This window comes from Carassius carassius, chromosome 33 (assembly GCF_963082965.1).
Source record: "Carassius carassius chromosome 33, fCarCar2.1, whole genome shotgun sequence".
Taxonomy (NCBI): domain Eukaryota; kingdom Metazoa; phylum Chordata; class Actinopteri; order Cypriniformes; family Cyprinidae; genus Carassius; species Carassius carassius.
Window position 1 is genome coordinate 16,346,693 of NC_081787.1, and position 132,711 is coordinate 16,479,403.

General features: G+C 37.1%; 7 protein-coding genes across 7 annotated transcripts; 2 read left to right on the top strand and 5 right to left on the bottom strand.

The window, feature by feature from the left end:
* The first annotated feature begins 39,047 nt into the window (after positions 1-39,047).
* Positions 39,048-40,188, top strand: atoh1b (atonal bHLH transcription factor 1b). The gene has a single exon (XM_059522371.1). It carries the CDS (start codon positions 39,142-39,144, stop codon positions 39,826-39,828), a length of 687 nt encoding a protein of 228 aa, XP_059378354.1. The 5' UTR covers positions 39,048-39,141; the 3' UTR covers positions 39,829-40,188.
* Positions 40,189-41,923: 1,735 nt separating this feature from the next.
* LOC132113841 (docking protein 3-like) lies at positions 41,924-50,978 on the bottom strand. Its single transcript, XM_059521866.1, has 5 exons — positions 50,791-50,978; positions 49,765-50,073; positions 47,652-47,733; positions 44,985-45,154; positions 41,924-44,326 (listed from the first exon to the last, which is right to left on the bottom strand). The coding sequence occupies exons 1-5, from the start codon at positions 50,845-50,847 to the stop codon at positions 43,103-43,105; spliced, it is 1,842 nt and encodes a 613-aa protein (XP_059377849.1). The 5' UTR covers positions 50,848-50,978; the 3' UTR covers positions 41,924-43,102.
* Positions 50,979-51,120: 142 nt separating this feature from the next.
* Positions 51,121-59,885, bottom strand: LOC132113840 (probable ATP-dependent RNA helicase DDX41). Its single transcript, XM_059521865.1, has 17 exons — positions 59,692-59,885; positions 59,206-59,295; positions 58,851-59,004; positions 58,369-58,443; positions 58,225-58,285; positions 57,998-58,134; positions 57,837-57,909; positions 57,146-57,299; positions 56,824-56,960; positions 56,507-56,669; positions 56,161-56,292; positions 55,159-55,230; positions 54,975-55,071; positions 54,498-54,647; positions 52,880-52,951; positions 51,817-51,927; positions 51,121-51,649 (listed from the first exon to the last, which is right to left on the bottom strand). The coding sequence occupies exons 1-17, from the start codon at positions 59,716-59,718 to the stop codon at positions 51,513-51,515; spliced, it is 1,842 nt and encodes a 613-aa protein (XP_059377848.1). The 5' UTR covers positions 59,719-59,885; the 3' UTR covers positions 51,121-51,512.
* A 1,323-nt stretch (positions 59,886-61,208) lies between these two features.
* LOC132113842 (protein FAM193B-like) lies at positions 61,209-79,312 on the bottom strand. Its single transcript, XM_059521867.1, has 10 exons — positions 78,975-79,312; positions 76,447-76,722; positions 75,105-75,288; positions 71,873-72,088; positions 67,194-67,602; positions 66,919-67,105; positions 65,485-65,718; positions 63,586-64,624; positions 63,409-63,484; positions 61,209-62,150 (listed from the first exon to the last, which is right to left on the bottom strand). Exons 1-10 carry the CDS (start codon positions 79,137-79,139, stop codon positions 62,054-62,056), a joined length of 2,883 nt encoding a protein of 960 aa, XP_059377850.1. The 5' UTR covers positions 79,140-79,312; the 3' UTR covers positions 61,209-62,053.
* Positions 79,313-80,119: 807 nt separating this feature from the next.
* Positions 80,120-86,268, bottom strand: LOC132113843 (protein ABHD18-like). The gene is made up of 13 exons (XM_059521868.1): positions 86,126-86,268; positions 85,457-85,575; positions 85,127-85,211; positions 84,859-84,959; positions 84,661-84,736; positions 84,201-84,286; positions 84,065-84,091; positions 83,832-83,970; positions 83,601-83,690; positions 82,515-82,616; positions 81,979-82,333; positions 81,731-81,893; positions 80,120-80,930 (listed from the first exon to the last, which is right to left on the bottom strand). Exons 2-13 carry the CDS (start codon positions 85,546-85,548, stop codon positions 80,876-80,878), a joined length of 1,371 nt encoding a protein of 456 aa, XP_059377851.1. The 5' UTR covers positions 85,549-85,575; positions 86,126-86,268; the 3' UTR covers positions 80,120-80,875.
* Positions 86,269-86,982: 714 nt separating this feature from the next.
* On the top strand, positions 86,983-96,529 carry LOC132113844 (metal cation symporter ZIP8-like). The gene is made up of 8 exons (XM_059521869.1): positions 86,983-87,661; positions 87,825-87,984; positions 89,052-89,221; positions 89,784-89,906; positions 92,544-92,666; positions 94,263-94,455; positions 94,626-94,810; positions 95,659-96,529. The coding sequence occupies exons 1-8, from the start codon at positions 87,446-87,448 to the stop codon at positions 95,806-95,808; spliced, it is 1,320 nt and encodes a 439-aa protein (XP_059377852.1). The 5' UTR covers positions 86,983-87,445; the 3' UTR covers positions 95,809-96,529.
* A 1,514-nt stretch (positions 96,530-98,043) lies between these two features.
* On the bottom strand, positions 98,044-124,962 carry LOC132113846 (diacylglycerol kinase theta-like). Its single transcript, XM_059521870.1, is given in 24 exon segments — positions 98,044-99,210; positions 99,212-99,273; positions 99,503-99,655; positions 100,160-100,271; positions 100,350-100,496; positions 100,597-100,697; positions 101,240-101,418; positions 101,509-101,657; positions 101,760-101,911; positions 102,432-102,547; positions 103,423-103,461; positions 104,358-104,508; positions 104,673-104,734; positions 105,262-105,316; positions 105,575-105,659; positions 107,011-107,225; positions 107,380-107,480; positions 107,561-107,635; positions 107,776-107,932; positions 109,509-109,634; positions 110,692-110,777; positions 114,920-115,019; positions 120,491-120,570; positions 124,306-124,962. Coding segments are annotated over 24 exon segments (2,742 nt in total). The 5' UTR covers positions 124,514-124,962; the 3' UTR covers positions 98,044-99,179.
* Positions 124,963-132,711: the final 7,749 nt, after the last annotated feature.

Sequence of the window (132,711 nt, forward strand, 5' to 3'; positions counted from 1 at the left end):
GGGTCCTTTTTGAACCTTGACAGCCTCAGTCCTCATTCATTTACATTTTACTGAAAAATGGGTAGCCAGGATATTCTTAAAAAAAAATCACCTTTTGAGCTCTACAAAAGAAAGTGATTTTAATTTCTGGCTGAGTCATTCCTTTAAAATATTAAAGGGGTCATGAACTGCTTTTTTATTATTTTGTACTGTTCTCTGATGTCTTCTTATAATGTTATCAGGACTTTTTTTTGCAGTTCCTTCTTTATTGTTTGTTTGTTTGTTTGCATAGATCTGCATTTGCATCCATCACTATTTACAGAATGTGCGAATAGTTAAGTAATGTTCTTACAAGCTGCCTCCACAGCCTGCAATAGATTTTACTGCTCAATATTCAGTATACATACTTGCAGTCTTCCATGAATATGATCAACTAGTAGCACAGATCCCATCACAGATAGAAGTTATCCTTGACCTTCCTCTCGCTCATCCTCCTCCTCTTCTAATTTGAGCACTTGCTGCATTGCTTTGATTCAAACCAGTGACCTCACTCATCTGTAGACCTTTTTATACATCCTGAAGTTCTGCATGAACAATTTTGCATAGTGAGTTAAGTGTACTTATAAGCGGTGATGCTTTTTTGCTAGTGATTTCTACATGAGCACCTGATGTAAAATTCTGAATAGTGTTTTAAGTTTAACAGATTTGCAACGTGTAATATATAGCAATAATGTTTGTAGTTTTGATAAATTACCTATTCATTTGGTTTGTCTGATTTTATTGCATAAGCAATTGAGAAAAATTTCAATGGACTGCAAAAGCATTATCTTGGTAAAATTCTAGCACATTACAACATCTCAAAAGTTAATGGTTATAAAGAGCTATGCCAGCAATTCCAAAAGTATTACAGAGTATTTATGGTTGGATTAAATCATGAGAGATGATTATGTAAATTTTCCCATACTACAAAAGGGTAATAAATAATCTATAGAGGCATTCATTAGCGCTTGGTGATGTAATGTATAGGCGTTGCATCTTATAGGAGGGTTAGTTAGCCAGCTATCAGCGTGCATCAGACCATGCCCCCTTGCTCAACTCTAGATTTGAAATGTGTCAGAGGTAATGGGAAATATCGTCTTATGTTTTTGCTATCATGAGTTGCAGTGAGTTTAACTCCATCAAAGGTGCAGTGCAGTGTGAAGAGAGAAAATGCTCTCTATCCAAGATTCACGATGAGGCAATTCTCTTCACATTTCATATGGAATAATATTATGTTCCAGTTGCACAGAGTACATGAGGCTTTATATCTTCTACTCAAGATTAAGAACACGATCCAGATGAAAATACATTACAATGACAGTAAATATCTAAACAGGGTTTTACAAAATGTATCTATTTACAACAAAAGACTTACACATGGGACACGATTCATCCCATCATTCATGGCAGCTATATGCTGATCCACTTCATTTATTTTCATTCATTTTTAATGGAAACACAAGAACGGCTTTTCGTGTTTCAGCACGTTGAAGCATCCGTTGAGGAGGCAAACAAAGTCATCTCAGCAGGGTGCTGAAATTTATTTCACCCTGTCCTTTCTCTATGGTGTTAAACCATAGCTCTGCACCCAGCAGGGACATTTTTGTGGAAGATCAGAGACAGACAGCGCCTCCTTCAAAAATTCAGATGAGAAAATAATTGGCAGTACAGATATAAAACAATAATATGAGATAAAAACAATTTAAAGTAACACTGTTTAACAGTGACACCAGAGGATTTAAGACTCATGATACTCATAAACCAAGAACGCAGTGCACTATATTTAGTATTTTAACTTATGTAGTATTTCACATCAATATTAAGGTTCTGTCTAATATTAATAAGCAAATAATTATTGTCATTTTATGCCTGATAACTGGTAATGGCCATTTTGTTATGCCATTTTGCCTAAAATTAAGAACTAAGAATCTAAAATCAATTCTTTTAAATGCTCCAAATGAATTTAGTCATAACAGTGAAAAAAAGCATGAAAATACAATTTAAAGTCAGCATGAAATGAAAATTCAATCTATTTTGTAAATTAACTGAATTGATCTATTTGGACAATTGTTCATAACTGTGAATGCCATTTTTAATCAAAATGTCATATCTCAATCCTCTAGTGAAATGTCAAACTTCTCCAATCACACGGTTCTTTTTTGTTTTTGTTTTCCTTTTTGAATAATTAGTTTAACTTGGATGTTCATCACAATACAGAAGAAAACCACTGTCTCTACTTCTCATCACAACTTTAACAAGGTTATTCTTATTTTTTTAATTATTAGTATTAAAGATTAAGTGAGTGTGACAACTAAGTTAACCTAAATGTAAAAACAGAAAAAAAGTGTACAATTAAATAGCCAACATGCACAAATATTCTATAGTAACCGATAACAACACATTAACAAATAAAGTTTAAGAGGCCGATAACGGATAAATTATAATTCTTCCCTAGTTAGACAATCATTGAGTTCTACTAGTTCTACCACAACAGACACACAATTTTGGTAGAAAAGAGGAACCGGGAGAATAACTTTGCCTCCTAACTTCAGAAGTCCAGCACACAGGTGGCAGCAGTGTGCATTTACAGTATACTGTGTATGAAGAGTGACAACAAAAAGAGTGTGACTAGCATTCAAAGATGACCCTCAGAATCAGTGCATGGCCCTGTTTCTGCATCTCACTTTTAACTTCCTGCTGGGAAATAGAAAGGGAAAGCAAGCAGAGGGAGTGGGTTCCTCTGGTTTTGAGTGGCATTGGTTACTCTAATGAATATCAAGGGAAGATCAGTTCCATTATTCATCAGCCAGCTGCTTAAAAGTGCCAAAATGTACACATATATTGGAAAAGACCTTGTGAACATCCTAAGCTCTCTCTCGCTATAATATTGCCTGGCTCAGAGTTTTGTTATTGTGGGATCTTCACAAAACCTGGCACCCCAGAGGCATTGTGTGCATTTGTGGGTGGCAGAAGATTTATAAACATAGGACAGCCATATCACATTTACCCGCTGAATTATTGAACATGGATTTTATGAGTTTCTCCTCTCTCTCCATCACATTTTTCTGTTTGGCAATGTCATTCAGAGTTTACCGAGTCACCAGCTGCCTAAATGATCTCAATATACCGAAAGATGATGAAATCTGTGAGGACTAAGTACTACAGTGTTCAAACTCAGCCCATAATCCTTAGTTACTGGGTTGATGATGTCAACCCAGTAAGTTTCCATTAGAATGGTTTCAGAACTGCTTACCTCACTTGTCATTCTGTAGCGAAACTTTTTTTTCATGTTTTTGAAAGAATTCTCTTATGCTTACCAATTTGATAAAAATACAGTAAAAATTGTATTATTGTGAAATACAAGTAGATTAGATTAGATTAGATTCAACTTTATTGTCATTATGCAGAGTACAAGTACAGAGCTAATAAAATGCAGTTAGCATCTAACCAGTTATATATACATATAAGTGCAGAGTAAGTGAAGCTATGATTTACAGAATGTACAGTGGAGTTGCTATATACAGTATTAAGCAGACTATGTACAGAATATAAATAAGAATGCAATGTAGGGATTATATGTAAATTATGAACAGCGGCATGTAGGGTTTTATGTACATTATGAACAGAAGCATGTAGGGTTTTATGTACATTATGAACAGCAGCAACGTAAGAAAAGTGGTAATAAATATAGTTGGTTGACTGTACAATAGTACTGTTGAACAATGTATTCTATGTAAGTATTCAGTAGTGCAATAATATTTTTATGGAAATAGTTTACTGTGCTATGTACAGTAACAACGTTAGATAGTTTACAGTGTGATAGCTTGAACAATGTGTAGTCAGTGCAAAATGTGAGTAGTGCAAATATTGTTGATATTTAAAATAACTTTTCTATTTGAATAGATAAATGCATTAACATGCATACAGAACAAAAACCATTCCATCAACCTGCCAAAAAAATTAACAGGCATAATAATGACTCCAGCTTCCCACTCCCCCAGGCAGAGTTCATCAGCCCAGGTGTTTACAGCTCTTAACATACTGAGCGGAGCATGTAATTGACATTCTTTTGAATAACAATAGCACCTGTGTGTTTTGTTATGGACACCAGTCATCAATCCCCACAAACTGAAGCCATCTTACAAGACCATTCCGATCCCTTATCGAAACCAAGTGATGTAGCAGCCGCTAATACGGCAGCAGCTCAGCCCTAATGGAAGATAGCTTGAAGCCTGTTGACAAAGCATTTGAGAGCATGCCCTAATGCTTTGCCTCATTAGGATTACCCGGGGCCTGAGCCCCAGCAACATCACTCACCACGGCCGTCATGACAACAGGAGACTGCAGAGCTGTCACGGAGCCCCGGCTACAGCCAAACATATACTTCAGGCGGAGCTGGAAAATGAAGCATGCAACAAAGGAGAGAGAGAGAGAGAAGAGGGGTGAAAAAAGAGAACAAGGGTTGATATACAGTCTATCACTTTTCCCTAAATAAATCCTCACAAGGGTAGACCAGCAGTGTCTCTTACCGTGAGACGGTCCAGATAGTTGCACAATACAGAGGTAGGGCTTGAACTGTCCCCAATGGCTAATAAATCTCTGCATCAAGACAACACTGCAACATGAGCTAGTTTATCCAAGCACTGGTCAGTCCAGCTAAGACCTGGTTATTATCTCAGGGCTTTTCATTGCATGGCCCAAGGGGAATCGAGATGGCGATGACAGGATGTAGTTACGGCCTGCATATCTTATTCATGTGGTCAGATTCCACCTGGGACTTGAGGTCGTCTAGAAACATCTATTTACCACCATTGAATTTTTTTTACTGTGTACCTCAGGGGACATACCAGACCAGACAGCCATTCCAGGAAGAGTAAATACATTTCAGTGCTATCCTAAAGCTAGCATGTTACAGATAAATCCTGCTAAGTGAAAATGATCTGTGCACCGTTTATACCCTGACAAAGTGTTCCTTGCCTGGCTTCCATAGCAATCAATTTCAGAAGTTGTTTTTTATTTTTTAGCAAAATGTAACTATATAATTGCACGGTGCTCTATACAATGTTTACAGCTATACTTTATCCACATGCATACAGTATACTCAAGTAGGGCAATATGTAATATGCAGAACATATTAACTTCTTGATAGCTTGCATCATCGCAAAATGTAACTATATTATTACCCAGCTCAAATCTGCTAAATGCAGCTATAAAGGGTTTTTCCTCTCCATCTCCAACAAGCTTCAGACCAGAAATCATGCTTTTTGAATGTAGAATAGTACAGTACAGGAGCTGCGTTGAAATTGGAATCTTACTGTATGTGGAAATTCTGGACCCAATTTTAGCGTCAAATGCATTTGAAGAGATATACAAACATGCAAAGAATATATCTGTGTATCAAATAATGCACTATACACTATGTACAGTAAATGGTAAATGGACTGCATTTATATAGGGCTTTCAACAGACCCCATGGTCATCCAAAGCGCTTTACATTTTGCCATCGAACAGTGGAGTCTGAAATTCCACAATTAAATTTTTCAGTTAATTAAGTGGATTATAAAGGTATTTGAAGTGCAATTATTTGAAATTTTCACACTACTTAGACTATTTCTACCAAATAAATTACACAGAATACTGAACAAGTACACAAACTGGTAAGCACAATACATTTTTCCTCCAGATGCACGAATCACAGGACTGAGATTCTATGTTGCCACACATGGTTTCAATTCTCATACGATAACAATAGCTAGCAAAAATCAGAAGCTGCGGTCATGCACGGATTTAAGGTTGGCCTGTCAACACTTTTTGTCCATGAACAAAGGAGGCACTCCAGTGAGGGCATTTGCATGACTTCATTGTTTTCCACAGTGAGTCATTTGAATGGCGCAGGGGGAAGCATTAGAACAGACACTCTACAAGAATGAGCGCTGGGGCAGCAGCTGCGTTATCACCTCTCCATCGTTTTTTTATTATTATTTTTTTTTTTTGTGAGCAAAACCGTAACGGCTGTGGCACGGTAAAGGAGATGTCATCAGAATGGAAACGAATTTGACAGTTCGAATGAAATGAGGTGAAAAATCAAAGTCACATTCTATTTGGACTCCTTGTATGTGTGGAGCTGTCTGGTCTGAGATCAGACTGAGCACGTCTGGATGTGTGGGTGTGTATGTGTGTGTAGATGTGTGTGTGTTTGCGTGTGTGTGTGTGTGTGTGTGTACGCTTCCAAACACTTGAGCCCATGCCCATCCATATTATCATCAACACTCTAATAATTCACAACTAATCCCAGCCATATCCAATCACAAATGAAATGCAATTTACGGCAGTAATCACTGGTGATCACACTCAAAATATTCCTCTTACAGGCCGGAAATGGAATTTTCACACAAAATGTCTGTTCTCAGGATTAATCTGCGTTTTCCTGGCCCATCGTGATGTATATTCTACAGAGCTTGTTTGTTTGTTTACATGTGTGTCAGCAAAAACTCATAGAAACACTGTAGTCTGTTCAAGTTGCGTGCATTCTGCTACGAGATCAGCCTCCATCTAAAGAGCCCTAAAAGCCCAGAGAGGCATGGCAGTTACATCTGACAAGGTGCCGGTCAGGGAAAACAAGCAGGATGAATGAGTCTATTCACAAGCTGTCCATTAGTTTTCATTAGTCTGGTCTGGGAACCTGTAGATTTATTGGCCACATTTGCCTCACACTAAGGATTCCATCTGACTGTACAAAAGAGTGATCAGCTCCCATACATTTCAGCTTAAACGCTTAATTTTTATACCTCCCAACTCCATATCAGGGAGAAAAGTCTCTCAGATGAGGCCTACCATTACCCTTGATCTGATTCATTTGATTTGGACTGGTTCGATCAGTTTCGAATAATCTGAATCGCTCTATGCACTTGTAATGTGTCCTTAACTACTGAAAAGTTGCATGCTTGAGTAAGCATCCTTGATGGGCTCTTTAAAGGTGCCATGTGCAAAAATTGAGGTAAAAATATCCAAAAAATGACCTACACGCATCAAAAGTATGAGAAGAAATAAGGGCGATGATGTCATTAAAAAAATGTCAAGTTATAGTGCTGCAGAGATATCAACCTTAATTAGCAGTAGCATTACTAGCCCCGGCCCGACAGGCTTCGTAATACCAGTTTCGGCCATGGGAGGCGGTATGTGGGCAACATAACCACCAGCCAACCTGCAATACACGAATAACTCGCACGGCTTGTGGGCGTAATCTAACCTGATGTCAATCGTGTGGAAAGTACAGCCCACTACTTCATTTCAGTTCAGGGAAGAGAGCGGAAGGATGACTTAAGCCCTTGGCAAGAGACCACCACCCGCTACAGGGAAACAACCGCGCTTGGAATTACAAATCAAATCCGATAAGAAAAGGAGCCTAACCAGAGTAAACATCGGCACTGCTTTCAATCGCTGGAGACAATTGATGGACCTGAAAGAAATGAGGTTCGACACCGAACTTGCAACATTTCTTTTGGATTGGTAAGTTAGATGCTGTTAGTATTTCGCTAGAAGTTTGTTTTATATGTTTGTGTATTTTTTTTCGGGAAGTTATAACATAGAAATGTATCGAAGGCTGTTCTATAAACGTGCTAATGTTAGCGATGGCTAACCGTAGCTGCGTTTGATAATTAGCTAGCTATAACTTACCCATTTTTTTATATCATAAGTAACCTGCTCTGTCTAGTCTGTTGGTCTCCGTGTCCTCTTTGCTTCGTGGTTTTTCTGTACGTGAGAAAATGGATGTGTGGCGTGAAAGCGTGTGAAAAGAGTCAATTGCGTGTGTCTCACGGTGAATGCTTGAGAGTTGGCAGCTCTGGTTACTTTGGTTGGCGCTAGCTTGGTCAACATCAGCTGTCTGATGTTGACCAATGATGTTGACAGAATGCTGTCTGTCAAATTAATTTAATTCAAATAATGTGTATATACAACTCAATGTAATATGAACAAAACGAATAGGAACATATTCACTGGTGAAGGGGAGTAGCTTGAAGATGTCATGTTTCAAAATCACTTGACATCACCCAACGTTCCTCTGGAAGCAAAACGTCCTCTTATAGCAGCAGTTCTCAATTCCAGTCCTCGCGCCCCACTGCTCTGCATATTTTGCACGTTTCTCTTTGTTAACACACCTGATTCAGATAATCAGCTCGTTAGAAATGAACTCCGTGCATGAACTGTTTTTCAAATGTTCATTGCTCCCTACTCTCTGAGCAGAGGAAATCTGTTGAAGTTTACCTCACATCGAAACATTCATTCACTGATTTGTGCTGTGCAGCGTCTTTAAACATGGACAACTGTGACATCATATACCTCTGTAAATCAATACAATTTAAATTCACGTCTTGCACACTTTAATGCACTTTGATTGGAACATATAGCTACGTTCGCTTCGAACTGGAATCATGGCTGAATATCCTGTGATGTCCACTTCGCAGGACACTTATGTTCGAATAGAACAAATGTCTGAAGCGCTAAGAGAAACGTTCAAAATGTGCAGAGCAGTGGGGCGCGAGGACTGCAATTGAGAACCGCTGTCTTATAGGCTTCAGCTATGCTCTAGGATTGTTGTGAAGGTAGGGGCGGAGCATAGAGACTATGCCGTTTCTCGTTTGTTACTCTAGAGTAGACCAATTCACTTTATTGAGGCATACTGCCCCCATCTGGTATGGAATGTGGAGTATGACTTGATTTTTTTGCCAGATATGACAGATGGCACCTTTAAAGATTCTCTTCGCAACATGGCGGCTCTGGTTATGAATTATCTTGGCTTGGATTAAGAATCATAACTGATGACCTACATCGACCAGTGTGGCTAGTTGAGAATTGCTAAAGACGAATTTCTTTTTTTGATTACACAAGTATCGATATAAAGGAGGACATAAAAGAAAGCGCAATCATGACCAATAATACCCTCCATTCATATAAACACTTTGCACGAGCTGACAAATCCCTCATAATATTAATTTCTCGCCATGCCTGCATTTGTTGTGACATTGAAGCATTATATTCTTGTTTATGCCAGGTGAGGTGACAGAAAATCTGGCGTTTCCTATATCAAAGATATAATATTCTTGACCGCATCCACCCAATGTTTAAAGTGCAAACAGAAATGATTAATCTGATCACCCTGGAGATATTGGATTCCTCCGGCAGTCTCCAATCGATACACTCTTTTTCTCAAAGGGGAAATTTGGAGATTTCATTAACCCACTACAATGCTCTTGACTGTGGCAGCTGAACCATTACACAAGGTGAGGAAGGGCAAGTCCATTCTTTATGCCTAATCACACATTTCCTTCTGCATGTCTATACTACCTTTTTTAGGGATTTACTTTAGCAAAGGAGTGACTGGGATTTATGATACAATAATACAAAATGTATTAAAAAAATGAAAGGCCATTTTTTATATCTTCCCACTGGTGACATATAGTGTTTTGCCATGTTTTCCAACATGTTTCATCTTTCTCGTCAACAATATTTTGTAATTAATATCGGTTTATCTTTGCCAACTGCATAGCCTCCAAACATCTCTGCAGTATTGCATGGTTTATTCATGTAGAATTTGTTGAATATGGTTGCAAGCCATGCAGATCAATTCTCAACGTACAACTGTATGCTGAACATATGAAAGATTTGACTTTATGTCTCCAGAAAATTCCCAGTTACTGAGTCACTTTAGTCATTAGTTATTTCATTTTCCATTCATCAACAAGACTTGTGATTCATATAACACCCAAAGCATCACAGTGAATGAGTGCTTTAAATCAACACTGAAACTAATTTTACAAATCTCCTTTCTCATTTACTCTTCTATCTGTACAATCTCATACGGGAGTATGTGTGGGCTCCTGCACTGGAGTTCATCCCAAATCCTCCTGAATTTGTATTCCGAAGGACCCCTTTCCTCTGAAACGCTCCTATTTTCCAAAGACAGTCCAAAGACAAAAGTTTGCAAGTAAAATTGGTCAAACTTGGTCAAAATTAACATTAAAATGCAAGCTGACCCTGTTGGTAAAATATAGCAAACTCCTGTTTTATTTTATTTTTACGGCTTGGGAAGCACAACTTTTAAAGCTGAAGTGTGCAGGGACTGGCAAACATGCTCAAACTTTAATCTTTGCAGTGGACAGGATGGACAAAGCATTTTATTATAGTTTTATAAATTGCTGTCGAGTGTTCCTTAGACCCTTTCCAAACCATGCATACTAGAGACGGTACAGTCCCTAATAATGCCATTGTGTTTTGTCTTAACAACCTTGCAGCCAGTATTTCCGCTCCTCTTGTCTTTCATTGATTGATTACACTCTGTCCTCACCACAAACCCACCAGACAGGGATAAAACACAAATGATTTTTCTGCTCTGCCACAATGAGGATCTGCTCAGCAGACCCATGTCATTACGCTAAACTATTTTAATCAAGAAGAATGCACTCAAATCAATGAAATTACATTCAATTTATTCTCTGTATTTTATTCATTGAAGTTCTACCAGTGCAATCTGTCAATGTTCATTTTAAAGCTTCATCCCAGAGGTACTGAAATGCAATAGAAACAATGGTTTTATTTCCATGTTCATTCCGTATTCTGCTCTATATTGTGTTATAAAACGGATTCTGTTATTCAGTTGTGATTGGTAAATATAACGTTCCAGCCATGCTAAAATAATCCTGGAAAAAAAAATATATATATGTGTATATATATATACACACATAAATACACACACACACACATACATACATATATACATGTATATACATATATACATTTAATTATATACACGTTTGAAACTGCTTTGCAATTCTTATTTAACCTGATAGCATTGAACAAACAAAGAAAGATCCAAACTACAAACAGTTTTTAAACATGTCTCTCTACAGGCCACAGATGTTGTTGAAATCATTTTGTCTCCTCTCCTGGTGGAGAAATGGAATTACCCATCCTTATGTGCTCATACATCTTTTCTTCTCCAGATGACCAGCCCTCCTTTGGGATTGACACCAACCATTTATTCTCATTTTATGCTTTCTTCAAGATGTGCAGAGCTCCTTAGTGAGGTATAACCAGCCTGGTTATCGGAAGACTGTGTCGTCCGATCTATCCTGAAGCTTTGAAGCTCCCACTGTGCCAAGCCATCAGCGACGGCCAGCATCAAAAGACTGATGCTATCCCATCATGCTGTGGGAATAAGCGGCAACACATCAGTCCATTCTCGGTGAGGAGGGTAGAGAGAAGCCATTTGTCATTATCAAATGCAGTTTAATTTCAGCATCTGATTTATGAGTTTTATTCCTCAAAGTAAGATGTTCATTGGCAGTGTTTTTCTATTCTGGGGCATTTAGTTTTTATTAATGCACGAATTATGTACATTCTAGATCGACTGACATTAGTTACCATAATGCTGTACAGCGTTTTTGTGCCATTCAGAATTGAATTGATAATCAGTAGCTTCTATTAAACTTTAACTATAGTAGTAAAAATTATGTAGAATTGAAATTAAAATTTGTATTAACGAAGTGGAATATATTACATGGAATATAGCTAGGAGAACTGCCTTGTCAGCACAAATACTGCAATTTTTTAAACTTTAACATTTTAAACTACCATATAAAAGTCTCACAACATTGTCCAATTTGGAGTAGATGTCACAGTTGCATCACTTGCAGCTGTGCACATTGTGGTGGCAGAAAAACACTGGAAATAAAATCCATGGAATAAGACTAAAAATGGATTGTTGTGCCTTTGGATTTCAGAATCTAAAAGCAAATAATTTTTACATAATATTCCCCCACCCCGTTTGTCCTACCGGAACCAGCTTTACCAGTTCACGTCTGTCTCTGCATTTCTCCCATACCCTCTATTTCTACATCAAATAAACTAACACGCTCTTACCTTCTGTCCCAGTGTCTGTTTGTTACAATGGATGAAACCTACTATAATTAGCTACCCTACTTTTAAAGCAGAAATTTGAAATTTGAAATTTAAAAAAATAGGTCTATATAATATTCACATAGAATATTTAGAACTTTTACATAACATTTACCAGTTTTATCCCACAATTCTGACTTTTTTGCTTACAAATGCAAGTTTATATATCTTAGTTCAGACTTTATAACTTCATTCAACTTCAAGAATTGCTAGTTTATCAATTCTGAGGGGGAAAAATCCAGAAGTGTGAGATATGAGAAAGAGAGAATAAAGAGTTTATTATTATTATTCATATTATTATTATTATTTTATTTATTTATTGTATCAGAATTGTGAGATATAATTTCGGAATTGCAAGACAAAAAGTCAGATTTTTTACATTTTAACTTTCCATAGACTGTTAACGTTAAAACTGGCATTTTCTGCAAACACTGTTGCAAAACACTAAAATTGGTCTATTTAAAGGTCCCGTTCTTCGTGATCCCATGTTTTAAACTTTAGTTAGTGTGTAATATTGTTGTTAGAGTATAAATAATATCTGTAAAATTCTAAAGCTCAAACTTCAATGCCAAGCGAGATATTTTATTTAACAGAATTTGCCTACAAAAAAACGACCCGTTTGGACTACATCCCTCTAGTTCCTCCAGTAATGACGTCACTAAAACAGTTTTTTTTTTTACTAACCTCCGCCCACATGAATACACAAACAGGGGGGCGTGGTCTTGTTGCGCTCCGATGGAGAAGAGATGTCGTCGAAACGCTGTTATTTTCATCTCGGAGTCCAATCACCTTTGTTTGGCCTTCCCAGGGACGTTGTACTTGGAGATTAATGGTTACAATTTATGTTTAACTCGGTTCCCAAAAAATATTATCCACATGTAAAACTATGTGCAGCACATTTTGATGAGGACAGCTTCCTCAATCTCAATCAGTTTAATGCCGGATTCGCACAAAGATTATTCTTGAAAGATGGAGCAGTTCCCTCTTTGTCTGGAGAAGGTGTTGTTTATGGACCACAACCGGTAAGTTTATTTAATTATTTAAGTTGGTGCGTTTAACAGTTTCTGTAACTTATTACACAAAGGGCAACGCTGTTTAGATTTGTTAATTAGATGTTAGGGCTGTGCAAAAAAGTAAATCGAACACGATTTTCATGCGCATCTCGTCAGTAAAAACGCTCCTGTGATTATAAGTACATCTCCAGCACATGCTCCTGCACACTTGCTTCTCAAAACTAGCCCAATCGCGTTTCCAGGAAGGCAGCGTGCGCTCAGCTGCTGTCTAATCACAACACAGGAACCGCTGGCACAATCAGAACTCGTTACGTATTTCTGAAGGAGGGACTTCATAGAACAAGGAAGTCATCAGCCCGTTTTTATGACAGTAAAAACAGCGGTATACAGATAGGTGAATTGTGTGAAAAATACTGTGTTTTTTTACACGCAAAACATGAACACATGTTATATTGCACACTGTAAACACAATCAAAGCTTCAAAAAAGCACGAAAAACGGGACCTTTAACACAACAACCACACCTCACTAGTAGTCAATTTAACACAACATGTCTGCTTACAGATTACAGACCAACTAACCACTGTAGAATTATTTCAACAAAACAATTTGACTGCTATTGTTTACTATCACACATAGGCATACAGTACATCTGTTGATAGTTACTGTAGCGAATCAATCCGAATACATACGTGTTTTTCGTTTATGTTACTGCATGCCACCATTGTGTTCAAGAAATAACAACCGTGATCTTACCGCATGCACCTATGTCGCACATCCGGTACCCGCCAACTTTCTTAGCGCCAAAGTTTTTATAAGTCCAATAGAGCGCCTCCTTCAGTAGCTCAAGGGACATGGTGCCATGTGCATTTATTTTCACAAGTCACCTCAGTTTTGAGTTGATTTAGATAGTTATCACATATTCATTTACACATAAATGTATGTAGCTATTTTTGACTTGTTTTTAAAGCTACCATACACTAATTAATAAAATATTTCAACTCATGATTTTAAAAAGGCAAATTCTTAAACTATAGCTACTACTAGTGAATCTGTCGTATTCTATTTTCATGATTAGTGAAATAGTCAATAAATGTTTTAAAGAATATTTTAATCAAGAATATAAATGTGTAAATATAAGTTGTTTTGTATTTTTAATCCAATTGTTATAATAAGAGTAAGCTACTATTGTCCAAATATGTGCCCACCAACTAAGCATTAATGCAGATATGGTAATGTAGTATGATGATAATGTTCTATTTTCTTTCACGTTTTATGTATACGTTCACAAACTCCATCAGAGGTCTCGACAGATTCCAAAAGGCGTTGTTTCCAAATTCTCATATATATACAAAAATGCCTTGGGCCGCATTGAATATGCAAGTCATATTAAAACAGACCCCTTTAGCTTTGTAATGCATGGCTTCACTTACTCTATGTTTGCCTTTGGAGATAGTGTTTTGGTTTTAAAATTTTTTATTTCATTTTCTTCAATCTTTTGTGCTGCTTAATTCATTATAGCAATTTACAATCGGACACCCTACCAAAAACAACAACAAAAATAAATAAACATACAGTTGCTCCAGTATCCTTGAATTAGTCTTACCCTTAGTTTTTTTTTATTTAGTTTGTTAATTCTCCTGACATTAATATTAAATATTGTTTTTGGGTGAATTAATTAATTTCCCCAAAGTAAGTTATGTTCAATTCTCACAGATGGAGACAGCGCGTATGTCCGCTGTGAGTGAAACTCTTTGTTCTATGCAAAACAAACAGGCTAGGAAGCTGCTACCCTGGCCTAAGGTTACGAAGGTTAAGAAACTCATTTATTAGGTTTGCAATAGAACATAGGGGAAATTACAATGCACCAACAGCTGAGCAATAACTGACTAACCTAAAAAGCTAATTTGATTCATTTTCCAAGCAGCTGAATGGAATCTCTTTGATACATTTGTTTACCATCTGTGACTGAAGATCTACAATCACTGGAAACCACATCTTGAATGAGAAGAGGTGGAAAAATCATCACTGGTGAAATAGAATGTGATTCAGATTGCTCTTAAAACCTACTGGTTGTGTAAAGAGACCTTGTCTCCACTCAGGAACAATCTCAGCAGCACAGGAGTGTTCCAGTTTGAGGGTGGCATCTAAATTGCAAATGACAGACACAATAAGCAAGGAAATTGACATTTCCTGTGAGTCAGTCACCGTGACAATTCTCCTCTGATAGCAACTGTTACAGTACAATAAGCAGGCATTGATGGAGATGCAGGCAGGGAAAACAAAGCCTCATTAAGTCAACAAGCTTGTTCGGTTTGGGATGGTCAGCGGAGGAGAGTTAGCAGGGCCAATGCAGGACCAATTGCAGCTCTGATTGGGCCAATATAATGTGTTTCTATGCTGAAGGAATGCAAACAACCCCTGAGACACGGTCAATTGGTGCAGACATTAAATCCTACCTATTATAACTCATTATAGACTGTGACAACTTTAAACTGAATTTTGTGAATTTTATCAATCTTTTTGATTTGACCTGTCCTGTCGCATTCCATCGGTGTGATTGGAAGCATATGCTATTCTCATTGGCATAAATTAGATTAAACAGGAAAAGTTTGAGAATTATATTGTACAGGATGAACTGATGTTACTTTCTCGCTGATGGCTTGTTTATTGTTTAATTTGGGCTCAGTAAGAGCGCCTGCCCAAGTGCTCTAGCCTTCAGTCACAGAGCAAAACAAGCATGTCTTCTCACTGATGGCTTTAATGATTGTCTTTCGGCTTGTTGTCCGGGCAACCATTCCTTGTTTAGACATGTCGTCAAGGCAACAAAAATGGAAAACCAGTGGATTGAATTTATATTTTTAGAAAATCACCATGATGCTGCTTGAGGTTGATCTAAGGGGATGTTAATTCTCGAGATCTGCATATGTGGAAAAACAAAAAAACTTATCATTTTCTGCCCTGAAATGTCTTTTTGAATGGACCATTAAAATGAAATAGAGATCAGGATTTTGGTTTTTGCATGAACCCAATAAATGCTCTTAAATTAAGTTCTGTTAACAATTATAGATTTTTCATCTTGATTATTTATTACTTGCATGCTTAAGACTTGGATTAATTTGTTGATGTTTTCACTGGTTTTGATTGGAAAGCTTTGAGCACTGCAAAAAAAAAATGCAATTGGAGATTACATAGATTTGTTGTGTTGCTATATAATTGCTCCTTCTGCATGAGAGGCTTGCACTGCTGAAGTTTTACTCCTGCGTTCTTGTGAAAATAGTCAGGCAGTATGGTACAAAATAGTTCTTACCTTAAACTAAACTTGGCCCAAATTTCTTCCCACATAGCTCTTTTGTTTTCTGTCAACACACCCACTACATCTGTCATGTTAAGCATTCTCCTCTCACTTCACTTTTTCTTCTTTTTTCTGCAATTCACACTGTCTACAACAGTGAGGCATATTTGAGTTTATCACCTTGAAGTCAACATGATACACAGTTCACAACCCATTTTACTTCTGCAAAAAATGGGATATTATGTACTTTTGTACTTTGTTGTGTCTTCCAGTCCAAAACAATTGTTATGGCATTCTGTTTACAATTCATCCTTTGTGCGTACAGTATGGTTTGGTGACATCAGCCAAAAACAAAAGTCATTCCAGAGGTGGAGCAATGTATATTACATTTTGGTAAAAGATTGTGTGATCTTCAGAAAAACAAACAAAAATTAATTAAGACCAAAAAAAAGTCAATTTTGATGTCACATCTTTTAAAAAGGTCCTTCAAGCAACATCTTGGATGACTGCTTGAAGTTTGTAGAAATGCTTCTTTATATTGCAGTGAAATATGCAATTTGTATGTTATTATTGTAAAACCTAGCTTGTCATACTATTGGCACTTTCCCTCTAAGAATTTCTGTGTGCAAAATGTTCATTTAGCTGTAAGCGATCATCTTCCTTCACGTAGCATTACTCACAAAGATGAGAATTATGACAACTTCACAAAAACATCTCAAGGAGCTTGTCCTGGAGCTGACGGAGAGGCTTTGCAAAACGTCATTTAGAGGATAATTGGTATGCAGACATTGTTAGATTACAACCTTTCAATGGCAGTTCACTGAAGGCAGGTGATTATAACGTCTGATGTTCATGGTGAGGACAAAGACAAGTGCACTGCATGACAAGAACTCCTTCTAATGCCATTCCCTCGTCCAGCCCTCCAGAAAACACCTGCCATGTGAGACAAGGTTGTCTACTTTAATGGGACAGAGAGCTGCTTAGGGAGAAGCTCATAAATGTGATGTCTTCAAAATCTCAATTATTTCTTCTAGACAGCAAAAGATTAAATGAAGAATGAAAAGCAACTTTTCCTTTAGTTTGCTCTTCTTAGAAGAAAAAGACCTTAGTTATCGCATATGCGTCACCTTTATTTTCAGTCTTAATCTCAGCAACATCTTAAAATATGCTCAAATTTCACAAGGCAAGTCTGCAATCAAAAGTTAGTCTCAGCCTCAGACGTAACGCCCACAGACCGTTGGCTAAACGTCTGATGCATATGGGACACAAAAGTGAAACACTTCAGGAGTGTTGAAGTCGTCGTCGGATTGGTTAAATTCTACAGGATTTCCGCAATATGTGTGTGTTGCGTTCTTAGTTCCACCTGGAAACAAAGATACTGTGGCGCCAAACTCCCTCACGAAAAAAGAAAGCCGTCGTGTTTACAGCTGTGAAGATGAGTGCTTATCAGGATCAACTAAATGCTGGATTTTCAAAAGTATGTGAAAAAAGTTTGCATCATAAAATCTTTCAAAAATGTCAGAGAAAATTGCAATTTTATATCTCACAATTTACCTAATCTCAAAATTCTGAGTTTATATCTTGCAATTAAAAGAGTCTGAATTATGGTGTCCATATTTTTATTTATTTAGTGAATAGATGTGGAATAATCTGGGGGAAAATGTGTGGTGGATTATACAGAGTTTCCATGTGAGCAAAAATGTTCTCAATCTGATTTCTTAGTCTGCAGGGCAAGCTTTGGTATTTGTTACAATACATCGTCAGGAGAGGCTCATTACTGAGAAGGAGGGTCTTTTCTGTACTGGCTCACTCACCTTATTAGTAGTCTTTATTACTTTCCATTCTAATGAACCATAGAGCAGAGGATCAGTTTGTTTGTCTGTGTTTATATGAGTTGCTAATGGATCTAATGCAGCTCAAGGCTAGAAATTCAGATCTAAGAGCTGAGAACAGTCCCTCAAGAGATGGCAGGGGATTTTGATGATTTTGGGGACAAAATGCCTTTATACTAAATGGAAGAAATGGATTTGGGTGAAGTTAAGAACATTTTTATTTAGGGAAGTCTCTTTTTGTCTAATCATGCTTGATGCCTCAACTGAATAGACAGTTCAGCGCTGTCAAGACGATTAAAATAGCCAATTTACATTTTGCTGCATAGCACCACGAAAAGTCAAACTTTCATATAACTTCATTAAATATATACTAACATACACCTTTGAATATATACATTTTATAACTATTTAATTTAAGAAGCTATGAGCAACAGCAATATTAATGCTTGCTTTTACAAGCACCAACAATTTCTACTGATTTACACATACATCTGTGGCTAATAATCTAACAGTGGATAGTAAAAGAGAGTTCCCTTCGAAGTGCTTCCTCTAGGGCGCGCTAAGTGGAACACCTCGTCGTGACCCGTGTCTGAAGCATACATTGAAAAAACACCAACTTGTTGTGTGTCAAATAATGGCATTATTTGACACCCGATGACACACACGATCTTTGCGTCATTTGTTTGGGTGAAGAGCATGCATGCGATGTCTTTGAGGAGGCAATCTGCGTGCATTGTGAGCGTTTTTTCAATGAAAAAGCATTCTCGTTTGTCTCTCTTTCTGAAAAAAAAAAAAAACAAGAAAAAAGGCAGCCATCTGCTTCCCGCAGTTCATGATCCACTGTTGCTGAGGCATGGAGGAGAATGAGCTCGTGAGAATACAGGTGGATCTGTCTGAATGGTTTAAAGAGGGACTTCCCTTTCGCGCTCGTAATGGTGGTGGACGAGAAAGTGCCTCGGGAGGATAATGTTATATCTTTAACACTTTCTGATACTGAGGTTAGTGCTCTGCTGGGTTTCTACCCAGGAAAAAGCAGGAGATATTTGAGGATGGTGAAGAAGCTGAGGCTGAGCCTTCTCAATCCTCCTGCCCTGCATATGTAGAGCTATTGGAGGTTATGGATCGCACCACGGAAAAGTTGAACTTGCCATGAAAGTGCGCTAACAAGGTGACGCCGTGAGGCCGCCTTGATGAGCGTTATCTTTCTGACTATAGCCCTCCAGCTCAGGTGAGCCTTCCATTTCTGCATGATCTCCATACAGAGATCGAAGAGAAATGAAAGAGGCCATTTTCTTCTCGCATCCATTGGTTTTGGCATAGGAGTTGTGCCTATGAGACGGCTAGGAGAGGATGCCCTCTATAGAAAGAGCTTTCTTTCTGTGGAGGAGACATCCTCTCGTAATCTCCCTCCTTGCCATCTAAGCCCCTTCAAGAAATACATCTCACTTAAATGGCAAGGTATATGCAGCAGCAGGTCAGGCACAACTCGCGCTCCTCCCTCACCTACAGGCAGGGGTAAGAGGAATCGTGGGTCATGAGGAGGTAAGCAGAACCTAAGGGATGTGATCCAGACGAGGCAGCGTTCTCGTCCAAATCAGAGCAATACTGAGGTATTTACTCGTTCCCTTTAGGGATTTTTAACTTCTGCTTTTATCCCCTCCCCTTCCTAATTCCCCTGTAACCACAAGCTCTCCACCTGATTGAAGTTAGGTGGAAACCTCTCGCATAACAGTCTCGTATGCTGGACCTATAATGTTTTTGGCTGGTTCTATGTTCATAGCAACCACCTTACTGATGGTCCAGTCTAAAAAGAGGCACCCCTTGAGCGGGGCTCCAGCGCAGGAGGGTGGGTGAGTATGTAACTCTTTCTGTATATACTTATGTGTATTAAATTGCTGGTGGTTATGTGTCTAGTAATAAACTCTGTGAGTTTCCTTTGCAGTGCTCATATACAGTGTTTACTAAACTCGCCAGCACCAGCCATCCGGCTTCATGTTCCGGTATTAGGCGGCTGAGATCACAGGTTTCTGCAGGAGCCTCCTTGATCATCAGGCCTGGCACAGCACTGCAGGGAATTTCATGGATGTCAGGCCAGGTCACCCTGAGGGGTCTCCTGGCCGCTTAGTTGTGCTGTTGCATCCAGCGGGAAGTGGAGGTAGCAGTTACAGAAGTCTTCTTGTATATGCTGCCTCAGGTGATGCTCCCCTCACCAGAGGTTTGTACAATTTGAGCTTGCCTCTCCCGTGCGGTTCAGCGCCTCTGCAATGCTTAGGAACCTTTAGGTACACACGCTAAGCTCTGTGTACTTTATGAAAACCACATGGTGGTCAGTGTGCACGTGAAAACTTTGCACACTTTCTAAAATCCATGTAAGTGGTAAGTGTGCACTCAAGACTCTGCGCACTTTCTGAAATCCTGTATGGTAAGGGTTATGCGCTCCGCCTCGTTCCCTTTCTTGAGATGATCAGACCTTGGTTCCTTGGGCTCCATTCAGCCAGTGTGTATTTGTTTATACACTTCAAGCATTGCTGAGGTTGAGGGCTTCGCACGGTTGGTAAAAGCTCCGTTCATCTCCCATGGAAATGGTGGCGTTGGTAATTAGTGTACGCCATGATTCTGGCCTGCACTGCCCTCAGCATGGCGGCATGGGTATACTGTTCCCCATAGCGCCCCCTAGAGGACGCAGTTCGAAGATCCCTTGAAAGGGAACGTCTCAGGTAACTAATGTAACCATGGTTCCCTGAGTAGGGAATGAGAAATTGGAGCCCAAGGGTTAGGGTTAGGTTAGGAGCGCCTCGTTCCCTTTCTTGAGATGATCAGACCTTGGTTCCTTGGGCTCCATTCAGCCAGTGTGTATTTGTTTATACACTTCAAGCATTGCTGAGGTTGAGGGCTTCGCACGGTTGGTAAAAGCTCCGTTCATCTCCCATGGAAATGGTGGCGTTGGTAATTAGTGTACGCCATGATTCTGGCCTGCACTGCCCTCAGCATGGCGGCATGGGTATACTGTTCCCCATAGCGCCCCCTAGAGGACGCAGTTCGAAGATCCCTTGAAAGGGAACGTCTCAGGTAACGAATGTAACCATGGTTCCCTGAGTAGGGAATGAGAAATTGCATCCTCTAGCTCCCTGCCATGTTTCAGATGCAAGCTTCAGATGAAGAAGTGAATGACGTGTTCTCCCATTGCCTGTTTATAGTCACGCTGGTAGTGACGTCAGAGGCTGTTGCCGACCAACAAGTTGGTGTTTTTTCAATGTATGCTTGTTTTTTCAATGTATGCTCAGACACGGTCACGACAAGGTGTTCCCCATAGCGCCCCCTAGAGGACGCAGTGTCTCGTTCCCTACTCAGGGAACCATGGTTACATTCGTAACCTGAGACGTTTTTAATTATTAGAGGACAGCATGAGATAAAATGAGACAAAGATCATCTTTTCACCTTAAACATCACCATAAATGAGTCTTTCTATCTTCTTTATTATTTCAGCAGGCTAGGAGACAAAATGTTTTCTTAAAAAATATATTGAATATTAACTAAGAAAACATGTTGTTACCTTTTTTTCTTCTTCTTCTTCGTATATGTATTAAATATATGTATGTGATAATAATGTATATGAATGCTATTTTTCCTTGTTCGTACAATCTGGCACCCAGTAGAGGTGCAAATGACATATTCAATGGTGTCTGAAGACTCTTTTTTTATCTTTTAGACTCTTCTTAATCTCTTTTGTTTCCAATTCCTCTCTAATATCTTTTTGGAAAGTAATAGTTCAACCAAATATAAGAATTCTGCTATTATTTACTCACTTATGTTGCACTTTTTATTTTTATTTTTTTATTTAGGATCAGGAAGGAATCATTCAGACTAGCTTATAAAATGGATCAATTAATTTACTGAAATTATCTGACTCAAACAAAAGATTTGTTCACACCAGGGAGACGTAATCTCAGAACTATGAGTGAATTACAACTTTAATTTTAACCTGATATTGTGAGATTTGGAATATAGTGTAGAAATCAAACCTTGAATCAAATTACTTTAATTATAAAGCATATACTTTTTTAGTTATTTTGGAGGATAACAGTTCCAGTTTTCAATAACTTTTATTATATTTAAAAAAGGAGTAAATAATGCTAATCATTATGGTGTCCTTTAATAATGTGTGTGTACTTGATTATCGCAAATAATCAAAAAAGGAAATTTACAAGCTCACACCACCCAACAAGGTTAAGGTCACGGATTATGGCTCTGCATGAAAGAAAGATCCGTACAAGTGCCAAGCATGAGATATTCACTAAGCCCACCTTGAATGGAAATTCACAAGGATGGAGTCTCTTTAAAGAGGAGAAATATCTACTTAGCCGCTTTCATCTACAGTCCACAGTGGGGAGGTGAAGATCAATCACATGCATTTTCAGAAATGTCACCTCCCCGTCTTGCTCCAGCCAACTGTACTGTAAGCAGAAGGAGCTTTATTCACTTAAAAATTGCCACTGTTAATTATAAAGCCCATTAGGGTGGGACGCAGTCGATAGAATCCTGCTATAATAAACTAGAGCTTGTTTTGTTTTTTTTCAAACACATTCCTGTTACCCTTTACAAACAATCTCTGTCCGTACACTGTTAACTACCTCCATGTTGCCACGGCGATATTAGTTCTGAAGACAGTTCTGTCAATTAAACAGCATTCAACAGAAAACAGCCAATCAGGGATAGTGTGTTCCATGGCCATTATCTGTGTGGCAATAATCTTTATCTAGAATATGGAGATGTCCAATGTGGAGGAAAAATATGACAGAAACGGCTACTGAACACATCTAGGTGATACATGGATCTGGTATTTATATATGGAATTTATAGGACTGGAGGCATTCCTTTATTTAACCAAAGTCATACTATAAAAATAAATAAATAAAATAAAATGCACTTTCCACAACAGAGTACATTTTGTATAAAGTGGCATTATTATTTAATTCGAAAATAAAGTATTCATTAGAAGAAGACTTCTATTCTATCTCGGAAAAGTGAGAACGCTGTTCATACAGATCTCAGTAACAGTAAATCAAAACTAGACCTTTCAGTCCATTAAAAATACATGATATGTATATATGTATTTATTAATATAATTAATTATTATAATTACAAATATCAATGTGTTGGTGAGAAAAGACCCTAAATGAAAGCTATTCAAAGACATGTATACCAGTATGGAAAGAAAAAGTCAATATAAAAGTCAGTATATTGTATAATATAATGCATTATTTATCACTGAATGTACTTCAATGAATCAGTGGCTTACAGTCTGCAGAACTCCATTCTGCAGTCATGTTTGTCCATTTTCTATTTCGCTTGCACTTTTTCTACAAGGGGTCAGGACATAATTAACATGTGGATTTAAAGCAACTGTATATACGTTTTAGCAATGCATGTTACTAAACAAAAACTAGGTTTGGATATATTTAAAGTAGGACATTTACAAAATATCTTCATGGAACATGCTCTTTACTTAATATCCTAATGATTTGTAGCATAAAAGAAAAATCGATAATTTTGACCAATACAATATTGGCAATGCTCCAGCTGGCTCTAAAGCAGTTAGAGCACATCTAACCTCCCATGTGGAAAACAAAGTGCCAGTCCTAATAAGCAATGGTGCAGCTATGGTAACTGTGTTTGGCTGCTGGTGCTCAGACTCCATTCCTTCAAGTGCTTAGGTGCATTATGGGATTTATTTTCTTCCATGTCTGGACCGCCTATGAGTTAAAGGCTTGCTGCACAACCGCCCGAACCCTGTGTGTTGATGTTGCGAGCGCAGTGCAGACAGCCAGTCACGCTGGGGACTATAGAGGTGGACAATGTCAGGCCAGGCTGAATAATGGGCCTTGCATTAGCCTTAGCTCTCAGCTCATGCCAAAAAAAACACATTCAGCTATTCTCTCTCATGTTTCTGGAGCACCTCCTAACTGGACATGGATGAAAGCAGTAAGGGAAAGTAGAGACTTATATTTAGTTTTCTGGTAGAAGGAAAAAGGGAAGGCTTTCGTACTCCTCTGTCATTCCTCGCATCACTGTCATTCTTTCTCTCTCTCTCCGTCAGTCTTAATCCTACATTCACAAAATGTATTACACTACTACACTGAAGGGATCTGATTGAAGTTGCTCTGGATGCTGAGTGTGAAGGATCGTGGGTCCTGTGTATTTAGACTCTGAAGGTGAGGTAGGCAAACTGATGATAAGTTTTATAATACCATTATTACTTACTGATTAAACATATGACATGTTGTTAAATACACACATTCAAAACACATTTAACATAAAGGTTTTTTTTTTTTGATAAATGTTGTAAATGTATATAACGTCGGATGGAACTTAAGCATATATTCATACTGGACAAAAAAAAAACATGCAGAGAAGAAATGTAATGTAGAAGAGATGTATTTAAATGCAATGTAAATGTAATGTAATGTAATGTAGAAGAAACTTTGCCTCCTCAATTCAGAGAGACCAACAAACACCAATAGCTTTTCTCCCATCCCACGACTGCGCAGAAGGGTTTTACATATGACTCAAAGCACACGCACACAGTGGTCTCTTTCTCCATTGAGCTGAGGTTTCCGAATTTAAATACTTCTCTCCCTGCGGTGATGACTGTGTCAAAGGCCAGACAAAATATCTTCAAAGTGGTTTTGCTGAATTTACCACAGAGCACGATCTTCATTTACCTGCTCTCTACATTCATCAAGAAGCTTTCAGCACCTTCGGATTTCAAAAGGAGTGACTCAGCAGTGCTGTGTAGTATGAAATCCTGTTGGAAAACAATGCTGCATTCAGCAGGAAACATATTTATGCATGCACTGATGCAATGCTTAAAGTTTAAGGAGACACACAGTGAACCGATATAAAATAGAATAAAGAATAATATAAAACAGAGCAAAGTTCTGTGCAGAGGCTCAAACTTCTTATATTCATGTTGAAATCTGAGAGAACTTCAAACTGAGAGCAAAGACCCCTTGACTCCCTTGCAAAGCCTTAAATATGTATGTATCCTATTTAAGAATTTAACAGCACCCTTCAAAAAAATAAATAATAATAATCCCAGACTCCTGCACTCACTGTCTCACTAACATTCCTCCTCACCCTTGACACCACTGATACACACACAGACTTTATTCCACAAGTCCATTACCAGCATAACTAAAGGCGATGTTTCACTCTCCTAATGCAGCCCTGCTCATCCGTAAAATTATGTTTTACATGAAGGACCCATAACTGAATGTGTGGTCAACTCGAAATATCCACAACAGCCACTCTCTCAAATGCTACTAGTTAAATAATGCTCCCCCTGGTTTAATTATTCTATTTAAAGTCAGCGACTTTAAAGAGGGCTGTTTTTTGGGGATCTAGTCTGCATGGATATGCGCTTGAGATTTGCCAATTATTTCAGCTCATGGAGAGCGTGTGAGGAGACATAGTGACTTCCAGGCAGAATTAGTCACGCGGCATGACACAGAATGCCAGTCATTGGGGAAGCTCTCATGCATTTTAAAAGTAATGGTGGAGTTGGGCTCCTTCTCCTCTCTTTGCTTCCTGGCTATGGACCTGTCCTGTCCATACCTCCTCTCATAGCAGCACTCCAGGGCCCGGCATGCTATCCCCTTCAGAGAACTCTTCAGAGTCTTTCAACTCCACGATTAGAGGAATATTTTGAGAAATTGTCATTCATTATTTACTTATCCTCACTTGTTCTATCAAGGATTTGCACAATTCTGAATATAATGGACATTGCCTTTTAAATTCCAATTTAGTTCCTTAATTTCAACAGAGATTAAATTGAGGTAAGAAAGCAGGATGCAATACTGCAATTCGAATCCAAAAGTAAAATTAAAACAAACTGAAATTCAAATAAATTCATTTAATGACAATAAGTGTAATTTTGAATTTGAAAAGTTTGACCAAATAAACTTTTTTAATGTAAGTGTGACAAAGCTTTGTTTGAAAGTTATAAAATTAGTTAATAAAATGTATAATAATAAAAGAAAAAATATTGTTATAGTATGATATGAAATATAAAATCTGTATCTCTCTATACATATATATCTCGAATGCATATAGATATGTTTGCATGTTTATGTGTGAAAGTGAAAACAAAACCATAAAAGTACCTCTATAAAACTTATGGATTATTTTCCATAAGTTAAGTTTTTTTTTTTTTTAAACCATATGATAGCTTTGTGTGAAGAAGAGAGTGACATTTAGGTTAATATTAGATATTTCTGTGTTCCATAGAATAAAAACAACAACCCATAGTTTTAAATGGCGTGAGAGTGGATAAATAATTCATCAACATGTGCCATCACCAAATATTCATTCGCAATAACACACACACATGCACTGTGCAATCACAACCATTCCTTGGGTAATTTCATTACAACTATAGGGAACATAAATCAAATTAAATTTCCAATCACTCAGGCTTGTTGTGTTTCGGCAGCAGTGTGTGCTGCCCGTAAGGATAAAAGCATAGTAGTTAAAATAGTTAAATAAGATAGAAGGAGCACTAAGAGACTTACAGCTACACTGAGCTGTCTTTGGGGTTGCAGAAGTGTTATGAGTAATTAAGACTCGGTTGGAAGCGGTTTTGGACCACTAGGGGACTGTAACTGTACACTTATTGTTATCGACTTCTCTGCGGCTGCCAAAAGGTTTAATATGTTACACAATACAGAAGATGATCAAGAGCAATAAGACACTTGAAGATGAGTCCAGCATAAAGTGTCATGCATTAAGATCAATGGTAAAATATTGTTTTTAAAACAGGCACTCACTTCTGAATCAAATGTGTTTCTCGTTTCTTATCAATATTATAGAGTGCTTCACTGTAATGCTTATGCTCACTTTATTAACACTCATGTGTACTTTATGGACACAAATGAAGCTGGGTATTCACTAGGCAATCAGTTGTTTTCAGTGCTCTTAAAACATTTTTTTAAGAAGATTTATTGCAATTTAACGCATTTAATGAACATAGCCAGTTGTCTTGATTTACTGGTTGTGTCAAACAACAAAGTAGCAAATCATGATGTTGAACACTCACACACACGCCAACTGCCTTGGAGCCTTTTGCAAATGGGTATGCAGTAGCTACGAGAACTTGGAAGACTGTTTTTAGAATTAAAAAAAAAAAACATATTTTCTTATGTCTATGTTCCCATAACTATATCCACATTATTTTTCAATGTTGAAGTATGCTATTTTCAGTGAATGTGCGAGACTTCTGATTTATTAGCCATTATAAATAACTATAAGAACAACAAAGTGCAGTAAACAGTAAAAACTATTCATGCTACAAACAAGTTTGATAACAAATTCCAGTTTGCAAATATCAAGCAGAGTAAAGGTCAGCTTTTGAACAGCTTAAAAACCGGAAAGGATAACACCTGAAGCCTCGCTCATTTTAATGACAGATGATTACACCTGCTTTTCCCTTAAACAACCTTAATGATCTATAAGGTAGAGACTCTCACAAAGTCGTAATATATTTAATTCTCAGATGTGTTCCTTGCATTTTAAAAATATTACTCAGTGCTTCAATGTGATGCTCTTCTTCACTTTATAAACACAACTGGGTTGCATACTTACCAGACAATTTGTTGTGATTTGTAGTTTCTCTCAACCGCTTTGGCTCATTTTTCTTTTTAATTCATCTCTTTACTTCTAAACGTTCTTTCACCTTGTCAGCCATCATGTGCAAAATCCCAAATAATCTATTCAATTGTCAAAATCTCCAAGACAAACATATATATTCTATAAATATCTATATGACATGGAATGTTTGTGATGTCTGTTAAATTGGCAAATGTTGGCATTGACACACTTACAGTATAGATAATGTTTACATTCTTTGTAAAAAAGGAGCCGAAGAGATGGAGAAGACCTGTCAATTTAAGTCTGTAGTATGATGTCACATTCTCATCATTCATGCACAGGGGCGGATCCTGGCACAAGCAGCATGTTTTCCCGCACACGGGTGTGACACAGTGTTATCATAGTACAACACTACTGAGCCAAATTCTAAGTGCATTTACGTTCAAATTGTGTTTTTAATAAGCACAAGCTATTTTTAATGTAAGTGCAGTATGTTTTTAATCTGAGTTGCTTTTTAAATCACAAAAAGTGCAAACAGGCTTGTTAGTTGGTCAAGTTCTCACAGATTTTGCAGCTTGAGTGAAGGTTGGGAGCTCATTCAACTAAGGGACAGTGAGTGTTAAAGTTTTTGACAAGTGCCCTTGTACTCAATGAAACGTACATATACTCACTACAGATAGATGGATGGACGAACGGATGGACAGACAGATGGACACTTAGATAGATAGATAGATAGATAGATAGATAGATAGATAGATAGATAGATAGATAGATAGATAGATAGATAGATAGATAGATAGATAGATAGATCATGGGACAGTTGACGCAGAATGGCTCCCCATGGAAATAATGGCCATGTTATGATTTACAGTGTCTGTATTTAACTGGGAATATTAATTACCCGGAGCGGAGTGACAGGAACAATGGGATGAGGAGTGGGACATCTCTGCTCTGTCGTTCTTCAATATCTCCCCCTGCAGCAAGGCTGACATTTGCCCTTCAGAAGCCCTCTCCCAGCCAGCAGCATCTGCAGAGTGAGAGAGAGAGAGAGAGAGAGAGAGAGATATAGAGATGGAAATAAGAGATCAGAAAGATAAAGGGGACGATCCGGGAAAGCAAAAAAGAATCTGGTTAAAAACAAAAAGGCCTTTTGAGGAACTAAAGCACAAAAACAAGAGGAAAAAACAAAGGATAGAGTTAAAGAGGGAACCCAGTAAAGGAGGATTGAGTCAGTGCTCATGAAAGCCTTTATGAGTCCCATGATCCATTTTGCCATAACTCACATAAGCAATGGCTCAATGATCAGAGCGTGGTCGCAATATCATCTCTCTTGAACCAGGACCTTTCCCAAGGGGGGCCTGCCTTATTCTCCTTCCAGCTGCCTGCAGCAAACTAAGACAGCTTAGGACAAGACCGCACTGACGGAGGATGTAAACATGGCATCGAAACAAATGAAAAACCAACAGCCCATCTGAAACATTCATATCCCTACAACAACCTGTGAGATGTATTCCTGCTAATCCAAATCTTATGAAGTTTACAGAATGTTCAGGAAAGGATATACAGACATTGTGCATCCAGCTTCCTGTGTATTCTCACCCCATCAGAACCTCGAAAGGAGTCAGTGGCTGATTTAATCAGCAGCCTTTTTGTTGACTTTTTCTCAGAATGTTGGTTATTGATTGGTGATGTCATGAAAATGCCAGATAAATGGCGGTGAAAGACATGCAGACACCTCACCTTCCTCTCAATCAAATACAATGTGCCGAGAGAGAAGCTTTCATGCAAACTGTGAATGTCACTTTCATTCTCATTACAGAAATTTCCCAAAGGACTCACACAGTGACAGTGGTTAATATACGATCAACAACAGCCAGTTAATAAACAATTATAAGAATGCTTCAAATAATTGAAACTTCCTCTGATAATGTTACTGATTAGACTGTTAAATCCTTTATTATAATGTCTCAATTATGAGAAATGTATCTATTGTTGCATGACTTAAATGAAATGTATCCTCCCTTAAGTAAATCACTGTCAGCAAACTAAAGATAGAATAAAGCTTAATTTGATAATAAATTAGTTTGCAGTAAAGCTAATTCCACCTCCTTTTAAAATTCCACTGCAAAACAGGTAATGCAATGAGGTTACTAAATAAACCGATGGTGAACCGAAATAACAGACAAATTCAGGAAAATTTGAACAAACAGGAACATGTTGGAAACACTAAAGGGGTATGACATGGGGCATTTTTGAGAGTCTTCACTGATCAGGAACCTAAGTTTGAAACACCAGGACGCCATGACATTTCTCCCACCATGAATTTAATTACTGGGGTTACTTAGGGCAATGGCAAAAAAGGAAAAAAGACAGCAAGAATGAAACTTGCCATTCACCAACAACAAAGTGGAGCACTACTGCCATCTGTTGATCTGAAACATTAAGCCATTTGATCTCATCTGTCAACACATGTATATTAAACTTTGAATAGATCAATAAAACAAACTGTGCTTTAAAAAAGCTTTAAAAATAGCTCTTTAAAGTATTTTATTTCTGTAACCGATATAGTAAACTATAACTAAAAATTGTGGGTAATGATAATCGTGATTCCTTGTTTATTTTTATGTAGGCCCTAATTATGAAATGTATTGTACATTTATTTTATAAAGTAATTTGATTGATAGGTTTTTTTCGAAATAGATTAATTAATTGATTATCAGACAGGAATGTCAATTTGATTTGAATGAAAATTGATTTGAAAAAAATTAACAGTGTAGTGTTCTCGATTTTTTTTCTAGAAATGAACACAAAAGGTTCTCGATCTGTCGCAACTACAAAGGCGCGCACGCGCACGTCTGATTGATTATTAACGGGAGATTGTTTTACGCATGCGTGTTGCTCAGTGTTGATGTCAGAGACCACTTATGTCAGTTAATTTAATCATTTTACTCTTCGCCGAATAACGAGTGGGCACAGCTGGATGGAATGCCAGCTGTTTGGACCTGGCAAGAATTCATAGTGCTCAGAATAAATGGGTCTGACTTTTAAGTGTCTTCTGTTTGGTTTATGTTGGGTCTGTTGAACTAATTAGCCTGCAGAATGAACATAACTTTGATGCAGAATGTTTATATAATCTAATAAATTAAAAGAAAATGAATTCAGCATACATATTTAAATATGTAAGATACATTAGGACTTGAATGTTTTTATTTTCTTTCTTAATGTCCCAGCTGATTGATAAAATCTTGTTAAAACTCTCTAAGGCATCTTCACATTGTAAAGTTACAATGTCACTATTTCGGAAGTTCCGCTCCCTCTACTCAGTACATTACTGCCATCTGTCGGAATGTGGAGAAAACACCGTGACCATTTGAACCCCCTCAACATCAGAGGCAATCCATCCATATAAGTTTAGTTTATAAAGAAAATAAATTAAAAATAGAAAGTCACTAATTAGTTATTGCTTTCTAATTGCAAATACCTGAAATGAATACCCAAAAAACTGCCAGAATGTGCTTCCTATTACAAAAAAAACGATAGTTGTTATCTTGCTAGTCCGAGATGATCTACTGGTTTATCATTAACCATATTCTTATTATTAGCTTTATTATTAGTCAGTATGTAGCCAAGTGTATTTCTAGAGAAGACATGGCTGATCTTATTTTTCTTATTTTTAAAACCAGTTCCCTTTTTTTGTTTTAAAGACTCATTATTTTCATAAAACTCTTCAGGTGTGGATTGTGTGCAGACCTCTCTGGCAGGCACATGCCACAGAATGTGTTGTGAAATCAAAGTAATTTGGAGCTATTGAATTATGGGTGTCACTGCTGAATTGTTTGCCCAGGGTCATGAGTGTGCCACGTCTCTCTCGTTGTCCATATGCCATCATTATGCGTCATCATCAGCTTCCCTAATGGTCATGCAAAATTAGAGTTGACTTTCAGACTACCATAACCCAATATACAGTAATAACTTTCAGTAAACCAACTTTGACATCTAAACTTTTTTCCATTTCAAATTAATGGCGTTCTTACATTTAATTCATCAAAGAATCCTGAAAGAGTGAATCACATTTTAAGCATTTCAGCAATCACATTTTGAAATGTTTTTGTCTTGACTAGGTCTCACTTGTAAAAGAGGTTTTAACCTCAATGTGACTTTCCTGTTTAAATAAAGGTTAAGGAGAAGAAGTTCTCTTGATGGATGAATCCCAGTTTTCACTGTACAGAGCAGATGGCAGACAGCGTGTATGGTGTCACGTGGGTGAACGGTTTGCTGATTTCAATGTTGTGGATCGAGTGTCCCATGGTGGCAGAGGGGTTATGGTATGGGCAGGCATATGTTATGGACAACACAGGTGCATTTTATTGATGACATTTTGAATGGACAGAGATACCATGACAAGATCCTGAGGCCCATTGTTGTGGCTTTCATCTATGACCATCACCTCATGTTGTATCATGATAATGCATGCCCCCATGTTGCAAGGATCTGAACACAACTCCTGGAAGCTGAAAACATCCTAGTTCTTGCATGTCCAGCATACTCACCGGACATGTCACCCATTGAGCATGTTTGAGATGCTCTGGATCGGCGTATATGACGTGTTCCAGTTCCTGCCAATATCCAGCAACTTTCCACAGCCATTGAAGAGGAGTGGACCAACATTCCACAGGCCACAATCAACAACCTGATCAACTCTATGCGAAGGAGATGTGTTACACTATTTTACACTATGTGGTCACAACAGATACTGATTGGTTTTCCCTCAATACAGTAAAACTGCACATTTTAGAGTGCCCATATTGTGGCCAGCCTAAGGCACACCTGTGCAATAATCATGCTGTTTAATCAGCATCTTAATATGCCACACCTGTGAGGTGGATGGATTATCTCGGCAAAGGAGAAGTACACAGATTTAGACAGATTTGTGAACAATTTTTGAGAGAAATAGGCCTTTTGTGTACATAAAAAAGTCTTAGATCTTTGAGTTCAGTTCATGAAAAATGGGGGCAAAAACAACTAATGCTTTTATAATTTCATTCAGTGTCGATATTTAAGTAAACGTGTGCGTGTGTGTGTGTGTGTGTGTGTACTTGTTTTTCTATTCTGGTGGGGACTTAAACCTGAATACACACAGACTCATGGGGACTCGTGTCATGGTGGGGACCTAAATTGAGGTCCCCACGGGTAAACAACCTAATAAATTACACAGAATGAAGTTTCTTGAAAATCTAGAAACGCAGAAAGTTTTATGTGAGGGTTAGGTTTAGGTGTAGGGTTGGTGTAGGGCCACAGAATATACGGTCTGTACAGTATAAAAACCATTACGTCTATGGAGAGTCCCCACAAGCATAGCTGACCAGACATGATGACTGTGTGTGTGTGTGTGTGTGTGGCGTGCGTGCGTGTGTGTGTGTGTGTGTGTGTGTCGTGGTATCGCTTCAGTAGTTATATCAAGATATTTTTTATTGTATTGAAGTCATAATTTTGGTCATGACAACACTAATGTGAAGTAGTTATGTGGTAAGCTATATGTGTTACAGTAATATTTTAAAAAAATTACAGTCTTGATTTTCATATTATAAATAATATTTTTGGTGGATCATCTGAGCAAAAGTGGAGGCTATTCTCTATTCTAGCTATTTAATATCAAAGATTTGATCAATGGAACAAATGCACTGAACAAATGGTTACTGTAATCATTGATTGCATTGATCCATCGTAAAATAATGTGGATTTTAATGAGCCCTTATGCTCAACACAATATTAGCTACTTTCCTTCCCAAAATTAACGAGTCCGCTAATTTGCTTAATTTGCAGGTAAGCCCCTAAATTAGACACAAAGTGACAAGTCTAAAGAAGCACGTCTGTACCTCGGGCTGAACTGGAATAATTACATGGAGGCTTAGATCAAGGGCGGTGTAGAGATAGTTTCCCTGTGATATTGTCGATTGTGTGAAAAGTGGAAGTGTTCGATCTCAGCAGGTCTTTAATTAACTAGAGAACAAAAAAAGAAAAAGAAAAAAGAAAGAAAAGAAAACAGGCGATGCACGCGCACCCCCAGTCAACCCCACACTGAAAACCCTAATAAGTTGACTGAACTAAATTGATTGAGTAAACTCGTTGCCTCAATTTAAGTCTCCCAAAACTTTTTTGTTTAAGTTTATTTAACTTGACGCTTTTGTAGACTCTACCTAAATCACTCAGAGGTTTTAAATGTTGATACTTGATTCATTTGAAGTCACCATTGTGGTGGAAAGTGTTTGGTTTAGTTGGGATCTTGGTCCAGTTGCTGCTGGGTTGGTGTATTTTAAAACGCTGTTTTTGTGGTGAAAAAAGATAAATTTAAATGAGCTCAGGTGTTATCAGATGTTTTTTGTTGATGAGAAAGTCATCACATAATACGTATTTGAGATCATAAAATAAGTTTTGTTTGATATTTTTAACAGGCACCAAGAGCAAAATACTTATTTTAAAGATGGACAAAATGAATGCATTTGAAATTTTTGAGTAAAAGAATCAAGTACTCACAGACACAGACTTCTAGATTTAGCATATGCATCACAACAATGATAACAAACAAAAGAGCTCCATAGCACAAACTCATCCTTATTTTACAGCCTTTTTTGTTCTGATTGTCACCATTGATGTGATGCATATCCAAAATCTTGATGTCTGTTTGTGACGATGTGATCTGTTTTCAAAAAGTAAGTACATTATTTTATCTACTAGGTTTCTATCCATAAAAGTGAATCCACAGTTGCAGCAATACATTTTATTTTAACTTGTCACCATTACAAGCAAGATGTGCATGTCTGATCTCAACTCTCATTGCCACAATAACAGTGTTTTACAACACACAAGTTACAGCAGCAAGAGACAAGCTAACACCAACAAAGAGCTGATGACACCTGAGCTCATTTAAGTTTGTCTTTCTTCGCCACAAAAACAGTGTTTTAAAATACACTGTTACAGCAGCAAAAAACAAGCTTACACAAGAAGTAACTGGACCAAGATCCCAACTAAACCAAACACTTTCCACCACAATGGTGACTTCAAATGTATAAAGTATCAACATTTAAACCTCTGTTAATTCTCAATAAGAGCTTCTCTAGATGTCTGACAGAAATAAAGTCACAGAAAACCTTGTAAGGAGGATCTGTGAACGTCTATATCGGACGTACAGAAGACATAAAACATTTTAAAAAAGACATCATTAAACATTCTGCCTCCTCAGTGGACATCTTTTCAACGTCTGCAAAGACATAAAAAGATGTCCACTGGACGTAACTTTGCCCAATGGATTAGGTTGATGTTAAAATACGCAAACATAGTAATTTTTTGTTAAGTTTACTCAAAAAAGCGCTAGCGATAAGCTGCCTTATTTTTTTAAGTTGACACAACTTTTTTTTTACAGTGCAGTATAGGGTTTACTGTATTTTCATAAATATTGTGACATTTTGTCAAAAGGTCAAAGTTTAAATATGCTGTTATTTGTTTTACTTCAGTGTGCAAAAAGTGTGCGGTCAAAAATAAGAACATAATTTTCTGTTAAATTTACATGTTGAGAACTTAAATATATAAGTACACTTGAAATGAATACCAAGTTAAGTGAACATAATCGTTTAAGTACATTAAATAAGCACCAAGTTTGGTGAACTGAGTGATTTAAGTACAATCTACAAAACCGTCAAGTTAAATAAACTTAAATATGTAAGTTTTGGGAAACTCCATTACTCAATTAAATTGAGGCAACGAGTTTACTCAATCAATTTAGTTCAGTCAACTTATTAGGGTTTCCAGTGTATTGGTTTAACGAGTTAAGCAGTAACGTTAGCTGCCATGTTCTTTCTCTCAAAGGAAAACGATTGGGCCACTTCATCAAATACTATAAGTTGTCGTTTCAATAATCATACCATATCAAAATCACGTACCACAAGGATAACATATTTCACTAGTAGAAATCATGCAAAACAACTTTATATCTACATAACTTTACTCACCTAACATAATAGACTAAAAAAAAACGTCATCTTGAAATGTAGTTCAGCAAACCAAACAGACCAAAAGGACGAATTTTGTAATCCACCATTCAGTGCTTTTGTTCTCTTGTTGCTAGGCAGAATTCCTCCCATGGCCAATCACATTAAAGGAAGAACAGAGTGACGTTAAGTTTTTCCAAAGGATTACTCATGATTTTGAGCTCACAACACTTGAAATCTTAAGTTTATGCATTTTGAAGGTAAATTAGTTAAATTAACTCATATTTTTAAGTGGCAGGGCCAAAACGCAAAATTTTAAGTAATGTTTAGTCAACATTACTTGATTTTTTAAGTCAAGACAACATTAGGGTTTACAGTGCAGATCATTCACCCGCGCTTGATTGAGCTCCGAGGAAAGGATTCGTCGTTTTAGGCTCTCCACTACTTCTGGAGTTTTGTATTATTTAGGCATATAAGTATAAACATGAGCATTTGCTCTATTTACAGACTTTAAATTTTTTCTTGACGCATATTTTCCGTTAAATGATACCAAATATACCACAAACAACGCTAATGAAAAGTCCGTAAGCTGACGTTTGGCGAAGTGTCACAATTTGGCTTGCGTTTGTGCCCCAAAAAAGTTTGGGATAAACAATCATTCAAATTCTCATTTGAATGATTAATTATTGGAATCATGAATTTTCAAAAGTAAGTTGCAAATACAAGTCAAATAGGCCTATTCTTTTTTCTTTTTCTTTTTCTTTTTCTTTTTCTTTTCATTAGTCGGTCATTACTTTTGACGTTTTTCTGCCAAAACGTGACTAAACACTGTGCTTCAATAACCATGACGTTTGATGTTCCCAACACTTTCCGCGGTGCTCCACCGCCGCCAGTCTCAGGCTCACAGCAGATGGGGAGTGTGTCCCTGTCTGCTCAGGGCTGCAGGCTGTTGCGCTGCCAGTAGGGTAGCGAGAATTAAATATTCATGTAAAAAATGAATGGAGAACCCCTGGACTGAGAGCGTGCCAATTTATTCAGCTCGCGCAAGCCTCATTAACCCGATGACTGGCTAGCAGGTCACGCTGATTTCTTTACCAACATTTAACATTTACCGCATGTCTCCAAACACATGCGCCGGAGCGGCACAAGCCTAGTGCGTGTTTTATTCATTTTTAACCTTTTATTGAGCTTCATTTTTTTGTTCTCCTAAGTTCAGCAAATGCAGGCCTTTAAAATATATATATATATATATATATATATATATATATATATATATATATATATATATATATTTTTTTTTTTTTTCTTCTTCTTTTTTTTTTTTTTGCCCATTTACCGTCTCCTTCCTTAAAAATATTATACCAGAATACAGTTGCTGTTATTATCCGCCACTAGCACTACGAAGAACCAAATTAATGAACAAATTATAGAAATTAAACATTATACATTTCATGAAACAGTGCACTTGTTTAAAATAAGCTTAATAATAATAATAAATAAAAATGACTTTAAAGAAGTGCCGTTCACGCTATGAGCAATAATGAAATAAAGTTTTACATTCTTTGAGAACAGGGAAATCCACATCAGGCTATATTAATAACGACACAGAAGAATGACATCGACTTTCTATATATATATATATATATATATATATATATATATATATTATTATTATTATTATTATTATTATTATTATTATTTTATCTTTAAAGTTCTTGCTGTGAAAGAACCTTAACGATGGAATTTTGGGCAGTAATACTTTTTTCCCATAAATTTCGTAAGGTCTACGCGTGAGGCTCGAAGAGGAGAGCTAGCCCCTGTAAATTAAAACGATTATGTTGTAGTGCTCATTGATTAACACTGTCATGGCTGAGGGTGAACAAAAAAGTGTGAAAGTTAAACTATCCCTGGACGCTTCGCAGCATATGGGAGACGTCCGCATCGGCCTCTGACTGTGAGACGGGTGCCAGGGTACAACAGCCGACTGGCCTGAAGATTGCTTCTCTATTCAACCCTCAAGAAGAGCAGTCTCAGAGGGGCCTCCGCTGTCATCACGCTCTCTCTCTCTCTCTCTCTCTCTCTCTCTCTCTCTCTTCCTCTCCATCACCTCTTTTGAGCAAAACAGTCTCGTGTCTAAAAAGACGTTGCTGGACGTTGTAGCCTATCTGTTGTTGTCGTTGTTTGAGCAAGAAGCACATCCTTGCTGTTCACAATATATGTGCAGTATTTTGGAAAGGCGTCTAAATGTAGCTATATCTGTGCATTTACTAAATTAGAATGGGTAGACCTACCACTTACACATTTCAACTGCTTTTTTAAAAGTTTCAGTAGCTAACCACAAATTTAGATAACGAGTTCGCTCGCGAACAGTCCCCTTCGCCTGATGAGGTAGGCTAAGATTGCATTGCATAGCATTGAGCAGTTTCCATCAGCTTCAGGTTTAGACTTAGGCCTATCTACACGACATAAATGTTGTAATTGTTTATCACTATTATGTAGGTTATATTTTAGCCTAGAGATTTTTAGAGTTATTTTATTACCGTAAGCATTTTCAAATTGTGTTTTGTATAAAAGTTTGAACTGTCAGTCCTAATAATATAAGATTTACCTTCAAAATTCGTGTTTTGTTTCTTAGTAGTCTCCACCTGATTTGTCAAAATATTGTTTTGCTTCATTGCTAAATAATTTATGACGAGACTGAAGACACATCCGTTTTCCTGGACTTCGCTGACGACAGGTGCGACTCACGACCTGCTTTCCAGCTGCTCGTTTTATTGCTGCGGATTTTACAGTTTATTTGAGAAGAAATATGACGCTGCTATGCAAGTTTCTTGCTGGATTTTATTAGATGGCAATTCCGTCGCTTATCTTGAAGTGGACAAGGATGTTAGATCAAGTCCTCTGAGGTTTGAGATTTTGTGTTTTATTTCCAATTTTTAAAAAACAATGCATACATTCAAAACTCTGATTATGTTTTATGAATGTAATAGCCTATATAAACATAAAAAATAAGCCATAACTGCTGTAAAAGTATCAAATAGCCTAAATATGTTTAAAAATAAATATTATTTTAATGTACGTATTTACAGTCATGTATGTAAATGTGCAAAATAAATGACAGCTGAGTAAATGATGTGTTGTGATCATTCTTTTGAAAAGATCTTCCATCACTCCAGGACTGTTGACATGTGAGGGGAAAAACAATTCTTTATGGAAGTTTGAGGAGCATTTTCTATTGGTTGTGAGCACTCAACAGGAGCAATGAGGGGAGGAGGGGGAGGAGGTGATGCCACTATAAGGCCAACAAAGATCCTGTCTGAAGGTAAAGGGCCCACCCAAGACAGTCAGATCGAGTTCAGCGTTCTCCAAACTTTATTTTTTATTACATATATACCGGCAATGACAGCAAAAGTCAAGCTTTTGCACTGGTCAGATGGAAAACTTCGCGAACAAGCGGAGGAGTTCACCGTCTCTGAACATCCGAGGTTGACCCGCAGTGACCCACGGGCCTGGATGACTTCCGCGACCCCCGCAGGTGACCATTACACACACACGTCGGTGGATGCCGCCATGGACAAGTACATGTCTGTAGTCAGCAGTCCTTTGACAGCGGAATTTGATCTGGGAGGATCTAAGGCACATGGTGGGACCAAGCAAAACCTCACCGGACCTCAGAGACACAGACGTGTGGCCGCTAATGCGAGAGAAAGACGGCGGATGCACGGACTGAACCGGGCATTTGACAAACTGAGGAGCGTCATTCCTTCCTTGGAGAACGAGAAAAAACTGTCTAAATATGACACCCTTCAGATGGCGCAGATTTACATCACAGAACTGTGCGAGTTGTTGGAAGGTGTCGTGCAGTCGGAGTGCAGAGGTCTGCGGGACGGATGCGGCGCGTCTGGTACCCATGGTAACCTCGGACAGAGTAGTTCAGCTCAGACTTTGAGGACCAGCATCCCTTACGCAATGGACGCACCTTCTTCTCATTTTGATCCCGAGAGAAATGATGTCACGTCCAATGCGAGTGATGGCGAATCGTCCCATTTCAGCGACATCGAAGAAGGACAGACTGGAGGACGCTGATGGCTTTGGTGGACTGATATTGAAACACTCAGATTAATCAAAATTTATTTGTCTGTGTTTTAGTAGACACTGAAAGAACCAAATAGACAGGCCCAGTGGATTATGGTTAGTTCTAGAAAATGCTTTATTAGCCTACTTGATTGACAAAATCTGAAAAGGGAAGAAAAAAGAAAACATCCATTCAAGCCCTTTAGTTGCACTTTAGACCTACATTTGGATTTTGTTCCACTTCACATGTACAAATCCTCCATCAGTAATGACAAAAATGTTATTTATGTATCTTTGTGATTTTTTATTAACTCAAAAGATTAATACATTTTCTTTTCATATATTTATTCAAATTGGCTCCATTCATACATTAATTTCTTTCAGTTATTTAAATTAACAGCACAGATTTTTTTTATTTTGTATCATATTCCAAATAAACAGCACTACTATCTTTTGAAAAGGTTTACCTAAAAGATTTATTCAGTTAGGCTATTTCTTCAGATTAAATAGTTACGCCAGTTGGCGGCGACAAAGAAAGAATATTTTTGTGTGCTGTGCGAGTCATTTATCATTCACTCAAAGGATTCGCTCAAAGGAGTCATGACTTAAACAAGTCATTATTTAAAACGTTCACAGAACGCGTGTTTACGTCACACGTTATGTTCTCCACAGTTGAAAACAAAGTAAATGCAAACATTTTCCTCCATTTTGGTAAGGAAATATGACTTTTCTTGAAAGCAACAATAGGCTAAATATTTACAATTCTTCAATTTTGAACTAGACTGACTCAAATGACTCTCGTTCAGTCTGTCAGAAGATCTTATTCACGATAGACATGTTTTATTCAATCAATATAAAATTTAAAGGAACATTTCACCTAAAAAAGAAAACTTTGGGGGCTCAAGCCCCTGCCCTTTTTTAAAGAATAAATAAATTAAAAGTACCACTCTCAGACAAATAGTGGTTAATAAAACAAAATGTATTTTAATTATAATTAACATGACAATGTGTACAAAACAACAATCAATAACTCAAAAAGTTTTGCTTGACTGACTCCACAGTCTGTGCTAAATGTCTACAAAAGCACTTCACAAAACCGTGCAGCGCCAAAATTCGCAATAATGTGAATCAGTATTAAATTCACTTATATTTATGTATGGTAGGCTACACTGTTTACTATTTCATGAAACTATCATAGTTAATGAAACCCAAGAACCACCAATTTTATGTGAAGTGTAGCAGGTGAAATTACTGCAATGGTGACGTGAAAGGACTTTTTTATATTAACATTTTTGATAATTATGCAGCATTATGAAAGTGTCTTTTGCTCATCAAGCCTACATTTATTTGATAAAAAAGACATAAAAAACGAATACTGTGAAATATTATTGCAATTTAAAATAATGTTTTTCTATTTCAATATACTTTAAAATCTAATTTATTTCTGTGACGCAATGCTGAATTCTTAGCATCATTGCTGAAGTCTTCAGTGTTACATGATCCTTAAGAAATCATTCTTATATGCTGATTTTATTATCAGTATCGGAAACATTTGTTCTGATTTATTTTTTTTTGTAACCTGTGATACTTTTGGGGGGTTCATTGATAAATGAAAAGTTAAAAAGAAAAGCATATATTCAAAATAGAGATGTTTTCGAACAATATCAGTCTTTACTACCACTGTTTCTACTAATTTAACAAATCCTTGCTTAATTTAAAACAAATTTCTTAAATAATAATAGTAATAATAATAAACACAGTCCTCAAGCTTTTGAACAGTAATGTATATTGTTACAAAAGTTATATTTTTAAATAAGTGCTGTTCTTTTTTTAAACTTTTTATTCATCAAAGAATCCTGAAGAAGTATCACAGGATTCCAACATGGATAATAAATCAGCATTGCATAAAATGTATTTTAAAGTAAATTTTGATCAAATAAATGCAGGCTTGATGACCATAAGTGACTTCTTGCAAAAATATAAAATAGTAGCCTAATGTATCCAAACTTTTGACCTATATATATATATATATATATATATATATATATATATATATATATATATAATAAAAAATAATAATATTTTATTTCCCCGAGGAACTCTCTGCACGTCCCTGTGGATAACCATACAGTGGCCGATCCCCTGTATGGAAAAAAATAATATTATGAAAGTCAATGGGGACTAGCAACTTTTGGGATGAACTATTCATTTACCTTAACGGATTTGTTAAAAGACAATCAACAAAACAATACTGTCATGCCAGATACCGAATCACAACTAAACGTTAAATGACTTGTGTTATATTGGTTAAATCTACACAGTTTTACAATATATCTTACAAAGACACGTTCAATAAAGATCATTTACATAAACATTCAAAGCATACACTTTCCTTATATTTAATCATCTCAGTACATATTCTGTGAATTGTTATTAAAAAATTATGCTAAAACTTAACTATTATTCATGTTAAAGGGGTTATATGATGCAATTTCAATTTTTCCTTTCTCTTTGGAGTGTTATAAGCTCTTGGTGCATGAAGATCTGTAAAGTTGCAAAGGCTAAAGTCTCAAATCCAAAGAGATATTCTTTATCAAAGTTAAGAATCTGCCACACCCCCATAAAACGCCTCGTTTAAACACGCCCCCACGTCTACATCACTATGTGGAAATAGTTGCGTAATGCCGCCCAAATGTTCACGCAGAGAAAGAAGGCACGGTTTCAGTAAACGCAGTTAGTGTTGAAGCAGTCATGTCAGGGAGACGCAGTGTGTTTCTAGGCAAAAGAAAAAGCACTTTATTTCGCCTTCTGAAAGTAGATGTATTCAGGAATCTTTAAGATTACTTACAACAGTACAGCAATGCATTTTATGGACGACCGTTTCGTGATCCTGGGAGAGGAGGTAATTCTGACTTTGCTATGACAAAGGGGCGTTACATTTCAGACAAGTGCTTGCAGTTTTCAGCCAATCACAATACACTGGGTCAGTTGGCCAATCAGAGCAGACGGCTCTTGTTAGAAGGAGGGACTTTGTAGAAAACTACGTGCTTAAGAGAGGTGGGGCATAGAGGACCTACAATAATGTACAGTATTTGAAAAATATTTTGTTTTTTGAACATTAAAGCATTTCAACATATTCTGTTACACCAAATACACAAAATAATGATCTTTAAAAAAGCATCATATGACCCCTTTAAATGTATCTGTTATATTACACTAAAACAGATATCACACACATTAATCAGGCAAGCAGTGACACTGACCTCAACTGCAGACAATAGAAACCTCAATCAGTCATCTGCTCATCTATTCGGTCTAACTGATCAGAACTTCCCCCACGTGACCGGGGCGGAAATGGGGGTGGCATTTTGGACGGATCTTTAAACAGCATTTCAGAAAGGGTCTGTTTGAAGTTGGCAGGGATTTCACTGGAAGTGATAAATGGAACGTGTTGCTCAGTGTTAGGCTGCTCTTGATCATCACTGCCCTCAGTCTGTCTGTTCTTACGTTTAGCTGCGAAATTCACTGTACTATATATGTCCTCAATATTGGGTTGATCCTGCTCGGCAGTGGGCGTCACGGACCAGTTGGTGTAGTGAGCCTCTTCATTGTTGTCCTCACAAGGTTCTTGTGCTGATTTCCACTCCTTCTCTTTATTCATGGTTACATCTGTATCCATGTTTGGTGGTAGACTGGGAGGCGTTGGAATTTTTGGGAGATTCATTTTTGATCTTGGTTTTGGTTGTGGAAATATCACTGAATATAAAACATCATCTGGGCTCCTTGGAGGGCTTTTGACGCAAGGTGGTGGATCTGGTAAGGAGATGTATCTGCGTGGCACTGGAAAGGGTTTATCTTGGTTTGTATTGACCGGAGGTAGCTTTTTAATATTAGGCCTGTCCTGTGGTTTGGCTTTAGGCGAGGGTGGCGCTGGTGGAGGGTTTTGTTGAGAAGGAGTGGATGATGCCTTTTGGACATTCTGGTATGCGAGAACACCTTTAATGAGCTTGTGTATTGGCTGCCCAGGTTTTTTCAGTGCAGGTGGGCAAGGTCTTTCTTGATTCTTGTTATCCTGAAGTTTCATATTGACCATAGTTTTGTCCCTGCCCTGTGGTTTGAATTTTGGTAAAGGTGGTGGGGGAGGAATGGCTTGTGGAAGGGGTGTGGATGGTGGCAGCAGCTCTTGGAGACTCTTGAACACGAGTGCCTCGTCAGTGGATTTGTGTATATGCTGTTTGTATTGTAATGGTGGGAGCGGTCGATCTTGATTCCCGCTGATTGGAGGAAGATTTTTCACCTTAGGCTTGTCCTGCGGTTTGCTTTTAGGCGAGGGAGGCTGGGACGCGAACTCTTGTGGAAGAGCAGTGGCTTGTGCCAGCAGTTCTTGGACACTCTGGTGCATGATTGCGTCCTCAATGGCCCTCTTTATTTGTGACCCCTGTTTTGACAAGAAAATGAACTGGCCCTCCCCAGTGTGACAGCGACGACCTGCCTCTATCATAATTCCCCCCTGAAAAAACAATAAATATTGAATAAAGAGAGCAAATGTGAACTAATATTCAAAAGACTGAAGCAAAAAAAAATGTGTATTTGTAAAAATCCTACACATGCCATTATTCATAATAAAAATATAATTTGACTACAAATATATACACACTACCATTCAAACATTTGGGGTGTGCATGAAAATGTTTTTTAAGAAATAAATACTTTTATTCGGCAAGGACGTATTAAACTGATCACAGGTAACAGTCAAGACATTTATACTGTTACAAAAATGTTTTTTTTTTTTTTTTTTTAACTTTATATTCATCAAAAATTCTTTAAAAATGCATCACGGTTTCCACAAACATATTAAGCAGCACGAATGTTCCTTAAGCATATTAAAATGATTTTTGAAGGATCATGTGACACTGAAGACTGAAGTAATGATGCTGAAAATGTAGCTTTGCCATCGGATATATATATATTCATAAATGTTTTACTGTATTTTCATCAACTAGCCTGCAGCCTTGGTCATCATAAGAGGCAAAAACATTGAAAAATATATCTATACCAATCTTTTTAATGTTAGTGTGTAGTGTATATATAGTTTTATTGAAATGATTTTATGTGAGCAGGCATGCTGAGTATTAGAGGGTTCCATATTTTTATTTCTCGTGAAGCACCTTGACTTGGCCAAATCTCCTGAGAAGCCTGTAGGGCCAATGGTAGATGGCCTGCCCGGTCTTAAGATCCAGCAGACAAATAGCCTCTTTCTCAGAAGACAGCAGGTAAGACCCAGACATCCTGCACCTTTGAGACGCATCTGTGCTCTGCACTGTCACCTGGAACTGACCTGCGGGGTGGAATTCATGAAAACATCAAACCGAAGTCTCTCTGGACAAACTCTCAATCACTGGGGTCAGACCTCTTGAATTTAAAGTGAAGACAGAACCAAATAAATTTTACATGGGTGGCCAAGAATTATGAAGCAGTGAAATGGATCATATGAATGGCTGGTCTTAAAACAATATTGACTCTTGAATATTAGAACATTTTAAATAAATAAAAAGGCTATATACCAAATTTTCCAAAAACATCACTACATACAACAGGGGTTGAACAGTTTCTTGTATCACCCCTAAAGCTTTTTTTATTTAATAATAATCTGGCTACACTACATTTGACAATAATTACATAGTATACTACTAACTTAACAAATAAAGAGTACTTAAGGCATGAAATATTGATCTGAACTGAGATTTCTTATTTATAGACCAACTAAAAGATTCCACTATTAGGAAAAAAATCCCCCAGAGTATTAACAATCGGCCTAGTAAATTGTACACCGCAATCATTATAAATTATATATTATTTTTAAATTGTATTCCAAGTTTTGTTCTAGTTAAATATATACCACATATGTACTAATATTATATATATGAACACCAAAGTCCTCCAAGTCCATTTCATTTAATGAAAAAAAAAACTATTGCAAGAAAAAGAAAAATAAATGGTAAGAGGGGAATAAAACATTTTCATTTTATAACAAACAAACAACTATCAAATGATTATGTACTAATTAAGATTAAGTGATGTAACAAACACTTGTTACTAAATGCACTAAGGGCCCCTAGTTCCTAAAACTTTGAATACTTTTATGCCCAAACACATTTATTATCTGTGTGGCTCAAAAACACATTTTCAGATATAGATGTTCTTATACAGTGACTGAAAAATCTAGGTGTGTTGTTTGATTCAGGTCTCAAGTTCGATAAACAGATCAATTCTGTTATGTCATGTCTGTATCATATACAACATCTTGCAAAAGTTAAACCTTTTCTTTCTCTAAAGAACTTTGACGTGACGTGACATTCAGCCAAGTATGGTGACACATACTCAGAATTCGTGCTCTGCATTTAACCCATCCACCCTGTGCACACACACATCAGTGAACACACACACACACACACTATGAACACACACCCGGAGCAGTGATCAGCCATTTATGCTGTGGCGCCCGGGGAGCAGTTGGGGGTTCGGTGCCTTGCTCAAGGGCACCTAAGTCATGGTATTGTCGGCCCGAGACTCAAACCCACAACCAGAGTCATACTCTCTAACCACTAGGCCACGACTTCCCACAAAATAGTCATCCATGCATTTATTACTTCACGCCTTGACTACTGCAATTCACTCTATTATGGAGCAAACCAATCATCGATTGGATGACTTCAAATGGTTTAAAATGCTGCCTGGTAGTCACAAATTCGATCACATTTCTCCCATTTTAACTTCTCTGCACTGGCGACCAGTCAAACTGATAATAGAATTGAAAAAAAAAGTAGTTTTTGTTTTTAAAGCACTACACAGCTAGTTCCAACCTATTTTGATCTTTTACGTTGTCAAAATACATCCAGGGCACTTAGATCTGGCAACCTTAAGAGTGCTTTCTGATCGTAGATCAAGGTTAAAACACCATAGAGACCATGCTTTCGCGATAGCAGGCCCTAAACTCTGGAATAGCCTCCTGGCATCATCACTCTCCTCTTTTAAATCAAAACTTAAAAAACACATCTTCTTAGTGTGGGTCTTTAATGTATTATTCCAACTGTTAATTTAATATGTTGCCTTATAGATTGTTATGAATTCAGTTTCTTATTTGAGCTTTCTGATCTGTACAGTTCTTTGGTCAACCTTGGTTTTTTTTTAAATGTGCTTTATAAATAAGTAATGAAATGTTTTTAGATTGTAATCTCCCAAGTTAGTTTGTGTTCTAATTCTAAAGCATTAGTGTTATCAGTGTTACAAATCAGCTTGAGATGAACGGTTTCTCTAAGACTTGACTTCTAATCATTCACTAAAGAAAAAAGTAACTTTGCAAAAGAGCACGTGTTATTAACACTGTAATATGAAGAAAAACTAAGTATGCGCTACCTAATCTTTTTCCATGAGGAAGAAGATAGACCCCCCAAAACCTACAGAAGCTGAAAAAAAAGTATAATATTATCCAACACCAAAGATGTATGAGTACAGAAAACCAACAAAGATGTAATTACAAGAAAAAAAAGAAATTAGACTGAACACAAACGTGACCCTAAACACTATAAATTCAATCAATATGACAATTTTTTGTGCTCTTTTTCTTTTACACCTACGTAGATGACAGACCACAGATGTGTCTGACCTCAGTAAACACTGAGCAATGGAAATGTACATCTGCACCAATAAGACACACCCTCTTGCTCAACTGCAACAAACAGTTTGGTAACACCTAATTTAACAGCAGATAATTGTTAATGTGGTTCTGAAACATCTTTGCTGATAGAGAAGTGTGTTTCTGAGCACATTCTCACCTGCTCCCCAGGTGGAGTACAGTTCATTGTCAGCCGGTGTTGTGTATTTATCTTTCTTGGTATCTTCGGTTGTCTGGGTCTTCTAAAAATATAAGACAGTTGATAACAAGCGTACATTAGCAATTCCTCTTTTTTTATCATATCAGTCTTTGAAAAAAAAAGACCATGTACATTCTTGTGCAATCAAAGACTCAGTGTGGTTATCAGCACTTCCTCTGTTTCGACTTAGCTGTTGTGCGAAAATGTGCATCAGAAAATGAAGTCCTTTATAAATGTGTTGACTTTAGTCACTTTAGTAGTGGTAACATGTCCTTCATTCTAATTATGACTTGTGTCATGAGGATGGCAACTCATATTATTCAATAAGCTTGTTTTATCCAATGCTTTGTCTTTTGCTTTCTGCTCTTTCTTGGAAGATGATTTCTTTTTCGGCTGATTAAAAGATAACTAGTTTGGATATGAGACAAAATGCAGTGTTAACTAGTTTATGGTTTCAGACAAACTTGCTGTTGGCTGGTTTTGGATATCAGAATTAAAATGGACTGATGGGATCTGGAGAAGTCTGGAAAATGGATCCAACATGCCGGCAGAATTGAACAAGGCCAATAATTCTTTTTTTCTTTATTTATTTTTCATCATCTCTACTGTTCCTGGATCAACATTCTTGTTCCTACCTGGCTTAGATTCTTGAAGTATTTATTGATTTCACTTTGACTTTAGCGGTAGCTCAAACAGTAGAGCAAAGTGCTAGCAAAAAAAAGGTCATGGAAATGATTCCCATGGTATGCATGCATTGATTAAATGTATTCCTTGAATGCACTGTAAGTTGATTCAAATAAAAGTATCTGCCAAATATGGTTTGTTCATAATGTCCATATCCATAATCCACATTTGGATTGCTTAGTTGGGGTTTAAAAGACACTTAATATTCAGTAACATTAAAGGTGCAATAGGTGATTGTCTTCAGAAACAGTTTTTGTTACGCTGGTTGAAAGTCTCTTCACATCCCTATAGCAATCATTAAGTTGAGTGGTCTAAATGTATTTATCTGTATTTATATATTCTGTGGAAGGTCCGAGTGTTTTAAATGGCTTTCCTACCTGCCTGTCAAGGTATGTATCTGCATACGTCTGCACACCCTGTTTGCGCAGACAAAATACGTCATCAGTGCGTTCATGCACGCAGAGCTAGAATGGCAGACAGACATCAACAACCCGGTCTTCCCTCCTGTTATTGTTGTACTTTTAAAGTTTTCTTGCTGGTGAATGACACATGATGTAGCCCAGCAGTTCCCAATTCCAGTCCTCGCACACATATTTTGCATGTCTTGCTTTGTTAACACACCAATTCAGATGACCAACTTGTTAGAAATGAGCTAACGTTACGTGAATGAACTGTGTTCTGATTGATATGATCCCTACACTGTGTTCATTGCTCCCTACTCCCTAAGCAGGGGTTACTTCACTTCGGAACATGATCTGGAATTGGGAACCGCTGATGTAGCCTATTGTAGTACTGTTATCTCTGCTATTCTGGTCTGTGAGCATAAATGCGTTCAAGAGGCATGGCTTTGGACGGTGATTGCAGGGAGGGTGTGACGTTCACTTTCACTACTATCAGGCTAATGTAAGCAATTTCAAAAATCTCCTACTATACCTTTAAGGATTTGACTGAACTTACACCATTGGATGAGAATAAAACATGACCTAACTAGATCTCGATGATGACTGTTGTTTTGTAGAGCTGCTTCATGGCTTAATTTGTTCAAATTTAATTAAAGAATTTTGCAACATAGAAACTGAACTTATTCAAGCTTAATAACATCACTGCTGTCTTCTGTAGAGCTGCTGATAGTTTAATTTTACAGTTATTGAACTGATCAGAACCAACATTGAATTATTCATCCAGCAGAATAATGACGCTATTGTATTATAGAATTTAGATTTGTCTCATATTTGATGAAGTTGGCATCACTGACTCAATTATTTTTTGTTCATTGCTGCAAACCTGTATTGTATAAAGCATAATATAAATAAAGCTGACTTTACTTGTTTAAGAGGACTTTTCGATCCAAGAACACATCCTACTTTGCAATATCACCCAACCTCCATACCTGAAATGCTAGCTGGCACAGAATAGTCATCCAGTTCTCCTGCGAGGGGGCAGCGATGGTGTAGGTGCATGAGGTGGTGTTTAAAAAGAAGGCGGAGCAATCTTTGGGACAGCTTTCTCCTGGGGCTGGAGTGATGCTCAGACAGTCTGTCAGGCGGATCACCCGTTTGTCTGTCTTTCTGAGCCCTGAAGGCCTCGCAGCGGCGGACCCCATCAGCCCCCCTCTATCACGCATGTCGTACAGCTCCATACGGCCGATCCCTGAAGAGCTGGGCTCGAACAAAATCAGCCAGGATTTCCGCCATATCTTCTGCAGGAACAAGGGTAGATGTTTGTTTTGTGGCACCAACAGAGCAAACAAAATGAATTATTTTGGCGCATAACTCTGAAGAGTTTTACATCAGACTCTCTGGTTCAGCACTCCTCCTTGGGACCAGTTAGATTTTTAGAAGAACATGCCAGAGGGAGCAGAGTTTCTGAAACGATTCTTTGTTTTATCTTCCATGCAAGATTCATGGCGGCTAAATGCTACCATGTAGATGGAAGCACCTCAGGTGGTTAACCAGCTCCCGTTTCCCTTCTGTATTAATAATGTACAGTTGAAGATTTCTGATAATTCTCAAGGCTTGTTGTAAATAATTAAAGGGAGGTTTTAATAATATTCTAACTCTGATTATCAATGGTATGTCCCACATTTTTCCTTCCAAAACACCATTACTATCTCCTTAGATTCTAATTACATCACAGGCATAGTTCATATGAACATTATTTCATCATTCACTCAGCCTCATGTCATTCTAAACCTGTACAACTCTTTTCTTTCTTTTTATGACCTGGCTAATAAACACTTAGGTGGTTGAGCAGGAAACCATATAAAACATACTATTAATAGAAGCAATATAAAAAGCATAAGAACTGGCACATCAAATAGTAGTGCTAGTACTAGAATTAAATAACCTACTGATAAAAAAGAGAAAAAGTTCCAATTAAGTGTAAAATTATAATTTTTTGTGAATAATCTTCTCACCTTCCCAAACTTGACGCCCTGCAAAAAGAGCGGACCCTCTTTAGAGATCACATCCATTGTGCTTGTTTGCCTCTAAGTGCTCCAGTTCCTCTATCTTCTACAGAAGCTAACAAAAGAGTAATGAAGAGTGAGAAAGAGAGACAGCGTGTGATGGTAAACCTGATATTAAGCAAGTGTTTCCGTGAGGTTGAGGGGCCACGTCATTCACATAGCTAAAAACGGTCCACATTGGTTTCCTCGAACCTTTAAAACTTTACATTGATGTGTCTCGCTAACAATAACTTTAAGCTTAGTTGTAAACAGGACATGGCAAAGAGATGTAACCAGAGATAATATCAGAGAAGAATTTTATTGCAGATGGCTTCATAAAGTAAAAAGGGTGGATGAGTTGACCATTACTTATTTACACTGGATGTGTAGCAAATAAACGGTCAAAAACATGCAGAGTGGGTTTCAGATACATACTGTAATAACTCAGCTGTTACATTATTACATGACAACATCATTATGAAGCAAAACCTACTGAAAAGTCTAGCAAAATCCAACTTTAATATATTGTTTTTCTTACACAAAGCTTTTTGACTGTATTTTGCAACAAAAAAGATAGGTCACTGAAAAAAAAAGTACAGTTCCAAGAATAATGCATTTTGCACAAAATGACATTGGACATGATACAGGAACCTCTCTCAAGGAAAGATTTGATGACAAAGTAGCAGACAGCATTAAAAATCCATGGAGCTGCTGGCCAGATAGTCCTTGCGGCCGATGTTGGTGACCTGTTTTGTCTGCATGGCCTCCAGTTTGGGACAGACTGTGATCCTGTGGCCCAAACCACCACAAAATGTACAGCCTCTCTCTTCTAGGATGGAAAAAGCAATAAAAATAAAAATGTTAGACAATGTATTATCTTATACTTTTGAGCGCTGCAGATCCTCTTTGCACAACCAGGCAAATGTTGCAATAATTTTGGGCATGCGCTCAACTGGCTATATAAGCTTGTTTCAGTAAGAAGTGCATCATTTGTACCTCCAATATCCAGCATCGTCTCGTCTCCCGTTTGGAGAACCTGCAGCACAGGAGGGACCTTCTGCTTGGCTTCAACCAACAGAGCTCTCAGATCCATTAGTACAGACTCATCTATTTAAAAAAAAAGGATTTTGATGCACAATTACCTCTATATAGTTTATTCTCTAAAATTATAATTCACTGTGTGTGGTAATTTAATATCGGAAGGGGGAACAAGAACTGAAAGAAATGAAAACAGACAGAGAGACACCAAAGTTCAATCTATATATATATATATATATATATATATACACACACACACAGGGGTGCACATAAGTGGTCCGCAGGTCTGCATGCGCGACCAAAATAAAAAAATGCGTAATATAAATATGTACTGACAGCACATTTGCGTACAGACATGGTTGACAGCTGTTAATGCACAATTACCATTTTAGATCACAAACTGTACTATATAAGTTTTATTTTCAACCTGAAAGCATAAATCTAGGCTACGTCTACCGTTTCAAAGCACAGTGCAAAACTGTGACATTCATCCACTGACGCTCTTTAATCAGCAGCGGTGCTAAATCCGGGAGCGCGTATACTTACTTGCCGTCAACCCGCCAAAATAAAAGCCTGCTGATTTTAAGTTTGAATATGTGAAAACGCTTTTGTTTATTTATTTTTAGACGCTTTTTTCCAAAGCGACTTAAAATTGGGGAATACATAAAGCGATTCTTCTTAAAGAGGCAAACAAAGTAGTAGGAAATATTAGCATTTTATTTTTAAGTTTATTTACTATAAAATAAATGCATTTGTATTTAATACTAGGACTGCTTTTTATTTTTTATAATAATCACACACTATTATTTAGTTTATTTACAATTATTTAATTTTTAAAATACTAAATAAAGTGTAATAATATTATAACTATTATTAAATCATTTTTTATAGTTGCATTTGATGCGACGTGAGTGTGAGGACCAAACCAAATCTCCAGGTTCTCTTATGAGAACCAGGCTGAAAAAATTATGTGCACCCCTGTATATATATATATATATAAATAAATAATAATAAAACTTACCACATCCTTTGTTAATAAATGTTGTGGCTATTCCAGTCTTTCCGGATCGACCTGTTCTGCCTATTCTGTGGACTGTGGAATAAACATGTTACATACTTTTCAAACATACATACATAAATATAAACATACATACATAAATATAAATATACACACACACACACACACACACACACACACAACCAGTCAAACCTTTCTGAACAGTAAGATTTTTTATGTTTTTTTTTTTGTGTTTTGCTGACCAAGCCTGCATTTATTTGGTCCAAAGTACAGCAAAAGCAGTAATATTGTGAAATATTATATTTTATATATGTTTACTATTTAAAATAATTGCTAAATAATTTTATTTCCTGTGATTTCAAAGATGATTTTTTTAGCATCATCATTCCAGTTTTCAGCTTCACATGATCCTTCAGAAATCATTCTAATATTCTGATTTGCTGCTCAAAAACATAAAAAAAATAAAAATAAATTATATATATATATATATATATATATATATATATATATATATATATATATATATATATATATATTTATTATTATTATTGTTAATATGCTGAAAGCAGCTGAGTAGAATATTTCAGGTTTATTTTATTTTGGATCAATAAATGCAGGCTTGGTGAGCAGAAGAGAATTCTTTAAAAAACATTTGAAATCTTACTGTACATTTTTTTTTGTATATACAGGTGCATCTCAAGAAATTAGAATGTCATGGAAAAGTTCATTGTTTTTTTATTAAATGTGAGCCAAAATCATCACAGTTGCACTGAATTTATTTAATACACAAGTTTCACAATTTGAGTTGAATGACTGAAATAAATGAACTTTTCCACAACATTCTAATTTATTGAAATGCACCTGAATATGCAAATCAAGTGGCATCTTTTCTCAGAATTTCACTTTTCTGATTCATTTTTGCAACATCAGTTAATCAATTGGCTTCAAAGTTAAAGTTGGTTTAGAGGTTGTATAAACTTCTGTCAAATGTTTTGCCTGAAAGAAGTGCTTGTACTTTTGTTACTTAACATAAATGCAACTTTTGATATTTTGATTTTAATTGTGGTTTCTATATACTTTATGAACTGTCTAGCAATTCAATTTTTAATCTAATTAATTACATGGTGTGTAAATTAATCTAATTAATCATAAATCAAATTGAGTCAATTATTGTTAAATGAAAAAAAAAATTTAATGATACTGTTAAATTGACAGCCCTATCTGTAAAATGTTATTGCCATTTAAAAGATTTTATTTTTAATGTAATTTATGCTTGATGAATTTTCAGCAGTCATTACTTCAGTCTTCAGCACATGACACATGATCATTCAGAAAGCATTTTACTATGCTGATTTGGTGCTCAAGTAACATTTATTGTTATGCAGAGATGTTGAAAATAGTTGTGCTTCTTAATATTTTTGATAAACAAAGCTCAAAGCTTATTCGCAAATAGAGCTCTTTTGTAGCATTATAAAGACACTTTTTTAAATCATTTTTCATGTGCCTTGCTGATTATAGTAATAAATAAATAAATCTTACTGACCCTCAAACATTTGAAAGGTAGTGTATACAAGCCAATAAGCTTTAATAATAAACCATGCCAAATAATATGAACACCTACCATAGTTCTCAATCTCCTCTGGCATGTCATAATTGACAACATGCTGGATAGCTGGAAAATCCAGACCCTTCGAAGCAACATCAGTAGCCACTAAAACATCTTTCTTTTCCTCTTTGAACGCCTCAATGGCTTTCGTTCTCTCTTCCTGGTCTGAAAAGCACACGTAGAGTTTATTGAGCAGAGCGTGGTTGAACTGTATGACCTGTTTAACTTTGTGCTGAACAGTCAGATTCATAACTATTATATATTTTAGGTAACATGAGCTGGAGTATTTAGTGTATGATCAGGGTGAAGTAGAGCCACAGACACTTTGCTGCTTTGAGGTTAACCTTCGGACATAGTTTGAACACTGGTTTGGTGCTATGATAGCAGAAGCTGACACCCAGTGGAGAGCAGCTGTAGCTGCAGGAAACGGCATGCAAAAACCTGACTGATGGGGTTTGTGCTACAAGCAGATTGAGATGGATGATGTCGTACCTTTTCCACCATGAATAGCCACCGCCTCCACACCTTTCAGCAGAAGATACTCATGTATGGCATCTACATCTGCTTTCTTCTCAGCAAATATTAATACCTAAAAAACAAAATGGTAAGTGTGATGGTTAGAAGAGTTTATGCAGGATTCTCAGATGTGGTTTAAAAAGTGTAAAAAGCTACGTGCCGGCGGTGGGCTCTTCTGGAGACACTCCAGGAGGTAAACCATCTTGGCCTCTTCTTTGACATACTCCACTTCCTAAAAGTGACAGGATGTATACAAGTAAAACTTTCTGTTCTGATTAAGTATTACACAATATCTTCAACGGTTTGGGGTTGGTTTAGATTTTTTATGTGTTTTTGAAAGTCTCTTATGCTCATCATGGCTGCATTTATTTGACCAAAAATACACTAAAACAGAAAGATTGTGAAATATTAATACTATTAAAATAATTTTTTTTATATATTTTATATTTTTAGATTATATATATATATATATATATATATATATATATATATATATTTTTTTTTTTTTTTTTTATTAACCTTATTTCTGTGGTTGAAAAGGTGAATTTTCAGCATCATGACAGTCTTCAGTGTCACATGATCTAGAAACGTTGCACTGTTTTTACATATTCACTGTATTTTGTCAAATCATTTTAGATTTTTAAATGTTTTAAATTAATTTTAAATAAGTATTTTTTTTATCATTTTCAAAGTTTTTAAATTGCTTGTTTTATTTTTGTAATTATTTTTCTTCATGATTTTTACTTTCTTTTATGTAAAGCACTTTGATTACCATTGTGTACGAAATGTGCTATATAAATAAACTTGCCTTGCGCCACTCAAAAACCTTTCTTATAAGTTGTGCTGCTTAATATTTTTGTGGACAGCAGGAATCATTTTACCATGATTTTTATTTAATAGAAATAAACAATAAAATAAACATAAATGTATATATAATAACAAATGTGTTTACTACAGCATTTGATCCATTTAATGCAAGTTTGCTGAATAAAATGCATTAAAAAAATTGATATCTTACTGACCCCAAACTTTTGAAACAGTAGTGTATGTTTCACAACACTCGAAAAATCCACCTTGGCAAAACTCACAAAACAACTACAAGGATGGGATGGAACATGAGGAAAGAATAATGCTGGGCCTTGCATGAATCTTAATATCGTACCTGGATGACGTCCAAGCTTGCAGCTCCAGCTCTGCCCACATTAATGGTGATAGGTTTCACCAAAGCACTTTTGGCAAAGTTCTGAATCTTCTTGGGCATAGTGGCACTGAAAAGCAGTGTTTGTCTCTGACCCTAAAGCAAATCATAATTAATAAATTCATAATAATCATAAAATTATTTTAAAAATCATTCATTACTTATAAAACACTATTATTCTAGTTCTAAAACACTTCATTTTCAGGAAAACTTTGAAAAAGGAGGGTAACGTTTTAATATATTTACTGACTAAATACTCTATTACTGGATAACCTAAACAGTAGATGTGCATAAATGTGCATAAAAGTACCTTAAAGTAAGAGAAGATGGTCCTGATGTCCTCCTCAAAACCCATGTCAATCATCCTGTCAGCCTCGTCCAGAGCCAGATAGCGGCAGATATCCAGACTCACCATCTTCTTGTTCAGCAGGTCCATTAGTCTGCCTGGAGTGGCCACCATCATGTGCACCCCACTACAATCACACAATCATTTGCAAGTTTAGAAGGGATTTCTAAAGCAATCAGCATCCAAATAAAGAACAAGTACAATTTCCCAGTCATTTTTGTCCTTCTTTTCAAAAGTCACATCGGGAAATTAAAACACTAAATTGAAACAAAGTGACTTACTGTTTCACCACCTCCATTTGTTCTTTGACAGACATGCCCCCAATACACAGGGCACAGCGCAACTGAGGAGCCCCTTCATCCTCTAGGAGTTTACAGTAGTATTCAATGACACCATGTGTCTGTCTCGCCAGCTCTCTCTACAGATGGAGAGAAAGACACAATAAATAATTGGCCATACTGTTGCTGTCTGGTGCCTGTACTGTCTGCCTCTTGACTTATGATTTCTATGATGAAATAGTTTTGTTCCACATGGGTAATCTGCTTCTCATTTTTCTGCTGTATATCCGGCAGACGACACAGGATGTTGACAAAGTAGGCTTACAGAAGGGCAGATGATGAGGCCATAGGGTCCCTCTCTCTTACAGAAGGGTAGCCGTTTCTCCTGCTCCAGACAAAACATAATGATGGGCAGCGTGAAAACCAGAGTTTTCCCTGAGCCGGTGAAAGCAATGCCAATCATGTCCCTGCCAGAGAGACTAAACAAACAAACGAACAAACAAATTCAAAAAATAATTAAAATAAATATATAATTTATTAGGGCTGCTCCGATCACGATCGGCCGATTGTTAATGCGCATCTCGTCAGTAAAGTCGGTTCTCTAATCAGCGGTAAATACCATCAGGTGCGTGATTTCACATAGAGCAGCTGTTACTACACAGAGCCGTTGTTAACTGAGATGCGCAAATAAACGCTGAAAATGAACGTGGATTTGCGCAGCTTCTCTGTTAACAACGGCTCTGTGTAGTAACAGCTGATCTATGTGAAATCACACACCTAATGGAATTTACCGCTGATTAGAGAACCACTTTACTGACAAGATGCGCATAACGATCAGCCGATTGTGATCGGAGCAGCCCTATAATTTATTATCTATTACTTAATAAATTCTAACAATTTATATGTAAGAGATGCATTTTATTAATTTGCACATTTTTTAAAGACAAAAAGCTAAAACCATCTGACCAGCTGACACTGTATGATAATGCCTGAATATTGGCCAAAGCGAAACTCACATGGTTGGTATTCCCTGGATCTGAATGGGTGTCGGGTGAATGATTCCTTTTTTCTTCAGTCCTTTAAGGATGGCTGCAAAGAGCATTAAAGTTGAGAGCGTGCCGTTAGAGTGAAGCTTAGAGTGAGGTGCTGCATGTAAAACAGGTGGGATGGATCTTACCCTGAGGAAACTTCATCTCTCTGAAGGTCTTAATGGGTGGTGGAATGCCTTCACCTTCAACAAGAATGTGGTACTTTTTCCGTACACGTTCATGCCGTGCTGCTGGCATGCCATGAATGTAACGTGGCGCTTTCCAGCTGAAGAGTAAATAAGAAGTTGATTGCTGTTGTCTTTATTTGGGAAAAACCCACAACTAATCTGACAAATGAGAGTTAAAGGCAGCTCACCTTGTTTTTATTGGGTCTTCATATGTGATACCTTTGGCCATTTCCTTCACAGACATTAGAGCTGATAAAGATATGGAAAGATGCATGTTTTTGATTTTTTTTAAATACTTCCGACCTATTAATTTAATGATTCGGTTTGCTTACCTCTGCCTTCAGCCACGCTCTCCAGAATCTTTTCTTCCTCTTTCAGTTGTTTCTCCTTGGCAGACTCCTTCCGAGCTGCAATTATTAATGTACAATTTGAAAATAAATAACTGAAACATACCGAGACCACTCAAGAAAAATTTCTAAAACTTTTCTTAACAAAATCACATCAGTATAATTTTGCTTATTTGATAAGTAACCTAGAAATAGTGCAGAATCATAGAAGGGAAATAAACAATATGGAAATCAATGGGAACCATCAACTGTTTGATTACCAGCAATCTTCAAAATATCTTCTTTTATGTTCAATATAAGAAATCAACTCATACAGGTTTGGAAAGGCATGAGGGTGAGTAAATGATGACAGAATTTTCATTTTTGGGTGAACTATCCCTTTAATTGACCTTATATTGACACTCTGATTGAGACCCACTGTGTTAGACAGTAAACAAGTAATGAAGAACAGAAGAGGACATAAAGACCTTCAGCTTTCTCCTTGAGGTGTTGGTGCTGGTCCAGAAGACTGACATTGGATCGGGGACCCAGACCGTCATCCTCATCTTTCTGCTCTCCGCCACTATCTTTTTGTTCCTCCTCTGTGAGCCCTTTCCCACGGAATCGCATCACCTTCTGGAGCTGAGGGTCAAATCAAATAAACATACGTAATTAGGATGCACAGACTTATGTTGGCAAAAGAGCGAAATATAGTTTTAAAAAACCATGGTGTGACATACAGCAAAGACAATGGTGGTGAACCACAGAGCTGCCACAGGAAACAGAATCACACTTATCATGAAAATGAATGGCCATGCTATGATCTTAGTAGAGGTTGCTTACCATCTGCTGTTTTCTGATCTTAACAGGAACATATGGCACATAGTCATCATCTTCTGAGCCATCTGATCCAGACTTATCTGAGTAGTTTCTCTGAGAATTACATAAAAGTCAAAAAGCATTAGTAGGCCTTTGCAAAAAAAAGCATTAGACACAAACTGTAATCAGCATCACAAAGTTACACAGCAGTTCAGACGCACATATTCTCTTCTTACAGTTTTGTCTAATTTACAAAAATGCAGGCTAAATTAGAACAGATTAATACATAAATTACATATAAAAACATAGCTGATACACACTGACGTCTGCTTAATTTCGCAATATTTTAAATTGCTATATAAAATGCCAAAACGCCGTTTATTTTAGATAACCTGTACCACACCTGTGCATAAAAATCTTAATGAGATATAATTAATCACGTTTAATACAGCGAATATAGTTAAATCTGTTACTCGAACATTTACTTTATTGAGATGCGTTAAAACTCACCTTTTTTGGTCGATTTTCCGTTTCCATGATGCTCGACGTTAACGTTACAGGCTTTAGGGTTATAATTTAGCGATAATATTTAGATAATATCTACATAAATGTTACATTACACTCAAACAAGCATTGTTTATACTAGCTAGCATGTTTCGCTGTTGCTGCTGCTGCTGCTCAACGGAAGCGTGACGTATAGGTTACGTATACTACGGTGGCCCAAAAGGACTAAACGAAACGAAAGCATTTCGGAGATGTAAAAAAAATACCGTACACCAAGATATTGTTCCAAACCTGCATGATTTCTTTCTTCTGTGTAACAAACAAGGGGATGTAAGGCAGAATGTGAATTCTCAAAGATTCAAATAATGTAATTCTCAAAGATTCTGTCTAAAAGATTATTGTTTACTCACGAAGGAAAAAAATAAAGAACTAAAAAAACCTTTTAAGTCTTTCTTTAAAACATTAAACTTATTATTTAACCTTGAAGCAAGGTAAATAACTTTAGACTGGGACGGCAAAAACGGAAAACTCTTATTTGAATATTTTATCTCTCATTCCAATGTATGCTATTTTTATATTTTTTATATTATTACCATATTTGCATGTTGCCAAAATAAGTTTAGAAAGCAAACACAACACTTTTTTTTTTCCAAAACTGTCATGTTTTAATCTTTCGGCATGAAAGATTTTCACAGTATCAAAAGTGAATAATAATAATAATAAAAAACGAAAATAAAACAAAGCCAACATACACTTGGCCATTAACGGTATTGTATAAATCTACATTCCAAATGTTTAAGATAATGTTTTCTAGTTTAATATAACCTGGATAGAGTCAAAGATGTCGGAAAATATGAAAAAAAAAAACCTCAAAACTGATTTCTCAAGAGATCTCAAACCTTCAAAGAAGATTTACTCTGTCATAAACCCAGAGACCCTAATTTAATAATAATAATAAGTGTCATATCTGTAGTTGGGATTTTTACCAGAAGGGGCTCAGCTTCAGGGATACATGTGTAAACTACTATGACGCAGACATACAAAGCTATGGCAAGGGCCACCAGATGTTACAAGCGCCATACCATTGAGGGGAATCTAGAAGCCCATTTAAATCATTTGCAAATGTAACAAATGAAAACATTTGTGAACAGGTCTAGTTACGCACCAGTGGACCGAAACTACACAAGCAGAACTACTGCCAGTGTCTTAATGCATAAATTCATGCAGCCAAAACAAGGGTGCACTGCTGGAGAACCTACTACAAACTGAAACTCACAACAACACCATCGAGAACGTGGTCACAGCACAGAACTAGATCCAAACCACCACACCATCAGCAGGGATACTACCTTAAGAATCCAGTATGGGAATCAGGGAATTTTGCCAACAGTCAGTTTAGGAGTTGAAGGACAAGGGAGAGATTTGTAGTTGCCTATACTTGTCAGTTTTCACGCATCATGCAAATGAAACATAGCTCATCTGCTCAGCCTCAGATTCTGTGTATAAAAGTGACAGTCAACGGATACAGGTCTTTAAAATCTTTTTCTTTTCTTTTTTTAGTGTTGATTCCTTTTTTTCTTTTCTTAAAAACGTCCAAAGTAATAAAACAAAACAGTTTCACACATCATACATTGTAAGGATAGGTACTGATGCTCTCATTGTTCTAAAAGACAACAAAGTCAACATGTGCACGGTTCACATTTTGTGCATATAAACTGTCACAGCTGCACTTGGCCTTACAAAGTCGCCTGTGAAATTACATGGGTGTAGCATAATCGAAACAGACCTTTGTATTTCACATGGACAGTTCTGCAAACTAAAACACATCAGTGAACACAACAGTACTTGCTGCCTTGCTTCCATTATGACAATCAGACATGATTCAGCAATTAGAATTTTGTATGATCAAAAACCCCACATTTTTTTGCATCTATTCTAAGACTTAGAGTATATTTGCAGGGTGAGTGGAGTATGCAAAAATGCATGATGGTGCAACCATAGAGGTACCTTTTAAAACACATGAACAGCTGTAAAAAGCGTGATGGGTCAAACCGCACCATTGTTGTGAATTTAAAACATTTTTATTGTAAAACAACTGTGTACATACGACATATAAAGCATGTAGATGCACTGAATCAGTACCCAAACTTGTTTTAGCGATAACAAGATGCAAGTTTTCAGACTGAGGTCAGGATGCAGTGTGATCCCCCATGAACAACAGGTAAAATTAAAACGAGTTGAGATGACTGGTGGTCAAAATCAAGGTCCCGTGGCATGTGAGAGGGAGAAACCTTAGGCCGATCAGGTGTTGAGTGAAGTAACCAAAGGCCAAACTGGTTTTTAGTACAGTCTTGCCATCACCTATCTGTTACTGAGCTGCATTTGAGGGCATCTTTTTGAGGCTGAAGTTGGACCAGTTCACAGCCACCTTCTGTCGGGTTTGTTTAGCAGAGTCAAGACAAAACCTAAAAAAAAAACAATGTTAAGCAACACGTTACGATTTTTTACATCTCTATGACAATCTTGTCCCAAGAATGACCTGTAATGTGATGTGGGTTTCTATATCTGCACTGGTAAGATGCACTGACAGTGACATCTCACTAGAACATAAATGATATTTATAAAAAAAAAACTTCTCTGTTGTATCTTAAATACAAACAACAACATTAATAGTAGGGCTGTGCGATATGGACAAAAAAAACCTATCATAATTTTTTTTATCATTTTTGCGATTTTGATTTTAATCACGATTTTGACAAACACAGACATGTTTTACAGTCATAAATGCATTCAGTATAAATTTGAAACATATTTCCAAAAGAAAACCAATGAGAGCTTTATCAAAAAGTTGTAACATGTCTCTAGAACAGACATAAGTCAAAATAATCACTAAGTAAAGATGTCAAACAAAATGTCTATACGGCAAAAAATAATAATAATTATAAAATAAAATAAAACCCGTGTCCAGGGATTTTTTTTCTTTTTTGCCATACATTGGTCATAGAGGTCATTGTAGCAGTGCCTCAGGTGATGAAATTGATTTGTTATACATTATACAGGTTCACACTCACTCCGTCTGCAGTGCGTATAAAGTAAGTTATGTGTACGCGGTTCAGAAGCAGCAGCGAGAGCGCGTTATTGTAACGCGAAAGCACTTTAAAATAATGCACGAGCGCAAATCTATCCGCTCGCACGCAGATTTCCTTTGCTCTGTAAACAAAACCAGACGCGCATGCTGAGATCATAGACTGTATAAGGCTCAGATACACGTTGCCTTAAAACGTGTCTCCTCTCGCTCAACTGGTGTCCTGTGCACTCACAACTCTCTCTGTACTCATCCGCAAGATATTAAATCTTTTCGCACCTTTCTATTTCTAACCTTTTCTGTTCTCATCTTTTACCGCGTGCAGAGTGAACGTTCTGATCCGTTAACATGGGCTCGGGGAAAAAAGGCTACGCATCACAGACAGAGTGTGTGAACCTGGAGTTAGGCATATGCCCAGTCTGTGCTGTTCTCGCGCTGTATCCTGATTGGTTCGGATAGCATACTGTGGAGGTCGGGGCCGCGGAAAATCGTGCAATAAAGCGATTTAGAAATCGCGCACGCTCAAATCGTGATTTTATTATGATTTTGATTAATCGCACAGCCCTAATTAATAGTGATGCTTTTCAAACACCGCTAATTGACAGAGCAGTTTGTCTTCGGTAATGACTGGACTATACCTCTTAAAATATTCAACTTCACGATCAATCTCATCCATTTCCGTAGGGTCGACATCTTTGGGAAGGAACACATCATCTATCAGGGAGAAGGAAAAACATGATGAAGAGCTGTAAACTGGTCTGATGCAACAGACCTACAAGACCATACCAACTTGCTATTGCCCAAAGATCACTTACCGATTGTGTTATTCGATTTTTCCGTCTTGTTTTTGTTCTTATTTTTAGTCTTTCCCTTCGGTTGCTGTGCTTGCTGCTGTGAACTGGGAGCATTGGATGTGGTTTTAGTGTCTATGTCATGCTCCGACCTGTTTCCCCGTGCGTCCGAGAGGTCATTCTTCCCCCTCTGCGTGTTGGACCCTGTATTGTGATGACCGTTTGAGGCTCCATTGGATGACTGCTTGCATGCTTTGACCTCTTCTGCTCTCTTATTTCCCGTTTTCTGCGAGTCTGCCTGCTGCTGAGTCTGGTGGTTCTGTTTGGATCCACCTTTGGTGCTTTTATCTGAATCAACTACCCTCGTTTCCTGCACTCGGTGCATCTCAGTTTTTGCTGTTTTCATACTGGACACCTGGTCCTGAGTCACCTGGTCCTGCTGCCTCTGATTCTGCTGTTTCTTACCCTTCTTTGCCTTGGATCCAGCTCCATTTGTGGTTTTGGTTTCAAGGACCGCATCGTTGGGCTTGGCCGCAGATGCAGTGCCAGGCTGGATGGACTCTGAACCCGTGGCTGGGCTTCGTTCTGGTGAACGCACACGGATGAGCTTGGAAAGACTTGGCGTGGAGTGGAGCCTCTGGATGTCTTTGGCTGCAGTGGTGGTGTCCTCCCATCCGTTAACTATGTCCAGGTCTCTCTTGAAGTTCCTCAGAGAGAGCGGAGCCAGATCCAAGTCTATCTGCTGCAGATCAGAAGATCCGTTGAGGTGAGATAGCAGATGGTTTCCTTCCAGTGTCGCCGCCTTCTTTGGGAAGTCGTTGACGTCCAGGTTGAGGTCGTACATGCTGAAGGAGGCACGGATGGAGTCTTTTATGGTGTTTTTGATCTCCTCCAGACGGCTGGTCAAGAAACTATTAACTCGCTCCAGCTCCAACTGAGGCCACTCCAACAGTCTGTTTGCTTCCCCATCCGGAGTCGAATCATCTATGGGGTCGGGGGGAGATGCCGAACGGGGTTCACTGCTGGCTGCATCGACGCTGACCTGAAGAGCCCTCTCCTTCTCCTGATGAAGATTGTTGAGAAATCAGTTACAATCATGGAAGAGTAAATGCTGCATTTGCATAAAGAATGCAATAAGCAAGTTGACCTTAAAATAAACTATTTCTGGAAATCAAAGAGGGCAGAGATTCAAAAAAGTAAAATCTTGAAACAGAAGCACATTAGAAATCATCAAAACAGTGTCTTAACGGAAACATAATATTTTAAGCGAATTTTTCAAATAGTTTTTGATCACATTTGGTCATATTTTTGGGGGGGCGGGGGGGGGGGGGGTAGGATTCTTGAAGCAACTAGGAGATGTTGCCACAGTTCTTCTGGATTTAGTCTGTCTGAGTTTGTTCTGTTGATGATGATGATGAAATCAGATCTCTGTGTGGAGCACTTGCTATTGTACATGCAAAAATCTCAGTGCATTACCACAATAAATGGCGAAAATAATATGAATATATATTCTTTCATATGAATATATCATATGAAAATAATGATATTTCCCACTGACACACTACAGCAAAAGATAGAAATAACTGACTTAAAACCATTTTTAGTTGTTGAAAATAGCAGTGGACTAAGGGTTTTGCACAGTACTGTATTTTTAAAATATATTTTCTTATTTTAAATATTTTTGTCATTTCTAAAGGCAAAGCTGAACTTTCAGCTGCCAGTACTTGAGTCTTCATTGTCACCTGATCCTTTAGAAATCTTTCTGATTTGGTGCTTATTTTATTTTCTCTGAGTTCTATTATTATTATTTTTTTCGTTTGAGAATTCAGGATCTTTCACTTCCGATGTAACAAATGAACCAGAAATAATGACAGCTGTAATTATCTCTTTTCAGGACATGTAGACACAAAACAAACAGTGCACCTTCTTCTTCTGTTTGTGCCGTGCCCGTTTTGCAGCCTTGGCACTGTTGACAGGTTTGGGCTCTGTGCTGTTGATGAAGTCCAGGAGTTCATCCACGTCTCGATGGTCGATGGCACTCGGTGCTGCCGGATCTAGATCCTGCCTCTGAGGAAGTTCCTCTTTACGGCGGGTCAGCCTGGACCGAAGCTTCTCCCTGATCTCAGCGTAGTTCCGACTGGTGGGGGCGGCTGGGGGCTGTACAGAGGAAATCAAATCTTTTTAGTTATGGTAGACAAAACGCAAACATAATGTGCAGTGCAATGACTAAAGATTAAAGACGGAGCATTAGGACAGGGTTTCTGCAGGTTAATTAAAGTAAACAGCTTTTTTAAGACCAAGTAAAGAAAATTTAAGAAATAAATTCCAGGGAACACATTATGTCAAAATGAACTGAATGTAGTGTAAATAACGAAGGAGATATACGCAGGTCTTCACAGAAATCAAACGATAAATATGCTCAGAAGATAACAAGATGCTGTGCGGTGCCAAGTTGTGAAAAGAAAAAAAAAACTGCATGTCTGATCCCGACATTAGGAAAGAGTGGATGAAATATTTTTAATGAAGTTCCAGACCACATCAGTAAGAACTTGGTCCTTTGTTCACTTCATTTTACTGTGGATTCATTTACAAACAAGATACAATTCGACAGGATTTTCAGAAAGACGATGCAGTGACAAATATATTGGATCCGACAGTAATGTCACTCCACACAATGAATTTAAGAATTTTTGCTCAGATTTAAGGAACTTTTTAAGGTCTTAATTTGTGCAATGGCTAACTAAAACCTTTTTAAGACCCACAGAAACCCTTTAAATTGCCCCTATTATGACATTTCCAATATTGCCTTTCATGCAGTGTGTAATGTAGCTGTATGTGAATGTAAACGATCTGCAAAGTTGTAAAGCTGAAAGTGCATGATAAATAAAGTTATTGTCTCCCAAAATAAAAAATCGACTCTGAACAGCTGAAACGAGTCGTTAGTAATTCGAGTCCAACTATCGTCGACAGCTACAGTACACATCACGGGGTAACACATTTGCATAACGAGCGCCTATGTTCTTCGTTGGCTGGCAGCAAACAACTTGACCCCGCCCACAAACACGTCATTTTACTGACGACTCTAATCTCTGTGAGTTCAACGCGGGATTCTCAAAACGCTTGCTGTTGAAAGATGGATAAGTTTCCTGTTTATTTGGACCGGCTACTCCACTGAATAACAACCTGTAAGTGTGATAAATAATAGATGTTTATATTTTCAATCGAACGTTCAAAATACAGAACTACTGAAATAGGCGAATCGTTTCCGACACGCTACATCCTATTGTAGGAGACTCCCAAAACAATATTAGGAACCGTAAAAATTGTATAATGGGGTCACTTTAAAAGAAAACATACCGCGTTGTGGCCAAAGAACTCGCAGTAGCAACAGTCACAGTATTTCCCGTCCTTCTGATTGGTGGAGGAGGAAGCACAAGAGCTGCGCTCCGAGCTACTGTCCTCATCGTCTCCTTCTTCAATTTCACAGGGTGGGGCGTGACACAAAGACCCGTTGGGCAACTTGTGCCCTTTACACGCTTGGTCCCTGTAAATACAGAACAACACAACTTAACACACAGAAATATTAAGCAATAAAAACAAGCAATGTCCACTGTACGTCCACCGATGCTCACCTGCACGTCCCAGACGTTAGATGGCCAGCATTGGAGGAGGCTACAGAGCTGCCGTTACTGTGTCCGTTGCACGGGTGACTGCACCCTGTGAACGAGTTGCTGATTTTGCTGTGTTGTGGGTTAACAGTGGGAATGTGGGAGTTCTTGCAGGCGCTGGGCTTGTGTAGAGCCACCGGACTGTCCGCCCCACTCGAGTGCTTAGCTGAAGGAGCATGAACGTTTGGTACCAGCGGGGTGAAGGGAGCGTGCGAAGGTAGCCCCGGACTAGCGGAGTTGATGTGAACATGCTGACTGGAGTTTTGCTTGGGAGGCAGCAGTGAGGAATGCTGGGATGAGAGGCCCGTTGGACTGTTGGGCGGCACTGACAGGTCTGCAGCTTGGTGGTGGTCATTTGGGTGGAACGCCTCACCTGTAGAAAATAGCATATTTCAATTCTTAGTCATTTAGTAGTTTAGGTGATGTCTGTTTAGTTTAAATCTTGGCAAAAGGACAATTTATCGGTAGCTTTGTTTCTATTTTTGTTGCATCCAATGGTACAGCCCACTGAAACTTCATTGGTTCATCATCTCACCTTACAGTTTATTAAACATCGAAATGCTCTAATTGGATGTGACTGTTACAGCAACAATAAAAATTTTATCATAATCTGACACATACTTGACACATTGGGGCATGGTGTTAATTTAAAAGCTTTGTGGTTCACACCCACTACATAATGCAGTGCAATATGAGTAAATGGTAAAAGTATATAAATGTAAATGCATTCAAATGTTAAATGTCACTAATTACATTAAAGCTGTTGTGCATGCATAAGGGTATAACGATATTCAAACCGAACAAAAAAAAAGTGATACACCAGCCACGGTACATACCGCATTACTCTCTTGGCCTACCGCGCCCCCTGCAGAGATACTTCACATGCATATGGCCTTAATGGTTTTGAATTGCTTCAATCACTTTGCAAAGGAATGTACCATTAAGGGCAACATGTGCAGAAAACAATCTCTCATATAGCCTACGTAAAATTATAATGAGAACATGATTGTAAAAGAATATGCCATGTTTCAGGCATTGCTATGGAAAGAATGTGCCCACAGAGTTATATCTTCATGACTATCACAATCGCTTGTGCAGCCACTCACAGCCTTTTGTGGAACTGTATATATACACTATTTATCTCATAAAAGATGCATTTGGTTGAGTTATGCTGCAGTAAAGCACTTCAATGTAGGCCTACTACGGTGATTATCTCTTCAGCGCAGAATATTAATAACTATGATTGTCATATACATATCATTATAATGAGAACACTATTATAATAACACTTTGTATTTTTAGAGCTTGCTATGTTTCGCTGCCAGATTAAGGGCATTGTGCATAATTTTATACATTCCCGCAGGTTTCGCTATTATAAAGCTGGAAATTCCTGCAAACATTTATGCACTATAGCATAAATATGGTTATGAAACTATTTCCTTATTGTCTGGCTATTCCATTTTATTTATCCAAGGCACATGCATTTTTATGTAGCTTAAGTAATACTGTCCAACAATTTTTATTTATTTAAATTATTAAGTTAAAAGTGAATCTACTAGTGTGCTTTAGCATTGCTGGTGCCATGCTATGAACCACAGCAAACAGAACCTAACTGAACCATGGCTCCAAAACAGCAAAATGAAACAAACTGTGGCATTGGTAAATACAAGTGCATCTCAATAAATTAGAGTTCAATTTCAGTAATTCAACTAAAATTGTGAAACTCATGTATTAAATAAATTCAGTGCACACAGACAGAAGTAGTTTAAGTCTTTGGTTCTTTTAATTGTAATGATTTGGCTCACATTTGACAAAAACCCACCAATTCTCGACAAATTAGAATATGATGACATGCGAATCAGCTAATCAACTCAAAACACCTGCAAAGGTTTCCTGAGCCTTCGTAATAGTTTCTCAGGTTGGTTCACTAGGCTGCAATCATGGGGAAGACTGCTGATCTGACAGTTGTCCAGAAGATAATCATTGACACCATTTACAAGGAGGGTAAGCCACAAATATCCATTGCCAAAGAAGCTGGCTGTTCACAGAGTGCTGTATCCAAGCATTTTAACAGAAAGTCGAGTAGAAGTAAAAAGTGTGGAAGAAAAAGATGCACAACCAACCGAGAGAACCGCAGCCTTATGAGGACTGTCAAGCAAAATCGATTCAAGAATTTGAATGGACTTCACAAGGAATGGACTGAGGCTTGAGTCAAGGCATCAAGAGCCACCACACACAGACGTGTCAAGGAATCTGCTGAACCATAGACAACATCAGAGGCATCTTACCTGAGCTAAGGAGAAGAAGAACTGGACTGTTGCCCAGTGGTCCAAAATCCTCTTTTTAGATGAGAGCAAGTTTTGTATTTCATTTGGAAACCAAGGTCCTAGAGTCTGGAGGAAGGCTAGAGAAGTTCATAGCCCAAGTTACTTGAAGTCCAGTGTTAAGTTTCCACAGTCTGTGATGATTTGGGGTGAAATGTCATTCGCTGGTGTTGATCCATTGTGTTTTTTGAAAACCAAAATCACTGCTCCCATTTACCAAGAAATTTTGGAGCACTTCATGCTTCCTTCTGCTGACCAGCTTTCTGAAGATGCTGATTTCATTTTCCAGCAGGATTTGGCACCTGGCCACACTGCCAAACGCACCAAAAGTTGGTTCATTGACAATGGTGTTGTTGTGCTTGACTGGCCAGCAAACTCACCAAACCTGAACCCCATAGAGAATTTATGGGCTATTGTCAAGAGGAAAAAAAAAGAGAAACAAGAGACCAAAAAATGTGATCTGAAGGCCAATGTTAAAGAAACCTGGGCTTCCATACCACCTCAGCAGTGCCACAAACTGATCACCTCCATGCCATGCCGAATTGAGGCAGTAATTAAAGCAAAAGGAGCCCCTACCAAGTATTGAGTAAATGTACAGTAAATTAACATACTTTCAAGAAGGTCCACAATTAGAAGAACCAAAGACAAACTACTTCAGTCTGTGTGCATTGAATTTATTTAATACACAAGTTTCACAATTTCAGCTGAATTACTGAAATAAATTAACTTTTCCACAACATTCTAATTTATTAAGATGCACCTGTAGTTGCATCTCTAACACATATTCTCCCACACCATCTCCTTCAGTCCTTTCTACTGCAACACTGGGCTAAAATTAGAACAAGCACTTCAACCTCTTAATCTATTATCGTCTATCCCTACACACAACATCAATAGAAACACTGAGATTGAAAACAACGTCTGATACTGTATGTAAAATCAGCTAAACAAAGTGGTAAATTACATTTGATAATAGATTATGCATAAGGTCTCATGAATCTTATTATTATGGACTTATTATATTTTTAATATAATTATACAATGGACTTATTGTTTTCAACTGCAATAATATTTCACCATATTTTTGGTTTTACTGTAGTTTTGATCAAATAAATGCAGCCTTGGTAAGCATAAGAGAAATTTTTAAAAATCTCGTACCCACCCTAAACTATTGAACGGTAGTGTATACAAATATATATATATATATTTTTTTTACATTTTATGGTGTATAAAATAAAATTAGTAAATGGGTAATAAATGCACATGAATTAAAAATAGTATATTTATAAATTAATATTAACCTACATTAACAATGCTGCAAAAACATGTTGGGCCTTATGGATTAAAGGCAGTGTAGGTAAAAAAAAAAAATGTATAAAAAAACTTTTTTTCCAAATTTGTTTAAACTTTATTTATATATCAATACATAATTAAAATGTAAGTACTCTGAAAAAGAAAGTATAAAAATCGAGTGACTGTAGACCTCTCACGACTGTTTTAAAGACAGCTCATTATTTCCATTCACTCCACCCCCTCCCTTCTGGGCTCCTTCCAAAGCCTCTACTATGGCTCGCTAAGTAATGTTATGTTAGCTATATTACGCAGCTACGTGTGCTAATGACACATGCTTCATGAAAAAAATATGTATGATCAAAATACAAAAAGAAAGATTTACCTGTCCAGCAGAAATAAAGCCATCAAGGAATCACTTTTCAGCCCCTTGAGTTCCCTCAGTTCTCGCCATCGCTGGAAAGCCACGCCGATATTAACTCGCGTTTTATTTCTTTGTTTATCCAAAGACTTTTTGTTCATTGCATTTTCTTGTACTGTTACTGTCTTCCTTTTTTTGCCTGGTTTGCCTTCACTAACTGCATAGGCTGGTACTGTGAATTTTGCTTGCTGTTTCTCTGCCATTGTTTTGGTATTCCTAGGATCCGTGCCTGTTGAATCAAACGTGCTGTTTCCTCAAATCAAACATGCACGCGCAAGTGGGCAGGTCATGTGTGGCAAAAGGGTGGTTGCCATGGTTGCGAGAGAGTGACAGTCGCCTAAGCCAATCCTATGTTTCGTCCCGAAATGGAAATAATGAGCTGTGTTTAATACAGATTAAACGGTCTAGAGTCACTCGATTTTTATACTCTTTTTATCAGAGTATTTACATTTTAATTATGCATTGATATATATAGAAAGTTTAAACAAATTTGGAAGAAAGTTGTTTATACATGTATTACCTACCCTGCCTTTAACTAATGTTAAAAATTACAACCTAATGTTAAGTGTCGCCCATATTTCATATTGTGGCATGAATTGTGTTCGTACCTGGAGGAGTTGGTCGTCGACACATGGTCTTGAAGTGCTTGGGGTTGGTCTTACATAGATCAGTGGAGGAAGACAGTGTCCCAGGAGAAGCCACATTGGAATTCTGGGATGCGGGATGACTGTAAGGACAGACTTTAGTCCCGAATGTTTTAGCAGCCTTCCCGGGAGCGTCATGAGAAGATCTCTTCTCATGGCAAGCTGCTCCCACCGTTCCGCCTTTCAGGACAATAAATAACAGTCAGTCTGTCTTATTTCTACAGCCAAATTCTACTAAATACTTCTTGTACATCTGTAAAAAGAAAACCAGAAAAGTTTGATCATGTCTGCTGCAGAGTTTTATTTTGCCACAATACTGTACATCAGTGGTTTTCAACCTGTGGGCCACGGCCCACTAGATGGTATTGTAGGTGGGCCGCCAATTACTAATAAAATAAATAATAATATATTTCATATATATAATTAAATAACAAAAAATAAATATTAAACTGTAACTATGCTTCCACTATTGGAGCTTGCTGATTGGTTTAAGAATAAACCGCCAATTTATCTTAGATATTTTTGCTGCATATGCTACAGAACAACAAATTCAAACGTGCATAAATGCTGTCAACATGTTCCCTGACTGCTTGCTCCGCTGACTGTCTACCTGCTGCCGAGCTCTGCCTGGATCTGGTTTTCCCGTTTTGCTGAGCGGTGCCAGTCCGAGTTATTTTCTGTTCATTGCCAGTTCATTCTAGGGCTGTGCGATTAATAGAAATCGTCATAAAATAACGATTTGAGCCTGCGCGATTTCTAAATCGCTTTATAGCAAGATTTTCCGCGGCTCTGACCTCCCGCATTATGCTATCTGATCCAATCAGAATGCAGCGCCTACTGCAAGAACAGAACAGACTGGGCATATGCCTAACTCCAGGTTCACACACTGTCTGCGATGCGCCTTTTTTCCGAGCCCATGTTAACGGATCAGAGCGTTCACACTGCACGAGGTAAAAGGCTTTAAATAAAAACGTGCGAAAATTAATATCTAGCACATGAGCATAGAGAGAGTTGTGAGTGCACAGGACGCAGTTTAAGTGTGATGAGAAACGTTTTAAGTGCGCACACTCTCTCCGGGTGAGAGCAGCGTGTATCTGAGCAATCTCGTCTGGTTTTGTGACAGAGCAAAAGGAAATCTGCGTGCGAGCGGAGAGATTCGCTCTCGTGCATTATTTTAATGTGCTTTCGCGTTACAATAATGCACTCTCTCTGCTGCTTCTGCACCGCACACATAACTGTATATATTTATATTTTATTTATTTTTTGCCATAAGTCTATAAATGTTGTTACACCTTTAGTGATTATTTTGACTTATGTCTGTTCTAGAGACATTACAACTTTTTGATAAAGCTCTAATTGGTTTTCTTTTGGAAATATGTTTCAAATTCATCCTGAATGCATTTATGACTGTAAAGTAGTGTTGTCACGGTACCAAAATTTCAGTATTCGGTACCGATACCAGTGAAAATCCACTGTTCTCGGTACCAATTTCGGTACCAAAGCAAAACACAAAAATATGCTAATTAAAAAAAAAATAACTTTTTAGCACTAAAAATAAAACCAATGCCATTATTTATACTTATTTACAGTTGTGTTTAAAGTTTTTCTACAAGTTATATAATTATGAAAAACAGTAAACAAGTTTTCACACAAATTTAATTTGTCTTTTAATTTATGAAATTTAAATTTATTTTTGGTAAATAAAGGGAATTTGCTATTAAAATTAAAACATGGAAGAAATATTGTGATTTATTTCTTTAAAAAATAAAGTTTTATTATTTTTTTTCAACAGTAGCAGTATCACATACATTTTACTAAATAATAGTAATATTTCTAGCACAATGCCTTTATGTAAAAATTAACTTTTAGGCCTAATGAATGCATATTTGTCATTTGAGTATTGATAATACTACTACTAATTCTACTATCATACTAATGTATATACAATGCACTATAAATTGATGAGCTGCTGGGCTCATGAATATTATTCACGTTGTCTGCGTTCGGTCAAAATGATTTGCTGAAACCAAACAGGGACGGCAAGAGATCAGCGCCAGCCAATGAAATTGACATTTGCGCATTAGCTCCGCCCACTACCGGAGAAACCGGTATGTCTTCTGCTTGTTCGAAAATGAATGAATAATTCTAAATTAACTCCATTATTTTGACAGGAGAAGACAACAAAGAATAGTTTACATATAGCGTGTCGATTCAGCGTGGTAAGACTCTCGCTCTCTCTCTTTTGCATGTGTGAGAAACTGAAAAGATCGCTTGATGGAGAGAGAACTCTGAAGCTCAGATGCTGAAATTAATGCAAGCGTCATGCGCTTCAGTCTATGTAGTAAACAAACCCGCACGTCTCTGCCATTCATTAATTCACACAGAGACGCGCAGAACACGGATTCATATTTCAAACAACTTTTGCGGCTTAACATTTACAGATACTGGTCCATCTGGAGATTTGATTTGATTAATTTATGCTTTGACAAATTCCATGACTGTCCATATTAAAATGTAAGTTTCATTTTCATGACTGGATTTTGAGATTCCTTCCTCGTTTTCTGCTTCGCTGAAATCATAGCGCTGAACCCTTTCTTTTATTGTCTATGGCTGAACCGGGTTTGAACGGGACCTCGGTACTACCGGTACTTAAAGAAACCTGGTACCGTGACATTTAAATTTTTTTAGTACCGACTTGGTACCGAAGTACCGGGTCTTTTGACAACACTACTGTAAAGCATGTGTGCGTCAAAATTGTGATTAAAATCGAAATATCAAAATTGATCAAAGAAATCACAAAGTTTTTTCCCCCATATCGCACAGCCCTAGTTCATTCAATAAATACAGTTAACAATCTAGCTTCTGAGTACTAAGTTATTAACCGTACAATAGCGGGGTCAGTTATTATTATAAAATTTTTTTGCAGTGGGCCGCGCAAACATATATGTTTGGATGTGTGGGCCGCGAGTTGAAAAAGGTTGGGAACCACTGCTGTACATTATCCAACTTATTAAACAGCTAAACACCAAATAAATAAATAAATGAGCATGACATATTGATTTGAGTTCCTAATCAGAAGAAAAAAAAGAAATTATGGAGTGATATTAAAGCTGAAACTAAAATATGACTGAGAAGGTCACATAATGCTGCAACTGACCAACTAGAATCACCATGTAATGAAGCAAAAGAGACATACTTTGTGAAAGCGTAGCTGTACTGTGGTTGCATTGAGATCCTCCATTAGAATGAGCCGAATTCCACAGACCAGAAAGTTTGCGCGCGGAGAGGAAGGAGCTGGGGTCCCAATCCACCGAGCTATGCTCAGGATAACCATTCCCACAGCTCTGAGACTTACACGAGGACGAGTGGGACAGCAGCACCTGAGTAACAACACATTCATCTTTTAGACAAGTGACAAAAACACCTCAAAATGCACATCTACGGAAACTGTTAGGGATCTACAAGGTGCATGGAAAATTGCGGACATGTCAGTGCTATCAGATTTTTTGTTGCTGTTGTGTACACAAGATTGTCCTCAATGACATACTGAACTTTCCGGTCAAAAGAAGAGGACCATTTTGTTCCCAGTTGTAACAGTGTTCTTCATCCAATGAAAGAAAGGATGCTAACTTAACATCAGAAAACGGGAATGAAGTATCTCCTGCAATTCTAGTGCAACCTTCCAATAGAAATAAGCCCCAAAAATGGTTCAATTGATACAGTACCAACTTACAACTCTATGCATGTACAGTAGACCTAAAAATTATTTGGATACACACTTAATATAGGAATATCATTGCATTAGTTAAGAAAATATTAAAATGTTTAATTAATTAATAAGATACATTTTTATTAGCATTTTAAATTATTTTGATTTCACATTTATTTCATTTTTAATGTAATTTAATTAACATTTTATTACATTTTTAAGGAATACTATTAAAAATAATTTACAAAAAAAGTTTGCTACGTATGAAATTACGTAACTGATGTATAAACAATTTTCACTCAAAAATTGCTAGTACATTTCAGTATTACAAAGAAATGGCAAGTAACACATTGAATTAAACGTGATTTTTTTTTTTTTTTTTTAGAAATACTGAAACTGAATTTTCTTTTAAATTGCACTCCAATATTTTTTTTTTATATATACAACTTTGAAAAATCTTTTTTAAAATGTATGTTTGTTGAACACATCAGTATGACCTTGAGGGGAATCCAATTCATATAGCCACTAATCACTGCGATATTGGTTGGTTAAAAATCACAAATTACCAAGAATGGTTTAGAAAAGCTAGGCAAACTTTAGCATGATCTGTTTACCAATATGTTTCATATTTTGAATTAAATGCAATGAAATCTATAGAGTACAGTTTAGACATTACAGATTATCAAGCGCAATTTATTTCTCCACACAACATTCAACACAACATTCATCATATTCTGAAGTTATAAAGATCATATTTTTAGTTTTGACTGTTTCCCTAGTCCGTAAAATCTGAATTTCTATGAATGACCCCAGAGATAATCTCAATTACTTGCGCAGTTTGCTCCTGAATCGTTCTCCTCTCCTCCTCTTCCACACTCTTCCTGCAGCTCTGGCAGATCCACAGCGGCACTTCACCCAACAGTGACTGGGAGAGCGAAGGCACGGCGTCTGCCAGCTTACGGCCTGGAACCTCCCTCCGCAGAGCCTGGGAGAGCGCGGGTACAGCCTCTGCCAGTTTGGACCCGTGACTGGGGAGCCCGTTCACCTGGCCTGGTCCCCAGTCTTTAAACTCCCGATGGCACAGCAAGCAGCAGGTGTGCATGGACTGTGGGAAGACAGAAGATGCATGAGAATTAAAAAAAATAAATGAATAAAAACAGACTAATTAAGTTAGCTACATCCACAACACAGTAATAATAAATAAAGAATTTGACAATAATAACTGCTCATTTTCATAAATTCCAAGCCTAAAAAATATATATTTTTAAAGTCCCTCATCTTTCCAGGTTTTTCAAGACCACAGGAACGGTTGATATAAGTGGTTCAGTGGTTGGTAGAAAAAATACATTTAAAAAGGCATCCAGTGGAGTAAAATTAAGTTAAATGAGTTCATGAATTACATTTTTGTTCATAGTACAATTCATTTTCTACAAGGAAATAAGCACTGCAGACATTAAATATTTTCTTGGTTGTGTCCAAAGCTCATTTTAATTTGATCTAGATCATTAGAGATAATGTTATGGTGCTTTAGAAGCCTGTCTGAAACAAGTGCATAAAAAAACCTTTATACAAAAATGCTGTCTGTTGAGTTAATGACTGACTGGTCAGGGGGGCAAGTTTTTTACAGCCGAAACTCAATAATTAAAGCATGATTCTTTGCAAATGAGTTGTTACATTGCAAAACAGAAATAAATGCACAAAAATCACATCAGGAATATACATTTTCTACATAGAGCTATTCTGACAATAACATTTTTATGGAAAGGTTCAGCAAGACTACTGTAAGGCACCAAAACAAATACCAAACTGTGAGACACCACTGTACACCATCAGCGCAAATTCATAATGTTAAATACATCAGCTCAAAAAGTATGTATTTGTGCTCTGCAAATGTAACATTTAGAGTGTTTAAAGTATTAACAATCATATTAGCAGGTTGGTAACTATGAAAGGCTAGCAGAACTGAATCGCATGGCAATAATGCAACACTTGGCACATAGTAAATATGCCTCTGAAGTAATTTAATGCACAAACACGTGGTAATTATGTCAGAACATAATGTGAGACTCCGTGGCCGGGTTAGTAGCACCGCGTTAGCCTGATCTCTACGGGAATAATTTAGTAGCCACAGCAGACGACAGCAACAAACTGTTAGCTTTGTGCTTCACGTACTTTCTTTGACCAGCTACTCATATACAATCAGTGTCGTATAAAACATTCAGATGTAAGGTACTGCACTGCTTGCGGCTATTAGAATGCTTTGAAGGCAATACATGTATTTATTTATATCGTTGGCATATGTGGCGGGCGAGATAGTGCTGCTTCGCCCGTGTAGCTCGAGAGCAAGCGTAGTGATGGGAAATCCGACTCATTTACGCGAAACGGTTCATTCGAACAGTTCTTTGCAAAGAACCGGATCAAAAACAGATTTAGATATTCTTTCACGTCCGGACGTAAATACGTCATCACCTCACACCTGGCATCAAATGTCAAGCTGCTTCTTTTTTTTCTTTCTTTTTTTTGCTTTTAAGTGTTATTAATAAGCGTTATGTGTAATTTCATGTGTCCCATCTTAGTTTTTTTTAGACATGATTTAGCTCTTCAAATCAAATTAAATTCATTTATAACGTAAATGTAATTTAAATTAAACATAAATATAATTTTATTTAAATATATATATTAATATATAATATATTAATATATTTTAAGATATTTAATTTTTTATTTAAATATAATTTACATTTACTTTGAGTTATACTAAACTCGTTTACATTTACACATTTCATTGATCAAATAAATAAAAAGAGGTTTTATTAAAACCCCATTATGTTCGAGTAAAGGCTTTTCACGAAAATAAATTTTGACAAACGTTTCCAGCACTTTTTTGGTAAAATTTTTTTTTTAAATATATACTTTTCATAATTTTACTATTAGCTCACTTAAGTGCTTCGGCCCATTTTGAATCATACATGTCTGAAACGTCTCTTGTAATAAAGAGTAGAGTTGATAGCCCGGATCACTGGAGAATCGGACACGTCCAACACAGTTCTCGGTTCAGTGAGTAAGTCAGTTGTTTTGATTTAAGAACTGTTCTGACAGACTCAGTCCTCTTCGTAAACGAATCCTTTGAAACAATTTTGGTGAACCGATACACAAAAAGATCCGAGTCGTTCATGAATCGGACATCGCTAATCAGGCGCTACAAAAACGCAAAATAAGCGCGAAAACACAAATAACTGCACGTGCAGCAGAGCCCAGGATAAAGCACCCGTTAAAATCATTCCAAAATCAAGTCGCTAACAGTCCGAGGCGGCTCAAGGAGGTGTGTTGCTGGATGTACGAGTTAGCATTAGCTACCTGATTGGTCCTGCTCGCTCCTGCATCTCCTCCACCGCCAGCGCCTCCTGCTGCCGCCGCCGCTGCTCCTGCATCGCTGGGCTTCTTCGACAGGCTCTGCTGCTGCTGTCCCGACACTAAATCCTTGGCCGCGACGCCCTGCTGCTTGCTTTTTTTCCTCGCCATCGCTTTAGTCCGTGTTATGCCCGTCGGCTGGTCTCCAGGTTCGGTGTATAAACACAGTTTCGGTTCTTGTAAGCAGTCGCGAATGCTCCTGTTCTTTCACCATGCAAGACAACAGTGAATATGGCGGAGGGCTAACACACACACACACACACACACACACACACTCGAGTGGGTTCAGGGGTCATACGTACTGATGGCAAACGGCCTCACTAGGCTTGAGAAAACCCGAGGACTCCATGTTTAATGAGGGCAATATTTCCAGGTGACAGAATACAGTCCGTCAAACTACAGTAGCGCAGGATTGAAGGAAAAATATCAACAAAGTAAACACGTTCAGATTTAATACATAATAAATACATGCATATACTCTATCTGATTAGAGGCAACGCCATTAAAATTATACATTATGTATATACACTATGTTGTGTGTTTTCGAATATTTGATAAACATTTAAATTATTATTAATATTTTAAATTTTTTATTACATTTACATAAAGCTATCTGTAGCTTATACACAACTGAAACTGTATTAAAACACTGCATGTACATTCAAAACTCTCATATTTTTTGTTACATACAATCATCCATAATAAATTATGTGTACTGTGAGATAACAGTTAGATAAATCTAAGATATGGAAGCTAATATGCACCATTGTATTATTACACTTTCTTCAAACATTTATTAACATTATTAATATTACTGTTTATTTGTGTGATAATTTCTTAATCTCTTAACCCAAAATAACTATTTCACATAATACTGTTCCCTTTATTAGTATATTAGTTTAGTCTCTGACTTCCATATTGTCATTATGATATATCTCACTGTCAGCATTTGTGACTGTTAATTTAGCAGTTAAAAAAAAGACACATATACTTAGGATTGTCTTTTTATTTTTAGAGTGGAGAAACAAATGAGTGGCTCATGATGAATACACTGAATATTGAACATGATAGATCAGACTAGTTGACTATAGAAACCATAGGACTGTTAGCTGTTACTGTAGTGTTTGGCAGTGATTAGAATTTAAGGGACTGCATTTCACAGAAAATGTTTATTTCGAATTGTGGTCATATTTATGTCTCATGAGCACCAATTATTGCTAAAGACCTGTTTAAGGACTGGAAATATATGAATTGATCAGTTCTCAAACAACTCACCTGAAATTGTAAAACATTATTATTATTAATTTCTGAGATATCTGCAAGATTAAAACAACAGCCCGCCCATGACAAGGCCATTTCTGGATGCATTATTTTATAAAAACTGGAAACATTTGTTCTAAAAATGAGGATATTCTATGTTGGTGAAACAAAAAGATCGCATGCATATCAAGTTCATTGATTTGCCCTACAATTCAAAATACTACATTTTCAGAGATCTGTTTCATTAAGACTGACACCTCTCGATGTGTGAGTGAATTATGGTTTGGAGGCACGTCTTTGATTCGTTCTGTGAAGTGTTTGAGTCATGAAGATGTACATGAATGAAGGCAGCGAGGTCAGGAAGACAAGGTATTGTATGGGTAGAGCACATGTAGTTTGGCTTCAAGTCACTCTGAGTTTTGAGGTGTACCACACAGAGGAACACACTTCTGTCACTACGACTCCCTTTGCTAGTTCCAGTTACACATTCTTCTGTAAAAATTACATTCATCATATTTAGTCTTCACCATCTTCACATTTCACAATCCAACAATTCTTGTCAGTACGGAGTACCAAAAAACCCATGGCTATAAGCAGGAATACTTCTGAAGAAACCGGTCATAGGCGTCATAAATTGCTTGCCTAGAAGTGAACAATAAATGGATGAAATTTAAATGTTAATACATATATTACAAATTAATGAACTATACAGGTTCATTTACTTGATAACAAGCAATGTGCAACAGTTTAAACAAATAATTAGCATTAGTAACTGTGTTGGTAAGAAGTCTCTTATGCTCACCAAGACTAGTGCATTTATTTGATCAAAAATACAGTAAAAACAATACAATTATAATTTAACTCTTTTCTGTTTTATTGTATTTTATTTCTGTGATGCAAAGCTGAATTTTCAGCAGCCATTTCTCCAGTCTCCTTCAGAAATCTTGCTGATTTAGTTCTCAAGAAGCATTTCAATTTTCAGTTAAAACCGTATTTATTTGAAATAGAAATCATTCACATCATTATAAGTTTTCACTGTTTTGACTGTCACGTTTGATCAATTAAATGCATCCTTGCTGAAAAAAAGTATTCATTTATTTTAAAAAACTTAATGTAATGTAAATAGTAATATTCATGATCTTTTCAAAGCATTTTCAATGAACGGGGAATGAAAAAAAAACTTTTTAAAATTATGCAAAACCACCATAAAGAATCATGATTGTGTGTATGTTATTTGTGTACGTTAAAGTTTTCTGAAGTCACAGCTTTTTTAATTCATGGAAGAAAAAAAGTAAGCCGATTAATCTTTAGAAATTCTTTTGTGCTCTACATAAGAAAGACAGTCATAAAGGTTTGGAACCACATGAGGGTGAGTAAATGTAACAAAGAATTTATTTCACTTTAAACCCAATGAATTTTTTTTTTTCTAAAGTCTGACTTACCGAAACAGTCCTTGTTTAAAGAGATAGGCACTGATGTGGCCTCCTTTGAGGTAGCGAACCTCACAGCCAGGCCAGATTTCCTGTAAGCTGCGAACTCCAGTGCGTGGAACATAAGCGTCTTCCTTTGCCTGGACTACAATGATCAGACTGGGATCTACAGGCACTGGAGACAAAGTATGCAAGACAGAAAGAAGGTCAAACACAGGAACCCCATCCAAACCATGTCAACAAAAAAAATAATTAAAAACCTGAAAAATTGGCGATGTGTGTGCATTCGTCCATAACGCCCTTCATGAAGCAGAGAGACTCCCGCTGCAGTGACTGCCGCTGATTCGGCCCCCAGGTGATGTTTTTAGCATGCAGCATGTCCAAATGAGGCCCACTGCTGCTCACAGCAGACAGCATCTGATCCAGCCCATCCCTCTCTCTTCGGCCCATCAGTAGGGCAGAGTCTGAGGCGCGAGAGGAGTGCAGCCCCATCTGGTGGTCCCTTTCTGGCGAGTGGAGGTCAAGAAGCTCATGGGTAAGATCAAGGTCAGAGAGACTGTCAAAGCTGCCTGGGGCATTTTTTACAAATTCTTGACCCATCCGGAAAGAGTCCGTCTGAAAATCAAGGGTATGTCAGTTAGTGCTACATTAAAAATGTTGTATCTTCAAAATGAGTCATGTGACAAAGAACAAATCATATCATCTTCTGTGATCCTTTGTAGTGTCTTTCAAAAAAAAAAAAAAAAAAAGCTAAATTACAAGAACCCTAATTTTGACTACAGAATAATACTCCTACCCCACAATACTCCAGCATATTGATGATTTCTTCCTCATAGACTGTGTGCGCTGCATACTGCTTTTCCAGTTCTTTCCAATTCACAGCTCCACTTAAAACACCCTGCAGAGAAGCAGAACAATTTTTATTTCCTTTTAAAAAAGGAAACAATTTCAACCTAAAATCAATCAATCAAATCAATCTAAAATATTTCAAATGATTCCCTTTTATTTGAGGTTTCTGGAACCACTCTGATGTAAAGACTGATTATTCATTCAAGAACGAAAAATTGTAAATGGGAGTGACTGACACATGGTGACGTCTATATTGCCATGTTCTGATGTCACGCACACAGGAATGAAGACGTCAAGTTATTCAAGTTCAGCCGCTGAGTGACTAATATTGCCTTAAAATTCCTACATACCAGGGTTTTTACAGTACGCTAAAACTAAAACCATTAAAACATGAAAAACAAACTTGAATAATACATGCCAACTGAAATAAAATATAAGAAAACGTTTTATTTCAACTAGTTGCCAAGGCAACATTGCTAATAATTTTAATTTAGTTTTAACTTGATGTACTAAATTACATAATGTATAAAACTATACACAAAAAAAGTCAAAAACAACAAAATGACAAACTAAAATAAATACTAATTCAAAACATCAATAAAACATTGTTTTAACTTATAATAGTATCTAAATAATAACACTGCTACATACTTTCACTTTCGTTTTTCATTTTCTGACAAATATAAGCTCAAAGGTATGCTCTTCAGCGATAATGCTATAAAACTAAGGGCAAAGATATGCATTAGATGCATAATTGATGCTTTATCTATGTTTTTTATCATTACTTACATTTGTGTGCTGCCACAGAGCCTTGCATTTCATAAACTGCTAAATAAGCAGTATTTTCCAGAAAACAGTATGTCTCTTATCATTAAAAGATCACAAAATGCAATCAATATACACATTTAAAACCAAATTTTGACCACTGACTGACTGACTTGATAAGTTTGAGTGCTTCACTGGTAATTATGACTTGTAGACAACTTTAATTCGCCACAATATGTCTAATATGATGCTAAAACTTAATTCTTACTGTGGTAAAAACACTTGAAGCAGTCGTCCAGGATAAACAAGGTATGAGTGGAATTGGTTTGGGCCAGTTTGTTACAGCTAGTGACGCCATCTAGGAGGAAAAGAAATAAACAAATGAACAATAGATATCGGATGTGTTAGACAGGATATGGAACAGGTTCTTCGGAACCCAGCTGATCGGAAACAACATGAACTGATTAAGTCAAATGTAAACGACGATCTAAAAACATACATGTCCACCCATAGAAATGCCAGTCATGCCTAGAGGCCAGAAACCCTCTCGCTCCAGCCAGTTTAACAGCGCAGCAGACTCCAGGATCAGCGCTCCACCCATCACAAATAGGTCTGAAACGTTCTTCAGACTGGAGCGACTGCATTTAAAAACACAAATCATACACATCGTCAATATGCATTGTTCATTCTAACACGGACATCATTAGCTGCTGCCAGTAAACAGACACTCACAGCTGGTCTTTAGGTTTCCTGTATCCGTGTACGGTGGAGAGTCAAGGAGGCGTCAGATAAGATCAAAGTAATTCCTGATACTATGGTTTACATGGCAAACTAATATGTGTACTGTAGTTTAACATTTCAAAGGATATAATAAGGATTCTCCAACAGTAGAGATGCTATCCCTGATTCTTTAATCATTGGTCTGGCCATTAGTGTTCGTCTTCTCCAGAAAAACTGCAAAAAAGAAGATGCATCGAATATAGATAAAATTCTGGATAATACTGATAAGCCAATAATTATCATCAAATTATGGCCAATTATTCACAATTTTAAAAGCGATTACTATTTTGTCTAAACAATTTTAAAGCTGTTACCGCTGCATTTAGGCATACAGTATACAGAAGGATATTAATTTAAATTAAACAGATACATATTTTATATTCAAATTTAGTAGAAAAGAAACCCTGTAATATCGGCTGAACCATATGTGACTGATACACTACTTTTCAAAAGTTTGGGGTTGTTCTGATGTTTCTGAAACTGGTGTATGGTAATAGTGTATTCTGCATCCCTAAGAAAAAGCCCAGTGTCAGTTTTTGCTCACTCACATGGTCTCCTGTTCCAGCCAGGTGAATACAGACTGGTCTGTGCCTCTTCCATTTCTTAGGTACAATAAACTGGAATCTAGTGGGAAATTTGCAACAAAATGTGCTCATTTGAAAGAAATTTGAATACAAGCCACACAATAAGTCACATTAATCCTTCATATTTGCATTTAGTGTTTGTGGGCGATTTGTTTTGGTTACCGGGCTTTGACAGACTCAGCTGGCAAGATGCCTGGGACAAAGTGCTCCAGTGGCGATATGAAATGACCGTTGTGAATTTTGCAATCAGTTTGATCTTCTACCTTTGGGCACAGCGGTAACACACAGTTAATATGGATCATAATGGAATTTTCAATTATGCTGACTAGGTGTTTATTTTTTTTTTAATGTACACACACACACACACACATACACACACACACACACACATACATATATATATATATATATATATATGAATGTTTCTTACCTTGTCAATAAACACTGGGTAGTCCCTCTGAACCAGATCCTTGCATCTCTCCCTGTTGCCAATTATCTTCCGGAATTCAAATATTCTGTATTATCCACAAATGAAATAAAATAAATCATTAAATGATCTTGTGCAGACGACATATCTGTCGTCTTTGAAGGATTCTTTCGGTACAATACACTTTAAAGTTCACCTTTAATTAAATGAAATATGAACATAATCCATCACACCCATACCACTGCAAATCATTGTTGAAGCATCACTATTTAATCAAATCATAAGTGAAGTCACTGAAGATTCATCGTTTATTTATTTATTTTTGTAGTTTACCTTTTCAGGTCCTCCGGCTTTCCCCATCCTTGGATAAAGAGTTTAGTGAGGAGAAGCCTTCTATACAGAACATCCAGCCGACTCAGACCCATTGAAAAAAACACATTCTTCTGCAAAGACTTAAATAACGATACACGTAATCAGAACTTGAGACAGAAGTCATAATCCATCAGTCAGCAGCAGCCTTGTGGCTTTACACATTCCCACATTTAAGAACTGAGCATTGAGTGGGTTTAGGAGCACAACACACACTTATAAGAAACGAAAATAGCTCCTGCTAGACGATGAAAATGACACATCTTTGGTGATAAAACTTTACAGGGCGCTGTAACTTCATTAGTTTCTGAATGAGAACATACGTTAGTTATTGGACCTCTCATTCATGACAGTACTGACTATTGAATAACCCCTGGACAATGACACTTCAGTTAGTTCTTCTTATTTTGACCTTAAAATGACTATCTGGTTTCTCATATTGTCCCTAAAAGAAGAAAAGGGTGTGAACATCCCACACTGGCCGTCTGTTGTCAATCTAATCAGCTGCCAGTGAGAAAGCTGCAGTAGAGTTGTACATAACGTTATGGTTTGACCAGCTGCTGGCTTTTCCGAGCCCACACAAAACTTTAAAACAAATTGCGTATGAATGAACGTGAGGAAATGAGTATATACCTCAATCTAAAAGGGTGTAGATGTGGGTGTCTCTGAAGAAACCGGATCAGTGCACATGACACAGGGCAAACTCCAGTTGATGGTGTAGCGCCAGACTCACTGTGACACTTCCGGAAGTAACTCTTCTTCTACGCTTACGATCGGTGGTGCTGTATTCAGTGGCACCAGTAGATGGCGGTATTATAAAGGATATTTTAAGGAGTTATTACAGTTGAGCTCCCCAGGATTGCTTTCAGATTTTCTAGTGTTATTTTAAACCAGTAGGCCTACTGTGGATCCTATTTTCATTGGGTTCCAAAATGAATTATATATTTAAAAGCACAATTTCCAGTAGAGCTAACAGGATTTCTTCATTGCCCCCGATTCAGTTTCCCACCCCGTCGCTTTAAGTTTAAGTAAATCCTTAAATGTTTATAGTTATAAGACAATTTAATTTAGTAATATATTTACTTGTTCATTTTGTATGCTGTATTTAAAGATTTAGCCAGTTTTATCTTGAGCATCACTGTAGAGCAGAGTTAAACTTTAGTTTAATAACACAATTAAACATTTGAAACAATGCTAACGTTACTTGAATTAGGGGAACTTTAACGTCCTCTAAGATGATTTTAAATATAAAATATAAATAATTAAATAAATAAATAAAAATACCTCTAAAAAGTAAAACATTAGCGGATGTCACGTTATTGTGTCTTTCTAATAAAATATCCTATTTATAACGTTAAAAATGTTACAATTGACAGAACGGGCACACACACACACACACATATATATATATATATATGCACATGGAAAAGCATTACATGCGGGCTCCGCCCACGTCCCGCCTACAATCAATAAATTGTGCAATGTTTGCCAGGTTATGAATTGAGCACTGCACATTTATTCACATGCTGTTGTTCACTTACAGTTAACTAACTAGCTGGAAATAGCCTGTAGTGTCTTGCAAAAGTTACTTTAGAGTAAATTAATTTGTATTCAATCTCATATCAAAATAATTGTCTTGATGAAGCCCCTTCTGCTGGATTCCAGTCGAGATGATTTGACCGCAGGACTAGTTTATTTGTGGGTGAAACAAGCGGAGTTTATCAAGGTTGGCTGGGTGCCGAATGGAGGCGCGACAGGTCACCGAGGATACGAATAGTTTAGAGAAATAATTAATTATTTTAATAGTTTTGTATCATTGTTCTTATTATGCAACTTTGCTTGCTGCTGTTTTGTGTTCGAGTCAGACTGAGTCCTCTGCTCCCTGGATAATCTCCAGAAGACGCTCAAACTCTCGCTGCTTTTGCTTCAGACTGAAACGTGTGGTCTGTAAGCATGGCAGGCATTCCCAAATCTTTTCCTCATGTGTTCATAGGCTTTCTAATAACTGTAATCTCAGGATTAAGAGCCAGCTCTCTGCAGCAGGTTTTCGTGAAGGATATTGTGGCTGTTTACGGAGAAAACGGTTCACTGGATATCAATGGCATTAACAGATTATTAGAGACTATTGTGCAAGACAAGTTGGATCCAGACATTCCTCTGCATGCTCAGGTAATCTGGTAACTTTAAGTTGTTTACTAAACTTGTAAATAATATTTCACATTTTATATTTTAGGCACAAGCCACATTAGAGAGCATACACAAAAAACTGTATAATTTGATTAGGTTTGTCATTCTCAGTCCTGTCTCATTGATTTCTGTCTCTGTTTATCAGTGTGTGTCTGGAGCAGATATTCTGGTGCACTATGGGCTTCAGAACCTCTCTCAGCTGACAGAGGAGCATCTGGTCACTGTCTGTCCAGCTCTGCTCAACCAAGCTGTACTGCCACCCTGTTCAACTGAACCTCCACTGCACCGTGACACTGATCTTCGTGGTGAGTCTTCATCTGCTGAATACTTCATATTTGAACTTTCAAGTCTACAGTTGTCAAAGACCTTTCTCCTGATGTATAACTGCAGTTACAAACAATTGTGTTTAGCTGCCTAAAAAAGTTAATAAAAATGTTTACTTCATTAACTTAATGCAAAACAATCTCTGTAGTAAAAAAATTTAATATTATTTAAACTGGTATTTTTTGTATAAGTGCAATTTTTGTATTGGTTTTATTCTAATTGAAATAAAGGCAAGGTCTCTTTAAGATGGTATTCTATAGTTTTTGATTACAGTAATAAAAATCACAGTTGAGAATAATGCAATTTCAGACAAATGTTTAATTGGCTTAAAAATTATGTCAGAAAGCAAAAATCTTATTTTTTGCAAAACACAACTTTTGTATTAGTGTTATTTTTGTACAGCTTTTATTCTAATTTAAATAAAAAATGTAAACTTGTTTAAATAAAAAAAAATGTTTTTTTTTTTACTATATAAGTAAAAATTTACTGTATTGAGAATAACGTTATGAATAATGTATTGAGAATAATTGTCTTAATTATGTTGCACAGCTAAAATCTTTATGCAATTTTTTAAATAAAAACTATATATATATATATATATATATATATATATATATAACAAAACAATTCAAACTATTTATAAAAACTATAATAGTATCTCAATGATACTAAAACACTTATCTTAATGCAAAACAAAATCTTTTACTATAATAGAGTAAAAACTGTAATGAAAATGTCATAAAAAATTATGCAAAACACAGTTTTCTTTATTTAAACTTAAACACTACATGAATTCATATTTTTGTACATATATTATTTTTACACTGCTTTCTTAATTTTTAAAACAATGCTGTATATCAGTATAATCGAGTAATAGTAATAAAGTCTTGAAAATCACTTTTGAGAATAAAATAGATTACTGACAATTATGATTTTTTTTGCCTTAACATCACAAAGCATTGTTTTTTTTTTTTTTTTTAGTGAAATGTGATTTACCCTCATGCCTAATTTTAGCTGTGTGAGCTTTGCCCTTTCTTTCTGCACACAGTATGGGGATTTGGCTTCTTGGCTGTTACCATCATTAATCTGGCCTCACTGCTGGGTCTGACTCTCATTCCTGTAACTAAAAGGCCCTACTTCCCAAAAGTGCTCTCCTACTTCATAGGTCTGGCAGTAGGCACGCTCTTCTCCAATGCTGCTCTCCAACTTATACCTGAGGTCAACTGCTTTTCCATTTCTCAGTTTCATTTCATTGTTCAAAGTTTGCATTAGTCCTCTGAAAGCTTTCTTCAGGTCAGTTTAGGACAGTCTTCTAAGAGGTTGTTGACGCTCACATTGGTGGCACAACAGGATTATGAACCCAGTTACCTACACTGGTTTGTTCTTGCTTCATAGAAGCCCTGAAGTCAACCTCCAACCGATAAGCTACTATTTCACATCTTTAATTGCGGTCTTTATCAGCACCATGATGCTGATGCAGATTGTTTATGCTTACAGTGATTACCGGTACACAATTCTAAAATGCTAAATGCTCTTTGAACTGGACTCATGAATTCAGGTTTATTTTCTAGAAAAGTGCAGACATTTCTTGATATGTGATGACATGATCGTTGCATGACGTGGTGTTCGTTTTGCAGTAAACACATGTTGTAGTATTTATTTTGGGTTTGCAGTTTAACTTGTAACTAATAAGGTGTATGTGTACACAGGGAACTCTGGGTATATGGTTTAACTTGCTCATACACATATGATTACATGATTAAATCCTCTAATTGAACAGGCCTTTGGGTTTGACCCAAAAACAGATGGTTACATTTTCCAATCTGTTGGAATCTTTGGTGGATTCTATGTGCTGTACGTCACTGAAAAAATCCTGAGGATAGTCCTGAAACCAGAACATAAGGTGGGTTCATCTCAGGATTATGAAGACTGAACATTAAGAACTCAATTCACTTGATATCTTTATTAATTTTGTAGTCTTTAAATAATTTAAAACTAATTTACAATAATAAACTGCACAATTGCATGTCTGGAATACTTGATTCCAATTGGTAAGTCAAAGCATTCTGCTGTCAAATAGTCTCATAAAATGATATTTCCCTATGCAATCTTTTCCATATGTAATAAAATATTTACACTCAAACCAATATAGCATAATTGATAAATACAGTAGTTGCATAGGATAGTGAGCAGGGTAGTGAACAGTCAGCAGGTCATTATCGATAAAACAACTCCTTCAGGGTGATAACATTTTTATTTTGAGATATTGATTTATTGACTGTATATAATCTCATAGTTAATACACATACAGGTGCATCTCAAATTAGAATGTCGTGGAAAAGTTCATTGCAGTTATTAAACTCAAATTGTGAAACTCGTTTATTAAATAAATTCTATGCACACAGACTGAAGGAGATTAAAGGTCATTGAACACTCAGTCAGAAATTTTCGCATGCGTTTTTTCGTATTCGTGATCCAAAAAATTTGTCACGCACAGAGACCTTGCACACTCCGATGCGTATTAATGAATGTGTTACGAAAAAAACGCAAAACAATACAAAATCACATCTTTAAGTAGTGAGGATGATTATTATTATTATTTTTTGTCCTCTGTCTTAAAAAGAGAAAAAGAAAGGGGAAATATTGGGTCCATCCACTCCTGCGATCGCGTAGAGAGGAAGAAGAGTTCCACCTCCTTATCAAGGAGCTGTGGGATTATCCAGACTGATTCAAAGTTTACTTCAGGTTGTCAATGGCTCAGTTTGATGTTTTGCGAGTGATACTGGAGCCTAATATTAAAAAGAACACCACCAATTTACATGCATCAATTGATCCTGAACAGAGACTGGCAGTATGGACCCGCACGCACGCACACACACACACACACGGTTTACAGGGACTTGGTGTGATATAATTATAACTGTGATATAATAATATTTGTATTATTTTTGATACAATAACATTTGTATATATAATTGTAGGTTAGGTATTTGAGCACTGGTGATTCATTCACCACCATTGCCAGCAGTTTTACGGTGGCTCTGAGTTGTCAAAACGTTTCTCAAAATGCGTTTTTATACAGTCTATGGTTTTTATGGAATGCGAAAAACGCAGAAAATCAAACCTGTTCCGAATTTTTTTTGACGGACGAAAGTTTCAGAGGCAGTGTGCAAGCATGATTGACAGAACGTGAGGTCGAATTAATTTTTTGACGTGCGAAAAGTTCGCATGTGAATTTTGATGATGGTAAGCCACAAACATTCATTGCCAAAGAAGGCAATGGCTGTTCACAGAGTGCTGTATCCAAGCATGTTAACAGAAAGTTGAGTGGAAGGAAAAAGCGTGGAAGAAAAAGATGCACAACCAACCAAGAGAACCGCAGCCATATGAGGATTGTCAAGCAAAATCGATTCAAGAATTTCAATGGACTTCACAAGGAATGGACTGAGGCTGGAGTCAAGGCGTCAAGAGCCACCACACACAGACGTCAAGGAATCTGCTGAACCATAGACAACATCAGAGGCGTCTTACCTGGGCTAAAGAGAAGAAGAACTGGACTGTTGCCCAGTGGTCCAAAGTCCTCTTTGTAGATGAGATCAAATTTTGTATTTAATTTGGAAACCAAGGTTTGAGGAAGGGTGGAGAAGCTCATAGCCCGAGTTGCTTGAAGTCCAGTGTTAAGTTTCCAGTCTATGATGATTTGGGGATGATTCGCAATGTCATCTGCTGGTGTTGGTTCAATGTGTCTTTTGAAAACCAAAGTCACTGCACCCGTTTACCAAGACATTTTGAAGCACTTCATGCTTCCTTCTGCTGCTCAGCTTTCTGAAGATGCTGATTTCATTTTCCAGCAGGATTTGGCACCTGCCCACACTGCCTAAAGCACCAAAAGTTGGTTAAATGACCATGGTGTTGAATGAACCCCATAGAGAATCTATGGGCTATTTTCAAGAGGAAAATGAGAAACAAGAGACCAAAAAATGCAGATGAGCTGAAGGTCACTGTCAAAGAAACCTGGGCTTCCAGACCACCTCAGTGCCACAAACTGATCACCTCCATGCCACGCCGAATTGAGGCAGTAATTAAAGCAAAAGGAGCCCCTACCAAGTATTGAGTACATGTACAGTTAATGAACATACTTTCCAGAAGGCCAACAATTCAACACAAATGTTTTTTTAATTTTTTTATTGGTCTTATGAAGTATTCTAATTTGTTGAGATAGGTTGGTTGAATAGGTGAGTTTTTGTTAAATGTGAGACAAAATCAACACAATTAAAAGAACCAAAGATTTAAACTACTTCAGTCTGTGTGCATTGAATTTATTTAATACACAAGTTTCACAGTTTGAGTTGAATTACTGAAAAAAAATGAACTTTTCCACGACATTCTAATTTATTGAGATGCACCTGTATATAATTCTAATTAATTGCAAGCACATGGCCGAGCTTCCTTAATGGTAGATGTCAGATATGTTGTGTATTAGTGTGTATGTTCTTTAACACCATATACAGTAATCATATGATTGACTTTTGAACCTCAGCATGGCCATGGACACAGTCACTTCCAGCCCTCAGAGGGCATCCAACAGAACGGCGTCATCAGTACGGTGGACTCTGCCAGTAGCGACAAAGCCAGCATGACCTCTGACCCTCCAGTGCAGCAGGTACAACTGGTCAGGTCTCACAAAACTACAAATAATGCCAAGAGATATGTGTGTGGCCTAAATATATGGCCTAACAGTATAAAAATAGCTAACAGTTTGGAGATACTAATTTATTTCCACATGAAATGAAGCTAAAATATGAAATGGTAAATTAACTATAGTAAAACTACATTTTTACATTTTCAGTGTGTGCTTGTCCATGCAAAACTCACTAATGGGATTGTTTTACGGTTGCTTACTGATACAATTATAATATGAAAAGGATAAAATAAATACAGTAAATAACTTTTAGTAAATAATGTTAACAAGTTTGGGGTTCATAGGATTTTTTTGTTTTTGTTTTTTTTTTTGAAAGATTAAATCAAAAGTGACAGTAAAAATATTTCCATTTTATGATTTCTGAAAGGTCATGTTACACTGAAGACTGAATATTCAGCTTTGCATCACAGGAATTAAAACACATATTTAAACATTTATTTTTAAAGTGCAATAATAATTCACATTATTGCTTTCAACTATATTTTTGAAAAAATAAATGCAGCCTTTGTAAGCATGGGACGCTTCTTTCAAAGCCATCTTACCAATTACAAATTCTTACCAACCCCAAACTTATGAGAGGAAGTGTAAATATAAATATAAATATGCAAGCCATTCCCACTTGAAATGAAGGTAAAACTAGTTAAAGAAATATATATATTTTTTTTAGTAAAAATTTTAACACTTTCTGCGGTGCTTGTCCAGGCAAAAACAGGATGCCAAGGAAGTACTTTGTGGTTACTAAGGTGTTCTGGGTGGTTGCATGCTCTTAAAGAGCCCACCTCCTCAAGTCTATGATAGTCTGGTCTCTATAAAGGGCTCAGGAACCTCCTTGAAAATGTGTGATTTTCTACTTTTGTGCAGCCTTCTCCCCAACAAGCCACATGAACATTAATGTCTGCGGCACAAACTGTGCAGGAAAAGTTATGCATCAAATTAATTGCTAATTATATCAGTAATGCTTGGACTAGCAAACACCTCAAATTTTTATATCTTTAAATACTGATTATCACAACAGTAATCAATTTAAGATTACTTGAAAGTCATTATCAAATAGAGATAAATACCAATCGTTTGTCATGACAACTCTGCGATTACACTATTAAGCGTAACATCACACTGTGGTCAATGGTTAAACCAGAATCTTGGGTAATGTGATAACAGTTCTCCTTCAAATAGTTATTTGAAAGCCCCCAGTTGACTCTTTAAGTGTTGTTAGAATGTAACAAGACATGACTAGTTTTAAAAGCAGTTTTTTTTGGTACAGATTTAAGAATTTGGTCAGTCCAACTGTAGAGACACACACACACACACAGCTGTGTTTGCTTTCATCTGTCACAGCTGCCAGCAGAAACAAGATTGTCTTCTGCTCTTTGACCTACATCACAAGCACGTAATTGGGATCGTCTTTTTGACACTCCAACAATACAAAAAGTTAGACCTCGGGGCTAAAAGTAAATAGTATTTGAAATATGAAGCCAGGGTTGAAGCTCAAGAAAGTACAGTAATGTTGTTATAGTATGAAATGAGGTTTTAATTTAGATGTGAACGTCGTTGCAGCACACTTGCAGATGGCTCAGAGGAAGACAGCGGCTGGCCAGCGTAAAGACGGTGGCATGGATTATTTCCCTGAGCGATGCTCTACACAACTTCATTGATGGACTGGCCATCGGCGCCTCGTTCACCGTGTCTATTCTCAGTGGCTTTAGCACTTCTATCGCTATCATCTGTGAGGAATTCCCTCATGAGCTGGGTAAGAGAAATACAGACTCTTTACCCAACCGGAAATGTTGTCAGTCCTGACCTTTAAACTCTCCGCCAAACTACATCTGTGACTATTGCCCTTTGAATGTTGACCTTAATGGAAAAAAACAAAACAAAAACAACATGTGAAGCACATTTGTGTTCTGTCTCCCCCTGTAGGCGACTTCATTATCCTGCTGAACGCTGGATTGAGTATTCCTCAGGCCGCCTTCTTTAACCTGCTTTCTGCTATGTCCTGCTACGTGGGTCTGGTCCTGGGCATCTTGTTGGGTAGCACTTTTGCCCCCAGTGTCATCTTTGCCTTTGCTGGCGGCATGTTCCTTTACATTTCCTTGGCTGATATGGTAAGAGCAGTGTGGGTTAGAATTGGAGTGGATAACCCCACTGGCAGATCTTTTTTCTTGTATTAAACATAAACCAACATTTTTCAGAAAAGCAAGATTTTTTTATATATATATATATATATATATATATATATATATATATATATATATATATATATATATTTGTACAGGAAAACAAGCCAAAACAAGCTAAAAATAATAATAATAATAATAAAAATAATTGTATATTTATTTATTTGTAGTGAAATAAATGCGGTTCTTTTGAATTTTCTTTTTCAAGAATCCTGAAAAAAAAGAAAAGTATTCCATAAAAAATATTAAGCAGCGCAACCGTTTTCTACGTTCATAATAATGTTGCTTGAGGAGCAAATCAGAACATTAGAATGATTTCTGAAGGATCACATGACACTAAAGAATAGAGTAATGCCATCACATAAATAAATTATATTTTTAAATATAAAAAAAAATAGTAAACACTTATTTGAATATTTCAGTTGTTACTGTATTTTTGATCAAATAAATGCAGCTTTGGTGAGCCTAAAAGACTTCTTTTAAAAACATAAAAAAAAAAAAATAATAGTACTGACCCTTAAACTTTTAAAAAGGAAACGTATTTCAATGCTATCATTTTTACTTATGGAGTTAAAATATATTTAGGGTTTTTCCCACATGATCTGAGCTAAATAAGAAATCTTATGTTACCACTTTTTTTCAAATTTCTTGCTTCATTATTTCATTATTAATTTATTTAGGGTTAAAATGAGTAGAAAATGACTTTGGTTCCACTCTTAATGCCTGTTAATGTGTTAGCTGAGCAAATACTGACCATCTTTCTCTCTCACACATAGCTGCCTGAAATGAACATGATTGCTAGTCAACAAGTGCAGAGCACGAAGGACGATATCATTTTCTTTGCGATCCAGAACGCAGGAATGCTGTCAGGTTTTACCATGATTCTTCTCATCACATTGTATGGTGGGAACATTAGCCTGGGCTGAGCCCTCAATTCTGTGCCCACTCCAGATCATTCTCTCATTTAAGCTATTTATTTGAGAAGATACTACTTCATACTATTTTAAAATCATTCATACTGTGGAAACTTGAAAATCATTAGGAGTAAAATCATTTGATGATTTGTGTAAGCTGATTATTCTCAATATATATAATTCTAGACCTTTTTATACCATTGTAAATAACTGACCTACTAACTAATCATGTTTTGTAGAAAAGAAGGCACAGAAGGTGATTAATGGCTTCTGAAATCATGCAAAATAAAAAGACAGAACATAACTGTATTAAAAAGTCAAATTTATGTTTTTCTTTTTTTCATTGGACATCCATGATATATCTATACATTTAGTTATTTAATATTCATTAAACACAATGTACACTTAAACGAATCTTTAAAACAATACAGTCAGTGCAATATATTTACAGATCAAATCAAAAACATTTTCTCTCCAAAAATATACATTTATAATTAAACCCACTTTACAAGAAGTGATCAGAAAACTTCAGTCACACCAGGAGGTAAAATATCTTAAACAGTTTTTTGACTGAACAAAGTTATTGGGTGAATCTCACAAAACAAGGTCATATTTCATTTCTAAAAAAAGAAAAGAAATGATACTTTGCTTAAAGATATTTTGTCATTTTTTTCAAGGTCTTGTCGTCAAGTATCTATCAGAATTGTAGTTATTGTTGCACTCCCTTTAATGCAAAAAAAGAGAGATCTAACGTCAATCACCAGTGGGAATTACAGTTAAAGAAAAACAAAAACAGAAGTGCTTAATTGTCCTGAAAAGAATGTCAAAATGGAAAAAATCTTTAATTTAATATAATTATTGAGAATTTTGTTCTTTTGAATTTTTGTGGTGAACTGGGACGTGTTTTCATGCGATTCACCCAATTAGGAGGCACATCAGCTCTAAAAAACCTAGAACAGCACGGTTCTACTTCATAGTCACTGAACCAGCAGAACAAACAGAATGGCATGGAGTTAAACGCACACATACGGCAAGCACTTATATGAGGCACTAAACGCAGAGATCAGGTCAAACCACACCACAGAACAGAACAGCACGTAACCCGAGGGGATTTCATGTCAACAGGCACAATTAATGCAGAAAATCACCACTGTACACATCACTGGCAAAAGAACGACACAAGAGAGAGAAGACCGCGTCTTCATCTCGGATTTGAACTAGAAATAAAATAAAGCCACTGAGACCTAAACCATCCGGCATACTATAAAGAACACTGGACTGCACCATATAAGCTAATGCTAATACTTGTTTTTACTCATTTTGCTTTAGGAGTTTGCTTTACTATAGCATGTCACACTTTCTAACAAAATGTTAGCATTTTGTGGCATTTTTGCTTTCAACAAACATTTATAAAGTGATGAAGTCTTGTTTTATCTCTTAATCAGCAGAAAAACTGCCACAAAGACATCAAAGACATTCCTATCATTATTTGAGTCAGATTAAACTATTGTTCAGTTGTCAACTGTTAACTGTTTATATATGATTTTAATATTTTATTTTTTGACAAACTGTACATGATGGAAAGTTTGTGATATTTTGTAACTTAAATTGTCCTAATATTAAAGTATTTTTTGCAAATTAGCTGATTTTTTCCTTTTCAAGATGCAGTGCTGTTTAATCTTGGTCAGATTTCCATATTCATCTTCACAGACCTTAAGGTAGCGCCATAATTAATTTCTGCCAGGGATGAAAACGAGGCTGTGAGTGACAGAAGTCCAGTGTCTTCAATGGATTGATTGTACTATGACTGTTTAGCTGCAACAATGATGAAAATACAAATCCTCCGTAAAACGGTTTTGAAAGTTGTGAGTTGTGAAAAGGTCCATGATATAGTTACTTTATAAAGTGCATGTCATGGTAAAGACTGCAAATCTATCCCTCACAGCTTCATTTTCATCTGTTCAATTCAATAGGCTCCCAACCAGACCTATTTGACTATTCCGAATATTCACAGACACAACCCATGAAGTCTTTGGGAGAACTTGGCAGAACTTGATTCTCGAAGTGATGTGTGCCGGTGAGACGAGGTAGATGAAGTCAGACAGCTGAGGCTGCGCACTGTGTCCAGCACGTTTTCAGAGCAACAGCCTGCCAATAATCTAAGGCCAGCCTCATGAATCCAGGGCTGACCAGTCACTGTACAGACAGCATATTTACACTAGCCAGTATATCACAATACTGCATTGGGATGAGTAACTTTACACGACTATGTCAGAAACAGTAACAAATGTATTTACTTACAAATCAATGCTTTCACCAGAACATGATAAAGCTATGTTGGCTTAAAGGTTCATATATCCAGTTACACTAACTGGCACCATGTTAAATACCACATATGCTACGTGATCTTGCATGGAATGTGTTTTATCAAGTATCATACGCCATTATATTACGATTAACACCAAAAGTGGTGCATGTGTCCACAAACATCGCAGGGAATTTACAAACATGCATCCTTCATAAAATCCACAACTCTTTCACAGTATTTTTCGGTACCACACATGTTCGAAAAGCTATTAATATTCATCCGCCTTTTACAAAACGGCTGTGATGACGCCAAATTTGTTTACGCACGTTTTGGTGAGGCGCATGATTGCGCCTACAGTCTCACAGCTGAGAAAGCTACAAAACTGAAATACAAAGACAACAATCTCTCCCTGACACACTTATACAATCAAATGTGCTCTTAATGGAGTTGTTTGTACATTTATACTGCATTTATTTGGTTCAGATACTTGTAGAAAGCTACTAAAGGGCTGCTATTGCAAATAAACTTCGAGTAAGACATTAAAGGTAATAATTATAAAGATGAAAAATGACCAGGTGAGTCACAGTATGTACCATAAACCAAAAAGGCCACCATATGGTGTAATGAGTAATGATCATAACTTGGTGATGTTCACAAAAGTGTATTTTATGGCATTTGTGATGCACACGATGTGATTAACTACTGGTTGCTTATTAATATGCGCTGTAGCCTTTCAGTGACTACTTTAAGACAATATCCCCTTTGAAAACAAGATGCAGTTTGGCAATCAAAAAAAAAATATATATATATCTACACCAGTTTGAATCTAAGGCAAAACCAGGCTGAGGGCAGCTAAAGTCCTGAGTAACAGACTGCAGTGCTATTGTCAGACAGGGTTTGACCGCTATTGACTATGAGATGATAGAGATGTCAGTGTAATACGGAATACATCAGCTAAAGTAATTAAAGTAGCATTGATACCAACCCAGAACGTAACAAAGAACAGAGCACAGACTAAAAGAAATGTTGTCAAGTTGACAGTAAAGGGCTGTCAATGAAATGTTTGTGCGCTTTGTCACTGCCCACCGTCACTGGGAGCTGGACTGGCCTTCCTTCAAACTGCCTGATTGTTTCTTCTGCTTGGCCTTGGACTTTCTCAGCATGCACACCTAAAACAGAGAATGTACCCATTTTAAATACACGGAAATGGTGGAGGGGAATGACCTTTGGTTTCGTTCACAATTCTTCTAGTTGCTTCCTTTGTGACCTTTCTTGAGTGTTAAATTCAGATATTCTACGTCATCATGTTATGTTGTCTTCACGCTGCTGAGCTGCTAAGAACTGAACCAACCAGGCCAATGAGGGGGTATGAATGAGTTTAGAGGTATATAAAAGCACCTTTGGTCCCGCAGCAGAGATGATGATCTGTCCAGGTGATTGTATCCAGGGTTCTCCATCCACCTGCACTGGAATGGGTTTGTTCACACTGATACGAATGTAGCTGCCCTGAGCGAGACGAATCCCAGAGCGCAGCCCACTCTGAACCTGACCCTGAAGAAAAAAACTATTATTATATATATATATATAAACAATATGAACATTAGGGTCAGCAAGTTTTTTTTTTATTAATAATTATTATATCTTTTCTAAAATTAATAAATTACTTAACTATTTTTCAACAAAGACACACTAAATGAATCAAAACAATGTTACAAAAGATTTCTATTTTAGGTAATAAATGCTGTTTTATTGAACTGGGATTTTTTTTTTTTATCATAGATTTCACAAAAATATAAAGCAACACAACTGTTTTCAGCATTGATAATAAAAAGTAAAGTTTCTTGAGTAGTAAATCAGCATATTAGAATGATTTCTGAGGGATAATGTGACACTGAAGATTGGAGTAATGATGCTGACAATTCAACTTTGCATCAGAAATAAATTGCATTTTAAAATATATTCCAATAAAAAAAAACAGTTATTGTAAATTGCAATAATATTTCACAATATTCTTGTTTTACTGTATTTTGTGACGCAAAACACATGAGAACTCACCATGTGCACAACCCCAGTAACTCCCACAACCTCCAGCATCCCATCGTCTATCCTGGGCCGCTCAAACCGAGAGTCACTGTCTGAGCCCCACAGGTCAGCACCAGAACCCCAGCTAGACACACATACAGCAGCTTTAACCTTTAACAACAAACGTCTTTACTACCTCTGTGTGAGACTGGTGTGTGTTTACCTGGGAATGTTGAGGAATATCAGTCCCTCTATACTGGGCAGTTCCAAGTCCTGTCTGTCCACCTGCAGGCTGATGTCTTTATGAAGGTTTCGTGTGTGACTCAACTTCTGCAGGCCCACCTTTACGTACACACCTTTATTGTGGAACCTGCGAGAACAATGACAAAATCAAAAACCCTAGGCAGAGACCACCTTCACCTAAATTGTGGGTCACATGGCCACCCATTTGAGGTAAAATAACAAGTCACCTGCTATTAAACTTGTCTGGGTCCTCCTCACGTGCATGATGAAAGTCCAGACTCAGCTCAGCGTCAATTCCCAGCCCAAAATAATTATTCATGTGCACAATCTAAAACACAGACAGGCAAACCCAGTTATGACTGATTCTTCACACTAGTACCTTACAAATGTGTTTAAATTCCTAAGCGGAGCTTTTTTCAAAAAAAAAAAAAAAACATTTCAATGATTATATTCTTCTTCTTCTTTTTTATTATTATTATTATTATTATTATTATTATTATATATTGATTATAGATAATTAATACATAATATATATTATAAGTGCATGAATTATATAAATTATTACAAATAATTAAAATGTGAAATTAAATCATATATATTTTATTTTAATACAGAAAAAAATGCATTACAAAATAAAAAATATAAATTTTAATTAGTTATATTCTTATTATTATTATTATATATTGATTATAGATAACTAATACATAATATATATATTATAATAAGTGCATGAATTACATAAATTACTACAAATATTAATATATTTTTATAAATTAAATCATATGCATTTTATAAAAAAAAATAAAAAATAAAAATAGGCCTACTATTGAAGAAATCATATTTATTGTAATATGGGGACTTGTGATGTACCTTGGGTGGCTCAAGGAAGCCATTCACTTCGCCATCCTCTGTCAATTCCTGTGCATCCAGAAGAATTGTCCAGCGGTCCATTTGCACTTCCTCTGCCTCGTCCACAGACAGCAGGATGTTGTAGGGGTCCTCGCCGCTGTAGCCTGGCCCCCATCGCAACACCCGAGCCAGATCGTTCCCTGCCAAACACAAACGACGATGGATGCTAACAGTTAGTAAAACATATAGCAAACTAGAATTAAATTAGGAATATTCCCTCCATCATTTACCGGTGCCCATTGGTATAATGCTGATTGCTGGCTCTCGACAGGTGATTTTGTGCCGGATGGACTCCAGAACCCCCAGCACCCATCCCACTGTGCCGTCTCCTCCACAAACCAAGATACGAAAGTGAGGGACGTCCCTGAACGTGTGCAACCTGTACAATACAAACGCTCATATGTGAGAAGGGAAATGACAGTATTCATTCATTTGCCAGTCACAACATCGATCCATCATTCAAAATAAGTGTTGGTCTAACCCAGGAAGTGGTCCTCCGCTGGTCAGCTCAAACACTTGGTGAGGGTTTAGTAGTTTCCGGAAACTGTATAAGATCTCTCTGCCCTTTAATCCACCACTTTTAGGATTGACAAAGACTAGCAGGGGGCTACTTCCTTTGGCCAGCTTGCTTTGCTGTGGGGAGAGAAAATAAGAGTTACATTACTGTAGTTTACTATTGGCCACTAGAGGGCAGATGCATATAAAGATTGGGCCAGCATTATGAGCTCTATTGTTTCAATGAACAGCACGAGACCTACTGATCACATTTAAGTTAACACAGGTGATTATTTTGAAATAATAAGCTTTTAAGAGAAATTTGCCTTTTCTTACAAAACATTTGCATTATCGCTAAAACTATTGTGTTCCTCCAAGAAACTTTCTCGCAAAACATTTGTGAGTGAATGTAAAGTTTCTCGAGGAATGCGAATGATTCAGGATGGACCTCAAAAGTTTGAGTGAAATTGTTCCCATTTCATTTTTTTTTAAGTCCCTTTTAAGGGCTCCGTGCAACTTCGATCCAAGCAGCACTGAACTTTCATCGTTTGGAGATTTTTCAAAAAAAGCAAGTTTTAAAGGTTTGGAATGAACGCATTTAAAATAAGTCTGTTGCAACCACTGATGTACAGTATGGCTTTGCAAAAAGATGGTGTACCATGATCTCAGGTATGACAAGTGAGAAGAGCTGTTTGCCGCTGATGCTTGTGTCTTTGGCCAGCATGTAAATCCTCTCCGCCTCTGAGAAACAGCTGATCTGCAGAACCACTGCACCTGAAAACAGCACAGCAGCTCAATTCTTCAAACACACTCACTAACACCTGCTCACAACCTAGGACACAATTATTTTGAGAAGAGACAAAAATCCCAAAGCAAGCCTCTATACATCATCTCTACCGTTCAAAAGTTGAGGTTCAGTCAGATTCGTTTTTCAGTTTTTTTTTTTTTATAAAATAAATTAATAAATGTTGAAACAGCTAATAATAAAATGTGACATTCTGTAGTTTTGTCTCATATTCATCTTTTAATCATATATGCAGATGTCTTGACTCCAATACCTATGGACGGCACTGTGTATATATACATATAAATATTGTTAATATTTTCACTTCTTTGTATCAGTCAAGCAGAACGGTCTATTTTCAACTTTAAACCACCTTTGTATCATTTTGTTTCAGTAGTACAGTAGCGAACAACAGGAAATCTTAGCAAGAAGTAGAGTAGTAGCTCTAGTTGTAAAAGCCTGTGTGTTAACCACTACTTATTTTAAGATCTCCACACAAACCAACACGCTACTACATCAGCAATATGAAAAGAGGTCAAAGCATCAAGTCGATTGAGCCAGTGGGCATGTGGTGGATGATTGAGAACAACCGGCAGTTCAGAGCGTTTGTGTGCAGAACAAGGGCTCTCATTTACGGAGCACTGAGAGTAGTCCAGCCTGTGGCCCAAGCACACAGCAGGCAGTCTGTTCTGCAGCACGCACCAGCGACCTTCAGTCTTATCAAATAAAGTCATGCAGTTCAGTTGTGCTCAGAACAAAGACCGATATTATGAGCCACCTCTAAAGGAGGGATGCATTTCCTGTCATGAGGAAACAGGCCATTCTCCCACAGAACCCTATGATTTATGAATGCCATTTCTCTTACCTTGTCCAGAGTACACGTGAGTGATGGTGACCAAATGACCTGGGTGGGGAAGAGCGAGAGAGAAATAAAGACAAGATCAAGACAAGATATAGGTGAGTTTGTTTCTTTATCAAAACTAATTTGGCGAAAAGTAACATTTCACCACTTGGATCCTCTGCGGTGAATGGGTGCCGTCAGAATGAGAGTCCAAGCTGATAGAAATATCACAATAATCCACAAGTTATCAACGTCACCAGTCAATTAATGTCTTGTGAAGCAGAAAGCCTTATGATAAACCCATTCATAAAGACATTTTAACTTCAAACCATTGCTTCCAGCTAAAATATGGGTCTCTATCTATAACATTGCTTTCTCCAGTGGAAAAATAATCTTGTCTGAATCAGGTGTGAAATATTTACATAAGCACTCAAAAAAGTTCTAAACCATTATGTCGCTGGATTTTGAAGTGAGAGGACAACAGGGGATAGCATTTTTTTTTTACTGGAAGAAGCATTATGGATTATAAACTAGTATTTTTTCTAGAAGCAACTATTTAAAGTTAATGGTGGATTTGTTTTTTTTTTTAAACAAGCAATCATCTCAAAAGACTTGTGGATCATTGTGATGTTTTATCGGCTGTTTGGACTCTCATTCTGACGGCACCCATTCACTGCGGAGGATTCACTGGTGAGAAAATGATGAAATGCTAAATCAGATCCAATCACAATAAATGCTCAGCAGTCAGTTTATCATCCGTTTCAATCCCTCCCAGCAGAGCGGCGATGAGTACACAAGATGCCTCATGTCAGACTTATAGGTCAGCATTGTGCAAGGACAATTTCATGGAAAGATTAATAAAATCCTAAGAGACTGACAAGATGAATGAGATGAAATCCAAAGGATCTGATATATATAAATCTTGAGATTACACATCATTTGAGCACACACAGACTCACTTTTGACTGCGAGGTGTTCGGAGAGCAGGTTTGTGTATTCCTCTCTGTCAAGCTGTGTTGGAAAGCCTCCCAAGAGTAGATTGACTTGTGCCACTCGATTCCTGCTTTCCTCGATGTAAAACCGTGTCTGATTCATCTGTCGCAACGATGTCTAAAAAGAAACAAGATCAGAATCAGAGTTCGAGACAACCAAGAAGCTCTCATCTATTTCATAACAAGCACACACACTATAAATGTGCTGTGCTTATTAGAGCTTATTACCAATGGGTTTTTTTCCAAATGCCAAGCAAAATCATCATGACCTGCCTCACATACCTTCCGTATCTCCTGCAGTTTGTCCAGTAAAATCTCCTGACCGCTGAGGACTTGCCGTTGCACTGAAGATGGATAAGAAATGCAAGGTCAGGATATCGTGAAACATTTTTCTGAGCTTTTTTATGTGTTGTAAGGGTTTGCACAATAAACACCTTTAATATCAAACAGATATTATATAACAATTCTTAAAGATACTTGGAAAACAATGACATAAAAAAACCAATCATATTTAATATTATTGAAGTAGTTTTTAATTATAAAATATATGAAATTAAAAAAAGTTCCAGAAATAAATACAATGAAGATGTACAAAAATATGTGCACATATGTACAATGAACTATGTAACACTTTTAAATGTCAAACAGTTTTCCTATTTAAATAATTTTAATGTTTTGGTTCAACATATCTACCCAAAATTCATTTGGTTTTATTGTGTAGCTTTCTGGAAAGCATAGTAATTTTTGCAATACATCATTTTAACACGTTGTTAGAAAAAGTTATTTTCCTGATGAATATTTACATGCATGCAACTGGAACATAATAATGAACATTTATGTATTAAATATCTGTTTAAGTAAGACATCTTACCTTGTTTGCTGCTCATGAAAACTTCTACAAGGTTGAAGTCAGCAGGGTTTTCATTCTATGGACATTAGCAGAAACCATGTCGATTAACATACAAATTGTGCATAAAGTACAAATAACTCGATTTTTGCATTTTCTGTAAAATACATGGTGTTTGCCTGTGCAAAAGTTCCCACTGGGATACAAGGGTCTGATTGCTATGTGGCAAGCAAAAAATCTTTTGATGGCTTATAATGGTACAGATTTCCTCTTTTTGAGATACTGTACTAATAAGTAGGGTTAAAGTTGTGTTTTTGAGAATTCAATTCTAAGGTACCTGTTTTCCTATTTGTGAGAGCACTTCCTTTAAGATTGATTCTACTGTGTTGCTTTTCCCAGCGGTAACGGAGATGACTCCAACCCTGAAACACACGTGAAAGAACTTTCCTCATTACAGCAACATTTGAAACCGTTAAGCACTAAAAAACGTTCCATACAATGATTCATTAGCGATTTGGCAACATACAAATCCCACGCTGGTCTGCCACTGAAACTTCAGACAATGTTTTGTTTCACTGTAATCAAATATTGCGTAAGAACATTAACATTTGATTGTGGCGCTAACTGGCAGCATGTGTTAAGTCTGACTCACTGCCTCCCTGACTCAAAACTGTTAATAAAACACAAAATACTTCATTAGTTCCAGACCCTCATTAACAAAACAAAATGCCTGATCTAATGGAAACATCAAGAGCATGAGTGGCACTGCTGTTCTTTTCATGAACTGGATGAGGCTCCATTTGTGATCCATTTCCTGCTGGCATGGCAACAACATCAAAGGTAAACCATGGATGCTGTGTCACTCCATCTTAGTGGCAGCCATACACACAACAGCAAGTTTGTCATCAGTCATGCCATGTGTGTTTTGATTGGTTTTTATATACACTTGCCCTCGCCGAGTGGCACACGACACAGCTATTGCCAATTTCCTTGCGATGTTTGGAGATGATTTAGGGTTTGTTTGGAAAAGCGAGATGACTGATGTGCCATAAAACCCTTAGATAAGTCAACTGTAAGCTGGATCTCCCATATTTACATAAGAACACTGCACATCTTTACGATGTGTTAGCCTCTAAAATTTTATGGAACACCATTTTGTATGTAAAAAAAATTCCATTGTGTTCTGTTTATTTATATAAAGCTACTATAATATAGTGGTGTGCGATATGTATCGCCTAGAAACAATAACAATACCATTAGAATGCCCTCAAAATTCAAGATATGGGGACCTATATGCCCCTCTGTGTTTTTTGTTTTAATGTTATCATGTGATATAGTTTAGCAATATCACATGAGCAACAGTGTGGTTTTCCCTGAATATCAGAACAACTGCAAATGTAAAACTGATTTTATACAGCAGCTCAATAAGCAGGTTAATACCGCAAGTTACATTTTAGACACAATATTGTCTGTTGTCTGCTTTATTTCCCTAAAGAACATTCCAGAAATAATCAGAACCGCTGCACGTCGTTGAGAATTAAATAACAGTGTTTTGTTACTGAATGAATCTGTGTCTTTGATTGAATCGGGTGAGTCGGTGATTAAACGACTCATACATAATGAGTGAATGAATCAGACATTTGAATGAATTGGTTAAATAAATGACTCAATGTATTTAACCTCCAATATTCCTTGTGAATCTATGTATTTATGAAAGCCGGACAGCACAAAACAAAACAGCAAATATGCACTAAAAGCAGAAGTGCAGCTCACTTGAGCGAGCCGGGATAAATCTTCACCACTTCCACTTCTCTGGGTTTTGATCTGAGCAGCCAAGAATCAGACACTGTATCCTTAAAAACGGACTTGTTGTCTGGCAAGCCGTTACGGTTGATGATGTCATCTTTAAACAGGCCCTGTTGGCTGTAACTCTGTAGCTCGTAATCCTGCGGTTCATCTGGGATGTAGAATGCTCTGAGCGATGCTTCCTGTCAGGACAGGAAGTAAGAAATCAGCACAACACTGACAAAGAAAGTGTTATTCAGGCATGGTCTTTACAATAACTAGCTTGAGTTATACAATGTAAAAGTTTAATTCTGGTGAAACCTGATCAGGTAAAAAAAAAAAAAAAAAACATCTTACCACTACTTCCTCATTCTTGATTATTCGAGGGATTGAAACCAAACGAAACTGATTCCGCTTCGCTGCATCGTCGCCATCGAACACTTTCAGCGTCTGTTTACCTGTAGGCCAGGAGAAAGGAGATTCGTTTGGGCACAAGGGTGATTGCTATTATCCACGTCATTTTTGCCCAGGTTTGTACCCGTGTCAGGTGATCCCATAGACTGAGTTTCCTTTGAAGTTACTGGACTCTGAGTATCGACATCATCCAGGTTATCTGGAGAAAACAGTTCTCTTATTATATAAGCATAAACAGACATGTGAGATCCACATAGCTTTTTGTAAACCTGAACATTTCTTTAAGTTTTAGATGTCCGCTCAGATTTCGGTGAGGGTGCAAACGTGTCCAGGCATTACCCATCTCGCTGTGTTGGGAATTTTCCGAGATTCTGTAACAGTGCATTTTGCTGAAGTTCCGCGAGCAGATCCGCACACAGCTGGGGTGAAGAATCATGTTCCGCAACCGTCCCATGCCACACTCTGGGGGGATGATTATGTAACATGATGCATGTGCCTGAAAACATATAAACATAGATAAGTGGTCGGGCCAAAAGATTACAAGCAGTACAGCTTTATGACAACTGCAGTTTAATGCCAACAGATGCTGCATTTTTTTATCCAAAGCAATATACAGGAGGATTTTCTCTGTAGTAAGTGTGCTACATTAACCAGAGGCTAGGTGATTTGCTAAAGAGCACAATGCTCTACTATTCATGGAGTGACCTTTGCAGAGTTTCAACCAACAACCTTTCGGTTACCATTACTGATATTTGGCCACTAAACCACCCCAACTCGACTAAAATAAAAGTTCAGCTATAGTGTGTGTGTGTGTGTGTGTGCGTAAGTACTTGTGTCTTTGTTCTCAAATCCCTCTAAATCCTCTAGGTTTATGCTTTCAAAGTATAACAGCAACCTTGCTTTCAAAGCAAACAGCAACCCATTTCAAATAATGTACCCTGCAGTCTCTGTCCTCAAAAAACCTTCTGCTCAGGCACTGGTGCTTACATCATCTACTAACCTACATACTGAAAAACATGAGTACTGGGGAAGGGATAAAATGCATGCTAGTGCACATGGTCTGATAGATGAAGTGCAGTAGAGTAGAGTTTTTTAGCACCAGGAATTAATTAAAACATAATGTGGGAAAAAGTAGAGAGTGAGTCATTGGAACGCCCAGCTGCGATACCATTTACACACAATGGCTCTTTACCAAAACCTGCCTACCTACATGGGCAGGTGACTTCTAAGTTAGCATCCTTGGTGAAAAGGAAACTTACAAGTGAGTGATTTGGAACACAGTCATACGATTAATGACAAAAATGCAGTATGTAAAATAAACGTCTAGACAACTGATTGGAAAAAGGCATCACGAGGACAAACACAATACTACCATTGCAATTTTGGGGTCTGTAAGATTGTGAAAGAAATTAAAACTTTGTCTAAAGTGACAGCAAAGACATTGATAATGTTACAAGATTCCCATTTCAAATAAATGCTGTTATTTTGAGCTTTCTATTCACAAAAGGATCTTGAAATTAAAATTGTACCAGTAAACAACTGTTTTCAACATTGATAATAATAAGAAATGTTTATTGACCAACAAATCAGCATATTAGAATGATTTCTGAAAGATCACCTAACATTGAAGACCTGCTGCTGAAAATTCAGCTTTACATCACAAGATTAAATTACATTTTTAAATATATAAAAAAAAATAAAAATTAAATGTAATTTGTAATAATTTTTCCACAACATTACTCTATTTTTGCTTCTTTTTTTAATGCAGCGTTGGTGAGTGTAAGAGACTTAATAGACTAAAAGAATAATAAAAAATAATAATAATAAATCTTAACAAACCCCAAACTTTTGAATTGTATTTAACTTTAACCAAGTCCAATTTTGTGAGTGATGACAGTAACTGCATCCTGCATTGCATCTTTTAAATAATAGATTGATTCATTGTGAGATATGACAACCTGAAAGCCCACTCACCTTCATTCTTATAACTAAATAATGAAGCCATTGGAACTGAAAGCATTAAATGATGAGACAAGTGAAGACTTGGTGCACTTTAAAAACCACACACTCACGGTAACACCGCACCACTCGCATCTCATGCCAGCGAGGGTGTCCGAAGAACTGCAGGTGCGACGACACACCTCACAGCGGGCCCCTGAGGACATGTTCCCCTCCCGCCAGTGGTGCTGGAACGTGTCCTATCAGAGTAGGAGGGGAAGACGGTTAGAAAAAACCATGTGGCCAGTAACACAATCTAGAGCAAAAATAAAGCTAGGAAATGTGATTAACCCAGGACATGCTCCTGGATCAACGCTTCTTATCAACCCATCTTTTCTCTTTAATTTCAGGGGTAGGATAAAGCTTCTATAATCTGAAAGGATCCAATTATAATTAAGTAAATCTTATTAGAAGATGATCATGTTCTAATAAACTAAATTATTGTGAGTACTAGGGAACAACTTCACTAATCTAGTTTTTTTTTTTCTCTTTACACCTTTACACGTCTCATGTGTTTCTAAGAGGATGCACTTCAAAGAACTATTATCCATCACTTAGATGGAAGGCTTTTAAATTTTCCATCTACTGATTTTTGTCAGTAAAATGTTGTAACGCTTTGTATTTGTGACATTTACATCACAACTTCAGTGGCAAAAGCTCTTTGTTTCAATCACCGTGTTGTGGTTATTTTTTTATTCTAACTCTTTTTAAGGTGAAAACGTAAAAGAAAGCATGACGCAACCTTGTGATCTAGTCACCCATTTCAACATAGAAACAACATCTTATGAATTATTTCATTAGAGTTGGAGTTTCTTGTTTCTCTCGCCAATTTTCACTCATATCACAACCTATTTTTCAAGGAGAAATAAAATTATATATTTATATATTTTTTTTTATTCTAATCCCTATTAGCATCCTTTGCTCTACAATTTTCATAGTAATGAAAATAAAGAAAACTCTTTGAATGAGAAGGTGTGTCCAAACTTTTGGTCTGTACTGTATATAAAAGGCCAGAAAATTATATGTCAAAATGTCAGAAATCATTTTGCATTATACATCAATGACTTTAAAATTTGGTAAATTATTTAACATGTTCAGTTAATGCAAGCTCTAATTTATGAAATAAAACAATTTATGTTCATTTATATTTATATAGTAAAAACAAGTGGAGGTCAGCCATGGTTTTATTCTCTGGTGTACTGGCTTTAATCAGGTTAATACATCAGTAAATGGTGCAGTCCTGGTTCTCATACTCACAACATCTTGCCCTCCATCTTGGTGGCAGACACGACAGTCGCTAACGCTGAACGGGCTACAGTCGCTGTGCACGTGTAGCTCACACACTGAAACACATGTGAGGTGAAGTTACTGAAAGATCATGGAGTCTTTTTTGTGTGATTTATCCACTAAGCAAACATGAGGCAAAACAGTTGGTAAATTAATATTTATTTCCATAGGACAGAGGAAATGTGATGAGCTAGAACTGCCTGTGAGGTGTTACAGGTCTGCTAGAGAAATTTTTTTTACTGAACTTGTGTTGCTGTAACAAATGTTTGAGTGGGTGTGGGAATTAAAGACCGACTTTTAAGCACAGAGAGAGGAAGAGACATAGAAAGAGAGCGCTGGAGTACAATGTTTTTCTTTTTTCAGCTTGGTTGTTAGAATTCAGCCCACTGCAAAAGGCCATTCTGCCATTTTCATGGCAACAGCTGCTTTCCAAAAAGAGGCGACCAGCACAGACAAATGAGCAATAACAGAATAAAAAGAAAAAGAAAAAGACCAAAACAGTTTGGGGAAACAGAAGAATCAAAAAAGGTTTTAGAGGAATCTTGGGTTGCTGGCCTGGCTGAGCTGGTTTAGTTGGTCAAAGAACTGAAAAGAAACGAACTGAAATAACTGTGAAAAACACCTCTAAAACCAGCAAAAACAAACCAGCCTGAACAGCAAACCATCTTAAAGGGTTAGAGTTCACCCAAAAAAGAAAATTCTGTCATTAATTTCTCACCCTCATGACATTCCAAAACTCATAAGACCTTCATTAATCTTTGGAGCACAAATTAAGATATCTTTGATGAAATCTGAGAGCTTTTTAAACCCTGCATAGATAGCAATGCAACTACAATGTTCAAGGCCCAGAAATGAAAGTGAAAAAAGAAAAAAAAAAGTGATGTGACATACAGCCAAGTATGGTGACCCATACTCAGAATTCATGCTCTGCATTTAACCCATCCAAAGTGCACACACACACACACACAGCAGTGAACACACACACACTGTGAACACACACCCGGAGCAGTGGGCAGCCATTTATGCTGCGGCGCCCGGGGAGCAGTTGGGAGTTCGGTGCCTTGCTCAAGGGCACCTAAGTCGTGGTATTGCTGGCCCGAGACTCGAACTGACAACCTTAGGGTTAGGAGTTAAACTCTCTGACCCCTAGGCCACGACTTCCCCCCTATAATAATAATGTAATCATGTAGTAAAAGCATAATTTAAATAGTCCATGTGACACAATGTTCTTATTACCTTTCTGGGCCTTGGAAATGGTAGTTGCATTGCTGTCTATGCAGGGTTTAGAAAGCTCTCAGATTTCATCAAAAATATCTTAAAGTACCCCTCTTATGGATTTTTTAAAATTACCTTTCATGCAGTGTGTAACAAAGCCCAAAGTGAATGAAAACATCCTGCGTATAAAGTTACTGTCTTTCAAAAGAGTCGACTCCGAGTCATGAAAACAAGTTGTTTTTAAAACGAATCATTATCCGTTTCAAAAGGTGATGTCAAAATGAAACATTAGCATATATATGCCTGTCCACTTGTTGTGCACACAGACCTGGGAAAACATGAACATCCCCTTCCTCAAACACTGTAGCGGATTCCTGTGGAGAAGACACTGAGGGTAAATCTGTTATGTCGAAAAACTCCCAACTCTCTACCAACTTCAAAATCATCCTACATCACTGCAGAAGCACAGACTCAATGTTTACAAAGTTAACATGCAAGGAGGGTCGCTTTTCCCTTAAAAAAAAAAAAGGGGTAAAAAACGATGTAGGACAATTACGATGTTGGAGGAGAAAAGTGTTTGGAGTTTTTAGACTTAACCAGTCTTGAACCATTGTACACAGAGTATGCATGCGCCTCACAGAGCTACACAAGACCAGCATGTGGTTAAAAAGTGTCATTTATTTATTTTGTTTCACTATATAAGTTGCGACTAAGATAAATTCTTTGTGACTGAAGGAGACATAAACATATTGGATGACATGGGGGTGAGTAAATTATCAGGGAATTTTTATTCTGAATATGGAGTAAGTCTTTTAAAAAATCTGTTGCTGTCATGTACTCTGAAGCATGCTGTACAGTAGCATGCAAAATACGTATTTAGTTCTGTGTTGTATTTGCTCCGTGTAGCTTGTAGGTCTCCATCTAATTGGCTAACAGCAATATATGTTCGCTTGCAATTGTCTAGAAATGTATGGATGTTTCTGCATTGGGCTAACACATATACCATGGTTGTTTGGGTGTTTACCACCAAGCTGTGGGCAAGTTATGGTGATGGGCGTTCTGTCACTGCAGTTTAGTGTTTCACAAAGGAGGGGTTTGGAAAAATGAGTCATTAAATGAATAGTTTTGGAGTCTTGAACAAAAACGAAAAAATAAATGCATATTTTAAGACAATGAAAGTGTTTTTTGATTTTGCATGCATGTCATCCTTTTGTTGGTGACTCCCAAAACCAAATATGGAACTTTCATTACCCATAATAGGAGCACTTTAATTTGTGTTTTGAAGATAAACAAAGGTCTTACGGGTTTGGAATGACATGAGAGTGAGTAATTAATGACAGAATTTTAATTTTTTGGTGAACTGTCCCTTTAATGTGTATCAGCAAGAAAAAAAGATCTAACCAACAACAGCTGAAAGACTTTCAATAGGTCACAACTAGGGGTTTTTCAATACAGGTCTTTCAGTTGGGTGTGCATTTGTACCAAACAAATACATTATTTTAATCACTGGAAAAGCTGAACTTCTCTGAAACTTACAGTTTTATATATTACTTTTGATAAGAAACAAAGTCTCATCTTTCGAATTATGTCCTTTTTTTCTCAGGAAATTCAAACAATAAATGCTGTCTTTGTGCTATTTGATGCTGCGCGACAGATCGCTGTATAAACGCCTCCGTTCAAACGGCAGCGTGATCATCTCTTCCTCTTTACTACTAGTTTTAATGTGAAATAAACATGAATGAACATCTCATGCCTCATATAATCGCTCAGTCAGTGTTTCAACCACAGAAAGACATCAATAAAACAGCTTGTAAACAAAACGTCACAGCATTTTATTTACCTCAGGCAAGTCATCAGTTTACTTTACCTGTTAGTGATGTCTTAATTATTTAATGTTTAAATAAATCTGTTATGACAAGTTATATGTAAATTAATATATAAAAAAAAACTTTTTTTTTTTTAAAGTTTAGAAGTTCATTTAAAAAGTGCATTATGAGCAATTTACATGTATGCATTTTTTTTTTTTAAGTTGAGTGTTGTTTGCTATATTTAAAAATAAATAGTGATTAAATTTAAGTTTGGGCTCTGTCGTTTAATGTAATGTTACAGTAGGCTTAATGTAAAAGGGCTCACTATAGTTTCGAGCATAAGCCGAGGTAAAATTTTATCCCTCAGAAAATTTGTATTATAGGCTAACTGAATTTATTTAAAGAAAGAGCAATTTGTTCAGTAAACCAATGTTTAATAATAATAAATAATAAAAAATACAAATTTATGTTTAGTTTTCCCCCTGCTGTTCTGAAACTGTACCGAACTGTGACATCAAAACCAAGGTACAATACGTACCGGACCGTCATGTTTGTGTACCATTACACCCCTAGTCAAAACTAAACCTTTCTAGAAATTATGGTTCTTTTCCCAAAAGACCATTTCTAAGTCGAGACTGTAATTCAGTTTAACATGAACATTTTCTACCCTCTCTCTGACCCTTATTAAACAGAAATTCAATTATTTTATCATTTTTTTCACTCTCATTTCATTGATTGAATTTCACTCTTCAATCTCATTGTTCTAAACCCTTCAAGATACTTTGAAGAATGATGCTAACCAAGCAGTATAAGTTTACTTCAATGGTATATACAAAAATATCTTCTTTTATGTTCCACTGAAAAAGGATGGTCATACAGGTTTGGAACAACAAGACGAAGAATATGACAATAATTTTTTACTTTGGGTGAACTATCCCTTTAAGACTAAATGTAAATTACTTCTGTAAATGTAGAATGTAACTTCTGCATTTATTCCAACAGAAAAAAAGGTCAGAATTGAGCCCAAATTTCTTTATTTGGACAGGTTTGGTATTCTGTTTGTAGCAAAGTCATCTCAGGTCATGTGATCAATGCCCTTAAATTAAGTGATTGGAATCATTACTAGGGTGGAAACATCCTGATGCCATCATGCTGTTGAAAACACACACACACACCTTCACAGCGCAGACCCGGACTACCTTCCAGATGCTTCCGGCAAACACAGCAGAACCTCTTCTTCTGACCGGCGGGACCGAAGCAGTGCGCTACAGGAACCTATACCACAAACGAGGAGGAGAATGATTCATAAAATATACCTGAGACTTTTTTTTTGTTTTTTGTTTTTTTTTGTTTTCAGATACTTATTAAATCTAAACCCAAAAAGAAAACCCTGACTTAAAGGTACAGGTTGTAGGACCTGCCACGAGAGGGCGCACTACCGAAACAATAACAATCGCGTGGTTTGATGACGCTAAGAAGGAGTCTGGGATGATGGGATTTGTTGTCTTCTACCCAACCGCTGATGGCCATCAATCAGACGGAAATATAAATCATGGATTTAACAGATGAGGTAAAGTTTTATAAATGCTGTGCGTGATGTCATAATTTTCAAATGCGAGTTCAACGATTTGCGCGAGTAGATTACATACAAAGACAATGCAAAGACGCGATCAGACTATGTTCCTCACGCAGGTCTAGAGATGCGATTCCCGCGTTTGGCGTGTATGCCCCATAACACTAATCTTGTTGATCGTTATAATAGCATACGTTTTCTGTAAAGATACGAATCAAAACAACTCACCTGTCGAGTAAAACACAAGTTTACGAGAGCTGTCCTTGTTGACAGAACCAGCGGCAGACGGTAAACTGTAATTATGTTCCATAAATAAGTAACACAATCCACCATAAAACATGCAAGAAGTAGTAAATAAGGAACTGCTTGAAGCAAGCTAGTGGTTTGCTGGACGCTAGACACTACTTCCGCATTTGTCCACGACACTATTGTCATGTGGTTTCTACGTCAGTAAAGGCGGTAACAAAAAGGTAACTAACGTCATTGACAGGCGACTACACCGCCGTGTCACTGTTAAGAATGGGGATTTTCACATAATTTACAAGTAGTTGAAAACATTAGAGATATTGTTAGTAATCAGCTGGACAAAATATATAACACTAGCCTAGTGGTTTTTGGATATTTTACTGCAAATATCTTACAAATTGTACCTTTAAGTATACATGGCATCACAGCTGTATGTGAAGCAAACGGTGAATATTAAGTGATTAAACCATGCACAAAAGACTTGGTTTTCAGTAACTAATCTCTACAAGGATTAAAGATACAATATCATCATCATTTCCAGGCCCACCAGAAATCTACACCATACTCAGTAGATTTCTAGGGTTCTGCAGTTTAACACATTTTGGCATGTTTTGAGATTTGTAAGCAAATTTCATCTGTGCCTAGTCATCTGCATACCATTTTACCTAAGGTTCTCAGTTTTGCAAATCAGTTTGACAGAGTCATTATAAATAACTGGTTTGTTCTAACTATTTAATCACAAATCAGACATGACTAATGGGCTAGTTGTGTTGCAGTGAGCACTGCGCGATCTGTATGTACCTCTGTGTGACATCACTTCCTATCAGAGTGGAGTGAATGGTGGGAAAGCGCGCGGATGCCCGCACTTCCTTCCTGTTTGGGGGAGGGGAGTAGAAATGCAGAGGGCATTTAGAATTTAAATAGCTGGTGTCTTTTCTTTTTGACCTCATGTACCAGCAAAGAACTGAAGATTCCCCATGGAAATGCATAACAGGATCTGACTGTGCTGCAGGCAGACCATAAAGAAACACCCCAGATTTCTAAACAAAAAATAACAGAATATAGAACAAGAAGTGCCATATAACACATGGGCCATTCTCATATGTCCAGTTTAAGCTTACAGTAAATACGTACATTTAGATAAGCGAACATAATACAACACTGAAACCTAATCTTTCCTCTGTTAGAGTGCATTCAAGCATTATATTTAAAAGCATTTAACCTGTTTAAACAAACATATGCTATTTAAATGCACTCAAAGAAAAGCCAAATGGTCTGTGAGTGGTTCTCCTTTTCCTTTCACACATTTACGTCCTATAGAGACCCCATTTACATCTAACATGCAGTTTTAGTTGATTGTTTCATTATCAGATAGCACATGAACACTTAAAATTCTAAGTATAATGTACTGTGGTCGGATCAAGGAAACTGCATGCATTTGGATCATTATTGCATACAAAAAACAAAACAAAAACGTAAGTGCCATTCTCCATTTTGCACCAATGCATCATTATTAAACAATTCAGGATCACTCAACAAAAATGCAGCATTTGATTTAAAAAAAAAAAAGACAAAATGGTATGTGTCTGCAGCAGTATGCATACTGTAAAACAGTGCATTTACACTGAAGACAAGATCCTGCAGAAATCATTCTACTACTTTGTGCTCAAGAAACAATATTAAGATCAATGTTTAAAACAGGTAGCTGCTTAACATTTTTGTGGAAACCATGTTTTTCAGGATTCTTTGATAAATTGAAAGTTCAATAGAACAGCATTTATTTGAAATAAAAATTTTTTAAATCAAATTGCTTTCACTTTTGATTATTTGGATGCATCTTTGCTGAATAAAATGTTTAATTATTAGCTATTAAAATAAAATAGACCCCAAACTTTTCTAACCTCAAATAGTGTATACTATTATTAAAGAGATGGTTCCAAAAATGAAAACTCTGTCATAATTTACTCCAAAGCAAACTGTTCACGGTAACCATTGCTGTTCAAAGTATTTTTTTTCTATACCCTTAACATACTAATAGAAGCAAAGGTGTCTCTTTGAGGGTACTGGGCCACTGACAAGCTGTTTTCACATAAAAGGTACTATGTTTTTCTCTGATAGTGAAAACCTAACCCCTAACCTACCCTAACCTAACCCTAACCCGACTGCAAAAAGGCAGGGGACATTAACTCAGTTATCGTGTTGCTACGCAGACCTATCAATGTCAGTGGAAAAAGCCTTTGATGATGAGGCCCAAACAAGCATACACAAACACATATGGCGCTTTTCCACTGCGTGGTATGACTCCGCTCGATATGGCTCAGTACGGTACAGCACGGTTTGATTCGGCTCGGTTTGCATTTCCACTGCAGTTTAGTATCGCTTTAGAGTGATTATTCACGTCGTTAAAGTTGTGCCACCTCTACTGCCGCGACTTGTGAAAAACTTTTCATTCCGCGTTGCTCCATCATGCAGTGGAAAAGTGCCAATATACACATACGTCTCCATCCTCGTGACCTAATGGTTAGAGAGTCGGACTTGAGAGAGGGAGCCGCAGCAAAAATGGCTGCAGGTGTGTATGTTTTCACTACTGACTGCTGAGTTTGTGCTCTTGGATGGGTTAAATGCAGAGCACAAATTCCAAGTATGAGACATCACTTCACTTCTGTCCATCTCTCGCTTTCACACACAGGTGCAGCCCACCTCTCCCTCATGCAGTGGACACATTCTTGGCCTCCCAGGGGAGTCACTACAGTAGACTGCAGAGCATCCTATAGCCATATCTGATCTTGCTTTATGCATAACGTTTTTATTTTATTATTATTTCTCAGAAAAGAATACTTTAAATGTTCACTTTGCATTAAGTAAATGCATCTTGATGTTTAGATATTTGTATTGGAAAACAAAACAAAAATACTATAGAAGATATTGTTTGTTTTTTTATAGTGCATGCAACATTTAATGCCATGATTCTGCTCAGATTTAAGACCTTTTTAGGCCTTACTTTGTGAAACGCGAATTAAGGCTTTTTAAGACCCTTTTAAGACCCACAGAAATAACAATTTATAACAGTGTCGAATGGCTGCAACTGTTATGTTCGTATTTCCTCAGATGCGCTTCAGTGAGGTTGTTCAGTAAAGGTTAATGGAGCAGTTGGCTCAGAGACTGACTCACACCTACAACACACACCCACATACACACACAGCTGAGAAAAGTCTTCAGCCAGTAAAAATAAATAAATAACAAATGAAATAAAATGAAAAAAAAATCATATCCGTTTCCTTTTCAAACTGAACACAGTCTTCCATCCAAAGAAACAAAAAAACAAAAAAACAAAAAAGATTTAAAACACTGCATGCACTTTCTTGTATGTCTCTGCATGCATTAAATGTGAAGACAAACTTCTAGAAGAGTCTCTGAAGGCCTGTCTTCTATTCAGACCAGTGGTTTCTGTTCCACCTCATTATCTTTCGGTCTAAATTAAGTTTTGCTGTGGCATGGTGCTTGACCTGGCCTCCTGTCATGCCCTGTGGCTGCTGTGATGCAATTGGCCAGTCTGTGTCACCTCCGTGCCATTTGGGTAAAGCAAGGCAGACTTTTCTTGCTGTGAACTCAACCCTGATGCGGCAACACATGTAGCATCAGCACGGTGAGAAGATGCAGTTTCCAGGCAGCGAGCATCTCATGTGGTTACTTTATCACATGCTGTTAACCAGAACGGTTAATACTTTTTTCATGCTAAACATACTTCCTGTTTTATATTTAGTAGTTTTTCTTCAAGCCAAAGCAACTCTTCAAAGGCTTTTTGTATATCTGATTGATACAATCAAAATAAAGGAAAGGTTTTTTTTTTCATGATTATGAAAGCTTAAAGCTTTAATAAAAAGCTTAAATAAAATAAAATATAAATATTAGGATGTAAAAAAAACAACAATTGAAATTAGAAATGACTAAAATATTTATTATTGTAATATTGTTGTGTTGTTTGTCCAGTGTTTTTTTTATTTCTATATAATTCTATATTAATTTTTCTAAAAATAAAATTGTTATTTTTGTTTTATAATTCTGTATAGCTTAAAAAATATTTAAGTTTTAAATATTTTTTAAGCTATAGAGAATTATAAAACAAAAATAACAAAATATATAGATTTTTTTTTTTTTAGAAAAATTAATATAGAAATATATAGAAATAAAAAACACTGGACAAACAACAATATTACAAAAGTAAATGTTTAAGTCATTTTTACAAATTATTTATTCTATGGACTAATAAGCTACTGTACGACATTTCGCCATAATGTCACACATCAAGATACCAAAAGAAAAATTTGACCATCCCAAATGTGACTAGTGAACAGAACAGAATTCATAGGGATTGGGTTTATAATCAGTAGTGAGTGAGTACATGTGACACTGAGAGAGAGAAGAATCTTCCTGTATAGGCTGTTATGATAAAGCTCTAGATGCTAGATGAGCTGCTATCAAATGCACAAAAGCTGGCTGACACTTGGCCTTCACAAAAGACCACAACCTGGCTGGAAGTCATCAGTAATTTATTATGAAGGCCGGACAAAGGGCTAAACTGACTGCTGTGTCACTGAGCAAAACGGTTCCAGTCAGTATATGAGGACTAAATTATTCAATAGAGATTCAGGGTGTAATGCACTTCTTGTTTGTAATGCAAAGCCACTGATAAGACAGGTAAAGCATCAACTGCTAATTACGATCATTCTTGCATGAACATACCCCGCAAAACAGCTTGATCATTCTTCATTAACAGCATAATTGTAAGACTTTTCATCAAGAGCATCCATCCAGCATTGTGATGCCTCAATAATGTTGTGTTAGTGAAAGCCTTATAAGTGTAATATCCAATAAGGGTGAATCGCATAAGATGTCTACCCTGTCATATGTGGCATGCTTTACTCACCCGAACTTGTGTGGGAGCCATACAGGAACACACGGTCCTGACATGCTTCAAACACTTCTCATGTGACATGAAGTTACACACTGCAGGGAAAAAAGAGAGAGAGAGAGATTTAGTGCATGCCACAGAATTATGGTGCATTATGTTGCCAAGATATGTGGGTATACCCTTTCTTTCTCAGCAGCCCACTTACATGTCGTAATTTTCACAATTCGGAACTGAATTCAGTGCATAATAAATCTTTTAAAGAACCAAAATGAATTGCAAAATAGCAGTCAACCTATGACTGGGCAAAATTTCACAAAAATTTTCAAACATCGAGCAACAGCATTATCTGCTTAAGAGAACAACTCGCACGAAAGACAAGAGCACTGACCGCTGGATCGTTGCGTGCCCAATTTAAGGTACTTTCAGAGCCCACTTTGGCCCTCAGTACAGACTGAACCTTACTGATGCATTTGTTGGTTTTCATGCTTAGAGACAGGAAGTGATCTCACTGGTCAGGCTGAGCTCCTCTCACTATCAAGACCACAAGAGCAAGGAAAACATTCTAAAGTTTACTATACCACAGTCGTGTTCTCACGCACACTCCAAAGCCCATCGCCTTGTGAAATCAGAAACAGTTTGAAACTACATGCACAAGCTGTTAAGACGGTTCTGTTTACACATTCATTATCAACACAAAGCTTTGTGGTATGAACCCATGAAAATGTTTTAGCAACATTTTTGTGAAGTCTAACATGCAAAACTCTAGTGACAGAATCTGTGGCCAGAGTTTCACCTCATGTTAATTCCAAAGTCTAAAGAAAGTGGTGGAGAATTATAGAGGTAATTAAAAATAAATTTTTATTTATTTATTTTTTAATTAAAAAAAACCTAATTATAAATACAATGACAATATATATATATATATATATATATATATATATATATATATATATATATATATATATATATATATATATATTTACAGTATAAATTGTCTTTGTATTTTTTATTATTTTTTTCCACAATTTCAATGCCAACTGTATTTTGCAGTTATTTCTACCTGATTTAACTCACATAAATTCTTTAGTTTGTATAAATGAATACATTTAGGTTGATTCGGTGATGTTAAAAATATTTCTGACTTGAATAAAACCAGTTATTTTAGATATCACTTGACAATTTTTTATGTTACTGTTCATCACGGTAGGCCATAAATCTTTGGATTTAGAATTATTTGGTAATGTAATTAATGTAATGGTAATGTTAATAGTTGTGCATGCACAACTGCAATACTTATTAAATATATATATAAAACATATTTGGGTTTTCCTAGATAGACCTCTTTTATACAAGCTGATTAATAACTGCCTCACATATTATATCCAAAAATCATGTAGAAAGTTATTTTATTGTCATCTTGATATTCAGAATTTAATTTCCTATTTCTGTGCATCATTATATGGTAATGCACATATTATGCTTTCATGTATTTATGTGATTTTTTCATTAAAATAAGTCCTAATTTGGACATTTTAAGTACATCTTGTTCTTGTACATACTGCATCTCCATTATATCAGCCGATCGTATCAAAAGACTATAAGTCATGTATTACATTTAAAAGCAGCATTCATGAATAAAATGTAATAAGTATGTTAATTAATTCATCTGAGCCTGACATGTTACTAGTCTTTTCACTAATGCAATAAACACACAATAAGAATGACAATGTAGATCGTGCATGTGTGTTTATGTTCTTCTCTCTCTTGATCCATCTGGCTACAGCATACTCCATTGGACTATGTGTTGCCATGCCAACCTGGAGGAGTCGATCACAAATTCACTGCAGCACATTACGTAACAGAAATGTCTTATTTCTGCCTAACTCTGCCTGGTAACATCCACATTGTCAATCAACATCTGCTTTACAGCGCTGCCAATCTCATTAATCCAGACCACTTGTCTTTATAGTAATGCTGCTTGAATCTGCCAGAATCATTTACACATCTGATCTGTAGTGAAACCCTGGTGAACAACAGCATAACATAGTAAATTAAATCTACCTAGGAAACAGCAACAGGCTTTAAAAGGTCAAGACTGATCTAGTTTTCAATCACTCTATGTGCATGAGAAAAAAAAAAAACATGTTTTGCACACAAGAAATCAGATGGAAGGTCATGATTATTTTGCAGTCTTTGCACATAATAATTAATCCATACAGCTCAGCAACATTGTGATAAATTATCATAAAGAGTCAAAAGAAATCAGTCTAGCTATAGATTATACTCTGGCTGGTCTTTAGAGAAGATACTCTATCATAGATTCTGCAAAGCCAATGGTTACTAACCCAGTACTCAATACAAAAGGAGATAAAACTGGTGCTTTTCCCCCCATGCTTTACAATAGATAAAAGCTTCATAAACGACACAAAAGAATCATAAATGTTGTCCATATGACTCATGTACTATGTATTCCGAAGTCATAGTCTGTGTTGCAAATTTTTAAAAAATAATAATAATTTTTTAATTTGTTTAATTTAAGTTGTAATTCACTGAAAAGACTGGTATCCACCCTAACTTGCATTCATGAGAGTTTATGAAAGAAGAAATGAATGATTTATTCACTATATGAAATAATCCAGTAATCAAGTTCAGTTCACGGATTCAATTATTTGTTTGCAGCCATGTAAAGCTCAGTGGAGAGGAAGATTAGCAGGGAATAAGGGGTCAAATGTTGATTTGCTCATTACACAGAGATACTGTATGACTTCGGAAAACTTGGAATATACTTGAAGAGTCATATGAACCACAGCTATGGTTTTTTTTTTTTTTGCATCTTGTTTTGTTTTAATTCACTGTAAGCTGGGCTGTCGGTTGTACCTTTGAACCCTGCAAAAGGAAACCATTGAGCCATTACCACAGGTTCTTTCAGACAGACTGCTTTGGATTAAAGTTGAATCAAACACGCTAGACAAATAATTGCTTATTTGTAACTCAAATAAGCAGCTCTGTAAAGAAAAACACATATGGTAAACATCTAACTGACTGAAGAGAGAATAGCACAGATCTTCTCTGCCACTGGCCTCCATCAGTTAGATGGATCTCATTAAAGTGTCCTCCTGCACATGACCAGCCAATCACAGATTCCTGTCCAACGGTAGGAGTGTGCTGGATCGATCTGCATCAATCTGTCTTTCCCAGTTAGTAGACAAGCAAGTCTGTTCGATCATTCTGTCGAGAGGGAGGTGTGGAGGAGAGAGAGAAATGCTGGACAGCCTGCATGCGTATTTTTTTTTTTAAACATTACCTTCTTCATTCCTTCACTTTCCAAGATGGCACATGCACAGATCATAATCTGTCAATCAAAACTGTCAGTCAAACTGGTATGGGAAAATTATAAGTGAAACCAAATCAGAAGCTTTCACTTTAAATGAAATGGTTAAGTGACCTAAAATGCATTAAATGGTCAGCTGATAAATATTATGTTTATTTAAGAGTATTCATTTAGCACTATGAATACCATAATAATACCGGTACCTTTACGTAAAGGCGTCTTTAAACAGCCCAGCCATGGCTGCTCTGTGCCTGCTCAAAATTCTGTTAGAGCAAATAAGTCTCCTCTGACCCACCTCAGCTTCAAAATATACGTTTGAATTTATATCTGTGAAAATGCAGTTTTCACCTCTGAGCAGCATTAAACATTCTGTAAAGGCACCTAAATACCACTTCAAAAGAGCTTCTGTAAATTACCAGCTTTTCGGTGTGAATTTAGCACAAGAGAATTTAAAGACGCTTTGTTGACATTGCTTTGTTGAATCCATAAAGCAACTTACCTTCACAAACAAACCCGACAATCCCCCATATGAAGTCGCTGCAGTGATGGCAGAAGGTCGGTTTGGTCAGGGTCACTCTCCGAAAGCGGTGTCCGGGAGCGTTAACCGAGTACCGCGCCTTTGAACCGGGCGACTGCTGCGTCCTTTTCCTCCTGGGTCCGGGGCTCGAGCTCGAGCTGTCGTGCTTCACCCGATCGCTGTCTGCCATCTCTGTCACTTACAATGTAAATCCAGTGCAAAACGCCAAGATAGATAAAAGGCTCCACTAGGTTAACTGTTGTGGAAGTCACCTACGTGATTTAGCAGTTATGTTAAACCCAACCCGAGTCATCGCTGAATAAAGTGAATGTTTCTTCTCCTGCTCCCGCCTGTGTTAGTTACTGTGAGAGCTTCACGATCTGACCATCTGAGCAGACATCAAACTTAATTATTATTCCAGTCTGCCTTTACTGACGATAACCAGCAGTCTGTGAATGCAAGAAGAGAAAATAAAGCCACCACATAAATGTGATGTTAAAATCGTCACAAACGCCTGCTGTTTATCATTTAGGCTGCTTTTCACTTTCTCATTACGGGAGATGTTCACCAACACAAGCGCCTATAACTTCCGCCTGTAGTAGAGCTCCGGCCAGAGGGAAACATACATACGAGCTTCAACAGCAGGAGCCTCAGCTATGGCAAGCCGTTTTAATATGTAGTAGGCCTATTCCAGTGGCTAGTGTCTATGACTTTAAATTTAGCCTACCCTTAAACAATCCAGTAGTGACAAATTTTAAATGTCATTATATTCATTATACTATATCTGTTCATTTGTTGGTAATTTCATCCCCAACTCACTCTTATGGTAATTCATAATCAATTTACATTTTGATGAATTGGTGGCTAATTCATATGAATATATATACAATATGTACAAATTCACAAATACACTCTTAAACATGATGGGTTGAAAACAACACAACCTGTTGTTTCTTAAAGGACTAGTTCACTGCCAGAATACACATGTCCTCCTAATTTACTCACCCCCATGTGATCCAAGATGTTCATGTCTTTCTTTCTTCAGCTGTCAAGAAATAAAGGTTTTTGTGGAAAACTGCAGGATTTTTCTCCATTTAGTGGACTTCAATGGGGACCAACGGGCAGAAGATCCAAACTGCAGGTTCAAAGGGCTCTACACGATCCCAGCTGAGGAAAATGGGTTTTACCAATCTAAAGTATTCATCATTAAAAGAAAATGTATATATCTTTTAACCACAAATGCATGCATTATATAGCCATTATTTGTCAGAAAACCGGCATTGTAGGCTACTCTCTGTCCTTGTACTGCATAAAATGTGCTGCACACATCTGAATATTTGGTTTGAATTGCTCTGGAACAGTGCTGTAAATACAACTTAACCACTAATTTCTAGTTGTGTCTCCACAACATGACTACGGCGGCAGCCACAATACAACGAGAATCAAAGTTACGCCTTTTTTCTTTGTGTGAACATTTTGGAAGTGTTATGCAAATCTTCCCACACACTGACATAGACATGTGGGGGCGTGTTTAAATGAGGCATTTTAGGAGGGCGTGGACCAGTCTTAACTTTTATAAAGAATATCTCTTTGGGTATGAGATTTTAGTCTTTTCAACTTTAGGGACCTAATCTATTCACGAATAGCTTGTAACACTCCAGAGAGAAAGGACAACTTTAGATCACATCATATGACCCCTGTAAGTGTCAGAGATAATGTTAATGTCTTAAGACATTTTACATAATACATACAGTATAGGACCATGAGCTCTGCCATTCATGATACAGTTTTCCAGTGTTGTGCCCAATTCTGACTCCCCGCCAGATTATTACCCCATAGTATTGGAAGGTTTAGTAGTATTCAATTCAATTCAATTCAAGTTTATTTGTATAGCGCTTTTTACAATACAAATCATTACAAAGCAACTTTACAGAAAATTATGTTTCTACAATATTTAGTAGTAGCTAGTAGTTTGTGCACGTTTGACAGGATTTTAGAAAAATAAAAATAATAATAATAATACAAGACGTAGTCAGCTAGATGATGAACTATCAATATTATTAATTAATAGTAATTATAGGATGCAGTCACACATGTAGCAATAATTGTTAGTTCTGTTTGTTGATTCAAGGTTAGCATCATCTGGGGTCCTCTGAGGGTCAGCATCATCTCTTCTCAGGTGTTCTGGATCCAGACTGGAGCTTGTGTAAATCCTAGTTACCACTGGATGTAAATCCCGTGGCAAAACATAGAAACAAAATAGAGACATCATTAGCATAGCTGCTGATCCAACAAAGTAAAATTAGTTTAACCCAAGCTAAAGAATAAAAATGCAGATGCAACTACACTCACAATTTAAGAGATACATTATTCGAATGCTTGGCGAAAGAGATGCGTTTTTAATCTAGATTTAAACAGAGAGAGTGTGTCTGAACCCCGAACATTATCAGGAAGGCTATTCCAGAGTTTGGGAGCCAAATGTGAAAAAGCTCTACCTCCTTTAGTGGACTTTGCTATCCTAGGAACTACCAAAAGTCCAGCGTTTTGTGACCTTAGGGTGCGTGATGGGTTGTAGCGTGGTAGATGGCTAGTTAGGTACGCAGGAGCTAAACCATTTAGGGCCTTATAGGTAAGTAATGATAATTTGTAACAGATACGGAACTTAATAGGTAGCCAGTGCAGAGACTGTAAAATTGGGGTAATATGATCATATTTTCTTGACCTGGTAAGGACTCTAGCTGCTGCATTTTGGACTACCTGTAGCTTGTTTATTGACGAAGCAGGACAACCACCTAGAAGTCCATTACAATAGTCCAGTCTAGAGGTCATGAAAGCATGAACTAGCTTTTCTGCATCAGAAACAGATAACATGTTTCGTAGCTTGGCAATGTTTCTAAGATGGAAGAATGCGGTTTTTGTAACATTGGAAATATGATTTTCAAAAGACAAATTGCTGTCTAATATAACACCCAGATTTCTGACTGAAGTAACAGTACATCCGTCTAGTTGCAGATTGTAATCTACAAGATTCTGTGTGGTGTTTTTTGGTCCAATAATTAATATCTCTGTCTTATCCGAATTTAATTGGAGAAAATTATTTGTCATCCAATCTTTTACATTTTTAACACACTCTGTTAGCTTAGATAATTGGGAAGTTTCATCTGGTCTCGTTGAAATATATAGCTGAGTATCATCAGCATAACAGTGGAAGCTAATTCCGTATTTTCTAATAATATTACCAAGGGGCAACATGTATATTGAAAATAGAAGGGGACCTAGGACGGATCCTTGTGGCACTCCATATTTTACTGATGATAAATGAGATGACACCCCATTTAAGTAAACAAAATGGTAGCGATCGGACAGGTAGGATCTAAACCATCTTAGAGCCTGCCCTTGAATACCTGTATAGTTTTTGTAATCGATCTATGAGTATGTCATGATCTATGGTGTCGAACGCAGCACTAAGATCAAGTAAGACTAGAAATGAGATGCAGCCTTGATCTGACGCAAGAAGCAGGTCATTTGTAATTTTAACAAGTGCAGTTTCTGTGCTATGGTGGGGCCTAAAACCTGACTGAAATTCTTCATACAGATCATTTTTATGCAGGAAGGTGCTCAATTGAGCAGACACAACTTTTTCTAAAATTTTAGACATAAATGGAAGATTTGAAATAGGCCTATAATTTGCCAGTACACTAGGATCTAGTTTTGGTTTCTTAATAAGAGGCTTGATAACCGCCAGCTTGAATGGTTTTGGGACGTGACCTAAAGATAACGACGAGTTAATGATATTGAGAAGCGGTTCTTCGGCTACAGGTAACAGCTCTTTTAGTAATTTAGTGGGTACAGGATCTAATAAACATGTTGTTGGTTTAGATACAGTGATAAGTTTATTTAGCTCTTCCAGTCCTATATTTGTAAAGCACTGCAGTTTATTTTTGGGTGCGATGGATGAAACTGAAGTGTTAGACGCTGTAGAATCTACATTCGCTATTGTATTTCTAATGTTATGTATTTTATCAGTGAAGAAATTCATAAAGTCATTACTATTTAACGTTGGTGGAATATTTGAATCAGGTGGCGTCTGGTAATTTGTTAATTTAGCCACTGTGCTAAATAAAAACCTTGGATTGTTTTGGTTATTTTCAATGAGTTTGTGGATATGCTCTGCCCTAGCAGTTTTTAGAGCCTGTCTATAGCTGGACATACTGTTTTTCCATGCAATTTTAAAAACTTCCAAGTTAGTTTTTCTCCATTTGCGTTCAAGACTACGAGTTACTTTCTTGAGAGAGTGAGTATTACTGTTATACCATGGCACAGTACGTTTTTCTCTAACCTTTTTCAATTTGATGGGGGCAACAGCTTCTAATGTATTAGAGAAAATAGTGCCCATGTTGTCAGTAATTTCGTCTAATTCATGTGTATTTTTGGGTACAAATAGCAGTTGAGATAGATCAGGCAGGTTATTTGCGAATCTGTCTTTGGTGGCTGGAACAATAGTTCTGCCCAGACGGTAACGCTGAGACATATAGTTAATATCAGTTATACGCAGCATGCACGATACAAGGAAATGGTCTGTAATATCATCACATTGGGGTACAATATCTATAGCAGTAAGATCGATTCCATGCGATATAATTAGATCTAGTGTATGATTAAAACGATGAGTGGGCCCGGTGACATTTTGCTTGACTCCAAAGGAGTTTATTAGGTCAGTAAATGCAAGTCCTAATGTATCATTTGCATTATCAACGTGAATATTAAAATCTCCCATGATTAGCGCCTTATCAACTGTAACTAGAAGGTCTGAGAGGAAATCTGCAAATTCTTTTAGGAATTCTGTATACTGCCCTGGTGGTCTATACACAGTAGCCAGAGCAAGAGATACATTAGATTTCTTTTGCATGTCTGACATTGTAACATTTAGCAGAAGTATTTCAAAAGAGTTAAACCTGTATCCTGTTTTCTGGGTAACATTGAGAATATCACTTTATATTGTTGCAACACCTCCTCCACGACCAGTCTGACGGGGCTCATGCTTATAACAGTAGTTTGGTGGAGTAGACTCATTTAGACCAAAATAATCATTTGGTTTTAGCCAGGTTTCAGTAAAGCAGAGTACATCAAAACTATTTTCTGTGATCATTTCATTTACAATAACTGCTTTGGGTTTAAGCGGGTGGAACAAAACTCATCATAATAGTTATTAGAGAATTGTCTTACTAGTCACATGGAGCGAAGTGTCCTGGAGATGTTGTCAGAGAGCAGCTCCGCTCCGATTCTGCTGGGGTGTAATCCATCAGCGCGAAACAGCCTAGGACGCTCCCAGAAAAGATTCCAGTTATTAACAAATAGCAGTTTCTGTTCTTTACACCATGACAACAACCATTCATTTAAAGCAAAAAGTCTACTGAACCTTTCGTGTCCTCGTCGATACGTGGGCAGTGGTCCTGACACGTCGATCGTCGCCGCGGGCGTCGTGCTGCGAACCGTCTCGATCAGGCTGCTGAAGTCCCTCTTCAGCGTCTCCGTCTGCCGCAGCGTGGTGTCGTTAACCCCGGCGTGAAGCACGACCGCTCTGGGGCTCTCGTCGACCTTCAGGATCGCGGGTATCTGCGCAGAAACATCGAGAACACGAGCACCAGGCAAACAATGAGTGTGCACTTTACCTTCGGCTAACGTAGCACTTACGTGTCGGACGATGGAGTCTCCGATGATCACAGCGTCGTGTCCTGTCTCGCGGAGGGGAGCGAAGCGGTTCCTGGATGGAGATGTCGAAGGCAGGAGGGGGAGAAGTCGTCGCCCGGGACCCGGCTCGCGTCCTCCGCTGTGGATGCACCCAGGGTCCGTGGTGTCCCGGCGTCGCAGTGAAGGACATCTGGGAAGATCGCGTCCTGGGTGCACCGGGCCTGTGCAGAGAAACACACGGAGTAGACGTGGTGGGACTGTTAACAGATCGCTGTATACTTACCCCGGACTTGTGAGCGTCAGCCCGGGATGATTCCAGCGCGGTTCTCCGCTCTCTCAGCTGGGCCTGCCTCACCTCCAGGTCGCGAATCTGCTTTCCCACGGCCTCGAGCTCGAGCTGCACAGAGTGGAGACATTCATCCGCCATTAAAGCAAGTAACAGTGAGTACAGCAGTGATAATGTGTGTGAATAGAGTATTAGCAATGTTAGCGCAGTTAGTAGTAGATTGGGGAGGGGTTAGGATTAGACAATCAGGTAGCGATTTCAACAAGGGGGGTAATAATTTGGCAGGGTGTTGAAATTGTGCACAACACTGGCTACCATGTGTATGTATAAAATGTCCCTCAACCATCTACGAATGATCACAAAAGACATTTTGACTTACTTCCACACATTAAAGATATCCACCAATGAAAAGTTGAAGTGCGAGAAAACTTGCTTGTGAGAAGAAAATTGGTTCATGAAGTGACACAAGCAGCAGTTTGATTGTCTTATACATACACATACTGTGTGAGACAGATTCTTTGTTCTTAAAGGGGTTGATCACCCAAAAATGAAAATTTGATGTTTATATGCTCACCCCCAGGGCATCCAAGATGTAGGTGACTTTGTTTCTTCAGTAGAACACAAACCAAGATTTTTAGCTCAAACAGTTGCAGTTAGGGCCACACGATAAATCGCATGCGATATTTAATGCGCATCTTGACAGTAAAGCTGGTTTTGTAATCAGCAGTAAATCTCCATCACCTGCGCGCTTTCACATGGAGCAGCATTAACTACACAAAGCCATTGTTCACTGACAAGCTGGGAAAAAACAATCATATTTTGTGCATGTTTTGCACAGCTTATCAGTGAACAACGGATCTGTGTAGCTAATGCTGCTCCATATGAAACCAAGCAGGGGATGGAGATTTACTGCTGATTACAAAACCGGCTTTGCTGACAAGTTGCGCATTAAATATCACATGCGATTTATTGTGCAGTATAATGTAATTGGATGGGAATCAAGGCTAAAACATACAATAAAACAAACAAACAAAAACAAAAAAAAAACATACACAAACAAAACCAAATTAAAACCTGCGACTTGTGACGATACATTGATGTGTAAAGACACAAAATGATTGGTTAGAACTCTCCTAAGAACGTCCTGTTGTGCGCGTTCTCAGCAGCACAGCAGCCTTCTTCTTCTTGCGTTAAAGGCATAGTTCACCCAAAAATGGAAATTTGATGTTTATCTGCTTACGCCCAGGGCATCCAAGATGTAGGTGATTTTGGATCAGCGGATCACAGATTTATAAGTGCATTACCACCACCTATCTCTCAAGTGGACCTTTGATTACAGTAATGCACTTATGTCTGCGATCCACTGATCCAAAATCACCTACATCTTGGATGCCCTGGGCGTAAGCAGATAAACATCAAATTTCCATTTTGGGTGAACTTTGCCTTTAACACACATTTAACACAAAATGTTTTAAAATAGTCCTAACAAAACTTTTTTGAGAGTGTATGTGCAATGCACACTGTAGTACGATCTGTTTACAGCCTACTGACAGTTAGATAATCTAGTTAGGTGTAAGGTGTAATGTTTTAACAGCTTGCCACACACACAAGAGCTCCAAGCATGATCCACAGGCTGTTTTTAGAATGCGGAATTCCTTTGTGATGTTGACGCTTGCAGGACATTATGATGTTCTACAGGGGTGAGAGTTCCACACCCTCATGGCTGCTCACTCAGTCATAAATGTTTTTTTATATCATAGAGTAAAATGAAAAAGTATGTCTCATTTCTTTGCTTGTGAGGACATCCCCAAATAAAGTTTCTTTTCAAATTTAGCTCATTTCTGGAAACAATTTTGTGCCCAAAGCTTAGCTAATCTGACAGACACAATCCCCTACACACAGACTGGGTGGTCACAGCTGATTGTGACACCACTGTGTTTTGAAGTACATATGCTTCCTGTGACGTACATATGCTTCCTGTGGTGGTAAAAATGTATCTTACATGTCACATTTACACTGATTACACGCCTTGAACATACCTGGAACAACAATGTGTACAGGCCCCAAGGATATTGCTTAAAGGAATAGTTCACTTAGAAATGAACATTTACTTAAACACCCTCAGGCCATCCGAGATGTAGATGAGGTTGTTTCCTCATTCAGATTTGGAGAAATTTAGCACTACATCACTTAATTACCAATGGGTGCCATCAGAATGAGAGTCCACAAGTAATCCACATGACTCCAGTCCATCGATTAACATTATGCAAAGCAAAAGGATGCGTGTTTGTAGTAAACAAAGCCATCATGAAGATATTTTAACCATTGCTTCGCTAAAATACGAATCCTCTATCCATAACATTGCTTTCTTTAGTGAAACAACTGTCTTGTCTGAATCAAAAGAGAAATAT

Bases quoted from the DNA above. Each gene is read 5' to 3' on its own strand.
- LOC132113840 (XM_059521865.1), bottom strand. From the start codon at position 59,718: ATGGAAACGGAAAATCGACCAAAAAAG. The intron at 58,286-58,368 runs GTAAGCAAACCG...TATCTTTATCAG, and splicing joins GAGCGTGGCTGAAGGCAGAG to CTCTAATGTCTGTGAAGGAA. The intron at 57,910-57,997 runs GTAAGATCCATC...TGCTCTTTGCAG, and splicing joins AGAGATGAAGTTTCCTCAGG to CCATCCTTAAAGGACTGAAG.
- LOC132113841 (XM_059521866.1), bottom strand. From the start codon at position 50,847: ATGGATGTGATCTCTAAAGAGGGTCCGCTCTTTTTGCAGGGCGTCAAG. The intron at 50,074-50,790 runs GTGAGAAGATTA...TTGTTCCTGCAG, and splicing joins AGGGCGTCAAGTTTGGGAAG to AAGATATGGCGGAAATCCTG. The intron at 44,327-44,984 runs GTGCTTCACGAG...TTGTTTTTTCAG, and splicing joins GGAGATTTGGCCAAGTCAAG to GGGGGAATTATGATAGAGGC.
- LOC132113842 (XM_059521867.1), bottom strand. From the start codon at position 79,139: ATGGCGAGGAAAAAAAGCAAGCAGCAGGGCGTCGCGGCCAAGGATTTA. The intron at 72,089-75,104 runs GTATGTCTCTTT...TTGTCCTGAAAG, and splicing joins TACAGCTACGCTTTCACAAA to GCGGAACGGTGGGAGCAGCT. The intron at 62,151-63,408 runs GTATAGTCCAGT...TTTTTTTTTTAG, and splicing joins GAAGTTGAATATTTTAAGAG to GTTTTGTCTTGACTCTGCTA.
- LOC132113844 (XM_059521869.1), top strand. From the start codon at position 87,446: ATGGCAGGCATTCCCAAATCTTTTCCTCATGTGTTCATAGGCTTTCTA. The intron at 89,222-89,783 runs GTCAACTGCTTT...CTAATTGAACAG, and splicing joins CTCTCCAACTTATACCTGAG to GCCTTTGGGTTTGACCCAAA. The intron at 89,907-92,543 runs GTGGGTTCATCT...TTTGAACCTCAG, and splicing joins TCCTGAAACCAGAACATAAG to CATGGCCATGGACACAGTCA.
- LOC132113843 (XM_059521868.1), bottom strand. From the start codon at position 85,548: ATGGGTCTGAGTCGGCTGGATGTTCTGTATAGAAGGCTTCTCCTCACT. The intron at 84,092-84,200 runs TATCCTTTGAAA...CTCCACCGTACA, and splicing joins CTGTTGGAGAATCCTTATTA to CGGATACAGGAAACCTAAAG. The intron at 83,971-84,064 runs GTGAGTGTCTGT...TTTTAAATGCAG, and splicing joins AGGAAACCTAAAGACCAGCT to TCGCTCCAGTCTGAAGAACG.
- atoh1b (XM_059522371.1), top strand. From the start codon at position 39,142: ATGACAGCAAAAGTCAAGCTTTTGCACTGGTCAGATGGAAAACTTCGC.